Below are 143,540 nucleotides of genomic sequence, written 5' to 3'. Positions count from 1 at the left end.
CCTGCTCCCACTCCTGCGGTCAGACAGGTTGGGGAAGCTCCCTCGAGAAAAGCGCAGGGGAAAAATAAATGAGAAGAGTGTGGGGTCATCTCCTCTGCCAGCCCTGTCATGCAGCACTGAGTGCGCCATTGCCAGAAAGGACACATCTAAGCTTTTGTTTTAAAGTTCAAATTTGATCTCAAACCCAAATGATCCTCCAACAGATGCCGGACAATGCGCAGGACTTCCAAGCGAAGTTGAGTTGTAAAGCTGTTGTCAAAACTCTTGGGCCTTCTGTGCCCATGCTGGCTGTGCTTGCACCATCGGTGATGCCCACCTCGAGCGTGCCCATCTGCAGCCTACAGCTTCAGAGACCTGCCTGGTGCCACTCCTTTGTCATCTGCTGCAAGCTCTGTGTCAACACAACCTTCCTTCCATGCCAAGCTGCAGCCCAGGAGAGCCGGCTGGAGAAATCCTCGTGGTGGTGAGGGCAGACTCTGGGTTTTAATACAGAGCAGTTATTTAAAATCTTTTTCAAGTGATGCCTCTTCTATCTCAGCACATGTCCAAAGCCGATCTGAGAGGTGCTGGTGTGCTGCAAAGGTGAGTGCAGGGTGGGGGACAAAGGCATTTGGAGCAGGGCAGGTTGTGGCCCATGCCACCGGCGAGACATGGAGCAGGCAGCCACTTCCGTGTGTTGGGACATACTCCTGCCTGGTCTCTTTGAGCTGCCCAAGGCACGGCACTGAGACTCAACAGAGATGGAAAATGAGATTGAGGGAGCGCACACTCACGGTGCGAAGCCCAAAGAGCTGCTTCCGACATGGGGCATGAAGATTTTTGTGGAGGGGACCCGTCAACAGCTCCATCCCCAGCAGCGGGCCTCCACCAGCGTGGTGGGCACCCATCTCGCCACGATGCTCTCTGCACACAAACCTCGCTGCTCCTCCGGCTCCAGCTCTGCTTTGCCACTAGATGGCACAGGTCATTGAGAAATGCTTTATTTTATCAATATTCAGTCTTATCCCAGAGCCCCAGATCCAAGCAGCAGCCCAAAACCCCTTGTTTCGGTGGCGGCCACAGATCCCTACAAACTTGCAGCAGGGAAGGGGGGAACAAGGTCCTTGTTTGGCCGGAGGATGGATGGCTCAGAAAGCTGCCTGGTGCCTGTGCACCTCTGGTTCGATACCTTCCCCGTCCTGCTATCTTACTTCCAGTAATGGCATTTCTTTATTTTTTGCCAGCTATGGTAATGGAATGTCTCTGTAAAGCTGCCAGCCAATAAACCCTGGCTCGTATATTACATAGACCTTCTAAAATTATTTTTCATGGTATAAAAAAACAAATTAACAGGTGACTACCAAGCTGGTTCATTTTTTTCCTATTAATTCTTCATATTCCAGATTTCACATGCATGAATTGGACCCAGGACTCAGCGCTAAACTCCTGCATGTCTACATCACACCTGAGTCAATACCTGTCGATAGCGAAGGGGAGCAGAACCAAAGTGCTTTGGCTCTGACCAGAACCTGGATGTACAGCTGGTACCTATATAAAGCGGTTACAGGTGATCCTAGGCAATAGCATTTCTTTGCCATCAGTCCAGATTTCAAAGCGAATTCCCCCTCGCTCTGCTCACAGCCCCCAGCTCTCAGCTCCCAGAGACCTTCTTGGGATCAGATTTTACCAGCAGGAACGTTTATGGAGAGTGAATTTCAAAGCCACATGGATTCGTGGAAAATTAATTTCAAAGCACATGCCTGAGCACTCACGAGCATCCAAGTGTTCATCTGATCGGGGACTGGGGCTGCTTCCACGTAGTTTGTCCGGTCAGCCCCACTCAGCCCAACTCTAACTGCTCCCCAAAACACTTCTCAGAGCTTCAAACAGCTTAAAAATGCAACACACACTCAGGTCATCCTGAATACTGGTTACACCTGGAGGACACTAAGCATCAAGGGGGTGAAAAAAAGATTAAATTAACTTAATAAGTCATTATAACCCGCTCATTTCCAAGCAGTGTGTGCACTTCATGATTGCAGCCCCTGAGCTTCCACCAAATTCAGTCTGTAGGGAAATGCAGACACAGGGATGATGCTACTTCCAAATACACAAGAGCTGTTGAGTGACATGTCTGAGCGTTGCCGATGTTATAGATTTGAACTTTGTAAAAACTGCAATAGGAAAAATGGTTTTCTGCTCAATGGGGGGGGGGGGGGGGGAAGGAAAGCAAAAAAGGACAAATGGAAAGGAGAAAATTAAACCTGGGAATGCTTCTGGGAAACTGAGTCTGTCACTTTGATAAATATAAATATAAATATATCAAAAATCAAGCACCGACAGCTTTCCCCAAGCAGGAAGATTTATAAATCCCTTACAAGCAGAGAGCCCAAGGGTGGGGAGTCAGCGAACGTCCCCTCCGAGGAGCTGTGTGGCTCCGTCCTTGCCGTGGGGTTGCCATTTCAGAGGAGACCAGGGCCCAGGGCCAAGCAAAGAGCCAATTTCTGACCGGCAGAGTGTTGCTCCAGGGCACGGTGCCTCTCCCACTCCCTACATCCTCCCTTCACAACCTGCATTTGCCTTCCCAAGGTCAGGGCTGTTTCACCCTGACACAGTTCCTCTGTCCCTTCCAGCTCAACCTTTTCACCTCCTCTTCCCTCAGGCTCCAGTTTATCCTTTGACCAAAGTCCTCTGGATAGAAGGAACTCTCTGGACCTTGCAGAGATCTCTCTACATGCTCTTCTTCTCGGACCCAGCAGCCCAGCCTGCAATGGTCTTAGCAGAGCATCTTCCCCACCTGAATTAAGAGCATCCTCTGAATCCTGACATGCTGCTGGTACCCGGGCTGAGCCCCACAGCCGGTTCCTGCTCAGACAACCTGGTCTCAGGAGACCACACTTTGGATGAGGGGCTGGTGGCCACCAGAAGCATTCACCATTGGGAGAATCAGCACTGACCTGTGAAACCAAAGCAGCCCCATGAAACGCTATTTCTCACATGTGCACGCTGAGCTGGTTCTTTCTGTGAATCACCGGCACCAAACGACCTCGCATTTAAAGGCAGCTTCTATGCATATGTATCCATCAATTATTTATGCATAACATTTCAATGAGCACAAAAATGGACTCATGTGAGAACAGTAAACCAACACTGAGTAACACGAATTCCCAGTAAATCTGCTATTCAGGTCCATTTAAATCAATAAAACAAGTCAAAATGACGCAGCTAACAAAATACCCTGTCCATCAGTGCTGGAGCCCAGGGTCACTCATCGCACACTGGATTTTGCAGGGGTGCTCTCCGAAGCCAATTCACGTGATAATTCTGGTACATGTTGCAAATCAAGATCCTTTATGAATGATTTTTGCACTTCTTGATGTTTGATCATAGAGCAAAGGAGACCTGAGCAAACGAGGCTGTTGGGTTCATCGTGATGCTCCAGTTTCTACTTTGAGGTGATGAAGCATCACACCGTGGGACTGATGGGCTGGGTAACCGCGAGCCACCTCCATCGCCTGGCCTGGGGTGCCCACGCAGCCCAGCAGAGTTTGAAGACTCTGCAAGCTTTGGAAAGCAGCAAAAAGGTTGTTTTCAGGCACCTCAGGAAAGACATTTTCAGATATTCTGGACCCATAACTAGAAATTCTTCCATGTTCAAAGTGCAAATCCTGTTTAATATAAAATAGCTTGGATCAAGTATGTTTCAAGTTACAGTCAGGTTTGGGGTTTGTTTTGCTTTTTAATAACCCTCCTGCCAATAACATCTAGTGCTCCATCAGAAATGTTTGTGGCATTAATTGCAATTAAAAAAAAAAAAAAAGTGAGCCAGCAGTCCAAACCAAAGTCTGCCTGGAAAGGCTTTAAAGGAGAAAATAAATAAAATGGTTCATAGGCTGCACCGGTTCCTTTTTGTGCCTGCGTGTGGAAAACATTAAACACGTCCACCCTTGCAAGGCAAGGGTCCCTGCAGCACCTCCCACCGGGCGTGCCAGGGATGAGCAGAGCACCCTGTGGGTGCACACTCATATTCCTTTTTGCAGAATGCAGTATAAACCTTCCCTTTTTGCCTAGATATTGCATATGAGCTCCATCTTCCAAGCAGTTTTAGAAAATGGATATTAAACCAAAAGCCATGCTTGGAGATTTCCAGTTGTGCAGGCATCTTGCTAACCCAGTGGCCAGGGCTGGGGGCACTGGTGGTCCCAGGATGGCTGTGAACATCCCTACGTCCCTGGGCCAGGACCACAGGCAGGGGATGGGCAAGTGGGTCAGGGACCTGTGGTCTGCTGCTGAAGTGCTCCAGAGGTCCTGTCCAGAGACTCAGTCTTTGCTTTTCTACTTCTAATAATATTTGTAAGGGTAAGAGCTCACTAAGCATGAAATACATGGAAAAGGTCATTCACAGTGTAGGGGTGTGATTGCACGAAAAGATCTTCAGACAATAGCTTTTTTTTTTCCTCATGGTCAAAACAGGCCTGAACTGCAAATACCTCTAGCAAATATAATCCCCACTTGGCACTAGAAGACAAATCCACTCACTTGCCATAGCAGCCCTAAAGCCTAGCTAGAGACATTTATTTTCATTTCAGGTTGAATACTCTCAGATACTCAGGTTCATTAGAGTTAATAAATGCCTAGCATTGGAAAGAAACACATAACGAACTACAGCTATAGACCCTGCACCTTCTGCAAGCTTAACTGCCAGTGAAGTCCATGGACTATAGGTCTGTGAAGGATTCACAATTAAACATAAGGAAAATGCTGTAAGTAATCACTTACTACCCATTTCAGGGTGTTCTTTGTATGCGATGCTGTATCTTCCATCTACCTAAATAGCACCATTTGTTGAGATAAATCACAGCAAGGGTAAAGGCAGGGTGGAAACCACGACAGTGGGGGCAGCAGTGAAGAGCAGAATCCACCTCCAGCTGTGGTGGTAACTAGAGTTACGGGGATTTTTTGGACAGGTCAGGTGGGGACAGCTTTGGAGACAGACCAAGCATAATCAGCTGCTTCAGACGTCTCAGCCTTTTTTGAGCTGAGCGTCATTATACCCACATGCCACAGAAAACCTCCACTCTCAGGACTCAAGTCTTGCCCATCTTCGGAGCAGTTTTTCCTCTTCCTACACACCTTCACAACACTTTTGGTGGGATGCCCCAAGCTGGGTGCTGGCAAGAGGGGCAGCACAGAGTGTCAGTGCAGGAAACAATTATACCATCTCTTTCCGTGCCGACTACTATGATGTTTATCAAGCATTGGAACAGGCTGCCCAGGGAAGCGGTGGAGTCACCATCCCTGGAGGTATTTAAAAGATGTGTAGATGTGGTGCTTGGGCACATGGTTTAGTGGTGGGCTTGGCAGTGCTAGGTTAATGGTTGGACTTGATGATCTGAAAAGTCTTTTCCAACCTAAAGGATTCTGTTCTGTTCTATTCTATTCTATTCTATTCTACCCTACACTACCCTATGTTGTCATCTTTCCACCCAAAAAGGCTCCTTCGGGTGGGTGCTGGAGCCGAGGGTCAGCCCAAGGCTGGGAAACAGCACTCAAAGGCAAAGGGCAGAATAACCACCCAACGAAGGGGGTCACCTTGCTCATGGAGTGGCTCCTGTTTCACCTGCCTCTCCAGCAACGTTTTCACAGCAATGTACTGTAAGTTTACAGTATGTGGAAAAAGGGAATGGCCACTTGGGAGGAATATAAGAATGTAGTCAGAGTGCGTACGGATGCAACAAGGAAGGCTAAGGCCCGGTTGGAGTTAAAATTGGCCAGGGAGGTCATGGACAACAAGAAGGGCTTTTTGAAATACATCAGCAGCAAAAGGAAGACTAGGGAAAATGTCGGCCCGCTGCTGAATGAGGTGGGTGTCTTGGTGATGGAGGATACAGAGAAGGCAGAGTTACTGAATGCCGCCTTTGCTTCAGTCTTCACTGCTCAGGTTGGCCCTCAGGAAACCCAGACCCTGGAGGCAGGAGTGAAAGTCTTGCAAAAGGAAGATCTTCCTTTGGTTGAGGAGGATTGGGTTAGAGAACATCTAGGCAATCTCAACATCAACAGATCTATGGGCCCTGGTGGGATACACCCATGAGTGCTGAGGGAGCTGGCAGATGTTATTGCCAGGCTGCTCTCAATCATCTTTGAAAAATTTGGGCTCCCCAGTTCCAGACAGACAGGGAACTACTGGGGAGAGTCCGGCGGAGGGCTACAAAGATGATTACGGGACTTGAGCATCTCTGGTATGAGGAAAGGCTGAGAGAGCTGGGGCTGGTTAGCCTGGAGAAGAGAAGACTGCGAGGGGATCTCATCAATGGCTATCGATATCTAAAGGGTGGGTGTCAGCAGGATGGGGCCAGACTCTTCTCAGTGGTGCCCAGTGACAGGACAAGGGGCAACGGGCACAAACTGGAACCCAGGGAGTTCCATCTGAACATGAGGAGAAACTTCTTCCCTCTGCGGGTGACCGAGCCCTGGGACAGGCTGCCCAGAGAGGCTGTGGAGTCTCCTTCTCTGGAGAGATTCAAACCCCGCCTGGACACGATCCTGTGCGACCTGCTCTGGGTGATCCTGCTCTAGCAGGGGGTTGGATGAGATGATCTCCAGAGGTCCCTTCCAACCCCCCCAGTCTGTGAAGCTGTGAATCTGTGTAATTACATGGATGGCAAATGCATGGAATGAGAAAAATCAAAGAGCAGAGGATTAGAAATGATTTACCATCAGAAACCTGGAATTGCCATCAGCAAGAAGGGCAAAGCCTTCATCAAAAACACACTGTTTTAAGTCACAACTGAATTTCTGTTGTCTAGAATGAATTGATTGGTAAATTACAGAGGCAATCATCACACGTATGGCATCAGATCGCATTGGTTAGGAGTATCCTCAATGCTGCGCTTCAGCAGCATTTCACCTTTGCAGATTTAAAGGCCGTGGCTGAATTACAGCACAACAAACAGAAGAGCAATTTATGCAGCTTTGCATTTAGAACCAATTTCAATGCTTGCTCAGAAATTTCCTCATTGCAGACACCGGTTGGACTGCACAACCCCCCTGTGAAGGAGCCGGAGCGGGATTGCAAACTGCCACGCTGCTTCCATCCCTGGCTTTTGGATGCATGAAAGGCGAGTTGGGATCTGGTCAGACACCATTTGTGCACAGCAGCCACTGTGGGAAGTGGAGCTGAAACTATCATGGAAACACTGCGGTAACCAGAGGGAGATCACGTTTTATGCATTTTGCTGTTGCCCATGACTGTGGGTCCTTGCCCATCCTCCGCTCCATCCTGCCCATCCCTGCCCACCGCAGGGACCAGGCACCTTTCAGCCCAGCCCAGGCCTGTGCAGCCCCGAAGCAGCACTTCTTTAGCCACAGGGATTAAACACCACCCAAATGAAGGGCTGAGTTGGGAAAAGACTCAACAAAAAGAGGCTTTTTCAGCAGACTCGTGTTGCACCCAGGGCAGGAGGATGCTGCAGAAGGCGACGTCCTCAGGCCACGAGCCCCCTTTTATTTTTATTACCCTTCAGTAAAACCAAAAGCAAAATAAAAGGCACAATAAAGGGCGATCCAAAACTCTCCTGATCGGATTATTTTCAGCCAGCTTCCCTCAGATTTTCCCCTGCTAAGCATCGGAGGGGGAAGGGGGCTTTGCAACAAGGCGGCTCCACAGACCAGCTGTGGGGCCAGCTCCTTCTGCGGGGATGAAGGGGATTGCTGTAGAGACACGGCGGCTTAGGGGAGCTCACACAAACAGTGTTCGGGGTTTTTTTTTTTTAATTGATGCTGCCAAACAGTTGCACATTTTTTAACTAAAATAAGGACCAGGAAGCACACAGTGCTGGAACATACTTAGGGCCCCTCGAGGGAAAGGACGAGTCTCGTTTGCACAATCAACAAGCGTGGGAGATGTTGGTACGCAAAAACCTGACTCAAATCCTCTAAGACCTCAGTGACCGTAAACACCCACGGCTCAACCAGCACGGAGGGGAAACTGAGGCACGCAAAAGCAAAGCGATTCCCTCTGGGTCCCTCAAGCCCAAAAGCAAGGCAAAGTCGAGCCCAGCGCCCAGCCCCAGTGCCCTCCCCAAAGCCAAGCTCTAATTGTTTAGAGGCTTAATAAGTTGTAACTTAAAACTAGTTTATGGCTGTACATAGAAGAAAAAAAAAAAAATCCTGTCGTAAAGTATTTATTACACTTCCTTTAGAAATGATGACAGTCCTCCAGTGAATGTTTTTATTGTTATTCATCATCTTTCGAGAGGGTTAGACAGCTCTGAAATACAGCTTTAATATGAGAGCCAAATGAGAAAGTGCAGATTTAAGGGAAACCTCGGCAGATCAGGTTTCACTCAGTGCCTGCAGCACTTACAACATGTGTTTCTGATCTGCAGCTCCACTTTGTTGTACCCAAACTGAAACTGCATTAAATTCGCTTCTCAGAAATTGTAAAAGGACAAGAAACGGGCACAAAAATCAGCTCATTCTATGCGTGCGACTCCCGCGTAATCCACCACCTGGAAACGGAAACGGGGTTTATCCTGCCGCAGGCTGTGACATTGCTTCAGAAAAAAGATAAGCAGAATTGGTTTCTTGTTTTACTGAGTTTGTGGTTTGAGCAAACAAAACTAAGGATGCGATTGGAAATGGTAAAAAACCTGCCAGGCCCCTGCAGGGTGGTGCTGCAGGTGAAGACTTTAAGCAGATAATCTGTTTGGAAAAATACAACAAATTCTCCTCAATTAAAAAAACCAAAAACCTCGTGCATGTGCAGCCCATGTCACCCTGCCCACAAACAGCATCTTGAAGCCCAAAGCCCAGGAGAAAGGGTTCACCTCTCACAAATCCCCTCTGTCCCTTCACACCAGCTCTTGGAAAAACGGGGCTGGAGTGGAGGAAAACCCATGACAACTCAAGGAACATCTTTGGGCTTAAGACACCATGACACACTGTGGCTATTTATTAGTGCCTGCCTGAGAAACCAGTTGCTTTGCCAAGCCCTGGAAACAAGCTTGCCCTGGCCAAAAACCTGGAGAAAGACAGTTTTGCAGCTCCAATGAGAAATGTCCACCGAATCCTGTTGCATTTTATCACCCCCTTCCCCTAAGGCATCCCCATCAAAGGCTGGAGCAAGGGTGCACCGTGTGCCCTCCCGCAGATCCAGTCTCTGCCGCCCACTCTGGCAGGGTGGGGATGGCAGGAGACAGCAAATTCCTCCGTGCCTCGTTTAAATCACAGACATGATGAATTCCTGAGCTTTACAGCTCCTATAAATACTCAGCAACATCACCTTGTCGCCCTTGCCTGTAACAGCCTGCAACGAATTCTATCAAAACAGCTGTATTCAGAGCAGCCATACCTGACCAGTTTTCTTGTTATGGTCTGGACAGATAAATACGAACCTGTATCTCCACCTGCGGTTTGGGCAGAGGATTGCCTCAGTGAGGAGAAGAGAGAAGAGAAGAAACAATCTGTATAACCCACAGAGGTTTGCTCGTGGGAGCGTGGGGTGTCGGTACCACTGCATCCCAACTGCATCACCCTGGGTACCACCGCATCCCAAGTGCATCACCCTGGGTACCACCGCATCCCAACTGCATCACCCTGGGTACCACTGCATCCCAACTGCATCACCCTGGGTACCACTGCATCCCAACTGCATCACCCTGGGTACCGCCACATCCCAAGTGCATCACCCTGGGTACCACTGCATCCCAACTGCATCACCCTGGGTACCGCCACATCCCAAGTGCATCACCCTGGGTACCACTGCATCCCAAGTGCATCACCCTGCCTGCAACCACCGCATCCCAACTGCATCACCCTGGGTACCACTGCATCCCTAGTGCATCACCCTGGGTACCACCGCATCCCAACTGCATCACCCTGGGTACCACTACATCCCAACTGCATCACCCTGGGTACCGCCACATCCCAAGTGCATCACCCTGGGTACCACTGCATCCCAACGCACACCCTGGGTACCACTACATCCCAACTGCATCACCCTGGGTACCGCCACATCCCAAGTGCATCACCCTGCCTGCAACCTCCGGCCTGCGCCGCCCTCCTGAAAGCCATGAGCTCCTTTGTTTGGTTTAACAAAGGACCAGGCCTGCGGATGCTGGGGGAGGAGGGAGGATTCCCCGAGTGCTGGGCAGCAGATGCCGGGGAGCCGTGCAGCCCGTTGTCTGTTTTCACTTTGTTTAACAGCTGCCCTTTGGATCGTGCTACTTTGCAGGCTGCGGATGACGAGGCCATCGCAGGAAACGCAGCCAAATGTTTACCTACCCCGCTTTGATTTAAAACAGCTTGAGGAGAGCTGAAAGTCCGAATGTCAACATTTAGCTAATCCAACCTTTCCTCCTACCAGAGAGTGCAAGCACTGAAGAGTTAATGAAAATAACTCCTCTGCCCTAAAGAAATCATAGTTTGAATGTAGAGTTGTGCAAACTCCAATCACCCTCGCTTAACACTTGCACAGAATTATTTTAACACTTGATTTTAACTTACGCTCAGTGCTCCAGACAGGGGTGTGGGAGCTCCCTGCAGCTGGGCCATCAAAAACCAAGGCAGGAGGCATCCCCCCCCCCGGACAGGAGAGGTCAGCCACATCTGCATTCATGGGGGGCAGACACCATCCTGAACCCAATAACGTTACAGTGGCTCTGTTCTGTGACAGCTCAAGCTTTTTTTCTTTTTCTTTTTTAGCTAGAAATGAAAAGAAAAAGGCTGTCTAGTGATAGCCCAGAGTCCTGCTGCACTGCTGAAAGGATGCAGCTGATTCAGAGCCACCCTGGAGACATCTGCAAGACGAGACATTCCCTGGTGACTTCTCTGTCCAGGATGGTCCCAGCCCAGTGACCTGCTGAGAAATGCTGCCCTGCTGCCCCGGCCGGCAATTTGTACAGGGCCTTTTTGGGGAAAGGGGGGAAGAATCAACTCATCTCGCTGACCCCAGGACTGGGATGCTCCGAGGGCAGGTCTCGCCTCCCATCTGGGCTGGAAGCTCAGAGCGGAGCCAGTCGGTCTGACGACCACTGGCTCTTCCTTGCTTATAAATGCTGAGAACATCAGATAATCCGGGGAGGTCGGGGTCAGCTGCTGCGACTGCTTTATCTCGGCCACAGAGCAGCTCTGCATGTGTCCGGGTACTGGGGACGCCGCAGCCTCTGTCTTTTTATGCTCAATATTATTTTAAAAATACCTTCTTTATTAGCTCTTCTCACAACAGACCTGCTGAAGCCCAAAGGGAAAACACTACAGATTAGCGAGCACAAACCCAGGAGATTTCCACATTTTTCCTGACTCTGCACAACGGCAGAAATCCTGCCTCCCATCGCCCAGCCCCGCTCTGCCGCTCCCCACTCTTTGCAAACAATAAGTTGCTCATAAAATTTAAGGTCAGGGCCCTTGGCTCATCTCATCTTCCCTGCTTCATATTGCAGAATTACATTGCTTTATAACATCCTCCCTGCTATATCATGCAGAATAAGACTGAGCTCTGCTGAGCCCAGTAACCGTTTGATTTAAGCGTATTTTCCAGATAGCGTATGTATTTTTGCTGCTGTAGCTCTCCTGGCAATTCCTCCACGAACAATGGCCTAAAACCAGAGGCTGAAGAGGGACTTCACCATTTAATCTGTACCCTGGAAAAACTGGCTGCCCCAGATGCTCTGGATATCACACATCCTTGCTCCATACAAGGAATTATTTATTTATGTATGTATGTATTTATTTATTTAAAAATCCTTTGTGCTAGTTTTAAAACCCTGCTGTGGACTTGTTCAATGCCTGGGATAGGCTTTTTGGGGAGCATCCTGGCCTGGCCTGCATGGCTGGTGAGCGTTAATGCATTTGCCCCAGGCCTTGCCCAGCATATGGGAGCCACAGCTTTAAATTTGCATTGAGCTGAGTGGTTATTTGGCACAGCCCATTGCTTTTACAAAGTTAAAAAACAACAACAACAACAACAAAGACCCCAGGGTGTCCCTAGCAGAATGGAAGGAAATGTCCAAACCTTGAAGTTTTTCATAAACCCCCCCCAAATTCTTATTCTGCAGCCAGTTGTGCTGCAGCATCACTCCCCCTCCGACCAGCACCCGTGCCAAGTTCCCGCTAGCCCAAGGCTGCAGCGAGGGAGCCAGAAACAGCCCCCCCAGGAAAGCAGCTCTGCCTCACAGCTCTCGTTTCGCTTCCTTCCAGCCTTTAGAAAAGCGTTTTAGACCCGTTTCCTCAACAGCTTTTCGTTCTGAACTCAGCTTTCCTCCGGCACACCCCGAAGCAGCGTCGGTGCGGGGTTGGCTGCTGTGAGCGGGTCCGTCACCCCACTGCGGGCACCGGCCGTCCCTGGCTGGGCGGCTGCAATGCTCCTGGACCTTCATCCGTCTCGTGCAGGGGAACCAGGACCACAACGCCGACTGGTTTTCCCAGCTGGGGTTGTGCGTGCATCGGGTGTTGTGTTTGGAAACAATCAGGCACCCTCCAGTTTCTACAAGGCAAACTACTGAAAAGAGAGCAAGGGCTTCAGGGAACGGCAGGCTGGCCTCTGGGCTCAGAGTCGGTCCAGCATCCATAGGTCACATTTTAATGTTTTTCCATGAAAACAGGTAGAACGAGAAGTTTTTCACTTTCTAAGTGGGAGCTGCATTCTCAGGCGATATTTTCCAAGAGTCACTTGGTGAAAAACAACCCTCGTGTGATCTGCAAACCTCCCAAAAGAGCAACTGATGGGCAACGAGAAGAGGATGAGCCCAGGGCCACCAGCCAGACAGGCACACGGCTGGTTAATTCATCTGCCACCCTTCAGGACGGTTACCCCAGGGGAGGTGGGTCAGAGCTGAGCCCCTGTGAGCCGGGCACTGTCACAGCCCTGCCCCAGCCGCCCCCTCCCGCGTGGCTGAGGCTCCGTCACGAGCATCGCTTCCCTCTCATGAGCGCAGATACTGCGCAGATAAGACCCGGTTTTAAAATATTTATGGTATGTAAAAGCAAAAGGCACATTTGCAAGCGGAAAAAATCAGGACTGCTGAAAAAGAGCGATAAAAAGAGCTGAGTTAGAGAAAGTTTAGCCTGGCTAAACACGGGAAACAGGCAGGCTCTGCAGTGTTGAAGCACGGCAGTACCCGGTCCTGCACAAACAGAAAACCTCCATGTCGCCCCAAATCCCACATCCAGGGAACCTGGCCTCAGGAGCAAGCCTTCCTCCTCCGGGCAATCCAGCGTGGACTCACTGCTCATCAGCTGCCCGCCTGATGCTCTTGCTTCTTGTGCAATTAAATGTCTTTGTTTGCATCATTTTCCCTGAGATAAGTAAGAGCAGAGCTGTGTGGGATCCTCGGGGGCTCTGCAGCCGGCAGGAGGGCAACTCGCTTTTGTTTCCTGGATCTCACGTGCACCAGCTGCCTGCACGCATATTTACTTCTTTAAAAAGCATTTTTCCCCCTGTAACTTGGCACAAAATCTGATTGCCACAGTATTTTTCTTTCTTTAAATAAACAGAGCGTAATGTGCAATAATTACGTTCCGTAGCTGGAAACTTAAAACGACCAAATAGAGACTTTGGGGTATGTATCTGTCACGTCAGCTGTGCAACAGCTTAAAATGTCACACGCACCAGATGAAGTGCTGTACCCCAAGAGGAATGTATCCTTTTTTTTTTTTTTAAAAAAAAAAGGGATGATTCCTGAAGGAATGGTAGCTTGGCCACTTTGGCTGCAGTTCTTATGTCATAGTAAGATGAGGTTGGACAGCACTTGTTGGGCAGACGACCCTCTTGATGGATTTTTGGTGTGAAACCTCATCTCTGCAGCAAGTTGCACTTTGCATTTATGATGAGCAGGGAAATATTGTCCAAAAAATCCCCTTTGTACTGAGAACTATCCCCCTGCCCATCACTCCGGCCGCGGTGGACGAAGACGGGGCTCCTCGCTGACGCAGCACCAGCAAGGGAGCGGGCATTGCTTTTGGCCAGGGACGGAGGACGCCGAGGCTCCATCCTTCGCTCCGGGCGCTTGCTGGAAGCAGATGGCAGACTATTTTGCATTTCCATTCAAGTCAAGCGTGAAGGAGAGCGTGTACTTCACTAACAAGAGATCAGCTACTATTTATCTTACACGGGTGACTTCATTGTAGAAATAGTACCGAAGAGAGGTTTAAAACCTATTCCTCAAGCCACTTTTTCTAAACAGCATTTGGGAAAAGAGCAGAGCTCAGAAAATAAAAAGGAAAAAAAATTAGAGACCTGTGTGCTCTCAGCAAACTATTGCTGTTTTGAAATTTAAGACTTCTTTTTTTGTATATTAAAATAGGAAATGTAGAAGTTGACAAACATGTATCACTTTTTTAAACATTATATCCCAACAGTGAATCCTTGAGCATGAGTTTGGTTTCTCTTTCTTTATCACCAGATGCTGAGACATTTGTTCAAGCAGTTGCCCCAAGGTAAGGGCGGTTTAAGAAACCAGCCCCCGGATCTGCCGGTGCAGAGATGCTCTCACCCACGGGTCATCCCATAGCTCACATTATTATTTTTAATGCTTCCTCAGAGCGCAACAGGCTGGACCTGGTGGAGGATGCTGATGGATGAAGCTGTGGGCAGGAGGGAAATACCTGCTGCTGATGCCTGGACGCGGGCCAGCCTGCGGGACCGCAAATGGAGCGAGGACTAACAATGTCAGGAAGTTGTTGATAACTGACTTGATGCTCACTAACGACATTCGCTTCCTTTATTTCCCACCTTTCGCTACCCGAGGCCTGGTGCCTCTGCTGTGCAACGCTCGTTTCTCTGCAGTAACAGCACAACGGCAAAACCTTGGATCTGCCTGGGTCTCTCCGCCAGAAAGCAGCCCACGAGCACGGGAGGTGAGAGCCCTTGCACTAATGCACGAGAAAGTTTCCATTGTAAAGAACGGGTTCTTTAAAAAAGGAATATATTCTAAAAAATAGACGATGGTGCTTATAGTCTTGATTCTATTTTTGCAGCAAAGGGATACCGCTGCATAAGGTCTCCAAGGTATAGATGTTATCAGCTCCTGCCATGGTATAAATATCTGTTATTTCAGCAGCGGGTGGATTAAAGCCTCCCTAAAGGCCACCATTAAGAGTCCCCATAACGTGGGCAACATTACTGCAGCACTGGGAATGCCAGGGGGACACCGCAATCATTGCCACAGGGTTAGTGACTTGTGGAGGCACTTGCAAAGGTTTTAAACCTTTTCCATGATTCCACCAATGGCGCTATCGGGGTCTGACCTGTAAGAAATCCTATTTATCATGCATGGGGACCTGGAGGAGTAGACAACCTTGAAAATAGGTTGAATGTTCACTCAGAGCAGAAGTTTGTCAAAGACAGTGGTGGAAACAGCAAGAGAACCCAAAGAAACACTACCTTAGGTATCATTTTCTTTTGATCTGGCTCATACTCCCGTGCTACAGTCATGGTATCAGGCCAGTGCACAAAGCAACTCAAAACCTGTTTTTAACACTAAAAAACAATGATTCAATTTTAAATTAAGTTGGAGCAAGTGAAGAGCACTGATTCATCCTGCCCAAGGGTGATGACGACTGACAATTCATCAGATGCTACCATTGGTTTAGAAGCAAGAAAACCAGCTTGTTAGCATTCAAAGGAAAATTTCTGAGGAAAAAAAAAAAAGGAATTAAAAAAAACCCCCAAAATCAAACCAAGGATTTCACTAGATTTCAGGATCTTTAGCAAAATCTAACTGGGAGGGGGGTGAAAGTACGGATGTGTGAACACGAGCAGACAGAGTTTTCAACAGTTCCATGGTGCATTTACTTGCCCCTTATTTCTTGCATGGTCAGAGCAAACCTGATAAATCTCTGCCAGTGACTGCAGGATGCTGGAGAGTTTCCTCAAAGAAACCCTCCTATATCATCCTCAATCCTCCAGCAAAATTTGGCAGCTCCGCTTCACAAAGTTAAAGACAACACTGAGGTTTAAATTAAGACATCCTTGGCTGTACTCTTCCCTATTTTAATTAAAAGATTACAGCCCCCATCCACAGGGAGGTATAAAATCCTGTTGTTTGTAATGATGCAGACTACAGCTGCCATCACCATTGAAAAGGTCTGAACAAACAAATGGGTGAAATAAAACCAGAAATGGTGTTCTGCTTTCTCATCTGCCACATTGCTGCCGCTGCATCACTGTGGAGGACTCTGCTCCTGGAGGACCCAGACCTTCAAAACCATGTTGGAAGTAACACAATTATTATGGGCTTTATGCATCCAAAGACTTCTGAGGTCTTTCTGACTGTTACAAGACTTGGAACTGGCTTTTGCATATTTTGGATGACCTAATTATCCCAGAATTGGCAAGGCTGGGGAGCCGTTTTCCTCACCAGGCAGGTCTGGGTCATGGGGAGTTGGTAGGAAGGAAGGAAAGAGGTGGAAACTTTGCGTAAATAACAGCCCTCGTCCCTTCCAGCTCCCTACCTCACTGATCGCGCCCGTTCCTTGGCAGGGAGGAGGTGGGGTATGGGGGTTTGGTTTAGTTTGGGGGGGGGGGAAGTAAATCCCTTTTTCAACTGAATTACATAGCCAGAGCCTCAGATCTCTCGCCAGAGGCATGTTCTCACTGTCAGTAACAGACTTTAAAAATAAATATGCCCCATGTCTGCCAGTAACGGGTCTTCTCTAATTAACCAAGCGTCCTGGACTGCCTTTGCTGAACAATTTTGGGTCTGTGGTGCTGGGCAGTGGCTGCCTTTAGGGACTGCTCTCCATTACATAGGGCCTGGATGAACTCTGCTGAGTCCCTCCCGAATTCAGCTCCTCCAAAAGCACTTCCCCCGTTTCCACAGGAGACGGGCAGCGGGGTGAGGAGCTGCCATTAATGCGTTAATGGAGTGGCAATGAGGCAAAAAGGACACACCACCGAGGTCTGCACTCAATCATGGTCAGCAGCATGTGTCCCAGGAGGTCTATAGCCCAATATGCTGAGCATACACAACATCTCAAGGTCTTTTCTGTACACACATATGCTGTAGGGTACCACATATACTGTATTATTCTTGTAGTGGACCCTAAAGATTAATTATTACGAGCAATTTGGCTTCCACGAATTCTCCACACCAGGCATTTACTAGCCCAGGTGGATTTGCTAAGGAGCAGAAGTGCACTGAGGAAAGGTGGCCACGCTGGATCACACCCAACCCACATACCTCTCACCTCATCTCCTGGTGCAGTCCTGATAGGGCCACAGGCAAAACCCCAGGAATTACCCACAAAAGAAACCGGGCAGGATCCTCCCAGTGAGCAGGCTGGGGACTGCACCACACCAAACCAGCCCCGTCCCTGCCATGCATCCCCCATCCCTTTTCCTGCCTAGGAACTGCTGGAGAGGACCTTGCCCCACCACATCAGCTTCTGACACTGCTCTATAGCATCCCACTGCCCAGCCCTCATTGACTAATTTTGCCCAGTTGCCCGAGTTTTGACCTGATCAGTGAAACTCTGGGGTGAAATCTCCCATACTAACTTATTACTTTGACTCTTTTCTTCAGCTTTGCTCCAACTTTTTCTCCATCTCTGCCTGTGCAGTTTTCCTCCAAGAGGAGCACCATTGGAAAGAACAAGAGTGCCTGAATGGGTCCAAACTCTACTTCATGCCTGGGTCAAGCACCACACCAGCATGCAGATGAAATCTGGTCTTTACCCTCTCTGCTCCCAGTCCCACTCCTGCTCCAGCAGCAAGAGCCCCACTGCACCCACACGAGCCTCCAAGAATATAACTAAATTACAATTGGATTTTTTTCTAATTTTTGCTCCTTTAGTTTTACCTGCCTTTTTCTTCTGTAAGCTATGCACTTTGCATTAAGAAGAAAAGAAAAATGTTAGTGCTACTGGTTGGCTGTCCCAGAGGTAAGGCTGGTCCTTTATCAAAGGACTCTTCTGGTTCACTGCCGTGCACCGAGCCCTGCTCTGCATCTTTATCTTGACATGGGATGCAAATACTATAACACGTCCATTTAACTCACACTACTAAATTCTCTGTGCTTAAACTGCTGGAAAATAGCCACAGACATGGTGCATGACTCTGTCTTTAAGTGCTAGTGCATTTGTTTTTACCCCTGCTCTGGCCATTTCCCAGTTCTGTGCTCTCTCCAGGCAAGCCTGTGAGCTTCAGCTCCAGAACAGCTATTGGTTTGTGGGTTTGCACGCTTTAGACACCAAAACCAGTTTAAAGGGTTAAAGGAATCGGTGGAGGACAGACCCCTCTGCAGCCACATGGTGTTGTGACCACATCCTGCCACGGCTGCTCCATCCCCAGCCGCACCTGGCCTTCGGTCCGATCCCACTCCTGCTATTTTATTTTCTTATTTAACATGTTGTCTTTTTCTCACTAGTTTCACTTGAGGCCTTCAAGGCCACGATTTTGGAAAAAAAAGGTGTTTTCCTAGCTTCCTCAGCTGATGAGTTTTCCCCTGCAGACGGAGCACTGGAGGGGGACGGACACCACCGGCACGTGGGAAGCCAGCAAGAACAGAGACGACGAAGCTCCTGTTGCTCCAGTGCCCAGAACAGAGGGAAATTATAATCCCAGAGATAATAAAGAGGCTTTATTCCAGCTGTCAGTCAATCTACCTCCACTCCTCGCCTGCCCTCCAGAGAATATTTTTAAAGCCCGCAGACTTGTAGGTGATGATGTTTTATTACATCTCAAAAAGAAAGAGGAAAAAAACCATGCAGAGGAATACAGTTTCATTTGCAGTTTCCTGAAACCTGAGCAGAAAGTTTATAAAAACTTTGGGTCATGTTTGGAGTTAGGAAACAGAATGAGAAATCACTCTCCTTTTCCTCTTTCTGTTTGCGGAGCAGCACCACCAATCCCACAACCTTCCTGCCACTTTTTTTGGTTTTTTTTTTTTTTTTTTTACTCCCCAGCAGCATCACAGTTCCAAGCCTTGCTCCATTGGCCCGGATGTAAATCAGAAACCGAGGGTCTGAACAAGATCATTCTTGTAGTTCACACACCCTTGTATAAAAAAACCCACAAAGGATTAAGAAAGCAATCTGATCCTCGCTTCCTAAGTCTGAATTGTCTGGAAACTGCTGTTACTTCAGGTCAAAAGAAAAGCAGAAAAACCCCAACCTCCGAATGCCAAAACAACAACAAAACAAGATGTTTTCCCTAAAAAGTAGGAGTTGACGTTGGAAATGAGGAGAGGAGCCAGTCTGAACCACCCTGCGGTGTTTTCCTCACCCGTGACCCTCAAAGGGACAGTTGCAAAACTGCTTTGGGCAAAAACACACCCAGGAGAGTCTGTCCTGGAAACCCCTCAGCCCTGGGGGCTGCTTTGCACCAGGGACGGGCTGTACCAGGGAGGAGAGCAAGGGGGAAGGGACGCTGCTGATGAGATACGGGCACCTGCACACTGAACACGACCGACGATGGGCACAGAGGGGCCGGGAGGCTTCCCGGGAGCGGGGATTAGCAAAGGCAGCCCACTGTGAACGGCCAAGCGGAGGCCAGCTCCTAAGCACCCTGTCGCTTTGCAAAGGTCTCTGAGCTCACTTTGGGCATCACCCAGCCCAGCCATCCCACTCCATTTTTGCTCCCAAATAATTCCCCCACGTGCTTTGCAGCCTCGAGCCTCCAGCTATCTCGGGGCAGATGCACAGCAAGCCAGGAGACGCCATCTGCACCTCTGAGCGTTCCCCCCGCATCCATCCAACAACCCATCAGCACATAATACACCATTTCCATGACTACATACACCATAAAGCAAAGATGCAGAGTCCAACAGGAGTGCCCCCTCATCGCATCTCCCAGCTGCCGGCAGCACTCTGCTGCCAACCATGAAAAAAGAGCATAAAAAGGCCATATGGCCTCTTCTTCCATCGCTCCTTCCACTTGTATCTAGCAGCAGCAGAGGGAAGAAAGCAGGCTGGAGATCAGGGCGGGATATTGCACAAGGAGGTTAAAATAAGTTTACAAAAGCAGCTTTATTCTAGTATTTCCCAATTTTAAGACCTGAACTTTGCATCCTTCACATTCTTTTTAACATAGGGTTGGTTTTTTTTTTGAGTGTGGTTTTAAGGCAGAGACGTTGGAGGTGGCAAGGGAGTCGGGCCAGAGAGGCTGCGTCTGAGCGCTGGGGCGGGCGCGCGATGGACCTGTGATATTTCGTTTCGGGGAGGAATGTCACACTTCTCCTTCAGGCCAGGAGCACTTCATTCTGGAGACCAATCTGGCCAAGAAGGAGACAGAGCTACTCAGGAAAATTAATTTACTATTTCTCGTTGCTGGTAAGTCTTAAAGGCCAGATCACCAGTGGCTGTGAACCCACAGAGCTGCACGAGCTCCAGCGCCGGCTCTACCTGCTACAGTTCAAGTCCAACAGTCAGTCATTTAGATAACAAATCAAGCACAAAGATTTCAGCAAACTGCCAACACTGGGAAACGTTAGCTTTTAAATCCTTGGCTTTCCAGACCAGCAAGCTGCTGCCAGCATCAGGCCAAGCTGCTGTGCTCCATTGCACATGCGGTTCCACCCGTGCTCGTGGTGGATCAGTCCAGCCCAGACGCAATGCCAGTGTGGTCTGAGAAGTTGGGGGGGTAGGTGGATTTTAGAGTCTCAAGTCCCACAGCACTCCTGAAACTCTGATCTCTGGTGCTCCGTGACTTCAGCCAGGGCCACGTGAAATCCCAGCCAGCCTATTCCAGCAGGTGGATGGAGGGTCCAGGTTTCTTTAGATTTTGTCCCATTTTGCCACATATTCATGACCACTTTACACAGAGAGAGCTAAGAGAGACTCTAAGGACTCCTGTGATCATTTGGTCCACAGCCCATCCTTGTGGTTTCAAAAAAAAATCTGAAAACAATCCAGAAACACCCTGGGAAGGCTGCACTTGGAGAGCTCTGTGCCACAACCGTCCAATCCAAGGAACTTAATGATCCTTATAAGAAAAAGGTATTTTCACCTCCTTTTCCCACAGGAAGGTGCATCAGCTTGGCTGCAGAGCCCGCTCCTTGGCATGAGCCCCACCAACCCAGGCTCATCATTGCTTTCCAGCTTCTTCAGGTTACACCCAATTTCCTCCCACTTTACCATCCTGCCAGAAGAAGAGCCCAGCTTTGTGCTCAGGTTTCCGAAGGCATCAGCATTTTTCTTCCGAATAAGCCAGGCCAAGCTCAGCTGAAGAGCTCTTGGACACTGGAGAAGCGGAGATACAAAGGCAGAGCTAAGCCAAACCAGGTAATTACAAGACAACCTCCTTCAAAGTGAAGCTAGATCAAGTCTCATCACACCTCCAGCAGCTCTCTGTGCCAAGCCATGCCCATATGAACAGCCACAGAAGAGTCAGGAAGCACCGAGACGTTCATGTGCCCAATGACCCAACAAGAGACTTCAACAACGTCCACAGTTTTTTGCACTATGGACCTGAAATCTATGGGACCTGAAATTCCATGAAAGCAGCTTGAAGCTGCTGATGGACAGCCCCTCTTCCACAGGGGCTGAAAGTCTCCAGCTGGTTTCAAATATGACCAGCCAAAAGCAGATATTCATGCAAGAAAAGAAGCATCTATTTCTCTTGAAGTCTACTTTTTTTTTTTTTTACTACCACCTCAAATGTTCAACCCACCAATGTAATGAACTGCAGAGAAAGAAAACATTTCTATCTCCTCTCCCCAAAGGATGTATTACCCATTGGCCCCTGTGTTAACTCCTAGAGATTTTCCAAGTGCTTTACCATGTAGGGTTGGAAACAAAGTCAACCAGGCACGCCGCGTGCCTTGGATTGCTGCTTTTAGATGGACCACAGCTGTCTCTAAGAAACTAAGCAAAAAAGAGTGTCTTAAGCGAGAAGTGTTTCTGACATTATAATATATTTTGCTTTTAATTCGTTTTTCATCTCAGATTATTAGATGCCAGAAGTTTTGCCGTCTGAACAGGTCCAACCAGCTTTCACTGCATACCTCTACTGAAACCACCTCTACATGCGCATGGTAATTATGCATCGAGGGCAGAGGAGATCATTAAAATAAATTACTTGGATTCTGAAGCCTATAAACTGTCCTCCTCTGCAATTAAAGTAATTTCATATTTCAGTTCACTTTGTCACCTTGTCTATCTTTCCCCAAGTTGTAAATTAAACCCAGGAAGGTATATTAAAATCATGTGAAGTTCTCTCTAATAAATGGGATTGTTGCATTGGCAAGAGGAGCAGATGCGATGCACGAGTCACGCTCTCCAGGCTGCAGACCTCCTCAGTCTGTTCTCACCTGATACTCCCTCGCTTGCCCTAATAGCTGCACACAACTCCTCTTTCCCCACTGAGTTACCCTGCTGAAAGGCCGTTTCCCTTCATCCCACCCCTGCAGTGCCTGTGGATGGTGAACACCATGCTGCCCATATTTCGTGGTCCATGTGGGACTGGCACTCTCGTTTCATACAGCTGCCAGAGATCATGTTTACTCTCTTCCCAAGCCAGTGGAAAGCAGCATCCGTGGCCCTGGATGTGTCCCTCTGTGGGCAAACATCAGGGCATGTAACATTGTCCGTGGACAGCTGATCCCAATTTCCCATGGGAAAAGGGCACTCACTCCTGCAGCTCAGGAGCTAAGGAAAATAGTCTTTATTCTTACTGTACACTGAAGTAAAACAGGTTTTTTCATTTGATCCAGGGCCTGATGAAGTTAAACAGAAAAAAAATCCCATTGACTCCACTGTGCATTGGATCGTATACTTAAAGCGTGTTAATGATATCTCTGTACCACTCGGAGATCCACCTCACAGCACCACCTGGGCTGCTGCAATGATTTCATCACATACTCTGTCTGCAGGGTTACGAGAGCAGCCCGTACCCATAAGCAACGTGGAAACCACTGCGTGCAGACAGCACAGACACCTCTCCAACTGCCACCGCCCAGCCCTTCATCCTAGCTGGGACTGGGGCACCTTCGACATGTCGAAAGGCATTAGGATGCACCACAGAATTAATGACAGATGCTTGCATGGGTTAAGTGAAGCCTGAGAGAGGGTTTGAATGCGATAACGTGATCCCATTCTAAATGACATCTGTCATTCCTGCCAGTGCTATTGTCTTTGTGTGAGACTTGGTTTTGGCCAGGAAGGTGGCAGGAGTGAAGAGACCCAGGTTCACTGCAGCCCCTCCCACCAAATCGGTCCTGATGCTCCTACAGCGGTCTTCGCTCCGAGGAGGAACAGAGGCATCAGTCCTCGTCTGACCGCTCTGTAGAAACCCAGAGTAAACATTTGACATCCACTAGATCAGCTCATTCATCCTGTGACAACACATCCCTTATTGTCCGCCAGACAAGCTCCGCTGTGTTTCATTTGCCTGACCTTTCCAGCGAGACCCCCAATTGCCTTTGGTGACACTGCGCCCCGGGGCCGCATTCCTCCTGCGCTTCGCCATACTGGCGCATTGTGCAGCGGGACGCGCTGGCCTGGACGTCATCGTGCGGCCAAAGCATCAGACCCCGCGGTACCCACAGCCCTCGCTCGTGCCAGCAGACCTGCCGTCGCCGGGACGGGACGGCTGCCGCCAGCCCGCGTGGGCAGCGGCCAAAGAGGTGCCGAGACCCCACCAGCCCTGGGAAAGAAATGCCCACAGGTTTGAATACGATTAGCAACCCCAGGCTGGCAGCGCATCCATGGCATTTATTGTTCCAGGGCACAAGAGCTCTTTAGGGAGAAAAATTTCATGAAGTGGCTTCGTGGAGAGATTAGACCATTTCCCTTCATTGCTATTATGCTCCGAGATAAAACTGGCGACGGCGGCTGATGGAGCGTCTGACACTGCCTTTGTGTGCTCTGGGGCCTCCGCTGTTTAAAGCTGTTCCCAGCAGGGAAAGTGACCCCACAATTTACAAAAAGAGACATTCTCCAGATCAGCGACAGGATGGGCTGCGGCTCTGGGGCTGTCTCCGAGCAGTCAGCCTCAGGCCGCGGTTCAGCGGGAGGGATGAGAGTGGGAGCAGTGATGCTAATGGCTGAACCCCAGGGGCAATGGCAACCATTTTGGGAATCCCTCCCTGGGAGTGGGGATGGATGCTCCAGCGAGATGGCTGCATCCTGTCCTGAAGGCACAGGGGGACGTTGACAGCCTTGAGCTGAACTTCCCTTACCAAGCACCTGCAACCCCATCATTTCCAAAGCTCTGCTCTCTAGACGTTCACCATGACCACCCACCCCAGCGTCCTCAGTGAAGGCACCACGGGGAAGTACAGTTAGATGGGATTGTGTAGGAAAGCTATGATTTAGTCATTAAAGAGCAGCGCATGGGGGTGATGGAGCTGGGTAGCTCCAACTCAACGCATCAAAACATTTTTGTAACTTTGCCACTAGCTCGCAAGTAATTTCATCCATTTGTTTCTTTTCTGTAAAATGAGGACAGACTGATCTCCTTCATTAAGATCTACTGTGGATCCTTGTTTGAGAGCTGTTTTTTGGCTCTGCACAGAATGACAGACGCTGTATTTTGCACATGCTTACGGAAAAAGCACACATCATCTTGGAGACATCTACCCCACAACATCAGTTCAACTCCAAGCCTCGGCAGCGACTGCGGAGGCAGAAGGAAGGGAGATGAGACCAAGAGCAGCACTCCTGGAGATCCGAGACCTGCCAGGAGCCACCACACAGACAGACCTCTCGGCTGCCAGCGCCGTGCAAGATCTGTCTTGCTGCCACCCACCCCATTTCTCATTTTCTCTTTTCATGGTTTTGCGATTAAAAGTAATTACAGTCTAGTCATATTCATGGACTCACAGGGCACCGTGAATGAATGCATCAAAGACAAGGTTACACAGAAAACGATCGCCAACTCAAAGCCACAACACTTCCAGTTGCGTTCCTCGCTTGCGATGGGGCGCACCGGTGGGGAGCTTGGATGTCTGGAGAACAAAAGCGCTACACAAAGTATTCCTGCCCGACTTGAATCGCAGCCCTGACTGCTGATACAGTCTCAAATGCAGTAATTATTGCTGGCTTTGAAGACTAACGTGTTCAGAGTGCACTTTCCACACCTATTTCACCCAAACGACAACACTTACCTCATCCTCCCCATACCTGCTCCTCCGAAGCTCTTTGTAGTCCTGCCAGGGCAGCTCATTACTGCTCTCAAATGCAGCTTCTTCTGGAACAAGAGACAGTAACTTTATGCAGGAGAGAATGCTAAATGAAAAAGGTTGCCCTGAATTACAGCTCACATCACCATGAGAAAGGCTTTATTTTATTATTATTATTATTTCAACCTGCTTGATGAGGGGAAATTAAAGGATTAAGTTTCCAAATAGACATCTATTGTGCACACCTCACACATGCCCAGCACTGGCTGGTCCCTGACCTGTCACCCTGAAGGACCCTCCTCTCCCTGGTCTTTTCTCATCTCCTTTCCATCCAGACCATCTGCATGCTTTGTCAGTGCACTGCAAAGCAAGTCAGAGATGAAGGCTTTTTGCCATTTTACTGTGGAAATGGCAGATCCAGAGGACTGCTATAAAACCAAGGTGGGCTTTCCCAACATCAGCCTCGCAGGACAGCAACCAGACTTAGAAATCCGCTCTGCTACCCCCAGTGACATCCCCGAGGCAATAACAAAGCTAAACAAACTAGGAAGAGATAACATCAGAAAGCCCAAATAGCTCTGACCTGGTGATGCAGAAGAGAAAACATGTTTGCCCAAGAAAATGCTCTGAGAATATCTTAAATATGGTCTTGACCAAGTGGAGTTGAACCCAAGCATTATGTCAACACTGAATACAAGTTCTGCTGAGCAGCCTCATGGCACCGGCGAGCTGAAGCAGAGTTCAGCAGCCTCTGCACAGCAGCACAGCCTAATCCCCCTTCCCAGAGGCTGGTTTGGGCCAGCTGATCCCCACCACACTCTGCTCATACCTACCCGGTGCACGTTCAAACACACGGCTTGGCCTTAGCAGACAAGAACCATGAGATGAGGTTGCTTGATCAGCTAAACCAGAACAAATACATTTGGTTTATTTGATTCTACAGGAGCTGGAAGAGTCCCTTGCAAGAGGCTTGGCATCCATGCACTGCAAATGGCACCAGAAAGGGAAGGGCAGGAGGTGACATGCAGCCAAATGTCAACCGACTGAGGCACCTCCTTTCATTAGTTCCCACGCACCTTGCCTGGATGCCTGTGTTGGTGAAGACACAAGCTAGGGTCCACCAGTTCTGTCAGCCAACAAGTTGACTCCTGCAGCTCAGCAGCAGAAACCAATTGCCGAGGGTTTTAGGCAGTTTGGAGGTGTTAGCACCCAGGAGCAAGAGCTCCTTTGCCATGTGGGACCACGTTCCCAAACCCTAGCAAGGGACCTGGCCATCTCAATCAACGTAGGGAAGCTCTTGGGAAGGTGGTGGCTGGGCGTGCAGCCCAGCTGTGCTCTGTAACCTCTGTGTGCGTGCATTTCTGTGGCATTAAAGCTGAGATTTCACATGGGTGCTGGTATATCATAAAAAGCAAAGAGGTTTTAAGACAAAATGTACAGATGTTCTTTGCTCTGTCTAGCTCTCCAGTGGGGTTGGTGCTGGGATCAAGCTTTGCTTTCTGCTTCTCCCCAGAGAAGAGCTGTGGTAGTGGAGACCTGGCAAAGGAGAAACTGCAGCCGTTCACCACCAGCAGTGACCCCAGTCGAGCCATACGCTAAGAGAAGGAAAATTTTGGCATTTTGGTTAAAAAGAGGGAGCAGTGCCACTGCCCACGCTTGAAGCCAGCAGACGAGTCGCAGCACCAGCCTGGCACTGAGCTGAATGCAAGCTCCAACCACAAACAATGTTGTGTCTGTAAAGCATCGATATCGTGGGGGGTGCCACAAGAACAAGACAATCCCTGCATTTTAGACTTTTTCTGGCCCCACAGTCTTGGTGAGGGAATAAATCTGCAAGCATTTTCCTTATTCAGGCTGGCGTCTGGCAGCGCTGAGAAGTGCCCAAACGCTGCTTTGCACAAGCAGAGGCTGCAGCAGCTGCCCTGAATAGGTACGACAGGTCTGGTACGCTGTGGTATATTTTTCCTGCTGCCTGGCCAAGCTTCATGAGTGACCCCAGTCCAGCAGCCTCATTGAACAACGTACCAGCCTGTATCCTCAGCCGTTCATGCATGCATCTTGGAAAATCAGGTAGCTGTGGATAGTGCTGTTGCTCATTGCAGGGGTTACAAATCAGCAATAACCTACTCCAGATCCTCCTGGATTCTGACTCCCAGCCCTCCGACTCCTCTAAACATGGGGGCCAGCTCCCCAGTGAAACTGGGGTTCAAAGCCATGCAAGTGAAGAGGTCAGCAGCAAGCCTGATGCACGCTGCTTACGAAATCTAGAGATGCATGGAGGCAGTTCTGCTTACAGAGGAATCTGCAGGGCTCCAGTGTCCACATCACTATTTTCATAAACAAAAAAAAGGAAATTGGGGAAAAAGCCCATAACTCACTACTAAAAGCAAAAAGACTCCAGACAGGTTTATTATACCGGTACTTGTGGAGATGTTCAGAAGGGCAGAACATCAACTCTCCACCAGTTATAAAGTCGTACAACAAAACAGATGCTCTTTAATATGATCATCTGTCCCCAGCATTAACAACTGTGCTGGCACGTTAATGAGCCAAATTACCAGAAGTGCTGCCAATCACTACGTCTAGCAGTGCTTAACTCTACATTTTGTAGTCTTCACTGATGTTTGCTTTTTAGAGCATATTTAGCAAAAAAAAAAAAAAAAAAAAAGAAGAAAAGAAATCTCCCAGTCCCCCAAAGAGCAAGCAGCAAGCACACACTATCTTATTCAGAGCTACATCAAGGAAAGAAGAAAAATAGCTTTGAGGCACAACTTTGTTTATCGTTTTAGAGACAGCACTTAAGCTATCAGAAGTCATCTTTGCTTGCTAAGCCCAGCACCTTCTGAAACCAGCTCCCGTCCCTGCAGCTCTAATCCATGCCGACTGAAAAAGCCTTTGGGTGTCTATCAATACAATTACAGCCTTAATCACAGAGCGCTATTAAGTAGCACTATTGTTCCCTGAAAAAGTCTGTCGAGTTATTTATTAGGAAAGGATTTCGCAGATTGAGCCAAACTGCCAAACCTTTGATAAACTGAAACCTCATTTTTCCTGTGATCTCAATGAAACAGTTTTTTTTTTTCCTTAATGCTTTGAAATCTGAAGTCTGAGTAGTTGTCTCTAAGTGGCGATAACAAAGGGCTATTTTCCTGCCACTCAGAAAAACAGAAATTTTGGTAGTCTTTGCAGTGAAAAATAATCTGGCCAAAGCAACAAGGTAGGTGACTATTTCATGTCTGCAGTAGGGAATACACTCAGATATCTTTCATCTCAGGGCACTACAGAAACCATAATACATCCTCCCTGCTATATGATTTGGGGACCACAGAGAAATGAAGCAGAAGCCTTTTTTTTCCAAGGTGGCCTCTAACTTTCTCAGTTGTGATTTATTCTGATACACTCTTCTGGTACACAAGAGCAGAGCTGCCCTACATCAGAGCCTCACCCTCCCAGAGGGTACAAACCTCATGGAAAACTTCACCTGCAACTGCCACGAGCCAGGACCACGCGTGTCCCAGGGATTCTCTGATGTCTGATATGGAGTCACACTGCAGCCTGGCACAGTTGCTGGCCCACTGCTTGCCACCACAAGCACAGACCTGGCTAAACTCACATCAGGAATGAGCCTCTCAGACATGCCGCAACAAGGAACTGGCCTGCAAAGAGGATTTCTAGATGACATTGCAATCCAAATTGCTCCTGCTTTCACCAGCAGCACAGTGGCTGGAGACTAAATGCCACTTTGGTACTGCTAGAGAGGAGCTTTCCCAGCAGGACAACCAGTTTATTCCATCAGGACACGTAGCATCAAATGACAATTCAACTTCCAGACCACTGCATTCTTTAAACATTTTTAATTATAATCTTTCACCCAGCATCACTGGAGAAATATCTTTTCCACTCAGTGCTTGCTGGGATGATTATTGCATTTGTAAACGACGCAGAGATGACACTTGTGGTTGATCTAGTCAGCATCCCATGATGAATCTTCAAGTAACTGTCAGGAAGACAAGTGTTAATAGACGGATTTCCCTTCCTACTGCGGCACTGCACAGGATAGTATCGACGCTGATGGGTTTGCTCTGTTTCCATACAAGGAGGTGCTTTTCACTGCCAACAGCTAATTCCTAAGCAAATTCTTTTCAAATGTTAATTACAGTAGAACATGGTTGAATTTTACTGACCCCATCAAATTTGACAGGCAACTTCTCATCTTACCCAGAGCCACTTAAAAGGAAAATAAAGTTGAATATATCTTCAGGCTAAAATATTTGTTAGTCTAAAAACCTGCAAGCTTCAACCATAACCTTGCAATTTCCCTTGTATGTATTTACGCTGATAACAGGTTCAGGACAGTAATTATTGGGCTTGTAAATACAAGCAAGTATCAGGTCTCAGGGCCAAAGGCCAAAACAAGAGTGTCTCTGGTGCTCAGGAAGACTGGTAACTTACTGTTACTCAATGACACACAGACAAAAGGGATTTTATTCCTAGATCAAGGCAAAGTGCAAGACACGAAGTTGCTTGAAGATCAGGCAGTAATATTTTTAAGAGTGAGCTCTTGGAGTCGATGCCTCCTCTTTACTCCTCCAGGAGCAGAAGACTTGCAAGTTCCTTCCCACCGCATAGCAGCAAAGACCTGTGATATTTATTCTTCCTGACCAGTTTCTTCCAAGCCTTACCCACCCTTGTGTACCTCCAGCTGTTTGGACTCACAGGAAGGCCACCTTCCCCTTGAGGTGGAGTTCCCATTTGTAGCTGATGACCTGACCACTGTGTTTGGTCACTGGAGGGACCAAGTGTTTGACCCACAGCAAGGATCAGACAGAGCATCCTTTTTTGGTTTGTATTTTTTAAACAAACTTGCCTGCCAGTCATCTGCCCATTTATCACCACCATCCCACTGGGCTGCAAAGCCTCAATAAGGCAAATCCTGCAGGAAACATGAGTGGGATAACTGGGAAGTAAGTACCCTAGATGAGAGCCAGGTTGTGCAGCTCTTCCTCATCAAAGTCCTCGCATGATGATTCACAAGATCTCACCATGGCTGAGGGTTACAGAAGAAGAGGAAAGAGGGAGAAGTTCAGTACCACTAGGACTAGAGGTGCATAGCATCCCATTTCCAGACCTGAATAAGTTCAGAGTAGGAACAAGACACTGAGATGTTCATCCCCATTTGGAAGAGGTGACCTAGGAACGTTCCATCTTCTCCCATCTAGAACCTTCATCAAGGATTTGCAGTCTGCAGCCAGAAGGTACAGTCCCTATCTATCTGGGGAGGTCTATAACCTACACCAGAACAGCCTGGACCTAATGGGCCTTCTGACGTTAAAATCTATGAAACAGCCCCAGGGAGACAGTGGGTGCACCAGGGACACTTCAGCACTTTATGTAAATACAACAAGAAATATCTCACAGCCCAACAGCAGTGGGTGGCCCAGGTCCAAACGGGTCCAGGCAGGCCAGCACGTGCCCTTCCCACTCCCCAGATGTGCCCACTACACTGGTCATACACATAGCTCTCCCACCACAACCCACAGCATGACCCTGTGAAGCCAGAAGTTTCTCCAGGGGTTTACCCACATATGTCCATATTTGACACACTTCAGCACGTAGGAGAAGAGTGCCAGAATTTCACACCTCCCTCTTCTTTTTTCCATCTTTGGAACAAACTGCTCTGTGCAACTGCCCCTAAACCATGCGATGTCCCTGATGCTCACCCAGAGCACCCCACGCTCTCTGGCTGCCCCTGGGTGCTTCCAAACTCTCTCCCATGCCTTGAGGTGACAGATCAAACCCAAAAATCTCAACTATAGACATGTCCTGTGCTTAAACCACATTTTCTACCTTTCCACTGGAGAAAGCTCTCTGCTTCTCCCTCTGAAGCACTACTCCCATTATTTTGACAGATGTAATACAAACCTGCTCCAATAAATCTTACTCAAACTGGCCTTGCAGTTGAAGTGCAGTAGCTGCCTGACATACTTCAATGGAAACAATGAATGGTTGACAAACATTTAAAAACAAACAGGACATGATATCACTGTAAACAGCTTCTCACATCTGGTCACTGCTGCCCCACAGGAGTTCACATGAGGTCAGCTACGAGCTGCTGCCCCGTTTGAGCGGCTGTCCCTCTCTGCGGGCAGCACGGGGCAGCTCGTTCGTGCTGCCGTCCATCCCTCCTTCTCTTCACTGCCAGCTTCTGGGGAGAAGATTTGCAGGCATTGAAGTCACATCATGGGGACAACAGTGCAGATGGACACCGCGACAGGCAGAGGTGGCTCAGAGGACACAGCCACCACCTTCTCCAATGAGCTCAAGAAGCTCCAAAGCTTTCCGACCAAAGTGGGAAACTGCTGTGAATCTCATGATGTTGCTTAAGCCTGATGCCACCTTGTCAGCCCATCCCCAGCACAGCCACCCTGCCACCACAGGGTTCACCATGTCCCCACCAGTATGACCAGCCCAAAGTCAGTCCTCCCAGGACTGGGGAAATGAGACAGAGATCTTGGGTACATCTAACGGCTTTGTCTGACATTATGCCAATGGGAAGCAGTGAAACATTTTCCAGGAAAATCCAAAGAACAAACAGATTTTAAGCAGGACTCTATTAGCCAGACCCATCTCCCCATCACCTCTCAACGAAGCCAACTGTTGCTGCTCCATCCTGCCTGCTGGGGACACACCAGCCCTCAGCCTGCTTCCTGCATGGTTCTCTTCTAATGTTTCCCAGCCGAGCCAGGGCAAATTTCTTGTGTTTTGAGCACTGAAGGAAAGCCCTCACCCCCCATGCCATGCTCGCATTCGTGACTCTGGAGTAAGCACAGTGACACTATTTCCTCAACACATTTTTTTAGCTTCACATGTGGAATGAATTAGTGGCCACATCCACCCCACACATGCTCCTTGCTCCTCTGGGTGTTTTCCACAAGCTCCTGCTGGTTAGCAGCGGCTGGATGCAACTTTTTTGTTCCCTGCACTGTTACGCTAAAAAACCTGAGCTACCCTTCCAAATAAAGACAAGCAAGGATGCTCCGTTTCTACGTCCTTTTGTTGTTTCTCATGGGCGTTTTCTCCCCAGGGTCCCTTTGATCCGACTTGAGATCCAAACCCTCCAGCCACAGCGCACTGGTCCTGCAGTTTCTTTTTTAGACAGTGACAAAGACCCAAACCTCAAACCCTGTGTAAGAGCAGCGCCGGTCCCCCGAGCAAAGGGATGAGCTCTGCTGTGGGTCACGTTGACGTACCCACCAAGGGAAGGGGAGAAACTGGCAGGGTGAGGAGAGCTCCAAACCCATGGTTCTGCCTCTGCCGACAGCCAGTTCAATCCCTGGGTGTCACTCAGCACTTGGTACTAGCACAGAGGAGAAATAATTAGCAGCGTATAAAGGCAGGACCTTGGGAGAGCAACTAATCCAGCTTCCTGCACAAGTTAAAGTCCTAATTCCTCTTCTGTTTTGCACCCACAACAACTTTTCTCACTGCTTCCTTTTTGTTGGGATTTAAGCCTGTCTTTACTATACATTGATTTTTTTCTCATTTACAGAACTTTGTGTTAGTCTTTGGCTTCTCCCTTTGCTTCTCTGAGTCTGTATTTTAATTTTTCCCCTTTTTATGCTTTGGGGTTCGTCATCTTTCTGGTCTCTGCTGACGCACCTTTCCTCCTTGCCGCGAGCCCTTTGAAGTGTCTTGTTCTTCCCTGAAGAGGGGGAATCTCACCCAGATCCCACACGTTTCCACCTCCAGAGTGGCCGTGGGTAACACACTCCCACATTTATTTAACCCCCAGGGCTGAAGCAGTGCTGGTGGCCAAGCACAGCCCTGGGGACTCCTGTGCACTTTGAGCCTTGTCTGGAACAACTCTCCTTCTCCATCCCAAAAAATCAGAAGAGATGCATTTGAAGGTCTTGGCTTCCCGCAGAGAAGCAAAGTCACTCTTGGTGGTATTAAGGAGATGCATGGAGCATCAAGGCACGTAGCTACTGAGGACCAATGCTCTCCAGGTACGGCCACACCTTGGAAGGAAAGGTCCAGATCTCCTGCTCCACAGGACACAGCTTTGGCCATCCTAGGTATGTTTTGAACTCTCAATTCAATCTCTGGCCCCAGGCTACTGGAAATAAACCCGCAGTAAGTCGTTTTTGCAAGAGCAGCCAAAAGCATCTGACAAGCATTATCTTTCAGTCCAAATCTTAAGCTACCATTATCTTTGTCAATCAGCTTTCTCCTGATTGCAGAGCCCAGCAAAGCTTCTGATCCTGCAGGTAAAACCAAAGCCCAGAAACATTCCTCTCCCAAACGAAAAAGCACCAGCTTTTGTGAAATGAAGTTGTTTTCCCCCAGCATATCACCATTTTGAAACACTAGTCTGAGCAGCTCTCCGTTTCAAAGCCTGGTGCGCTGACAGCTGTCATGGCCAGTGGAATTCCACCAGCTCCCAGGGTCTGCGGCACGGCTACAATCAAGGTTTCCATCTCGCCTCCCGTTTTATAAACAAGAATTTAAACCGTCTGCAAAGTTAACAACTGTGTGCTAATGGCGAGTTGCAAAACAGGTTCCTGGTTTATCTCAAAAGCTTCTGGTCTCAATGCGAGTCATTGAAAGCATCATCAGAGCTTCACACAAGCATGTGCAGGCAGAATTTTAGACATATACGCAAAATAGTGCTACTATGAACATTGATTTTTCTAGACCTACTTATTGCTTGCTTCCTGTGCTGGCACGGAAAAAAGTCTGCCTGGCAACTCCTCTGCACATCCTCCAGCTGCACAGCCTCAGCTTTGCCGTTATCCCTCCACGGGAAATTCAAGCTGATGTTTAGAGGCAGTGGGCAGTCGGTGCTTTGCCTTCTGAAAAATCTAGGTTTTGGGTAGTCCCAGCCACCCCAGCTAACATCCAAGCTCCTTCCAGGGCCCACAGGACAACCGATGAAATCAGTGGCCATTCCCATTCCCCTTCCCTGCCCATCCCTCCCCTCCAGGCAGAGATTTCAGCAGAGCCTCCATCCATGGTTTCAATCAAACCACGTGCACCAGGGGACAGCACCTGCTTAAATCAATTCCAAAACTGTTTTAAATAAGTTATTACAACTTGCACGCAGAGATGTGTCTTGGAAATCGGGCTTTTGGCTTTTTGACAGGAAGAAGGAAGGCAGAACCATGAGATGCATTTTTTTAATGCTTGGTAGGAACAAATTTGGGAGTGGTTTATCAGGCATATGCATGGCACGTGGCCTCTTGGGTACGTACACTTTTCTCATGGCTGAATCCTTTATTGAGGTTTTTGTTTTGGACTGTGCAGCCTTTGAAGCTGCCAGCTGAGGCTGCTTAGCAGGAGGATGTGTTCAGAACCCAGAACCTGGGGGAGCTTAACCCGCTTTGTCAGAGAAACCCACATCACAGGCATCCCAAATGGCACTTCCATCATCTCAGTCCTCCAGTGCAGGATGCCATGGCCGTTAACACGGGCATAGGCCCACCTGTGCGGGAGGTTTATCTCTAGCCACTTTGGGTCTTTATCCAAGCTTCTCCACGGAGAGAAGGTTTTCCTCGAGTTTATTTCTAAAGGGTTTTTTGAATGCTGAGCACAGCTGACACAAAGCAATAACTCCTCAGACTTATTCTAGCTGTTTCAAGTGTCCAGGCTGCTGCTTAAAACTCATTATGGCTTCAAGCCGAAAATGGGAAAACTCCCAGAAATCTGTATTTCTAATAAATAATTCCACTGTGGAGCTCTCTTCTTGCAGCCCACGGTCAGCCTTTCTGGACTAGGACCTGGGAGGAGATATCAAGAGATATCAAGCTGCAGTTTGGTTGTTCACATTCATACGACCAGAAATGTCAGCCTTCACCCCAGCATCTTTATTTTCCATGAGGAATCATAAACGCTCCCAGAAGGCAGGGTTCATAGCGGGGTGCTGCTGCAAGTGTGGGGAGAGGATGCTGCTGGGCTTTCGGTCCCAAGCGGAGGTGGCTGCTTCTTCCATCCCTTCTGTCGAAAGGTAACATTGGTTTGCTTTTCGACATTGTGGCCTTTCTGTACAAATAAATCTTGGTTTAAACACTACTGAAATGTTATGTAAACAGCTTCCAAGAGAAACAGCATGTTTTTGCTGTTGATTATATCTGACCTGCTTGTACACACGAGCAAGTTCCTAAGAACTGCAGAGATTTGCAGCCTTAAATAGCCCAGATTTTTCTTGTCAAGCCCACTAGCCTCAGTAAAGTTACTCCAGGGATGACTTTGATCCAAGAAAATACATTTTAGAAGGAATGTTTCTTGGAGGGGCAAAGCTCAAAGCTGTTAGAAAGGTTTTTGGGACACCACTAAAATTAGGATTATCAAAAGAGAGCTCAGTATCGTTTCAGCAGAGGTTGGTTCGGGCTGTCCCCAGGCACAGACCAGTGCTGATGTGCTGGTTACCTGGCTATGTCTAAGCTCATGGGGTTTTCTGGCAGTGCGGTGGACGTGACCCAATCCTAATGCTGCTGCCCATCACTCCACCCACAAGTGGGACATCATTACCTTCTCCTTGCAAAATCCACCCAGCCATTGCCTGGTTTGTGGTTCAGCTCCGGCTGAGCCTCCAGCCCAGGTCTCAAACAACTCCAGCTCCATCTCAGGCTGGCCCATCTCCCCAGGATGGTTGCTGGCCTCTTCCCACACCAGTTTGCACAGCTGTAATTCTCCTCAAGGTTTGACAAAAGCTTTCCAGCAACATCTGGATGTGCCATTTCACGATATGATATACTGATCCACTTAACATCTTCACACCCTTCATCAGGGCACATGGAAAGAGCCATGCAAGAAAAGTCAGATTTATTTCTCCAAAATCATCTCTGCACAGAGCTCCTCAACCCAGGCAGAAAACTAAGAACATTTACCCCAGTGCTGTGCCAGCCTCCAGCTACGTTTGCATGTGGATATTATGAATCCCACCCCACAATGGAAACCAGCAGCACTATTACTGGTTAGCTCCACTACAGCACAGATCTGTGGTTTGCTGGCTGGAGAGTCCCCTTGCCCCAAGCTCAGCTAGACCCAATTGCCAATGTCATGGCTGCACAAACACCTGCAAATTGTGCCTGTTCACCCATGTGACATCTACACACCAACTTCCAAAACTCCTTTGGATGAGAAACCATCTCACACTGCATGAGGCACTGGCATGGTCATCTGTAGCTGCACCCCATGGCAGCGAGCTCAGCGAGCTCTTCCCAGGCTGCTTGGCCATACTGCCTTTCCGTGCCATTATAAAACCCCATTACTGCTAAAATTCTCCATGCCAGATGCAGCACAAGCCTGAACCTGCCAACAGGCTTGCAGGAAAACATAAACATTGGGAAAATGTGTTCGGTTACTCAAAGTTTGTGGTCAGTGAAATGGTTTCGGCAGGGGAACTTCACCATCCTCACGATGGGCTCACTCCAGAATATTTGTGCATCTGCTAAACAAAGACCCTTCCACACCAAAAGCATCTAAAAGGACAGTTTTGACTCAAACTGTTGAGTTAATTTTAACTTGGACCACTTCTCCAACTGTCTCTACTTTCTCACAGCAAAGACAAGAGGGACAGGACTAAACCCCAATACTTTGTTTGCTTTTGGGGTGCAACTCCACACCTATCTATAGTGACGGGGAAACCTAGACAGGCTGAGCTTCACTGGCCTGAGCAAGGAGCACTCGTCCTACCAGGGTACACATCCAGCAAAGGGAAAGATGAGCCAAACCAGCTCTTTCTCACCCTGATGCCACCATGGCAGCCCTCCCAAATGGTCCCCAGCTCTTTTTAATACATACAGGCAAAAATGGAGCCAAGTAATTCTCCACTGCAGCCAAAAGCAGAGATTAATTCACATTTCTCATAGAAAATCCAGTTCCCCAAGGTCTGGGTTTTCCCTTTGCCACCTCCTCAACCATTTCTGCCTTGCTGTGCAACCCAGCAGTATATCTGCATTTACAAAGCAGGGTGTTATGCTTACCAGATGCTCTCAGATAACACTGGGGCTCATTACAAGTAATACTTTTATCTTGCATGAGTTCAGCAAAAAAAAAAAAAAAAATCATATAAGGGCGCCTGTAAAACATGTTGGCTGCCTAATTTATAGAGACGTGTTAGGCTTTAAAAATACCTATGGGGACAAGCAAAGTTGTGAACAATCGCTGTCAGCATATTGGGATTTCAACCTGAGCCACAAAAGTGAAGATACTGCCGTTTTAGCCTAATTCACACTTGCTGAGCAGTCATTCTGATAGCTCATGGCTCAAATTGGGCCAGTTTATATCTATTTTGGAAAGACAGCATTCCCTGTGGAACTTAATTTTTATTACCCAGATCCCAACATGAATCCTGAGCTGCAGGAACAAGCGCAAGTGTCCCTGTTTGTCCCCTCCATGGCAAAGGCAAGTCCTCTAATCCGCTACGAATCCATAACTGAAAAAATATAATGAAAGAAAAACACAGTTTGTCCCACACATTTTCTAACCACGTAGCATCCTCCAAGAAAGGAGCTCTAAAGCAAAGGTGACATACAGCATCCTCTAAAGACCAGGCAGGTACCTTCCCTTGGGCAACCTCGCATCCTTGCCACACACAGGACACCAGCATCACCCTGACCAGGGGAAGAACAACTTTTCAGGGATCATTTTCCAAAAAATAGCTGGAGAGGAGTTGTGTCAAGCATAAATCATCCCTGCTAGGTCCATCACAACCTCCTGTTCCCTTGAGACGACAGCTCTGCAGCAGGTTACACACAGCAACTTCTCAAGCACCTCTCCTTGTTTCTCACTACGGGTGAACTCTGCCCCATCCTCTGCCTTTGCAGCTAACCTGCCAAAGCTTGCATTAGAAATTAAGGATATTTTTTTCTGTAATGAGAAGGATTTTTCAGTAGAAACAGCACAACTTTCCCGTCCGCGTGTCAGCTGCTGAGAGGAAATCGCAATAACGAGCACAGAAGGTCAAACCCACAGCTAAGCACGGGCCAGATAAGCAATCTCTCAAGTGCAGCTTTGAAAGCCTTTATGAAATGGGAAGGCTTTCCAGTTTCCAAGCTGTCCATATTTACCTAGTGAGCTAAACCACCATATCCTGTTTGTAAAGAAAAAGAGCAACAGGATTTCAGGCCAGCACTGCCACAGCTCGAGAGTCATAGAATCACAGAATCATAGAATGGTTTGGGTTGGAAGGAACCTCAAAGATCATCTAGTTCCAACCCCCCTGCTGCAGGCAGGGACACCCTCCACTAGCCCAGGTTGCCCAAAGCCCCATCCAACCTGGCCTTGAACACTTCCAGAGATGCAAGGGCCTCCACAGCCTCTCTAGGCAACCTATTGCAGGGCCTCACCACTCTAACAGTAAAGAATTTCTTTCTCACATCTAATCTAAATCGACCCTCCTTCAGCTTAAACCCATTACCCCTTGTCCTGTCACTACGCTCCCTGAGTCATGATGATCCCACCTCTCTTTTGCACGCCCAAGTGCCCCAGCACTCCACCATGCAGCAGAGCTCATTGGCATTGGCGACGGTGCTTTTCACCAAAGTTACACTAAACTGCATCAATCTGGCCTCCCATTCTCCTGTTATCTTCTGGCCCATTTATTTTATAAATAAATCTGCAATCAAACATCTTTAGGCACTTGTGGTATTCAAGGGTTAAAATATTTACTGGTCACATACCTGACAAGGTTGAGACAGAGGCTTTGGTGCTGATTAATCATTAGCAGTAGTTTCCTCAGCATTTCCTTCAGAATAGCACCTAAAAAAAGGTCACACCAAGACTGGCTCCTCCAGGAGTCTTGTGTGATATTTTAAATACTTAAAATAGTACATCATTGCAAGTGCAAAAGCAGCTCTTTTGGGATAATTTAAAATGGATTAACCTCCACGTAGGGCCATATTAAGTGAAGCAAAGTTTGGATAAGATAATGCAGAGAGCCACATACAAAAACCTGACTAGTGTTGCAGAAAACAGACTGAGTTGCAAAACCTCCTCATCAAAAGCAACAGAGAATGGGAAAGTCAGCCTTTGGTTTACAGAGCAGACGGGTGCACAGAAAACGGGCTTTTGCCCTCTCCCAGGCCACCCTTCGCTCTGTCCTGGCAGGGGCCGTGGCACCGGGAGCCCAGAGCTGACAGCACTTACTGAAGGAAGCAGCTCTGCTCTCACCACGCGTTACAAAGCTAATCTTTGGGAAAACAGGCACAACTTGTCCCGTGACATTTTTCTGTTGGGCAGGTCTCCAGTAAATCCCTGCACAAGTCCCCAGCTTGGGCCAGGGGAGGGTGCCCGGGGTGGCCTCCGAGCCTGTGCCCCAGCGAGGTGGCTCTTGGCTCGGCAGCACAGACCCATCCGCTTTCCCTCCCTGCGTTGTCCGGGCCCCTAACACCCGAGCTGCAGGACTGACCCTCCTGCAGGAGACAATTGTGCTCTGGATGTTTCCAGCCACTTCTCTCACTTCTCAGGGACTTCAGGATGTGCAAACAAGAACAATAAAGTGATATGAAGATGAACTTAACACCATCAGACAACACTGTCTGGAGGAAGGAGCATCACTTGTTCTCGCTGATGAGCTTTTGCAGGTTATGAACAGCCGCAGCAGCTGCTCCGCAGTGGATGTGTTCATTGTGGTGACATCCCTTATGGGACCTGCTTGGGCAGGACAGGAGGACCATGGTCTTCCTTCCACCCAGATCCATCCCCTGGGGCGGGCAGGCATGCTGACCTGCCGTTTGGCAGAGCAAGGATGCCAGTGCCTTGGCCACCTCTCCAACCATCAGTGCAGGAGAGCCTGGGTGCTGCAGGTGGGGATGTGGGACTGGGGTACAGATGCTCCGGGCTGCTGCGTGGGCTGTGTTCAAAGGGCTCCTGCAATGAGACTGCAGGGGTTTCCTGTGCCACATGCTCAGATGTGACAGACATCTGGCAGAATTATTGCCGAACAGGCCATTGAAGACACGTGGGGACTGATGGACCATCCCCTTCAAGAGTCACGCACAACAAACCACCCTCCCAAGACCTGGCCCAAAGGGCACCAGGGCTATCGCTCCTGCGGCAAACCTTGCCAGCCAGAGCTTCTCCTCACCTTCCCCACAACCTCCTCACACATGGGACAGGGGTTTGGGGACTGTCCCACCCACCCAGCCCCTAGGGTGTCCCCCAGCTGCACCCTTTGGGGCAGCATCACCAGCAAAGTCACCGCAACTTATCTCCAAACAGCATCAAAAATTATGATGCTTGTATCTGTTGTTAGGAAGCTGTTGAAAGCTCTCAGCACATCAACTTTGGGCCAGAAGACGATGCTTGCTGGCATCTTTTCACCCATATTTGCATCTCCAGCTGGATGCTCTCCACTGCAGAAGATTGCTCAGTCCTGGAACCTGCTCTCACCCGGTGCAGGGAAGTTCATTGCTGGATTTGACTGCCACATGCTTTGTAGCACTCCTTTTTTTGGTCGTTTTTTTCGTGGGGTTTTTTTTTTTTTTTAGGGGGTGGCACAGCAAATTAGCATCATTTGAATTTTCCCTGCACTGAAGCATGTCATGTGCAGCCAATAAATAAAGCTAAACTCCACCTATGAATACACCAGTGAAAAGACTATTTCAGCAATAGCATACCCTGTGCCTGCATGACCCCAGGCCTGAGACCCCCAGGGAAAAGCCTTTTAAGTAGGTAGCTGTTTGCTTGACAGGACGATTTTGCACATGTATAAAAATGCTGAAAAAGTAATTTCATTGCTGTATTGATATCTTTTCAAAGGGCATTCATGGGCTGTGGTGACCTTCAGCATCTCTGAAGGAGCAAAAATATCTCAATGGATTCCCAAAATAAAATTAAGAAAAAGGAGACCTTTGGGGAAAAACAAGCAACGAGCAGAGTCTGGACCCAGGGCTGATAACCAGCCACAACGTGGGGGCAGTTACAGGGAAGCATGAGATGGGCATTGCCAGCGTCTAACGCTCATTTACTGCGGAGCTGCCCAAATGCACGTCTCCAGGCTGTCCTAAGACGTCTCTTGTACCCAGCATGGGGGTGTATATTTATACCTGGGAGACAAAACTAGCAAACTTGAATGTAACTCAATGCTTTTGGAGTTCAAGTCGGTGTGAGCAAGGTCACAAGGAAATGCAGGCTCTGACACTGACACCTTCACAAGGCTCTTGCCCTCCCGATGCCGCAGACTGTGCACCAGGGCAGAGCTGTAATATTTACCTGTCCCTACGGGCACAGGGAAAATGAGTTAACTGATGTTATGAAATCCGCTAATTAATGTTTATAAAGAGTCAGAGATGAGAGTGGCTATATAATTATTTTATAGCACACACGATTCCTTATCAAGAGACCTGGTTGTAACCTCAAAGTCTAGAATGACGCTCTGGTTTAATCCAGCCCTTTTCCAGCCTGATTTGGCAGTAGTCAGGTTGGTGCAGTGCGGAACACGACTCAGCCAAGCCCTTGAAGGACAAGTCAGGTTTCAGAGCCCAGCTTAGGCTGGGAAGATAAAACTAATGTTAAAATGCAAGAGACATTCTGCACGAATAGCACTGGGACCACGTAACATCACTGATACCATCTAAAACCACCAAACCCTTGCACAGTCCTTTTATTCCCAGCCAAGCCGGGCACGGGTTGGGAACAATTCCACCACGGTGTCTGCAATGACACTCCTGGAAGACCTGTACAACGCCGATCCCGGCCGTGCTGGCAGCTCACAAGACCCGCTCGACTGCAGCAGGAACTGGAGCAAATCAGCACCAAAGTGTTACGGCAGGGAAGAAAGCACCCGCTTGCTTGGCATCTGCTGAACCGCCCGCTAAGCCAGGGAGGGCAGTGAACGGGCGCCTTCCCAGCTGCACGGGTAAAATCACACACGTGCTATCAATCCCCTCCGTGTTGCAGGGCTGCAAGAACTGGGCACCCTGAAAAGCATCAGTCCATGAGCGGGATGTGGCTGGGATCGCCCATGGCACGCCACGCAGCAGCAGCAAGGATATTCTTAGGAGAAGGTGGTTTCTCAGGTTAAGCTCTTAATACCCAATTAATTTTTTTGCACGTTGCTCCAAATGCCTCTCCCTCTGCTTTTGGAAAGATGGCAGCATCATATTTTCCAGCAGGAAGTTTTCTGTGTAACAAACGTTTTATTTCAGCAGCGTGCTAAAAAAGTGCAAAGGGTCACGGGAGCTTTGAGATGACATCAGCCTCTTTACTATTAATCCTGTGTTGAATATTATCCAGGAGAGAGTAGTTTTTAATGGGGCCCTGGTTTGTCTTGTTTAAACTTGCACATACCTGAGCTACTTTTAGGTCTAAACCCACAGAAAAGAAAATAATGCAGCTTGGCTTTAGTGCAAGCAAGAGAAGTGCTAATTCCACCTTCTTTTATCTCCGCGTTTACTCAGTAGTACAGAGTAAATACACGAAAATGGAGATTGTTACATTAAGGCACACCTAATAATACTACACCATTCTTAATGCCAATTAACTCTGGTGCCTTTCAACATTGCAATCACTCAGAGTGCACTTCAGATAATACAGCTGATAGAGTAAAAAAAAAAAAAAAAAGCAGTGTGATCGGCAGCTATAGGTAAGGCTGAGCTTCAACGAGCGAAACGAAAGCGTTTATCACGGCAGGCAGCACACTGCATCTTTGTTCTGCAGGTCTCCAGGGCTTTATTGATCACTAACCAAGCTCAGAGGCCGTTATTAAATATTATGCTTTTATGTGTACAAGAGGCAAGCCCCAAGCAGCCAGAAAGAAGTTGAGGAACCCCATTTCAGTGCTGAAGTTTCAGCTTATCCCAGATTTACAAATAAAACCAGGTGTAAAAGAACTGAGCAGCTGGGTTAGGCTTGCCCAGCAAGTCATGGCGGGCGGGAAGGAGGGAACCAGGCATCCTGCCTTCCTGCCTCCAGCATGGCTTGGACCTGCCATGGGTCTTGGTCCACGTAAGCAGAAACTGCCAAAGGAGATGCAATCATTTGTGTGAGCAAAGGACCAAAATCCAGCCCGTGTGAAGGACACCATTGCTGCCTGTAGAGATGGGGTTTCGCTGCTGGGATGAGGGTTACACAGGTTTCCAGCCCGTTTATTAGTAGTGTACAGACTTCGCTCTCTGATGGTGCCCCAGAAAAGCCTACAGAAAGTGTAAAGTTATATTAGTGATCAAAAGAGACTTTAATTTTTTTAATTTTTTTTTTTAATTTTTTTTACAACCATCTGTCTGCCAGTAATGGCAAAGAGTGTCCCATGAGACTAGTGTCCAGGTCTGACACCGATGCACAATTACACAGCCAGGCACCAGCAGAAGCCAGTATCGGCAGAGAGGAGACACGGGTCCATGGTTCACAATCTTGCTCCCAAACAACTCATGAGATGCCCAAAGTCAGCGGAGAGAAACCTACAGTCAAGTGGAGAAACTCCACGGCCGACGAACAAGCAAGAGGCTCAGCAGTTCAAGAGGGAGTTTTTCATTTTCATGCTCTAAATTAAGTCATCAGGTTTGGTTATTTTTGAGATGGAAGGTATGATCTTCCTTTCTAAATATACGCGTGGAAGGCTGCCAGGGGGAACGTGGGCCTCCAAAACCAACAGGCAACTCAGCTTTCAAGAGAAGAGAAGCCCTCGGAGACCTCAGGAGCTGTTTGAAAGGTCTTTTTCACGGCAGGGAGAGGAAACTTTGGTAGGCTTTGCAGATGGGGAGAGCCTACGTTTCTGATGCAAACTGAAAAGCGACAGAGCCTTCAAAGTAGAGAAGACGTGTGTAAGCAGAGCAGCCCTGAAGTTCAAACAAGCCACAGCACTCTTGATTCAACAGCCTCCCGTTAATGAGCGGGATGTTGCTCTGAGGAGAAAGCGAGGAGCTGGCGATACTCGCTGTGCCTTTGGATTGCTCTCACACCTCTGACTGAATTAGCTCAGCTTGTTTTAAACCTGTTTATGGCCAGACCGCAACGTTGCAGGTTGTCATTAGCTACCTGAGGGTACGGGACCCGTCTGACAGGTGCTCCAGACTGCGACAAAACTCGACAGGGCTTTGCTGGAGGAAGGCTTGGGCTCCTCGCAAGGGTGGGATGCTTCGGGGACTGGTGCAAACACCCACAGTAGCATTGCTCACATCATGGGACCTACAATATGAGGGGCAAGGCAGTGCTGTGGGCATCACAAGAAGCCCCACAAAGCAAAACCCCCAACTATTTCCTTCTCCCATCAGCTCCAAAGAGTGATTAGATTAATTAGGGAAGGTGCACTAACGCCACTTCGGCACCATACCACCCAGAACACCAGAATGCTCCAGACTTTGGTGTACCAGAAGCAGACACAAAAATAAAACCCTCGGCAAGGATCTGGTCGCACACATACAAGTGCAGCATTGGCACACCCACATTCTGAACAAGGGTTTTCAACTTTTGTAACTTGCTTCTCTGCCTTTTGCCCTGAAAAATCCAAGATTTCCAAATGCTGAGTAGTTATACATTTTCCACTGAGGATCAAAAAAACATATAGAAAAAAAAAAGGAGGATTATTTTTTTTTTTAAAAAAAATCTGATTGGGTGGGAGAAGTAACCTGCAACACTTACGTAGGGCAGAGAATTAGCCCAATGTTCAAAACCAAGCTTTTAGGAGTTGCTAAATTTAAGAAAACACCCCATTACAACTCATAAAAGCAATTGATTAAATTGATTAAATCACAGAATCTGACACTGTGGAAAAATAAGTTATTGCTTGAGGGGAAAGGGAAGAATAATTTTTTTTTCAAATGCAAATATAACTAGATTGATTTCTGCCAAAGATTTTTTTTTAATTTTTTTTTAAACCTGCTCCTGTTCTGTGACACAGACCAGGGAAGCCTGGTTTCAGCTCAGAGCTCATGTTTCCAGTGTAGTCACCAAGCCTCAGAAGGGAAGGTCTAGACCCATGGGATGCCACTCCACTGAGCGTGGTGCAAACCGGGGCCATGGAACCAGAGCAGCCCGATGGCCTTGAAGCAGTAAAACCATGCTTGCTTGGATTAGCACTTTGGACAAATTTTACAAGTGCAATGACTTCTGAATAAGTGTCTAGAAGTTTTCACTGGAGCCATAACGAAGTCAGTCTAACTCATTTCAACAGGCTTTTCCCAGTTGCAAAGACAAGCTCGACCGTGTTTTATAGAGGAAGGAACCTAGTGAGGGAGATACAAGTTAAAAGAGCGATACCTGAGAATTTTAAAGTCATCTTTGCTGCCTTTTATCTACGTGTTGCTGAAAACATGAGCGGGATCCTGGCAAATCTGGTCATTTCATGCCACAGAACCATAAAAGAGCTCTCTGGGTCTTGCTGCTCTAGTTAAAGATGGCTTGAGCAGAGCAGCACTTGCAGACAGACATCACACCAGCCCTTCCCAGCAGCCTTTCCCGTGCTAATCAGAAACAGCCCTATCCAACTCGGAGACTAAAACCAGTCCCCATTGCTGCTTTGCTGAATGAGCAAAACCCATCAGCAGGTTTCAAGTGAATTTTTCTTCTTTTCTATCAGGCTGGATCTAATTAGGAAAGGAACAGCACCACCAGAAAGGCTAAAATTAAACTGTCCCTTCAATTAGTGAAACGTTGCTGGCAGAAAAGCAGGACCTCTGGGCTGCTGGTTTGCTGTCTGTGTCTTTGGCTTGGCTCTCTGGGAGCACCAGGCACTCCCTTGCCTTCAGACCCTGCTTGGTAGTTGGATGCTAATTTAATTAAATCAGGGTTTCAGCAACAACATAGGCGACTTTCTGGAAAATGCATGAGCGGGGAAGGGCTGACTAGTACTGCGGTCACTGCCCTAAAGCCAGAGCTGCTCCTTATCTAAGAGATGGAGAAGGAAGGGAGATGGAGGTAAAACAAGATTGCTGGCCACGCCGGTGCTCCCCAGCATCCTGAACCTCCACCAAGCATGAAGGAGAGAAAAGGGCCAGCCTAGACCCAAACTAACCCCTTCTTCTGCCTTACCCCATAAAGGAACCTACCAAGGAAGCCAAAGGAGGGATGTTCTCACGCTAAAATTCATTGAGATTTCACCCTAACCCACCACAATCATGACAAGAAGATTAACAGGTTTAATGACTAGCTCCTGGATCTGGCTGTTGCTGCCAAGTCCTCAGTACAAGACCACATACAGAAGTCCATCTCTGAGCACGCACATGCTCATGAACATCAAAAAGCTTGGAGATGCCGCTTGGGAAACCAGGTATTCTGATGCAAATACATCCAGCGCCATTACCCAGAGCGCAAAAGCAAGGCTCAACCAGAAATACAGCTTCTTCAGACCCTTGCAACATCCAGTCTTTCCTGCTTCTAGTAAGATCTGGAATTGCCCTGAAAGAGCCTTTCTGAAGATAATTCAGAAGACCTGTTTTTAGAATTCACCACCTCTCTGCAAACGCGTCTCCACTGAAGGTCACAGGACAGGAGGTGGTGACAATCCCATCACCTCCAGATGTCTCCTGCCTTGTGACAAGGATGTCGTGAGAACCGCACAAGGATCATAAAATTCAAAGTATCACCTTCATTTGACAGTCCCTTGAAAAGAAGTGACTTGCCTGAAGCAGAATTACAGAACGTGACCCACTAGTTCCCAGTTTACCATACTGGGACGTGGCAGACTCCAGGTTTCCTTTTGCAAATCAGCAGCTTCCCCCATCCCTGCTGCGAAAAAGTTTCTGCTCAATGTTTCAAAATGAGTGACTTTAATGAGGAACATGTCAATTTTTCCACTTTTTTTTTTTAAAAAAAAAATCTCCCAAAAGATTGCAAGATTTATAAAAAGTGGACCCAAACAACGGTAAGAGAAGAGGCCATTCCTGTGCTCTGTTAATGGGGTGTTAAATTATCCCAATTACATGTGTTGCAATGTCACATATTTAGCTCTGTAACAAGCAGTAAAATCTTGGCATTGCTTTTGGCCAAAGGCAATTGCTTATCAAATGCAGTGCCAAAGAAAAATGATAACTATTTCCTAATGCATTAGAGGAATTTTGCGCTAGATGCAGAGCTTCATTAGCCAGAGACAAATCCATTGTGATCGCATGGTTTTAATCTACACGGGGTCTAAGCCGGCACTGCGAGAGCACGTTGTGGCAGGGAGGTCTGCGGAAAGAGGCTCCTGTTGAAAATGAGATGAGCAGAGCACAGCCAAAGACACGTGCACTGATGCGTGTGAATTTACTCGCGCTGCGAGTTTATTATTTATTTAGAAAGCTTGCTTTCTGCATTCAATGAGCTGCGAAGAGGGAACGTCAGCAGCACAGAAAGGATTTGTACGTGTTCATTACGTTATGTGAAGGATTTATAGAATCACAGAATCATCTAGGTTGAAAAGACCCTTAAGACCATTGAGTCCAACCATTAACCTAACACTGCCAAGTCCACCACCTTGGCCAGAAGAGCGGCTGAAGGAGGAATCAGCAAAGCTGGGACGGGTGTCCCAAGTGTGGCTGCCTCCAGCCCACGGCCACGGCAGCCGGACGCTACACCCTGGGTGAGCACAGCAATCCTGCAGCACCAACCCAGCATGACCCTACCCCTCCAAGCACCATACCGACCTGTGAGAGGGGGGATAAAGATGATCTGCTACCCTGAACAACATCCAGATCTTTGCTGGATACACGACACATCGATTTATTCTGTTTGGAGACCCAGGAGCACTACAACGTCAGGATTGCTCTAAGTCACACAGGCACACTCAGATTTAGGTTACTGGCTTCTTTCTGCAAGGTTTGGAAATCCTGCAGCGACAGCTACAGCTTTCCCCAGCGCTTCAGCAGCTCTACATCCCAACCCTGCTGGAACCTGGATGAGAAGAGCCTGCACTGAAGGGAAAAATAACAGGGGAGAGGAAGAAAGTTAGCTGAACTTTCTTTAACCCCAGAAAGAGTGCAAAGGGATTTCTTATTTTCTTCCCTCTGGTTTGTCCATCCCTAATTAGTATCTCAGAGAAAGCCATGTCGGTATTTCGTAACCCTGCTAGAACGGGGAGGCTCAGCCAGGATTGCCTGGTGTTGCAGAAATTTATAGTTTATACTTTGTCCTCTCGGCACTTCTCCCAGGCCAGACCACAGGGTGTGCCAGGGGCCAAACTGCCAGGCAGCAGAGCACACTTTGGCCCAAAAAGTCCTAAAAAGGTGACTGAAACAGGATCTTCTGGGAGCTGGAGCACCCTGGCCTAAAGCCAGCTCTGGGAACATGCTGGATCATACCAGGACTTTGCCATCCAAAGGCTGGCCCACAAATGAGATAGAGCACAACTATTGCTAGCAGCTTCCAGTGGGGACAATGCTCCAAAATTTTGTCCATTTCAGCTCAAGGGTGAGAAGCTTGGGAGGTTTCATCTACCCAAGGCACAGCTCCTGTAGATGCAAAAGACCAAAGTGGAGCAGGAAGGATGCAACCCACTCCCTCCCAAAACTGCAGGGCTAGCAGTTGGTTTGGGGAAATGCAAGTGCTTCTGCCATCAATTAGTAGAACGCAGGATTTCTACTCAGAGGGGATATTTATAGGTGCTTCCCAGGAGTGTGGTGGCAGGGAACCACAGACACAGTCTGCAAAGTTTGGAGAAGACTGAAGCAAGTTTAGTTGCATTCAGACTTTGAGGACTATTTACTGGAAATGGGCATGTCAGGATTGGCTATTCAGAACAGCCAATTTAAACCAAAAACGTAAAAAATACTAGACTTGCAGAAAGAAAAAAAAATCTAGACAACAGAAGTCAGATCTGAGAGCTACACTCAACCAGACCAGTGAACAAAATGAGTGCTAAATGATCTGTTACCCAATCAAGAGAGTTAAATAAAAATGCCATGGACTTACTAACAAGCCAAAATATGAGATTGCTCATGCAGCAACCTTGCTGTTCTCTTGGATCAAAGTGCTTGAAAGGAATCTTGTCAATTCCCCAATTCCTCCTGCTCGTGGGCTACCGACACTTGGCCAGTACATGCCTTTGTGGATGGCGGAAGATTTTTCGACCAGATGCTGTCAACCAGCGTAGCTCCACTGGGTTCATCTTCAGAGCAACGACACAGCTTTATAACCCATAGCATCCGGCTTGCCAGGGGTTCCTACTGACCCAAAGGTTGTAAGAGGTGTCCTTAATATAAATATATATAATCTATCTCATACCCCCCAGAGCACACCCACCACAACAAGGCTCACAGATGACTTCTCCTGGAGAAGTGCAGTCATTAACAGCTAGAGGAGGGGTCTCCATGGGAGGGCGCATCCTTCCTGATAATGTGTTCCAGTTTCCTTTTTCCTATTAACATCTGGGGTATATTTATAGGTAGCCAGTTGAGCTCAGTGAATCCACACATGGTACTACAGCATCACCTTTTTCAAGCCCTAGCACTCGCTGTGTGTGCTCAAAGAGTTCGGAGAAACCCTTCTTCTGGAAAGTGGTGAGAAACAATCCCCAGCACTTTATAAAGTTGAACGAGGAGTTGCTAACACGTGAAGAAACAACAGGAAAAAGGAATATAACTTTAAGTAAAGTGGTGCAACAGCTCTGGAAAAAAACAAGCAAAAATTACCCAGTTTGTATAAGATATTCCAAAACCCAGTGTCAGTCCATCATGTTTTGTATTAAACCCAGATGTATATCATCTTCTCATCAAAAAGAAGTGGCTGTAGTTGTTACAGTCGGCCAGCTGGTTTTAAGCTCCCCTTTTCCCCATAGTGTAATATATCCCATGCTCATTGGAGCTTACGTCCCATGGAATATCTTTGCAATTTGTAACCAGCGCACAATACGGCTCAGCTGTAATTTCATAAATCACCCTGGAGCCTCCGTTTAATAATAAATCTTCTGATAGTTCTGGATTGCAAGGGACCAAGCGAAGGCCTGAAAGGGGATTTTTTTGCCTTTCGAGGAGAAAAAGAGATTCAAAGACATTTGCAAAATCCACAAGGGGTCAGTGTCTTGGCAGAAATCCTCCTTCGACGCTGAGGAGCACAAGCACGGTCTGAGCTCCAGGATGTTTTTAATACTCTGAGACAAGGGTAGGATTTGTGGGGGCAGCGGGTTGATTTTGATGTTTCTCCCTCCCTCTCTTTTTAATGGAAAAAGCAACTGAAGCAGCAATTCTGCTTTGCTGCACTATTTTTCTGCTTGCTTTGGTACGAGTGACCTCTTTGGAGTGGGAGCACCCTGCCAGAGCCCCGAAGGGGGATGTCGACCTCGGACCCGTGTTGCTCAACCAGGATGGATGTTTGGGCCAGGCAGGGAGGGGGCTCAGCACCACCAGCCTTCCCAGAGGAACTTCCCAGTGTTCAGAAACGTCCTCCATGGTGGGAGAGCAATGCCACAAAGGGACAGAGGGATCAAAGCCCCTTGGGTTCATCCAGTCCCTCAACACTGGTGCAACTCCATGGTGAGCTCAGGGCTCACCTCTGGTGCCCTCCCTGGTGCTTCCCAGTTTGGTGGTGTCACCCCCACCACGCCCGGGGACACCAGCCCAGCCTGGGCACGAGTCAGGATGGAGCAACACAAGGCTGCACAGCAAAGTGGCAGGGGATGAGTAACAACCCAAGTCTACCCAAACTGCAGCCCAAGCCCAACTCTGACCACGGGGCCTGTGGTGCAGTGAACTTGCGTACTCACCATGAGTACGCAAACAGAACTTTAAATAAGTATCAGCCTCTAAGTCTTCCCCTCTTCTTGATCCACCTGAGGGGTACGTTACCAACAGCAAGTCTAGAAAAGGGGGGAACAAAACATTTCCCAGCTCATCTCGAAACAATAATCTCAGAGGTGTTTTAAAAACAGGGGAACATCTTGTTCAACTCCAGTCGTTTCCATTCAGAACCATGTATGAAGTAGGCCGAGCTTTGAAAGTTCATCTGCTACATTTCCCTGTACCATTTTCCTGCCCACATGGAGGACTGCAGGATTGTTCTGCAGATGTTTTCTGTTGACTCAAGGACCGCTGCTCCAAGAGGTGATGCCCAGGGGCTTTATGAGCCTTTTTATTTTGTTTCCCTTTCTCTGGTGCATTGTACTGAATCAGCTCAAACACATGGAGTGGGGGGGTTTCTTAGGGGGGAGTGTAGGTTGGTGAGAGAGGGAGGATTGCCCAAGTCTTACTCAAGGAGCAGCTCCAACCTCCCCCCTCTGCACACCACAGCTTGTCTTGAATGAAATATGTTTCATAACATCACATTAAAAACCTACCTTACAGCTTTCTTTTACATTTAATAAACCAAAGTTTATGAACGGTAAGCTGATATCAAAAACCTTTTGGAAATTTCATCTCAGCTTGCCTAGTTTCAGATTAAAAAGGTACAAACGTCTTGGCCAACAGCAAAATCATTACACAGCCCCTTTTTATCTTGCTTGCTATCAGTTCATATGCGCATTTTCATGAGGTATTTACTAATGCGAGAATTCAAGGGCAGGGCTATCAATTTCTTTTTTTTAAAGAGAAGAAATATTAAGGTCAGTTCCCATCAGGGCACGACACACTTGAAGTCACCTCAGTTGTCGAGAGGCTTCCTGCCCAAGTTACTACACACGCACCGCAATTTAATAGGTTACTTACACCAACAGCAGCACAAATGCTGCTTAATTAAAGACTGCTGACTGAACCCAGCACAGGCTTGACTCAGTTGGGTGATGTGTCAGGCTTCAGGGATTGATAAAACTGGGAAGCAGAGAGGAAGAATGAGGTCTCCTGTCATTTTCCCATGGATGGAGGGCTGCATTCCTGCAGAGAAATTCTCCCCACGGGAACTGCTGGAGGTTTGTGTGCAGGACAACAGCAGCATCTTTGCACTTTGTGCCCAGAAAAGCACTGTGGGCGAGTGCAGGGAGAGGGAACCCGTGTCAGGACACAACACCTCAACCCCCAAACCCCAGCTGCAGAGGAAGATGCTCTCAGACCCCAAAGGAGCAGAGCAGAGCTCCAGCATTGCCTTGCACTGAGCAAAGCACCTGGGCACGAGCAGCAGGCCACAGCATAAAGTTATAAACAGTTATTTCCAAAACAAGGTTAGGAGGCACTAGCTGCCCATAATAGAAACAAGTTTACTCGTTTTATTAAACACAAATTCCACTGGAAGTGGAACCTCCATTTTGCTGTCTCAGTTACACGCAAGACAGGAGAAACTAGAAGTGGCAACTATGCACAGAACTCACAGATCTTACCCCACAGACACAAGAGGAAGAAACAGCAAAAAGCAGAGAACACGAACAACTATCAGCTGAACTAAAAGAATAGCCCAGGACTTCTCAAAAAAATAAAAAAAAAAATTTTAAAAAAATATTGAACTTCACAGGTGGGCAAAAAAAATTGTGAGCATACTTTTTGAATAGAAAATACTGATCTGATGGAACTGAAACAATTTGCAAGACTGCAGCCTTTTGGACCAAGCTGGAAGTGAAAACCACAAAGCAGTGCATTCTTCAAACTGTTCAGGCTCTGACTTAGTTTGAAGAATGATTTTTATAGCAGGAAGGCCAGACAAGCAATCAGTGCTACCGGACAAAGGAGTTCTTGGGTTCATAAGAGCATTCTGGGTATTCTTTCACTGGAGAAGTAATTTGGACAATCCTTTGAGAGTTCATCCTCCAGTTCACACGTGAAACCCTCCAGATGATCTGAGCTTGGTGGTGCTAACAGCTTGCTGATCCAGCTCATTAGCTCATCACCACGCACACGTCGGAGCCTAGTGACAGGTCACACAGCAAGCTGCACCCCAGCCAGACATCCTGCTCCCAGCACCACCAATCCCAGAAGATACAGGTGGATTTGTCTCCTGCTGTCATCCATGCCTTCATCTTACATCAGTTCATAGTGTGTCTCCAACCTAAAGAGAAGGAAAGCCTTACTGATGAACTAAGGCAACATCTCAGGCAGCTGAACCCCTTTCTACTTCCCCTTGCCAAGTATCATAACCCATGGAGGCAGACTCCAGCTGTCAAAGCTGTGCTTTTCCAAGGAACTCATTCCTCGGCTTGTCCAAGAGGCTCCAACCAAGCACCCGAGCAGCTTGTCACTGGGACTACATGGACCCACGAGGAAATAGCAGAGTTTTCAAAAGTCCTTTAGATCAGCGATGTCAAAGGTTCCTTCCAGCCACTTTCTGAAGCAGAGCATAGGTCCTATAGGGGATTACTCTGCAAACACACAACCAGCTGGAGGAGAGGGAGGATTAGCCCTTGTGAAATACCAGAAGCGATGACCAGAGGGGAATCTTGCGCAGTTCACTGCATGCAGCAGAAAGACAACTCAGCGGGGACTTTCCTGGTGGGGGACATTTTGAGCAAAGCAGAACAGCTTTACTGACCATCTACGTGCAACTGTTCCTTGAAAAGCTGCAAGCAAAGCAGCTAAAAACATGATAAGCACAGGGAGAGAGGCATGAGGAACGTTTTAGAAAGAAAGGCATCAAACCCCCAAGCTTAGAGCACTGAAAGCATTCCCACACCCTTGTTTCACTTAGAACTGAGGAAAAACATCTGTAGGAGGAAAAAAAAAAAGCTTTTTAACATTTCCCATGCCAAGGGTTCAACTCCCAAAAAGTGTCACTTTGCAGGGAGCCTCCTCCGCTTCACAGCACAGTCAGGACTGGGGGACCCCTGTGAGCAACTGGGGGGGCCCTGGGCTCCATGGGTCTGCTCGAAGAGGAGCATCAGGACATGGGTCACCAAATGATTTCTAAACCATCATATGCTTCAGTTTCCAGCTTTATTTATTATACTTCAAAGATTTGAATTGGGAGAAAGTGAACTGAGCTCGAGACAAAAAGATCACAGCAGTCCAAAACGTTCAAATGAAACTCTTCAAAACAAATCACCTTTAGAGATTACTTTCCAATGATACAACTGTTCACCTCCACCACCTTTGCCATGAGATTTGGGACTGAAATCCTGCTTGAAAGAGGCTGAACCCCAACCATTCATGCATAGACCACGGTGTCCGGAGGCGTGGAGTAGGTCGACGCTCTTGAGGCCTCATGACTTCTGTTCTCCCAGGCAAGCACAAACAGGTTAAGATCCAGAAGAGATCAGACATGGACCACATGTGGTCTGAAGATGAGAGAAAGAAGGATTCTGCAGAATTCAGATTTTCAGCAGAAAAACTAAGGAGTTTCTGCCAAAACCTCTAATGTGTTTTAACTTTTTTCTTGGTCTTCCAAGGCCAAAGAAGAGGTCTCCGTAGGAAAGCAGACTCCTTCCCTGTGAAAACTGTACATATGGGAGACCAAAGAGTATGCGAAGACCTGTGCAGAGGTGAGCAGAGAGAAGGGCAAGGTCCCAGCTGCAGCAGCACCAAACACATCGCATAGCTGCTCCTACAAATCCAGCACCAAACCATTGTATCCAGAAATTCACACGCTTGGGAGTTTTAAGAAGTAACAATGAGTTAATTATTGACTCACGAAAGCTATTTTTAAAGAGCTGCTGTGACAGAGAGCTGCAGAAGCTATTACAGCATCAGCTCCCCTGGACTGATGGTCCCACTCAATCCCCACCATGCGATCTGAACCATCGGCTGGCTTAAAGTCCTCAGAAGAAAGAGAAAAACATGCTGAATTCCCCAGCATTTGAATCACGTAAGCGTTTGCCAAGAATGGGCCTCCCTCGTTACAATTTCATAATTCTTCAGTCCTTTCAGACTAACTCAGACACCATTTTGGTAATAATTAACCGTTCCCAGTGCTCAGCGCCTGCTCAGTTGAGGTCTGCGTGTTCAAGCTTGGCATACGAGACCTTCAAAAGTTGTGAAGTTTATTTCTGTTAATTATGCTATTTTGGAAGGAGAAGAGGAAGGAAAGCAATTTCCAGAGACTAGTGGGGGTTTTCTTCTCATCCTTCCCCCCACAGCGTCCTTCGGGAGAAGGCACTTCACACTCATCGTGTGTCTTCCCCAGAAAGGGGTTGTGGTTTCAATTCTGCATCCCAAAATCGAACACAGCGGTGTGTCAGATATCCCTGCTGCCACGGGAGGAGGCACAGCACATGCTCCACACAAAGCCCTTCAGATGGTGGTGTTTAACCGCAGTCGGGGTTTCATTAGCTCCCCAGAGCAGCTCGGACCGCCTGCCTGTACAGCCTTGCGTCCCAAACACCATCCCACTGCATGGCACCACGACCTGACTCAGAGCAGTGCTGAGATACAGAGCATCATCCGGCTTAAAACATACAACCCAAGTTGGAAGATGATAAAAGTCATGGGTGTTGGATGGAAGAGACAACCAGGGACAAGGCACAGAACCTTCTCCCTCCAAAACCCACAGCCAGGCTGCAAGGGATGCTCTGGGGACTCTTCCCTTTCCCTCCCATACACGTTTTCTCCCATTGCACATGCTCTTCCCTGTAATGCCAGGCTGGAGGGCACGCTCTGGGGACAGAGCCAGGCTGTGACCTCCTGCCACTGCAACCGAGTGACACGGCCACACAGCCCCCGCTGTCCTCCAACACTGCGGTCACATAGGCAGGACACTGAAAATGTTTTGTAGCCATTTCATTTGGTTCCTGCCCCACCACAGGTCCCTAGTGCAGAGGCACTGGGGACTGAGCCAGTGCCAATGTCTCCTGCACCATGATCACTACATAGCAGTGGCAATGGGCAACCCTATCCTGGCCATACTGGGAAGCAGGCAACAGGTCAGAGATGCTCTCAATTTAGGATTTGGGGGGCGGGGGGGGGCAGGAATCAATAAAGACATTTCTGGGAGTCTTATATGGACAGAATAATCCCATTACTTCTTTCCCCTGTGTCACAAGTGGATGTCCACTCTCTACAGGAACTGTGGAGGACCCAGACAGCCCCATCACACATGCCACAGGATCATCAGCTTGTCGCCCAACTCAGATTGGCAGCTGGAGGGTGCCGAGGTTGCCTGCACCCACAGGGTGCTCACACGCCGGAGACCCGTGGCGGGAAGGAGCTGGAAAGCACCAGTGAGTGGATGAGGAACTTCTCAGCAAATGCTTGGCAGGGGTTGTAAAGCAACAGGGAAACCATTAGCTCCCAGGAGCCTTTATTGGGACGGCAGGCTGAGGAGATGCCGTTGGTCCACGGGCCCTGGCAGCAGACAGTCTGGCATCCCTGAGACCACTTCCCACTGCCAGTGCTAACGCCCTCCCGCAGATGTGATCACGCCGAACACAATCCCATAAACAGCATCCAGATGTGATTTGGGACGCTAAATAATAGTTCTTGATCTTCTGACAATAGTGCCCAGAAGGATTTGGAAAACTGACAGAAAACTTTGAAGTTTTATGTAATGTGCTAGGACTTCTACAGTGACAGCTCCATCGTCCCTGTCCCACCCAGCTATGGGGCTCAGCACGCTTCCCACACCCAGAGATGCTGCTGCATAAAGAAATACGAACCTAAAATTTGCAGGGGTCTTGTGCCGTGCGTTCAGGAATCAGGAAGCTCGGTGCTGCTCTGCTGTTTATCTTGGTCTTGCTGGTCTAGAAGTCACACTGATGTTACCCAAGGAAGACTGCACTTAGGACATTTCCTCTGTTTCCTGGTCCAGGCTGAAAATACTGTGGGAAAAATTATTCCCAGAAAATATTGGTAGCTATAAGCCCGGCCCAACAGCAAACGGAACGCAAGAGGCATGAAAAACAGCAGAGCAGCTCTTCTCAAAACTAGAGAGTAGCTGATGGGGTTTATTTGTCAACCGAGTTCCCTAAGGAAACGTGGGAGCGAGCCACCCCGTCTGTCCATCCCCACAGGTTTTGAACCATTTGTTTGATTTTAGCAAAACCCGCGTGAGGATGAGCAATCACAGCAGCCATTTCACAGGGTCCGGCGTGCCGTCCCCGTGCAGGAAAAGGCTGCGGCAAACCCAAAACACTTCTGAAATAAGGATCCTCCCCAAATGGGATGCATTTTACACCCCCCTCCCAGAGCTCCCTCACTCACACGCCAGGTTTCATCCTGTTCTCCAAGGGTTTTTTTCGGCTTTGTCCCCCAAGCCCCGCATCCCCCTGAGCCGGGGCTGGAGGGCGGCTGCAAGAGTCACATTTCCCCAAGAAATTCCAGGAAAGGCACTCCTGCTTTTAACGAGGAGATTTTTATTTTTTTATTATTTTTTTTCTGCCGGCTTCCATAGCCAAGCTAATAAAAAATGGAAAGCAATAAGAAATTCCAGCAGAAGGGAGGTGTGGGGGAGGAAGAAAGGGAAGATACCGCTCATTTGAACCTATCCTAAATAGGAGAAGATAATTAGCCACACATATCCCAGAAAGAATAGCAACAGTATATGCAATTATTGGGAATGCACACTTTAAGAGCGTTTGCCAAAAATGCCTGCTTTTATTAAAAAGGAATGGTTTCACAAAGGCCCAACTGTAAGAAAGGTTGTAATTTGCCCAAATAAAACTTAATTTGATCCATGAAATAGCTGTGGTTTATTGTGTAATATATGTGCTATGTGTTTTAATTTAATAGAATCCAATATAATTGTAAGCCAGTCGAGTTTCAGAGCAATTTTGGGTTGTTCCCACAGTGTATATAGTACAGATGCTACTTTGTGCATCGCACCAGCACATACGTAAATCAGGACTATAGAAAGGATTATCCACAAAGCAGCAAGCAATGCTTCATCACGCACCAAACGGAAAATAAGACCTTTGAGGAAAGCAGAAGTTGTTATTTACAGGAAATAACTCTGGATGCTCCACAGTTAACCGCTGCGTCTCAGACTCCCAGATCCAGTCTTGGGGTGCCGGTGCTGGGACCGCGGCTGCAGGGACCAACCCTGGGACATCCCCCAGCACCAAGTGATGCTGCGGACCCCGTTGCAATGCAACGTCACCCCCAGCACACCTCCCTTCCTGGGGGCTTGCCAGATTCAGCACCCCAGTCCACCTCAAGTGAGGGGAAATGGAGATGAATCTGTATTTTTGCTTTCTAGAGAAGTTGTGGTGCACGTCGGCCATCCGTCAGACCAGGTCCACGCTCACCCACGAGGCAGCTCCCAAACAGCTCGGACGAGGAGGGACAGGATGAGGCGAAGGCACCAGCATCTCTCTTGCCCCTCAGTACAGCTCTGCAGCCACCCCATACCCAATTTCTTGGGAAACAGAGCTGAAAAGCCAGCCAGGGCAACCAGGTAGCAGCAGATTCACCACCAGCCCCAGTCCCCAAGCTCAACAGCTCAAAACCCAAGGCAAAGCACGGCCCCAGCCCCGCAGCTGGTTCCCTCTGCAGGGCCAGTTACCCCGATGAGAAATTTGATTTTTGGTCCTGGCGTTTGTCAGGCAAAAAAACCACAAAAAACCCCCCCCACAACCCCAACCCCCCCACAACACAAACCCGCGCTGGCTCTGAGGCTCGTTTCCCACCCCTCGCAGGCATCGGGAGAGCAGCAGCTCCGACCACCGGAGCAGGCAGAAAGCCTGAGCCTACAGGACCGTTGTAGTTTTGGGAAGTGCAGGGACACGTACGAGCACTTCAGCAGCTCTGTGGCTCTGTTAACAACGTTAATTCACACCCCAAAGAGCTGGAGATGTTCCGTTACTTAAAAAGACCATGAAGTCAAGCAGCATCGCACCCCGAGACAAAGCTCCAGCTCCTTCCTCTGCACCAACAGGGATTTTTTTCTTTCTTTTTCCTTGCTAGCCCATGCATGGGGGGGCAATATTCAGCTTTTAATTATGCATTGAACAAGTCCCCTGCACTTTTACTGCGGAGATAAAATCCTGAGAAGAAGGATTATGGTCTAAAGACTGACGGATCCTGTAGAACTGTGGCAAAACTTGTGCCGCAAAGGGGACCTTAGCCTCTGTTTTTAAGGAGAACTGAATGTGGTTCCTTCTAGCACTCATTTCTTTTCCTTTTTGGCTAGTAAAAGGTATTTCTCAGCCATAGTAGCAATGAACATCAAGGACAGGGGTGATGAATGCCTTCTTGCAGGAGGAGCAAGCAGCCTCTGGGACCTACCAGCAGCAACTGGCTGCTTCTCATCAGCCTATCGCACAGACAGTTTTAAAATGCAATATTACTCAAATTAAGAGGATCTTGTCAATTAAACACACTCCACAAATCAAAGCCCATAAGGACTCAGGTCAAATACTAGAAGAATTACTAACTCAGGACTTCCACTTGAGTAGACTTGGAGTGTATTTGGGACAGGGAAGCCAGAAACAGACTGTGCAGCCTTCAACCTCCTGGTTGCACCCATAATACCACGAGGAACCAGCTGATGTCTCTACCAATGCTTTGCCACTCACAGGTAAAGGTGTCCAGCAAGTTTCGCTGCCTGAGTAACACCTTAGAACATCTCTGTGTCCCCACCACCTCTGCAGATGATCCATAAAGCAGCCACGGTGAGTCAGACCATTCATCTCAGGCTCTTCTGCAGGATCAAGATCTTACTCCTCATTGACAAGGAAATTTGAGGGCTGTGGTCTGGGGAAGCTCCACCTGAGGAGGAGTCACTGCCTTGGAGGGGTGAGACTCACCAGCTTAAGATCAGTTGAGGCACCAAACCCACACAACACCCCCATCCTACAACAAAACCACCACCTCTCTGTACAAATAACTGATGGGTTGCAGCAAACTCCAAGGCCAGCGCATTGCTGAAGCCCTGCAGCGCAGGCGGAAAGGTGGGTTTGCTCAGGGATTTGCTGCCCCCATGCCTCCTCTGACCATGCAGGGCTGGAGGGTGCTACAGAGATCCCACCATGCTACTGAGTGGTGGCATCCCCAGTTCCTTCAGCCCGGAGTTTGACCCCCTGTAGCAGCTTGACGGGTGTCCCAGCACTACTACAAGACAAACGGCACTTCCCTGCTGCACTGCCCGACACATCCCTCCAAAAAAGCACTCGGTGATAACGTAGCCACACTGGTGAGCCAACAACCTTCCCAAGACAAAGCTAAACCAGCTCCAGCTCAGAAGTAATCGCACCAAACCCTGCAGCACCCAGAGTGGCATCAGGATCTCAGTCCAAGCACCCTCCTGCCAAGGGACTGCTTTCATTTCTGCCCTCAAAACAGTGTAACCCCATCTAGATGTTAAAGGAACAAGAATAGAGAACATGCCACTTACCTCAGGTGCTGGATGACTGCTCAGGAAGGAGAAGGAACACCATGTGGAGGATCCCAGGGCTGGGGCAGATGAGTAACCACCAGCAGCTGTGGATCTGGGCACATGAGATCCGTTGGGCCGTTAGCAAAACCCAACAATGGCCAGCCGCTCCTGCAAACCCTGGCAAAGAAATAATTGCTCTTTCCCTGATGTCAGTGTCCTCCAGCCACAGCCACCCCAAGGGCTGCTCCACCTTGGTCACCCAACAGCCCCCAGGTTCCAACCTAGTGTGGGGGATCGCACCGGGAAGGCTTCAGCTGAGCTTTGTGAGGGTCCAGCGTGGAGTTCAGTAAATGGGAAGTCCTAAAGCTTTTTTAAAGGGTCCCCAGTTTGAATGATTACAGTAAGGTGTTAAAGGGGAGAAATGGGACAGAACACTTGATGTCTTATTTCATTGCCTCGCCATGAAATCCCTTTTTGATTCCCTTTAAAGCCCTGACGTCAACTGAAATAAAACCCCAGATTTATTCCTAGGGAAATGCACGAGTAACAAAAAAAGAAAAATTAAGCACAGTCAGTGGATTGCACAAGGGAAACCCCAAAGCTAACCCTCGCATTTTGACCCACGGAAATCCTTTCACTGATGCAAACCCCGAACGGAGGCGAAAGGCGCCCGACCAGCCTGGCCGCACTGCAAATGCAAAGTTAGGGAAAATCAACGGCACAGTGTCGGTGGGCACTGGGACGAGGTCTTTTGTGGGTGGTATAAAAGCAAACAATGTCCATCCTGGGTGCTGTTTTGCCCAAAATATGGAAGCAGCTGGTAGAAAGTGGAAAATGATGGCACTGCTGCGTCCGTGTGTGCACGCGAGGAGGACAGGGAGGAAGGCAGCAGCCAGCTGGGGATGCGAATGCAAAGCGTGCTGGGTGGTGGTGGGAAATGCCAGGAAGGAGAAAAGGAAACAGGAAGAAGCAACTCAGCTTTTGGCTGGTTCTTCCCAGTTAAAATGAGGACGGTATTAACAAAAATCTCTATTAAAAAGCCCCAAAACATAAAAATGTCCTGTTGACTGAGTGCGGGAAAGTGATAACAGCGAGTGATGTAGGTAGTATGGCAGGACACACTGAATCTAAGCCAAAAGGGATAAAAAAAACCCCTGCAAAGCTCTTGAAAGCTGGCTTTAAACGACAGTGACATGTTTTGACACCGTTTCCTGACAACAATGGCTGTAACACAAACAAAAATTAATGATGTCAAGTATTAATACTGATGCTGCATGAACTCAACCAATGTGGTCCCAATTAACTATCAAGTATGGTTATAATTTGAAAAATGACTGCAGAAACGTCATTGCGACATTCCCTCCTCATCTCTCGCCCCGACATCCACCCCAGGTCCGCGCGTTTTCCCGGCAGGATGTGGTCCCCACCTTCCCCGTCCTCGCTCGTGGCTGATGGAGAAACACCAAGTCCGGTTGCCAAAATGCATCACCCCGACGTGCATCAGGAGGGCTTTTTAATAGTAAATTTATGCGCTGTTTTACTCAAGTTTTGAGCCACTGAGGAGGTCTCACTGCATGTTTTTCTCTGCAAATACAAGGGCTACAAAACCATCCTCCGTGACACTGGAAGCCGAGGTGCTTCTGCAGTCACCGGACTCAAGAGGCCGGGACTTTATAATACAGGGATTTGTAATACAACTGTAAGACTTGGCAACGCCAGTCACTGCCAATAAATAACTTTACTAACCACGTGAAGCCAGACGACGTCCAACCTGCCCATGCAAGCGCATGGGTGCTACAGCGCTGACAGCAACGAAGCTCAGGCAGAAGTCAGCAAAGCGCCTGATTTTACCCAGGATTTCCAGAGAGTACCTCAGCTGAGACAAGCTCAATCGACCAGGACTCCTTCTGGCTGCAACTGCTCCTCAGAGCAAATATATTCTTCCCAAACAGTTCTGGATCAGTTTATTGCCTGGATGACAGACTGGGAGATCTACGGGACAAGTCTGCACACAATTCATCCGACTCACCTCCGCCTCATTTCAAGTTGCTGGAGAGGTTCCCAAAATTCAGGCCATGTCACCGTGTCTCCAACTGAGGACCCACCCAACCATGAGTTGTCCAAAACCACCGTTTGTTTCTCAACCCTCAACACATCTGGGAGGTACCGGACTCAGAGCCAATCCCCACACAAGGCTGATAACGCAACACGGTCCTGCTGGGCAGCGTTTAGGGCCACGGTCTATTCCGCTCCTCCCACCAGCACCGATAGCCGTTGATCTGCACCGACAGCCATTCATTTGCACGAACACAAACGTGCACGCTCATCTTCACGATGACCCCATCGTGTTTTGTGTTATCAGAGAGAGCGCGGAGCCCTGAGCAAGAACAGCTATGGGAGACTTCTTTCACCTTCTCCATTTGCTCCTCGGCTCTCAAACCACCCAACGTGCAGCCTTCCCACAACTCGTTCCTTGTTTTTCCAAGCTGAGATGGGACAGAGCGGTCACGGCTCCGGAAACCCCCCCCCCGACTGCGCAGCGCCCGAGCAGACACTGCTGCGGACTTCAGTCGGAGGGGGGGGTGTGGGGAAAAAAAAAAAGACAATTAAACCCCCCCCCTATAATGCGAATACTTTATTATCAATGAGTGACTGGTATTAGCTTTTTGTCTGGGTATTAATAATATTTCAAAAAACCATACATCAAAATTAGGGCTTTCTCCTACTTTTGCTGTATAATTTTTCTTTTTTAAAAAAATCTGTATTGAAAGAATTATATAAGCCAAAGTGCATTTTCTGTTTTTTGTCCATATACACATTGCACCATACATAAATAATTACATTGTAAAAATGACTCCATAATTACAAGTATAATATATATTTTCATATAATATATAAAACTTTATATTAAATCTAGGTAGATGATATTTGGGATAGTCTGTGTCTTTTTTTCTCTTTTTCCTTTCGTCAGAGGCTGACCGTTATCGATTGTTACTGAGTAAAATCTCCAGCCAACAAGGACACGACGTGATAAACTGTCTCGAGTAACACGGCCCCCAGCCTTTGGCGAAGCTAATCCGCACGCTGTTCGGGTCGTAGGGCCCATCGGCGTAATCCAGATCGGCCGTGTGCTGCAAGAGGCAGGACTTCTCGTAGTCAAACACCTTGATGGAATAGCCTGGCATCACCTTGCGCACTATCAAAGTCCTACAGTTGGGGATGTCCAGTGTTGGGGAGTTGACGAAGATGGGATGCTCGCTGCGGTTGTAAGCCCACACACCGTCCGGTTCTTTGCTAAGTAAAATCCCGTAGCCGATTTTACTTCGAGTCCTTCTCACAGTCTCACTCCTGTTTTCCAGGTTTAGTTGTCCGAGGCAGAAGCCGTTTCCTTGAGGTAGGTCATAAAATATACTGACAGACTGTTCGTACACTGTGTAGAGGCGGCCGACGCGCGTCCGGTGCTCCCAATAGGCCACGTTGCACCAATGGCTCCTCTTCACGGCATCGGGCGACGTACTGGCATCTGTGGGGGAAAGCAGAGGAAGAGTCAGGGTTTGCTGTCACCGCCTGGGAAAAGACAGGTATGGAGGGTAAGCAAACGGCTCTTCCCACCCATTGGCTTTGCTCATGTGGGAAATGAACTTGTGTTCAACCCAAAACTTGAGTTCAACCCAAAACTTGTGTTCAATTGTATCAAATACCACCAAGAAAGAAGGCTCAAGCAAAGGCTAGTGACCCAACGGGCCACCCACCAGCTCCCATGGAGCTCAACGCCTCTAACGTTCAATCCCGCGTCCAGCAGCCAGGCCCCCGTGTACTCGAGAAACGTGCATTTCTACCACGAAGAGCTGGCATGGATACCATACCACTGCAACTCAGCCACCCCTGAGCTTGGCAGGTCCCCAAGCTCCTCCAGCATCGCTGTGCTGGTGGTGTACCCCCATTTTCAAAGGCCAACTTGCGTTGAGCTGAAACACAGGGGACGTCCATGAAGCGCTTGGATGACCGACCCGACAGTTATCTCTGCTACGTAATGTTCTTTGACAGCAATGCTGATGTTCCCACGGGGAACATGAAATCTGAGGAGGCATTTCATGCCAAGGGGGAGTAGTTGCTATGAACTATACATGTCCTCCTACAAAACCATTGCAACTCTCTCCAGAACAATGAGAAACGTCTCTTCTTTCTAGGAATTACATTCAAGGAAGACGGGATGGACGCAGACTGCCAGAAATCTGTTTAATTTATGATGCCTCCACAATTTATGATGCCTCCAGAAGGAAGATGGGAACTCGCAGCCCTAAGAGAACCTTGAAGAAGGCAAATTAACCTCTTGCTGAACATCATTCCTGCTCCTACCACACCGGTTAGCAGAAAACCACCGTGGGATTTCAAGCATGGAGCTCTGCTTCAAGCCAGCCCTGCTCTTTGCCCGGCATTAAGCTCCCTGACAATATATCACGCGCCCGCGGCCTGCTGACCCCTCCGCCTTCGTGCCATCATGTCCGATTAACTCGCACGCGGGGTGATGCCATTATTTTGCTTCAGAGACCCTATTGACGCACCGGATTTCAAGCGCAGCCCTACAGCCCCGTTTCTTTTCAGGCTCAAATTACCCCGGAGGGGAACGGGCTCTCCTCCCCATTAACGATCTTTGAATTAAGCTGCTTTGTTAGAGTTTAACTTCAGTTGTAACTATATAGATTTAAGGGGAGGGAGACTGGGGGAAGGGGGGTAACCGGGCAAGTAGGGATGCCCTTTGCTGTGGGCAATGCTCATCGTCTTGCACCGACCCCTTCACCCGCCACAGGTCCAAACCACCCTGAAAGTGCTGGATTTTGACCTCCTCAGATAATATCCCTCGGTCTACCACCATACAGACAGTCTGCGTGTTTTGCTCTTTAAAATGCACTATGGCAAATAGTTCCAGATTTTCTTTTAAGAGGTGAAACACGATGTGGTTCAGAAATGGCACAAAAGCAGGAAGAAGAGGTACTGAGCAACTGAGCTTCATCTGCACGTACATCTTCCGCAGCGTCCAGCTTCCACAATCTTCCCCTGGGACATCACACAACTGAGATGACCCCAGTGCCTTTCCAAAACTCTTCTCAAACACTGAATTTTGCTGTTGTCCCACTCAAGTGATGCTGGAGGGGTACAGACAAGCTCAGAGCTTTTCATCTCCTTGGCCCGGAGGCTGGTAGCAATTACTGAGTTCTGCATCTGTTTAACCTCCCAACCTCCACAAAGCCCTGCATGCCCATTAGGTAAGTTGGGTTTGTTACTACATTTTTTTGGAAACTACTACTCAGCCCCCCCCCCCCCGAATTTCCTTTACAGACTAAGAATGGGACAACTTCAAAACTCAAAGTTTCCCCATCAGCTGAATTAATTAGGGGAACAGTCAGCAATAAACATTTAAATAGGTGTCTCCCGTGGTTTATTGCAAATTAACATACCTAGTGGGGGAAAGCAAAGCAGGAGGAAATCAGTGTCTGTTCTACAGGGCCATCTCGCTGTAGGTGCCATTATCCTCGGTGCCATCTCTGCTTTCCAGGAACGGGCAAATATTTTGGCAAAATCATCAAACTACACACATGCTGAAAACAGGGGAAGGTTTTTTGTTTTTTTAACACCTCCTGCTTTCATGCATCTGGACCAGCCTTATTAAAATCCCTTCCATGCAATTTATGGCACGAGCTTCAGCCCATCCATACAAGCGTGCATCTCGGGGGGTGAAATCCCCCCTGCCAACGTGCTCCTCATCTCTGTCACCCTGTCACAGCTCCTGCCCGGCAGCTCAAATCACTCCCGGAGACGTCCCGTGCTCCTTCAAACGGGTGAAGACGTGGAGTTTTAGGTAACTGCACATCAAGCAGCTAAAAGTTTCCTTTCCACCCCACTTTTCTTGGCCAGGGGTGAAGAAAGGCTTTAAAAGCCATGCGCCAGCTGCAAAAGCAACCTGCCCGTGGCCCGCAGGCAAGTAAAACACCCCAAAAAGAGATGGTTTGAACAGGCTCATCTGCAAAACCTCTGCCTCCGGAAAGCTTTCGGCAGGGTCCCTCTTCTCCCCCAGCCCCATCCATCGCCGCTATTGCCGGCTGCCTGGCTCCCTGTGCCGCAGCGGGTTCGCCTTCTTTTTATCTCCCAGTGCGCTCAACCAAATCCTGAGAAGATGAACTCATCTCGCAGCCCTGACATAAAGCAAGCACTTCAGCAAGGCCCTCATACAAGGGGGCCTGCGCTGTGTCTCATCCCCTGCCAAGTATTAGTTTCGCCTCCAGCTATTAGCCACTACCACTCAGCAGACAGCAGGGGCGGCCGGCAGAAAAGCATGTTCTCTGCCTTTTAAATAAATATTCCATTTTTTCCTCCTCTTTTTCCACATTGCCCTTTATGCACGGACAAGAAAATGCACTTCTCCCCCCCCCGCCCCCCCTTTCTGCTGGAACAGAGGCAGGCTTGTTAGCTTTCTTTTTGAAGAAAGCAAAATATTTTAGGTGTGCAGTGCCTCCCTCGATGGTATACACTGCATTTTTAACAACTATCATTGTAGGCAGCTACAACTTTTAACAGCTACATTTAGGCTGGCGTCACGGCTATCTCTTCCATCAAAGCCACCTTTATTGATCAGATGGACGTTTACTCGTTCCTCCGAGTTGCTGTTTCCTCCGCTGCAGCGATGCCTCGCAGCAGACACATCCAAAAGGAAATTCAAATGATTTAAGATTAAAAAAAAAAAATAACCAAACCAAGATAGGAAGCAGGTTGGAGAATCAAAACCAGAACTTAATGGGAAAAAGAGTGTTGCATGGCTCAGGCAGAAGGAATCTGGGCATGGGAATAAATGCAAAAAATAAATACTGTAAATCCTGGTGGCGTTAGCAGCGCTGCTGCTTTCGCTCCCTGCAGAGTGTGGAGGTAAAGAAAATAACTTGAGGTTTTAGCTTATTTTTGATTTGACAGTGCTTTATGCCAGTAAAGTTCAAAGCAGTGCATTAGAAGAGAAAAGAAAGATGCTTTTTTCCAAAACAAATTGCTGCACAGTCCCACTGCTTGATGTTGGCGCTTGAAAGCAGGATGGAAAACATGGGCAGATCACAAAACACACGATTAAAAAATATCTCTGAATCATGCTTCGGCTCTTCCAAAGCCACCAAACCTCCTCTCAGCAGGTCAAATGGCCCCCACGCTATACGGCTGCAAGTCGGATCTTGCTGTGTAAGGAAAGGGGGGTGAGAAGGGAGGTTTGCTGCAGTGCTTTGAGGAATATTCCCATTTTTGCACAAACTCCTGAGAAAAGTGGCGCCGTGTTGGTTCTACAAGCAGACCCCCCCCGCCCCGTGAGGAATGGGTGATGCCAACCCCCCCTTCCCCACCAAACCCCAAACCATGCCCATGGGCTTTCAAAACGCATTTATAGAAGCGCCCACAGGGAAGACCACGCATGTAAAAAACCCCAAATCACTGCACACTCCAAACGTGACGGGGAAACGAATGCACATCTGGGCACCTCAAGCGATGACGTGGGATATTCAAGCGTCCCCACGGCTCAGCCCACACCCCATTTTCACAGCCCATCCTCCCGTACCCCCGTGTCAGCGCAGCCTAATGCTCCCCTGGGCATGGAGCTCAGTCACATCCTTCATCAATGGCCAAGGTCTTTCATCAGTTTTATTCTTTAGACTATTAGATATATGCTCAGTTGTGTTGTTTTTTTTCCCCTCTGCCATAGCACAGGTACATCCTTACACTACCCAACACGCAGGAGCACGGAAGCAGGATGGTTATAGCCACACACGGGTCACTGTGAACAAGGTCCAGATAAAAAAGCCTGGTACAAAGAACACACACATTTCCCAAAAATCTTTTTTAACAGTTCACTGGGGAGCCATCAGTTAAAATCACCCCCCATTAATATTCTTAGAAACAAGCTCCACGGTAAGGAAGGGGTTAAAACTTTCCACAGCAGAAATGGAATTTTTATGGCCCTGCAAAAAAAAAAAAAGAAAAAAAAAAAAATTTGTCCATCTGCCCCAGCAAAGCTCACAACCATTTTCGTTAAGCCAATATACTTAAAATACCTCTGCCTTACAAGTTTCAGCTGGAATGCATCACTGCGGCCCCCCGAGAGCCCCTGTGCTGCAACCACCCCCGGCACAAGACCCTGCCTGTTTGGGTGGGGGAGAAGCTGAGCATTGCCCCAGCATGGGGCTCACCCATGCAGATGCCCCGGGGACACAGGGCCACCAACCAGCCATCATCCATCTGTCCATCCTCACTGGGAATGGTGAGGTGGGACTTTGAAGGCACCTTCCCACCCTTAGAGGAGCTGCAGCTGTTGGTGAGCCACATCTTGGCCAGCAGCTGCTCTGTCAGCCCAGGGGAGTGCTCCAACATTGGCTCCACCATATATATTTAAGGCAACATCCCAAGCCCACCAGCCAACAAAGGCAGGAGGCTGGGCAGGACCTGGGCTGCCATCCCATGGTGGGGGCAAGCAGGAGGTTAGAAAGCCCTAGGCTTCTTCCCAGACCTCTTCCTTAAGGCCCAGCATCACCTGAGGATCCTTTAATGTCCCAAGACATTAATTAATGTCCCTGATCCATAGAGGCCCTGAAAAGCTGTCACCAGCTCCCCAGCTGATGACTGAGGTCAGCCGTAGGGACATCACTCTAGGCCTTCCCCATGCTGCAGAGCATCAAACTCTCTCCAGGCTGCTGGTTTGCTCTGCTGAGAGATGTAAAGATTCAGCCCAGCTCAGGCCCCAACTATACACTAAGAGCGTGATTTCATATTACAATTGAGCTGGTGTCACCAGTGTTGTGGCACAAAAGTGTCCCAACTCCTCCAACCCCAGCACAGTTCCTGGCACGTTCCTCACGTTGGACACGGCTGTTGTGCAGCCACAGGGACCAGTTGAGCTCACTCATCCAGCAAAGACCAACACCAAAGCACCGCAGACAGGCAAAAAGAGTCCTCGCTGCCACCACGGAGGAGGCACCTTCCTCCTCCTTCACCTCCACCTTAGAGCAGAGCTCTGGTGCTCCCCAGCCTCCTTCCATGAGCTGATTTAATTCGTTAACCCAGTAGATGATTAACTCAGAACACTTGCACTGGGTTAATTAATTAAATTAGTTCAAAAAAAAGGGTCTGACGGGCAACAGAGTCAGTCGAAGGGGTGCGTGGAGAGGCCTGGGAGGGAAAGGGGGACATTTCCATGGCAGCCCAAGAAACAAAAGCAACACAGGACAGGAGCCAATGCCAAGAATTAGGATGAAAACAATTTTCTCTGCATAAAACAAACCACTCTGCAGCATTATCAGCTCATGCTAATTTTTTTTTTATATCCTTCAAAGAAAAACGCATGCCATGTTTAGTTCTGCCCAGAAATTTGTAAGCCATCTTCAGTTAGCTTATTGTCAAGCTAAAGTCAAGGAGTTTGTTTCTAAGGTACCTTCTCTGGTTATTAAATACACAGTCCAGAACATGATTTTTAAGGTGTTTTAGCAGGTCTAATGTACCTTCTCTGGCCATTAAATATGCAGTCCAAAACATGAATTTAAGGTATTTTAGCAGGTTTTTTTTTCCAGCTCCCCTGCATGGTTTACAAAGGTCTTTTCAGCCAAGGGTGAAAAGTCCTAGAAAGTAAAAAAACTGGAAAAGTCCAACTCAGGTATTTTTCACTGACGTTTTTATGCATTACTTCTAAAGGCCAATGTTTTCAGAGATTTAGGTGATTTTTTTTTTTTTTTTGAGTCGAACGGTCTCCACTTAATCTCAGCTTCCCTTGCTCACAGCTTTCACAGGCACATTCATCGCTTTTAAGTTCCCGGGCTGTGCGTGTAACCGCTTTATACCTGGCATGTAAAAGTTAACACAACAATGTAAATACATCTTCAAAAGGAGCCCAAAACGTAATCACCTATGTTGGTTGCCAATTATGAAAGCACCAGACCTGTCATCAACCAGGATTTGGCTGAGACTTCTCCACTGTTGGAAACCAGCCCTGGGTAAGTCCAAGCCTGGCGAAATCCCGGGGTTGTGCTCAGCACCTCCATGAGCACCTGCAGCATCCCCGCTGCCCGGCCGCGGGTGCCCCAACCAGCCGAAAAAATGGGGAGAGAAACGAGCTGGTGAAGGACACAGGGGACAGGACGGGGGGACGGTCTCCACTAACTGATTTTTCTGTATAATCAGGAGGTTTTCTGAGAACCTTCCGAGCATCGTCTGGTTGGGGTTGGTTTTGTCCTCTGCCTCCCGCTGCCAGCGAAGGGCGAAGCCTCGTTCCCCGCGTGCCCTCTGCAGGGCAGGACTGCGAGGGTGGGGGAGGCCGGGACAAAGAAATGGGGGGAAAAAAAAATCCCCGCCCCCCCTTTTTTTTTTCTTTTTTAGGTTGAGAACTCACACGTTTTTCAGCTCCTCCAACCAACCACGTATGCAATCCCTTTTTTTCCAGAGCCTGAAAAACGCTGAGAAATCTGGGAGAAATCGCCCCATCAATCACCCGATGGTAGATTTCCCTTTTAGCTGCCGCCGCAACGTCCAACGCTCCCTTCCCCGCGCCTGGCGCCACGCCAGCCCTCGCTATTAATTAATCCGGGGGCCGGCTGCTGCAATCCCGTGGCTACACCAACCGCATCGGGCTTGGGGCTGGGCCGGTGGGCAGAAGTTGAGCCGGGCCAAATTCCGCGGGACCTCCTCAGCTCTTCTCCCCCTTTTGAAGCCGTTTTGGCTTCGCAGAACAATTTTGGGTGCTCTTAGACATTTCCGACTGATGCCCGTGGGGAAGGAATGACCAGAGCTGCGGCAAATCGGAGCACCCCGCGGTGGAGGAGAGACTCTGGGAAATGGTATAAATAAATAATAATAGTTTTCGCTCATAGAGGAGTTTCGGCTGAGCACTTCAAAGCATTGTAAAAGCAGAAACTAATTAGTAGGTCCCTCTGAAGAGAAACAGGAGGAACACCACTTTCCGCCTCCATCACGCCTCTCGGGCAGAGCACGTCGGGTGCTGGACTCGGCTCCCAGCTGAGCCTGGGAATCCCCTTTCCGGAGGGCGATGGTCCAGAGGCGCGAGGCTCGGGCTGCAACCGAACCAAAGCCCTGCCTGGTTCACACCAGCATTAAATGAAGGGGTTTCTGCCGGGGCGGAGGGGACACTGAGGCGACGGAGCTGTTTTGTGAAGCCAGATGTTGGGCAGCTGCAGAGATGCCTCTGAAGATGTTCAAACCTCCCCCCCCACGCCCGCGCTTGCCAAGAGCATCGGAGCATCCCCGGCGGCGGCAGCAGAACCACTAACCCAGCACAGGACACACGTCCCTCCAGCCACTGCAGAACACCTTCTCTGGAGAAAAGCAGTATATTAAAAAAAAAAAAAAAAAAAGAAGCAGCCTTTTTCTCCAGTTGTTAGATGATACGAAGGCACTGAGCTCCTCCGAACACAGAGGGCTGTCCTGCAAAGGCCACGCAGCCAGGCAGCACACCGTCACCTACTCGCAGCGCTCTTGGCACAGCCCCAACCCCGAATTACAGCTCAGCTCTCTCTGGTAACACCCAAAATTTGCCATTTCCAAAGGTTCCCCTACACGAGGCCTCCTTCAGATGTTCCAGGCCCGTCGTGCAAAACCTGCTCCCCAAAAACACCAGCAAAGGTGGAAACTTTGGGCTTAAGAGCTTGCACAGGACACGGGAAACAAAGCAGGCTGCGACTGCAGTAGCTTTGCCGCACTTTTCTATTTTTACTAACCAGAAAATGAGCGGAGATGCTTCTCTGGGAGGAAAATCAAAGCAAAACCAAATTAAACGTCACCAATGGATATATTTGGAGAGCCTGCCATTGCGCTCCAGCCCGATCCGTTCCCTCCGGAGTGAGAACAAAGCCAGCCTCACCCCGCTATTGCACCTCTATCGGATTTACGCCCGACAACCAGCCATGGGGTTTCGGAGCGGAGGCAGACGACGTGAGAAACAGCGAAAGGGCTGAAAAAAACCCAAGGCCACCCTGATTTCTCTGAAGCGAGGACGCCACGCAGCCCCAAGCAGCATCCTCGAGAGATGACCGAGGCGCTGGAGGCAGATGTCTGTCGGCTCGATGCCAATACCACTGCAAATATCAAGGACTGCGAAAGCTTTAGGAAACTATCACCGACCTGGAAAACAAGCTGCGACGGAGGAGTGCCGGGCTGGGGAGGCTCCCCGGGGGCCATGAGCAGGAGCCCATCAAATGTTTTTCTCCATATGGGCTGGGAACGAGCTGCTTTGCTCCTCCCCGGCCGGGTGCGGAGTCTGGCCCCGGGCAGCCGCGACAGCCCAGCCTGGGACCTCTGGGAGAACAAAAATCTCAGCTTTTCATCCCAAACCTCCACTGGTACCCAGACCGGTTGTGGGTCTCCCATCCCAAGCCTTCCTCCGCTCCCCAAAAGGGCTTCAGCTGACGCCTCCCCCCACCTGATAATTCTCCCCCAGCATCCTTAAAACAGGCTTTCTTTCCCAGCGCGCTATCAGTGCCCTCACATATATGGGAACCAGACAGGGGTTGAGAGTGAAATGGAAATTCAGGCTTTGTTCTTGCTGGCCAAAGCCCAAGATCCTTCTCCCGATAAAGCTCTCCCCGAGACTTGCTGTCTGAGCAAGCCTCGCGAGACGGGGAGCCACGGCTCCACGGTCACCATCGCAGGTCACACTGCCTGCGGTTGCTTCAAGTCCTCTCTCGTGGTGGATTTGCCCAGGTTTTACAGGGAATTAAAGGATTTTGGGTGCCAGCGTGGCCTTTGCATGGAAACAATCCCCCTGGTGTGCAAGCCAATTTGGTCACGCTTAAAGGATGAACCTGTCTGGGAAGGTCCTGGGGCTCGTATCTGCTGGAGAGGAACTGAAAGCGATGGGGATGGAGTCCATACGCGGTGTAAGCAGCCGTGGGAAGAGCCCAGCGGTGGGCGGCCGGCGAGGCAGAGGCAGAGGCAGAGGCAGGTCCCCAGTCCTGCAGCGCTGGTGGGGAGCATGGGGACGGCTCCCGTCCCCCCCCCCAGCTCGCACACGCACGCACGTCTGCACGGCCGCAGCCGGGCCGGGAGGAACGTGCAGAGGGATACGTGCATGCGTGTGCACCCACACACGCCAGATTTTCCGATAGCTAGTTCATATATTTACGTGTAAACATTTTCTGGGTCTATTCCAGCCCTTACTCCAAGCAAGCAGCTCGCTCCACTGACAACTGCTCATGGCCAGCATCCACGGGCTCTTACTCCCACTTAAAGCAAAGACTAAACAATGACTTAAGCATCTCAGGATTTAAGCCCCGTAGTTGGTCCCTCACATCCACAGTTGAAGCAGCGAGGATGCCGCGCTGGCGGTTTCTTCTTCGCAGGAAGACCCATACCACCGTGAAGGCCACGGATAACAACCCTTGTGCTATCTGGGTGCCATGGTGGATGCACCGGGAAGGGTCACCTGGCCCTTTTTCTGTAAAATCCACGAATCAGAAACCCAGAGGAGCAGATGCGGCACCGGGCATGTATTTCTGCTAGCTTGGGATAAGATCACCCCCAAAGAGCAAACATACATCGCCTTGTTTTTATACTCCCTGGAACGGCGCTGTAAATCTATTAAAGTTCAGATAAACAGCAAGAAAATTTGTGCAAGGGATAAGCAGGGGATGGGGGGTGAAAACCAATACATTTGCATGAAATCCACAGCATTTGCAACCATCACTACAGCCTGGCGAGGCAGCGACGTGTGGCCTCCCCGAGTCCCCAAAAGCGCCTTTGGTCACCTCCCAGATGACAAAATTCCTAACCCTGTACTTGCCCATGGAAAGTGGAGGTGACTCATGCTAATTACCCTCCCTGGCCAGGCAGGACTTGTTTTCATTTCTAAAAACCACAGTTTCTTTTAAAAAAAGGAGAGAAAAAAAAATAGGAAAATACCAAAATACACACAGAACTCTGATGGGTACATCCTGTCCTGCTGCATTAATACGAATCCCAGACACCCCAATACTGCAGCTTCACTCGGGATGTTCGAAGAGAAAAGGATCAATGAGTTTTAGCATGGACGCAGCCAGAGGCGCGCGGCAGAGATGCTCCCAGCATTAGCTCCGGGTCTCCCAATTTCCAGGAACGCTCAGCCAACATAACTCAGCTAAAATAATTTGTGGGTGTATGAGCGGAGCTCAAGGAGGGTCTTTATTCAGATTAAAAAAACTCTCCCACCTTTCCTGCACCTTTCACCTTTCTTGGAGAGCAGCTGAAATTTAAAGCTAAAAATAACCTTTTCAGGTCCAGCTTATGCGGGGTTCATGGTTGCAACTCCTCCACGAGACATTTCGGGGGGGGGGATGCTCAGGCTGCAGTTATAAACTCTGCAAATTAAGTACCAAAGTAAATGACCTTCCCATCGAGAGGAAAATGGGAAGGAGAGCAGGTCGGGCTCTTTGTAAATCAAGGACAGGGAGATTACCGGAGCACGTGAACGCTTCGTTATGGCTAACGAGTTCAAGACTGCACACCCTCAACACAAGCGAGCACTGAAAGAGAAATATCAAATCCTTCCCCCCACCTCAAGGGAAACCGATTTAAAAAACATAAAGTAAAGAATATTGGGGGGAAATATGCCTGGTATCATAGATTAAAAAGGCAGCCTGTCAGCAGCCTAAGAGAGACCCATTTCTCTTCACCATTCTATATAGATACATATCATATACATAAAATACCCACACGGATGGAAAGACCCCCCCTTACACAAAACCTGAAGAACAACCGCGTGTAAAATCAGGCTCAAGATATTTTGCAGAAATACATTCAACAAAGCTCCAACAAAGCTCCAACATTCCCACTTTGGACAACTTTTGCTCATTATTGCAACATTTCTGATGATTTCTGACGGGGCCGCAGATGATGTGGAAGCCTCACGTTCAACTCCAGTATTTGCACGGTACAAACAAACCAATGCTATCGACATTACAAACTCTGTCAAGTTCCTGCACTAGAATCCTTAAATTGTTAAAAATAGGAAAGAAACTGCACAGTTCACATATTTTATAAATCTGGGTTAAATCAACATCTGCAAAAAATATCCCCGTTAAACGAAATAGCAGGATTTCATTAAGTAAATTGCAAGTTGGCAAAAATTCTGAAAGAAAGGGAAAAAGCCACAGCCAGCCCTGTAATTTAAACCTTATTTTAACTGTGACAGCATGACTGCGAGAGGCTGCATTTCCAAACAAAAAAATAAAGTTTAAAAAACAGTACCTGTTCCCCCTGTCCCCCACTTCAACGCACCACAGTGTCTGCAGTCATTACGCTAACGAGCTCTTCCCCGGGGAGATGAAGAGGTAGAGGGACCCGCTCTTGGCCCCGCATCCCGCGTATCGAACCCACCAAACCTGCAAAATCCAGGATTTTCCACCACGGGAGCACCCGGATGCCTGTGTGGTGGTGAGGGGCAACGCTCCATCACTTTCTACATCTTAAACACATCCTGCTCCCCTGCCTGGGGAAGGGCTGGCGGCACCGACCCCATCCAGTGCGGGCAGCGTGGTCCTACACGGGTGCCCATCGGGTCTGGGTGACGCGGGGAGGGTCGGGCGGCCGCAGCTGGGCTCCTCGCTTGGGGCTCTCAAAAAAGTCCCTGAAGGGACAAGGACGTGTGTCCCGCCTCTGAGCCCAGAGGTGCGGCCTCCCCCCCCCCCCCCCCCCCCCCCCCCGGCATCGCCTGGCGCAGGCAGGGAGCAGGCAGGGAGCAGGCAGGGCATCGCCTGCCCTTCCAGCCAGTTTTCCAAACCTGCTGAGCGCCTTTCCTGCCCGGGGTGACTCAGGCGGGCTGGGCTGGGCTGCGCCGGGCTCTTCCCACAGCGCCGGCCAAAAGCCTCTGCAGGAGCCGTCCCTGCAGGGGACGGGGACAGGCGCTGGTGGGCTCCCGCTGCGGGGACACCCCCGAGGGCACTGTCCTCTGGGGCCACCTCCTCCAGGGTAAAACTTGGGGTCCAAAGATGACAGTAATTAAAATTTCACACCCGGAAGCTCCGCTGTCCCAGGGAAATCACCTGAAAGCAGCACTCTGGGATCGGTAAAAACGCTCATCTGGCACGTACTGAATCTGTTTGCTTTGAAAATAATTGCAAAACCTTAAAACAGAACCTGAAAACAACCGGTTCGATATGCAAACCCAGAGCTGAAGAGGAGACCTTTAACAGAAAGACCGATTATTTGCTTACAACGTTTTGGCTTCGCTATTTTTCCTGGCACTTACGACACCCGAGTTATTTTGAAGGGCTGTTTGCTGCATGCGGAGCTGAGAAAACAGCGATCCTATTTCCTTTCTGATCTAAACATCCGTTTGCCGTGCGAGCGGGAGGGGAAAAAAAAAAAAGAAAACAAAAAAACCCAACACCAAACCCCGTGTACGTCAGGAAGCGCAAAGAAAGTGGCGGTGGGTGCCAGCGGCGGGGGGAGAGCAGTCACCCACCCTGTGCGAGCCAGCTCAGCGAGGTGACCACCTCTTGCCATCCGAGGGGGCATCCAACGGGAATGGCTGCCCCGAGGGGTCTGGCCTGCTCTCCTCGATGCAGACCAAGCGAAGGAGCCCTGGCTGGACCCTTCCATCTTCCTTAGCACGTCCACGAAGGCCCATCGCCGTCAGCGGCTGCACTCGTACAGCAGGGTTGAGCAGCTCCCGAGGCTGAAAACCAGGAGATCTCACAGCCTCGTGCTGGATGAAGCAAGAAATAAAAGCTGCACGGGCGCCTCGGAGGCATGCTGGAGATGCGGCGTCGCTGGAGCCTTGCAAAATCAAACGTGGGAGCAAAAGAACGATGGTTGTCCCGGGGCAAGAGCAAGGCAAAGCAGGCAAACCCCTGCCTGCCAGCCAAAGCTCACCCCAAGTCCCGTCCGGCCGCGTGGCGCGAGTCACCTCAGCCCCCAGCGGCGAGCGGGATGCTGTAGGGATGCGGGACTGGATCATCAGAGTAGTTACAAGGGCAGGGTGAAAGTGCCGGAGATGCTCGTGCCTCCCCCAAAATCCCTGTGCAGCGGCCGCCTGTGTCCCGGACACCCCACGGGTCAGAAACCCGTCTCAAACCAGCCACCACCAACACCAGTACCACCCGAACCCCCAAACCTGGTGACAGGAGCCCCCAAAAGCCGTTAAGTCGTAAATCAAACCCTGCACGGAGACGAGACCTTGCACGTGCAAACTGCTGCACCTCCAGCGAGGGGAGGTGCCCGGGGCCGGGCGGCTCTTTGGGGACACCGACGTGGCACCCCAGGACTCGTGCTGTCCTTGCCACTACCCAGCTACGCTTTCCACCCGTCGGTGAGCTAAGGGCCAGCTCGCCGTCATGTTCCTAAATTTCCTGGCTTTTGAGGATGCAAGCCAGGTCATTAACATTATTTATAGGTTCCTGTGTATGAGTTTCCATTTGTTTGTCTGCTTAAAAAACAGTTAGGTGAAAAAAAGAAATTCCTGGAGGTCAGACAGTTAAAAAAAAACCCCACATGTCCATGGCCTGATGGACCTAAAGGATCAGCAGCTCCTTTAGAGACGTAACTGTTTCCTTAAATGCTTATTGTGTAAATATTTAAGCTACTTTATAAAAATTTTACAATGTACTTAGGAAGCATAAATCTCCCCATCAGAGCACGGCAGGCCATCGTAGCGGCGCACGCTCAGGCGGTTTTAAGAACACAAACAGGGACATTTCCAACGCTAATGCTGGACCCAAGGGGCCCTAAGGTCACAATCTTATGGAAATAATTACTAAGCCGATCCCCTTCATTCACCCCAAAATGGAGCGTGGTTACGTGCAACGAGTCATTGCAATACATGTTAACTCCGGTGTCGCTGGTTTTAAAAAAAATCTATTTACGGTTACTGCGTACTGGATGGCATTATGGATAGAAGTCCTGAGATTTTTCCTCTTTTTTAATGTCATACAGGCAAAAAGTACCTAAGTCCGAAAGTATCCACTAATACCCATCCATTTCAAGAATTAAATGATTTTTTTTTCCCGAATGCCATGTGGCAGGTTTGAAACAAAGCCTAATTCATTACAGCCAACTTCTGCGTCCCTCAGGGGTACAGGTGACTGCAACCAAACCAGCGCTAGTCTCGTGGGTGCTGTTTGCAGAGGTGAACTTCTCAGAGGTGAATATTCCCTTGCATTAGAGAAAAAAAAAAAAAAGAAGATATTTTGCTGACGGACACATCTGCGGTCAGGGTGGTTTCCATATGGAAAGCCGTGCAGCTTTATGAGATTTGCTTGGACATGGTGTTTCCCTGCTCGAATTCTTCAAATAAATGCAGATCTTCCTATCTAACACAGGAAATAACACGTTTTCAGGTTTTCCCCGAAACAACTTCTTTACTGTAATTTAGGTGTGTTTGAGGCAACGACAACAACAAATGGAAACGGGGAACTGGAAGTTTATTCACTTTGCAAAGCACAGCTTTCTGTTGTACATGATGAAGTGCAAAGCAAGTCCGGAAAAAACTTGGATGGGAGTTCAAACACCGATGCTTTAAAGATGAAAGTGCGCTCTTCGATTAAATGTTTAAATAAAGTTTTCTCGTACTAAATCATTTAAACATTTTCACATTCTTCACATTTCTAGAAGTGCTGTTCACTTTTATTTATTGTCATAACCCAGTGCCCTCAGCAAGCGACCACGGCTATTTGAGGCAACCTGTTTTCTAACGGGAAAGTTCTTGCGGGACAGTAAAAATTCATGATGAGCAAGGTAGCCCAACTCTTATTCCCCAGCCCACACTTATTCTCCAACTGCCATCACATTTTCCTCTTTTTCTTACAAATAAATTCTTCCACACTGCACGTGGGGACAGCCAGGTTCTGCTCCAAATATTGACCAGAAATTCAAAGTAACTCAACTGACTTCACCATGGTTGTATTTAGACAGCTGTAACTCAGAGCAGAAATTGGCCTGGGCGTTCAAATTGTCTTTTTTAGAAACGCTCGGGCCGTTCCAGTCTGCCATCAGTGATGAGGTCAGCCTTACTCATCCGAACACAGAGTATGGCTCTGCCATCAGCGCCACGAAACAGCTCCAACAAGCTTAAAATTCACGTGCCATCCCTTCTTTTAATGATGCAACTGCATCCAGTGGAAGGGTCTGGCCCCAGCTATTTTGCCCGTACCCTGCTTCCCAGCCACAGCACCTCACCGAGGTCCTTTTAATGCCTGCAGACAACAGCAATGGCAAAGAAACCAGCGTCCTGCTGCCACCACGACGTGGGATGCTGGGAAAGCTTTAAAGTGACCACAGAGCCGTGCTCAGCCCACGCACTCCTGGGATGCCTCATTCACCTAAAAGTCCTTGAGTTTGTTGAGAAGGTCCAACTCATGAAGCACAACGCTCAAGCCCCGTGACGCAATGAAGCTCTAACCTGCCCTCTCCTAAGCCTTAAAGGAATGAGTAACTACAGGGAGATCCAGAATAAATGGGGACAAACTTGCCGTGAGCCAGTTCAGGGTAGAAACACTGGAAAAGTTTTCATTGCACGGCAACGCAGCAGTAGCAGAGGAATGGAAATCTGAATTTAAGTTAGAGCTTGAGAGACGTAATGCAGTTTCCAAAGACAGAAGGTGACTGAGCTTAGTCACCCAGCGTGCCGTCACCAGCCCTTATGTTCTTACTTCCCTGTAAATCCATCATTAAAGAAAAAAAACAACAACCCAGACCCAAGGGGACATTAGTCTTCATGAATCCCAAGTCCCGCTCAATGCTCAGGGTACCCTGATGGTTTCATCCCCGCTGTACTCCACTGAACCTCTCCCCACGAGCTCGCAGGCCTGTTTACTTAGCGCGTCCCAATATAAAACTCCGTATTTATTTTGGCACTATTCATTTAGAAGGCCCTAAAACCCAAATAAAGTCCATTCCCCTCTCTGTGTATCTCCAGCTATTGACGCTGCTCATGACCAATTTGCAAAACCAAACAAACGCGCGTTGTGTAATGGAGCTGGAAAAACAATCAGGAAGGGGCTGGAGATCTGCTCGCAGGTTCCCGCGGGGAAGGCTGGAAGGGGCGACGGCCCAGGAAAAGATTACAAGAAATTAAACTTTTACTCTGATAACAACAGGTGCTATTTTCTGCCCATGACATCATGCTCCCAACCGCTATTAAACAATGGAGATAGTCCAGCGCCGGCTGAAGTCGCAGAGAACTTTGCTGTTTGTTTCAGTGGCCAGCGCGGTACATTTCCCTCTTTTAAAAACAGATTTTTTTTCTTTTTTTCCCTTTCGCATGCCTCACAACCACCCAAATCCCCTCCGCTGGCTCAGCTGACACACGGATAAATCACAGCATCCTGGGTCCACGCGAGCAGCCCAGACCTTTGCGGCTGCACTCCCCAGCAGCAAATGATGAGAAATAAGCACTTTTGGGGCACAACGCATCTGACTTTTAGACTTCTCCCTTAGAAAGAAGATGAATTGCGCTCTGCAAGTGGCTCCTTCTCCCTGCTGGCTGCAGTTAGGTATCTAGAAGAACAGCTCAGACTCGAGCATCTGTATTACTCTAAGATTAAGTGGGAGGACTGCTACCCAGACAGCATCAAAATGCCCCCCAAAATTATCAGCTCTTTAGTTAGATGCAAAAGCAACATGCTCACTAAAAGAATTCAAATTTTATGGGTAGCACCTTCCTCCCAGGTTACTCTGGATGTGAAAACAAGATGGAAATGGGCTGTGAATGTAAATACATTTGTGGATCATTCTACCTGCAGACACAAAATTGATGTCTAATTGGTGGCATTTAGCTACACCTACCTAACTAAAGGATGTCTTCAGTATTTTTCAGTGCTGCTAAAAGCAAAGCACGCTCCCATGCCTTGAAGAAGGTAAATGAGATCTCCTGACGGTCCGTTACAGCTGCAATCTGCATGCTCCAGCTTTGCAAAACTCAAAGATGCTGACAGAAGAATAAATGGACCGTTTGGAGGAACCAGGGGCTGAAGAAGCCGGATGCTGTGGTGTGCAGGAGATGGGAACGTTACGATTCATATTCAAGCATTCACTGTCTCAGAATCCATTTTTAAAAATAAGAGCTGCCACTAGCTTCTCCTGCAGCTCAAAGGACCCTGTGATGGCCAAACCCATCTGCTGCTGAACAGAAACCCACCCCAGCCACGCAAGGGTCTCTGCATCAGCAGAAAAAGGGTCTCCTCTCGTGTGCCACGTACAAGGCAGAAAGCAAGTCTTGTTTAACCCCGTTGCTGAGACAGACATCTACAAAATTAAGTCCTGCTTGCACCCTCCCTTATGCACATCCTTGTTCCACTCCTCTTGCCCGGCGAGAGCCCGGCCTCGGCCAAACTCACCTGGTTTCAGGTTTCCTTACAAACCCTGAAACAGAAATACGTCCCGAATTCTGCTGGTGAAGCTGAGCCAAGTTTCTGGCAGGGCTGTGTTTGAGATTGAAACAAGGGGAAAAAAAGCACAGCGGTTTTGACCCAAACCCAAGACCTCCCCCCTCCGAACTTGGCAGTTCCCACTGCCTTTTATTTTGACTCAAAACTCAGGGCTCAAACACCCTCCTTTGGGAAGGGGTGGGATTTTCAGAGCCCCGCCAGACACCAGCTCCCCGCCTGACGCTGGACATCTTGACGGACGTGCGCTACCACAGCCAGCACTTCTGCAGGGCAAAGACAAGGCAATCAGAGCTTTTAATGCGGCAGAAACCCCCAAAAGACGGGAGCCCGTTCCCAAGCCCTCGCTGCAAATCGAGAGACGAGCACTTGCAACGGCAGCAGTCGGAGGCTGCACACAAATATAGCTGCAGGCATCTTTCCGACTGCTGCAAAGTCAAGTTTAAAAGCAGGATGTTTGGCTGAGCTGCTCTTCCCTCAAATAAACACCCACAACCTTACTCAAAACAGAGAGGCACTGCTCTGGGAATACTCGAGACGCCTTATTTCCAAAAACCCAGCCTTGGTTTTTTCCCCCTTGCTGCAGGAATGCCACCAGGCTGGACGGTACCTCGGGAAGGGAGCGATGGCCAGGGCACTCCAAGGGGGCTGTGGGCATCCCGGCACACACGGGCAAGTGTTTTCTCATCCTCCCTTTTGCAGAGAGCTGCTAGGTTGAGCTAGCCAGAAAAATCATGTTTCTGAAGCTTTGAAATGTTGAATTATTGAGAATTTCTCCCTGCATCACAGTGTGCTTCATTGCACCAGAGGAAAATAATTCAAGGTACCAGGGAGACCTGATACTTCCAAGTCTGGGTGTCCCTCGTAGCACCGATTCAAGTCAGTTTGGTGACCACACAAGTCTCCAGTCGTGTACAACTCTGCACCGCTCACAGCAGCGGCACCGGAGCATCACGCCAAGGAGATGCAGTTCCATCCCTGTACCGTCAGGGATACAGATACGGCACTTTGGAAAACCAATTCTGCTGCCTGCACGTTACACGCCTTACACAGTATTTCAGCTTATTCACATGACACACACGCACTGAATGCAACTTTAAAGGAAAAATAAGTAATACAAGCTCCAACACAGGCCTGTGCCGTTTCCTTCGGGTGAACGCAGCCCCCGGGGCACCGAAGAAAGGCTCCTTCCCTCTGGGGGGGCAATAAACCATCACCACTCCCGTTTGCGGCTCCCTTTGCCGTCCGCAGGGCTGGACCGAAGGGCACTGCCTTGTGTGGCCGGCAGAGCCCCCCCGCCTAGGTGAGGAGCCCAAGCCAAGACATAAATCCTGACGTAGGTTTTAGCTACACCCCCCCGCCTCGGTTTCCAGTTTCTGCTGCCTGCACCATTCGGGGACACGGAAAGAAGGACGTGAGCAGGCGGCTTGGTACTTAACGAAGCAGACAGGTATGAGTTGTTCACGCTTTAACCAATTTCACTTCCAGTCACATCCTCACCTTGCTCGCCCGCCTTGGAAGCATCCCCTGAATGCCTAAGACCTTCCCCAGGTATGTGAACAGGGTGGAAAACCCAGCTCGAAATCCCAGCGGAGGCTTCCTGGGCTCAACACGCCACAAGCGCTCAAACCCAGGGATCCGCACCAAGCCACCCCGACCCACAGAAGAGCTTGAGAAACATGTAAGCGCCGTGTCTTAACACACCCCTAATCAAAGCAAGCTTGTGACGGGATGGCCGGAGGCGGCCGAGCCGCAGCAGCGAGCCCGAAAGCCGTGCAGTGCATCCCGCATCCCGGTCTTCCCTCCGCATCTCCCAGGCGGGCGATGCTCTGACGTGAGACGGCTCAGAAGCCAGCCCAAAACCCTAGGCGTAAAAACAACGTGCGTTTCAAAGAGGACAGAGCCAGGAGAAAAAAAGTTTTGGAGGCTGAGGGAGCAGGGGCTGAGCACGTCCCAGCACCGCACGGTGCCAGCTTCGCCCTCGCCCGGCCCCTGCGCGCAGCTTGCTCCTGCCTCCGAGGGGAAATGCGCTCTGAGCCAGCTGGTTCTCATCGTGTGCCTCTCGCAGCCTGCATGGGGGGAAGAGAGCCTGCAGGGAAGGGGAGAGGAAAAAGGAGGGGCGAGAGTATCGGGATTAAAATAATATTGTGTAGAAATCTCAATGGCAGGGAGAAAACGGGGCGGGGGAGGAGGGAAACGAACGTTTTCTGCAAGGCAGCAATGGAGCGGTGGCGATTTGAGCCGTGCCTGATCTGGGATTATCTCCTGGCTCTCAGAAACGTTCCGGTGTTGGTTAGTTTGTCCTCATTTAAACCCCGACTGATCGTATCACGTACATCCAGCCAGGGCAGCCCCTTCCCATCGGCGAGATAAGGCAGCCCAAAAGCATCACCAGGAACAAAGCGTCTGCGTTTAACGTGGACAACACGCTCTCCGCTCACACAAACCTTCATCGGCTTTGTGTCAGGCTCTGAAAGCAGCCCAAGGCTTTGGGAGGTGACAGCCCTTCCATTAGCACTTTTTTTTTTTTTTTTTTGCTGCTGCTTATGTATTTTAAAACGAACAATTAAAATTTGCAGCACGCTGGGATGTGCGCGCGTACGTCAGGCTGGATGGGAAAGGGCTTCCTGCCCCACCGTGAACAAAACCTGTTTGGTGACAGATCTGATCCCAACATGCAAAACGCCAGTGTTAGACAGGCTCTCGCATTTTTGCTTTCGAGATTAAATTACTTTTGGAAAAAACAGATTTCAAGCCAAGAACTGGGAAACTCTGCACTATTATTTTCAGTTTACCTTTTTTTACATAATAGCTATGGTCTGACTGGATGTCTTGCGGTTGGCTTCCGCCTGCAAAGATCTCAGCTGAATTTTACGGGACCGACTACCCCTAAATCTCCAAATGCCATGCAGGTCACTCCTTTTGTCCGCAGCCAAAGCAAGCAGGACAGGGGCACGAAGGGAACCGCGTTGTGACGGTATCAATCACAGCGCCCCAACCCAGGCAGAGCCCGGGGACGAGGCGAGCCCGGCGCCTACGGCACACGCTGCAGCAACGCAAGCTACCGGCGAGGCCCCCGAACCGCCCATCTCCCCAGCCCCAAACACCTCGCAGGCCGGGCGGCCAGCCTGCTCCGGTTCTGCGTGCCCGGGTTTGCATGCAAGCCTCATTTAGGGTAATTAAAAAGCCAGCTCTACCCCCGCTGTACCTACATACATATACATATCCGCTTGCCCCCACGCAGCCAGTGCAGGGGAAGGCTTAAGCGCATCCTCGCGTGCGCGTTGCAGGATGGGGGGGTCGGACTGTACACCAGCACACGCCAGTCCCTGACGGAGCTCCGGCACTACTTTCCTATCAGGAACGAGCCCTGGGCATCCAGTTCCCTTGATGGCTTTGAAAAGCTATGCTCAGCTTTCCCTTCCTGCGGGTTTTGATGAAGTCATTAGCTGACGCTTCCCCACGAAGCAGCGGAGCTTCAGGGACAGCGGAGCTCAGCATATAAAATACCAAGTGCAAGCAGCCTTTGAAGCGAAGCCCTTCAAAGACAGACACATACCAAATCCACTGAGGGTTTTTTTTTTTTTTTACACAAACAAATTCAGCATGGCAAGAGCAAAACTAATTTGCAAAGATCTTTAATGTTAAAAGTCTCAAATGACCAACCCTTTCAAGCACAGCTGAATTCACTCTGGCTCTAAAGGTCCACATTGATGATTCAACGTGGAAAAGACCACGGACATTTCAAAATATGTGGCCGTAAGTACCTGGAAATAAAAAACTGCCCTAATTTTCTTGTTTCAGCGGTGAAGACGCTGCCCAGAGCGCTCCTATTCTAAACCCAGTGACGTGCGAGTGACTTTTTTTTTTTAAAAACATACTTTTGCTGACATTTCCCTTTCATTAAAATAGCTCAACAATGGGGGGAAGAGCAGCTCACCATGCACATAGGATCTTTACCTTACTTTGTACTCGCAAAGGAATTTCCTTGCTCTCCTCCGGGGTGGAAGTTTCCACAGTCGCACGCGAGCGGCTTTAGCAGAGCGTCCCGTGGCATCCCACAAACTGGTTCGCTCCCTTTTTCCAGGAGAAAGCCGTAAATCTTTCGAGGCCGGGTATAAATCAGCTTGGCTAAGAGAAGACAGACGCGACGCGCTGCCAACGGGGTGCAAATGGCCGCCCCCAGCTCCGCGCTCACCAGACCGACAGCCGTCCCCAACGCTTGGCACGGCTTCAGATGGACGGCCGCACGCCTGCCACGGACGGACAGAGGTTTTGCCGACGGGCGGCACCGGCACCAGCGTCCAGCACAGACCATCCCTCCGTGCAAGGGTTGAAATAAAGCCCAGCGCAGATGGAAAAGTCGGATAGATTCCCACGCTGGGAACCTCCCGTGATATTTAAAGATGGGCTAAATCAGAAAAGGGTTTTTTTTCTGAGGTCTGGTCCTCCAAACAAGCCATCACCTGGCTTACTGGGAAATAACTTTGGGTTTTGGTGGGGCTGGGATGTCCCCACCAGAGACATTGGCTCAGGAAGCAAAGGCCATGGTGCGTCACCAGCTCATCGGGGGACACAAAATAGCCCGAGAGTCTCCTCACACCCACCCCTCATCCCAGGATCACCCCATCCTGCAAGGACAAGAGTTCACACGGAGCACGGGCGGCTTTGGCTGAACCAGGAGGATGTGGACTGAGTGATGGAGTGGGAGCCAGACCGGTCCCATCCTGTGATGGGGACCCAGAATCGGAGTAGCCCCATGGCTCAGTGCCCCCCCCAGGCTGCCACAACCTCTTCACGTTGGTCTGGAGGAAATGCTGCCTCCCCAGAAGCCACAGCTCCACACTGGCAGACACCGACGCACAACGCCCGTCCCATCACAGGGATCTGATGGGCTCATTCATAATCAACCAGTTATGGACTGCAGCAGGTCAACGAGTGAGTTATAGCTGTAATTCGGACAGACCCAGCTATTCGCGTCCTTGCACATGGCGTTTCCCTAGACTCCTGGCAGGAAAACCAAACAAATAGGGCAGAAAACATGACAGGAGCAGACATGTCTGGGGCATCAATGTCAAAGCCCCAGGTCAGGCTTTTGCCAAGTGCTGTTGAGCTACTCAACACGTGGCACCAAACAGCACCCAAAGCTTCCTGCAACACCCCGCATCGGCATGGCCACCCCAACCCAGCTCTTCCCCTTGCACTGGATCCGGCGAGCAGACTGAACGTGCCGTGGATGCGACCCTCACCCGCTGTCCTCACTCACACTGCGGAAACCCAGCAGAAACCCACCTGAGATGGAGGAGAAAGCCCCCAACCAGGTTTTGCAAACTCTGGAGCTAACTAGAGCTGTCACCCTTGCCCAACTCAGGCCCCAACCATAAAACAAGCTCCACAATAGTGTTATTTATTTTTTTTTAAGTCACAAATTATTTCCAGCAGCAGGAGGGTGGAAGGATGCAGCGTGCTGGACCCTGCTTGCCGGCACCCAGCCAGTCTCATAAATGGTTGGCAGCCGGCAGAGCAGCAAACCCATTTCTATTGAAATGAGCTTGTTACTACTAATTTTTACTGGCTTCCCGGTTGATTCATAAAGTTTTGTTGGGTTTTTTTTGTTCGGTTGGGTTTCTTGCAGATCTCAGAAAGCAATTCCTGAGACACTTGGGGAAAAACAAGCCCTGGCCTCCCCACGAAGGGCTGCTCCTGCACCCTCGCACAGGCGTCTACGTCCCCCTCAAAACTACGGCGTCTTGTTTTCAGGGCTTCATAAAATCTTATTAGAAAGTTCTCTAGTTTTGAACAGGACAAAATCAAAACCTCATGGATTCAGTTTCACCATTATCAGCCCCGTGGCAGAAACAGCTCGAGACTTCAATGGCAGCTGCAGACACATTTTATAGGGATGGTTTGGGTCTGAGATATTAAAACTCGCCGTTTTCACATCTGCTCCGTCTCTCCACAACTGGATGCACCAAGTTGTTGCACTAGACAAAACCAACCAGATCGAATCTCGGAGATTTTTGACGAGTACCAGCAAGTATTAGCTGTGAGACTCAGCACAGCTTTGGTCACTGATCTCAAGACCTGCGTGGATGAGCGCTCCTCTTTTCAGATGGGCAACGAGAGCCAAAGTGATAGACCCTGCAAACGCCAGAAGGGCCACAACAGTTCTACTCCATCAAAAACCCCAACACAGAGCCTGTACAACGCAACACACACACACTCAGCACCGAGATGGGCCCCTGGACAGGAGCTGAGAGCACCATCAAGCCCAGGAGGAGGATGCTACTGGAACCAGCCCACGCAGCATCGCCTTCCCCAGCATCATTTATCTCTGTGTGATATCTCAAACTGTCTTTAAGACTTTAGCACGGCACTTCCCATATGCTTTATCACTTAGACTTCATTAGTGTAAAGACCTTTCCCTACACATTTGTTTCTCTTTTCCAGCGTTGGACCCTAAAGAAACCTGCAGCACTGAGCACAAAGCACCAGGCTACTCGTGTAATTCCACAGTTCCCTTTCTGCAAAAACTTGGCTTCTCTGGATCTACAGAAGAAGAATGGGGAAAACCCCCACCATATATCTCATTTTCACGTACAACTCACTTTAGGGCTCAAAGAGCAACAAAGACAAAAGCCACCGAAAGAGCTCAGGACTTTATGACTGTGTACGGTGCAGAGCGCGGGAGAAGATGCGCCAGCGTTCCCGAAGGCATCGCTGGGGACCAGCGACACAATGTCCTCGATTCAGAAGCGAGGGGAAGCAGAACCAGGGGACTTCCCAGCCACCACTGTCCGTGTTTGCTTTCCCTGCTGCCGGTGCGGGACGGGACAGGCAGGGATGCTCCGAGATCCCTCAGCCTTTCCGTGGGGGGAAAGACGAATCAACCGCCTCATTCTTCCAAGTGGACAAACTTGCATTTTGCCGGCGCGGGATCTCACAAACGGACTGTTGTCTGCACGCAGCGCCAGGCGCTCGCCCCCAGTATAGGCCACGCTTTGTAACAGCCAAAAGAGGGAAAAAAAAAAAAAAAAAAAAAGGAAATAAAGGCAAGAAAAGCGATGCGCTCTGAACGGCACATCCATCCCTCCAGAGACAGGTGGAATAAATCTGAAGACAGCGCAGCGCTATCAGCACTCACCAGCCAGACACCCAAGTGCTACATCTCCATGCAGGTATCTACAGGGCTTTTTTCAAACTCTTCAGGCAACGGGGGTTTTTTTCTTTATTAAATAGACAACGGCAGTTTGCATCACTATGTGTGAAAGCGTAAAGCAGCTGGCATTTTTTTTAAAAGTCTTTAACATTCTTTGGCTCCTCGAATGGAAAAATCTTGGCAAATGAGACCTTAATAAATGGAAAGAGCTGAAAAATAGGCTTTCTGCTGGCGCACTTCACTCCTGCTAATGGAATACGTAGATAAAACCAACACCGTTGTGTCTCAAACCCTTCCGTAGTGCTGCTGCAAGAAATCCTGCCCGGGTATCCCCGGCATGGTCCTCCTCGCATGGAGAGATGCCCCCCAGAGCAGGATGAAGCCTCCAACTCCTCCTCCAGCCTCTAAACCACAGCCGACGCGGGCAGCCTGATCCTCCTCAGCCGCTAAAGAGCATTCAGGAGGAGGAACATCTCCAACCCCATAAAACCCGAACGCAGGCGGAGGAAGGGGAGGGCAACAACCGGCACAGCTCTTCAAAGCCCAGGCGGGGAGACGGCCAAGCTGCAGTGGGTCCAGCTGAGCATCGGTGTCCAGCTGGGACAGCAAATGTGACACGAGGGCACTTGCACAAACTGCCATTGGGGGAAGGGAAGGAGGGCTTTGGTCCAGGGTTTGCTCTGGGAACGGCACTCGGACCAGCATGGGGAAGGCTGGGGGATGCTGCAGGGCAGGACCACGCAGGCTCCACTGCGAGGGGCCCCCGTACCCTCGGGAAAGGTCTCCTGCTCCCCCGGGAACAGAATACTGCTGCGAAGAAAAATATGAATTCTCTACTGATCCCTCTCTCTTGCACTGCTGGGAATTTGACTTTTTGGCAGGTTTTGTACGTGGGTTTTTATAACCTGAAATGCAAAATGCCGAGTGCAAAGAGAGGCATCGCAGCCTGTCTGTTCCAGTCAAAGTTTGCATCCCCGTGGAGAGGCAGGAACGTGTTTTATTTCATGAGGGAATTAAGGTCTGGTCGTCAGAGTTAATGCTGAGGCATTGGGGAGGGGGGGGAAAAGGCAGCTTTTTTACCACCAGCTAAACAAGACGTCCAGACTGCAGCTGGACCTGCGCAGGGCATTACTGGGGGGGGGCTGGCCCAGCTGGGACGGGGTGCTGCTGCTCCGCGGGGGCACCTGAGAGCATCCGTGCCATCGCCGCTGCGGGACGGCATTACTGCACGCCCTGGGCACGACGACGCTGGACGGGCGCAGCTCAGCACCAGCCGTGGCTCAGCCTCCCTTGTGCTGCCACCCAATATAAAACACACCCCTGAACCCCAATACGGGCTTCACCCCAGCGGGACATCCCGGGGTCATTGAAACGACCACACGGCTCCACCGGGGAAGCAAACCGCCGGCACCGGCACCAGCCGCTTGCCTTGAAATGCGGGAAAAAAGGCTGATGAAGGAGACGCTCGGGCAAGAACAGGCTTTTGGTTTTAATTGCATTTATATCCCCCGACGTTGCTGGTGTTTTCCCACAACCAAAGCGATGCTCAGCTTCTCACCAGAGGAAAAGCAGCTCCGGGAAGGAGGCAGCAGGGCAGCAACGCGCTCCAGCACTTCAATGCTGGAGACCATTTAATCCCTGCTCCAGCCCCAGGAGCTGCAAAGGCCATTACAAGTCAGCATTTAGCAACTCTGGAAGAGGTCAGCCAAGACAGGCATTTCTATGCAAAATGTTTTTGTTCTTAGGGGGGGAAAAAAAAAAACCCCAAACCCAAAACAAACAGGAATTCAACAGTTCTCAGCATCTGAAGCCCAGACCCCAGCGCTGGCGGTGCATCGCTCAACTTCTCGCCAACCTCCCCTCTCTGAGCACTCAGTCCCCGTAGCAATGCTTTTTTCAGGCTAAACACCCACTTTCTGGGGAATCGACCAAAGGAAAGGTGTAAAACAGGAGGGAGAGCGAGTGCAGCCCACTGCTGGGACAAGCACCATCCAAACCCGATGCCCCATGAGCAAGGCAGGACCTCAACAAGCCGACGTCCCTCCTCATCCTCCGTCCCTCCTCATCCTCCATCACCACCAAACACCTCGATCCCACGCAGGACGGGGAGGCACACGCTCCTCTCCTCCCTCCCGGAGCCCACGGCGCAGCAGGACACACAGCAGCGCTCGGCAGGGCCGGGAATCACGGCAGCCGCGTGCTTAATCCCCTCCGATCCCAAGCACTTTGGAAGGACAAAGAGCCGAGTCTCCTTTGCCAGTAAATCGAACCTGCGGTTCCAGGGGCTCGAGGCACTTCAAAGCCCGCAGCAGCCCAGCCAGCAGCAGTAAAGGGATGTACTTTTCGGCTGTCGAGCAGCAAAGTAAAATCCACACAAATAAGCAGTGTTCCAGAAAACCAGGTTTAACCATCAGCGGCTCCGAACGACGGGGGATGTTTTTCCTGAAGGGGTTTTTTTTTTTTTTTTTCCCTTCTCCCTCCTTTCCAATTTGTCTTGGGGTATTTTTTTTTTTTCTTTCTTACTAAAACACGTCTCAAGCTCCCACACCACACACCCTTTTCAGGTCTGAGCATCCTCCAGAGGTAAAATGCTGAGTTAGGTATTGGAGTCCAGGAAAGGAGGTGCCTTTGATGAATAGCAAATCTACAGACTTCAATCGTTTCGGTGAGCGCCACAGATTTAATAAGTTATTTCCGTGGAAAACCTTAGTAACTGAGTTATGAATCAAGCCTATAAACACCTCTCACTCATCAAAGTGCCACAAAAAAATCTATTACTGTAACTGTGAATACAAGCCTCTCTCTACAGGTCCCTATAAGAAGCCAAAATTCCTCCTTCAAAACATTCACCATTTTCAAAGGTCATAAATACACTATGTCCAGTATTCAGCAAATCCATTTAAAAAGCAAAACACAGGCACAGAGAAAAAGTAAAGTTCAAACAAAGACGTACCATCAGATACACACTGTTTAAAAGACACAACCGGAGTTACATCAAAAGAACTTTTACTACCTCGAAAGCCATATCCAACTCCTCATAGGGTGCAAGAATGTAATGTTTTGGCTACAAAGATTAAACTAATTTACTTTTAAGTAACTTGCTTACTTCCTGATGTTTCTTTTTTTAAGTGTGATGCTTAGGTGCTTGGAGAAGTGAGGGATGTGATTATTCTGTGATTCAAGGCCAAACATCATAACTACTCAATGAACCACAGACAAAAACATATTTTATCTGGGTGTTGTACTTACTCCAAGAACTTCTAGGCTGAAAACATCCCGGCTAGCTGCGAAAAGCCATCCCAGTTCCAGGTAAAGGGAGGGAGAGAAAGGGCAACTCTCCCTCCTCCTCTGCAGAAACGTACTGAGAAATTCAGCGTATGGTACCCACGGTACCGTCACTTCAGGGCATCGTCCTGCCCGGCTCCATCACGGCACGTTCTCTCTCCTTCGGAGCTGGGGAGCTGCGCGTACGCAGAAACGCAGAGGTATCGCCCGCAAAGCAACGTTAATCCCGGCACTAGGCACGGGGCCAAACGTTGGTAAGAAAGACCAACCTTCTTCCATCCCTTGTGCAACAGGCAGTCGGTGGTACTCCGGACACACCAGCCTAAGGCTCTGGCAGCCAGTTTTGCTTTTTTTTCCTCCTTCTTCTGGACTAGGGACAGCTCTCCTTGTCCACGTTTTTCCGAGTGCTGTCTGTGTTGGAGGGTTAAAGCCGTAGTATCGGCCACCGTAATTAAAGAGGGAAGATGTTCTACGTTCTTGCACGTGGAGCCACACAAGCAATGGATGGTGACGGGGGGGTTTGGCTCAATTCACAGCTCTGCTACCGCCACTCCGTCTACCCTGGGAAAGTCACTGACCCCCTGGCTTGTCACAGGGAGGGACACCTGGGGAGAAGGGAGTCCACCACCGTTTCATCGTTCAGAGGAAGAACATCACCGGAGCTGTCTCAACTAAAGATGCTCCTCAGGGCAGGCAGGTCCTTGGGACACAGCAGCCCCAGCTGAACGCAGGATGCTGCGGGAACTCCCTCCTGTCCTCACTGCTCAGCACCACTGGTGCACTGCGAACAGCGCTGATCTTGCAAAGCATTCGTACAGATCGTAACAAAGGGACGTTTCTCCCATCTCCCAGTCCAGAAGATACGTTCTCTCCTGGAAGACAGCACTTTTGTAGGCTGGTGATGATGCTCTCTCACTGCACAGGGTGTAAAGCCTCAGAACAATCTGTATTTCCCTCCTCGGGAGACCTTCAGCACAAACAATCTCTTTTTCCATCTCCAGCAAATTCCCCAGTGGTCCCTCACCCTTCACAAGATTGATTTCCCCTCCCCACGTGACTAACCTGGCTCAGCTCCAAATTAATTTCAAGACCAAAAGGCTTGTGTAGCAAGCTCATAACCCCTAGGATATTTTTATAAACAGGTGTCGCTTGCTTTAGAAACCCTTCTACAGCTGCATGGCCACTGCCGAAATTCCATCCTCCTTCCAGAGGATCTGCACAGATGGGGTCACTGGCACCTCTCCTGCTTCTCCAGATGGGACTTTGGGTACAACTGGCAACATGAAGGTCCATCGTCACCAAAGCATGGCCATCCACAAGCTCTACAGGAGCAAGTTCCTGTAGACATCAACGCTCAACTGTTGGGTTTGGTGGCCCAACATGAGTTGCCCTGCACAGTTTTAATGGAGAAACAACCATGTGCGGGGAGCATCCTCCCCGGCCTTGACCTAAGGTGCTTTTTCTTCAATTGGTAAATAAGGGTGTATTCGCTCCGTCTCACTGCTCCGCACAACATCTTCACCTGCATACGAACAACCCAAGTGGAGTACTCTCTGCTGGGTTACGTTGCTCGTGGATGAAGCGCTGCCATCAACAGGCTTTGAACACAACGAGGAGCCCACCCGGCTGCAGGATGAACGATCGCTTCCCTTCCCCTTCTGCTCCGAAGGAGAATGGATTTGAACTCCAGGAGCTGCCACCTGAGCCATAAGCACAAACGTAACGCGAAAAAACTCGCAGTCCTCCTGTAAATCTACAGGCTGCGGTGGATTTATCATCGACCCGCGAAGACATTTGTTGTAGAATAAAACAGCACGCCTGCATCTCTCCGAAAGGGATAGGCGCTGAAAGCCTGGGGACGCCGTCTCCGAGAGCCTCCCCACCTTCCCTTTCAGGGATTAATTCCGTGACTCACCCCGGAGTTCGCAACGCTGCCTTTCATGTCAGCCCCAGGCAGGGCCAGAAGCTGCCCAGGAACAAACCCAAAGCAAAGGCAGGTTATTGTTCTGAAGTTCTCCCAACCACCGGGAAGGATGCTTCTGCGTGGCCACGCTCTCCGACCGGGATTCCAACGTTCGCGGCCGTCCACGGCCACGTGGGGAAAATTTTCGCACCGAGCAAAGAATTCCTCTCTGAAGTGCATTGGAAAATAGATGCACTTTATTTCCCATTGGCAAACTAAAACTATGGAAGAAAAATGTTTAATATAAAAACATCTGACAAAGCACCTCCAGGATGTATTTTTTTGCATCAAAGAAGTAGCTCTTGGCAACAGGCTCACTCCTCCGACAAGAAGAGTTTTTAGCCAAACCCTGATTGTTATAGACTGCGCAGAGTAAGACACGCCAGCGAACTTAAAGTTAAATATGAAAGAAAAAGGAAACCAAAACCATTACTGGCCCAAATAAACATCTGTCTGTGATTAAACTGGATGCACAGATATGCTCTGCTTTTTTTTTTTTCTTTTTTCTTTTTTTTTAATGGATTTTTGTTTCTGCAATAGGACAGGGGGAAGAAAGGACGAAAAGGCTCCACGGCGCTGCTGGGTGAGACCCATCCCGCAGCCCCCAGTCCACGGCGCTGCCACCCTGAGCCAGCACCCGCACCCATGGCCATGCCGGCAGCCCGGTACCAAGACGCACCGAAGCCAGAGGCGATCATCGGAAAGTTGCCAAACCAACATTTCACCACCAGAAGAAACTGCCACCCTATTCATGAGAAAAATACCTTTTTTTTTTTTCTTTCTTTCTCTATTAACAGGTAATTTCACAATCTCTCCCCCAATCTGGAAAGGGCAATGTTTGCTCAGTTTCCATACATATCCGCCTTACATATTTATAGGCTTTTTTTTCCTACTCCTAACACACAGGATCTTCATAAATTTTCTTGTTAGCATAAATCCTTGCAGTCTGTTATTTCTGGGGGGGAGAGGAAGAGAGACATTCACTTTCTCCATTCAGTGGGTTTTAAAATATGCTTCCTTAAGTTCATCCTAAATATTGCTGGAAGCAGAAAAAAACCCTCCGGCTCTCGCTTTGGAGCTGTGGCGTTGCTTCAGCGGGGCTGAGTCATCAGCTGGGATGGACGGCCACGCTCCCGCCTTCCTCCTCCCTTCGGGGGTACGGGGACCCTGCTCCCCAAATCCAACACCTCCCAGTCTCATCACCACCCCGCAAGCAACTTCTCTACCTTCCCAAGCCTTGAAAAAAATCCAAAATAATTTAAATAAGCTCCAGACCATTCAGTCTCTCTTTGTTTCTCCTCTCTCTGTTAAATCACAATTATCCTCCACCAACTTTGGAGGGGACGACACAAAGTAAGTCACCGAGCAGAGCCCATCTCTACACGGAGCCCGTCACCTTCGAGGCTCAGAGCAGACTCACGCGTGCGCTTCCACTTTCGGGTACGGCTCCCCACCACTCCGGGGGGCAGAGAGGAATTAATCCCTCCTCCAACAAACCACCAACTCACAGTTTCTTCTTTCGATGCACATTCCCAGCTACAAATGAGTTCAGCAGAGCTGAAACTCTTCAAGAGTTTCAGCACACGGGAACTGAATTGATTTCAAAGTCTTTAAAAAAAAAAAAAATTAGGAATTCTGGAAAAATCTAAAAGCAACATCTTCCTTGGCTTCTTGCTGCTTGTGCAACTGCTCTCGCCAGCTACTGCTGTCCCCACTCCCCTCTGCCCTTCTCCCATTCCCAGCTCTCGCTTCTCCCCTGGTAGCACTTATTTCTCCTCTTCTCTCCGCTCAGGTGCGTTACCGAGCACCGAGCCGCTCTCATTTCTCCCATCCGAATCCAGCCAGTGCTGAGCATCCCCTAACTCCGGGCACCGGGACAGGGGTGCAGGATGCAGCCCTCCTGCGCGCTGCAGAACTACAGGGAGGTGGGTTGGACACGGACACCCACCTCGGCAAGGAGCCCTTTCCCTCCGGAAAACCCTGCCACACACCGGGCTGCAGCCTCGCGGGCAACATCGGTTCCCAAAGGCATTTCCATACGAACAATGAAACTTTCCGTGCAAACACTGGTATGACTCCCGATTAAGCGAGGAGTAACGAGCAGGCATGTAGCGACATATGAGACAGGCTCTAGCGCTGAATGGCTCATTCTGAGGTAGAACAGCTATCGTAAGAGCTTTGGCACTGACTGCTGCAGGCATCGTCTTCGTTAAGTATCTTCAACGGAGACACCCAGCCGGTGCGGGACCGCTGCACGGTGGCTGGGGACTTGCAGTGAGTTGCACCCATCACTACCTGTCTGCTCCTACAGCTAATTACTCATCCTTATTTATTATTGCTCCGATGAAAACCGATGCCCCCAACACTTCTGCAGTCTCTAGAGGACGGACAAGCTGCTCCAGACCCGCAGTGGCCACGAGCGATGGTCTGGTCAGCATGGAGACCTAAGGGAGGCTCCCAAGTAGCATCACCACCTCTTGCCCTTCTACCTGTGCTCAACCCTTCCCCTCCTGCATGGTCCTCAGGACCTCCAGAACTTAACGCCACCATTAACAAGAACCCTGGTCACTACTCGTAGGAATTCATGGGGCTTTTTTAGCGAGAAAGACAGACCGACGCAGCATGCCGTGCAAGGGGAGTGTCGAGGAGCGGAGCTATTTCGTGGTCTTTAAGAGAGGGTCCTTCCCAGGGAAGGTGAGGGATAGCCCTGTGGGATTTAGGGGAAGGCGAGCAATCCCAAAGCCCGTGGCCCACAACCTCTGCTCCAGCACGTCCCCACCGTACTGAACCAGCTCCCGCAGCAGCAGCGCAGCCCTCTACAAGCCTGGCAAGTCTAACGGGTACAGCAGCTTCTTGGCATGTGGTAGAGGAGCCAAGTCTGAGGGGAAGGGAAAAAAAAAAAAATTACTACAAATGTTCCACCAATTATGAGTCACGGGGCCGAGCTTTTGTTTCTGCCTTGCTGGATTTTGCCCTTTCCCTGGTATTTCCCCAGCTCCGGCCGGGCGAGCCGCGGGGACGCCGACACCGGCCAAGGCTCTGCCGGCAGCTGGGGGACGGGCACAGCGCCGGTGGTCAGGGGAACCACCCGGGCTCGAAATACAACTCTCAAACCGGGCAGTTTTCTTCACCTCCGCTCCCCAGGCATAGACGGCTGCAGACATGAATCTAATGAGGAAGAGACGGAGCCCCTCTTCACGCTCCCGCAAGCCTGAATGTGACAGTGCTTGAGCTCAGAAGATGGAAACTTCGGGATCAAACACCTCCAAGTGCCTTTTCCCACCAACCCACATCTTCCCAAGCCATTGCACCCCACTGAGAAATCGGGAGCATCCCCAACCCAAGGGAAATGCTGTGGATGGACACCGATCCTTGGACAGACAGCTTCATTGCGTGACCCAAACGCTTTGAACCTGGGATGAAGAGGACCCTGGGGGTATCATCCATCGATCCAGTTCATGACACAGAAGGTCGCATCCACAACTACTCACAACTTGTGCTGCCACTCAGCATTGACTGTTACTCTGAATTTTATAGCGAGCCTGCTAGTTCACTGAAGACTTTTTCTACCTTCGAGAGCAGTATTATAGCCATGAAAAGGTCTACTTCAAAAAGAGGGGTTGGGTTTTTTTAAAATTTATACATATGACAGAGACAATCTTTTGACTTCGTGCTAAAACTTCCTGTTTAGAAGTTCATCAAGTAAACGAACAGCAGTAGAAGAATGGTTCTCTTTGTTATCCAAAACTGAATTTTGCGGTTTTAGTAGGAAAAGCCTTTTTTGATGATCGAAGTTGAGGCAATAAATAGTCGTGGCTTGATGCTAGATCCAAAATGTACTTATTTTTGGAACAGGAGTTAAACGCACACCAAGCTCCTTCGGCGCACACAAGAAAAGGCAGGGAAGACCACGTGCTTTGTGTCTCCTTTACACAGGCCTACATTTCAAGCAGACCTATTAAATAAGTTGAAACGGAGAATAAACAAACTGAAATACAGCAGATCGACCAGAGTCTAAGTGGTTTTTTTCTCCTTTTACTTCCCCGTGATGACAAGTATGGGTTAACTTCAGTGAAGCTCTTATCCTCTTTCAGCAATCATGAGCACTGGGGAAAAATAAATCATACAGCCCCAGACTCTTATTAAAAGTTACACCATTGGAAACTACGCAGGGGGAGAGGAGGTATCCGATTTCAGTACAATCTCGGTCACATGTTATCATTATATTGTTCAAGTAAAAGTTAAAATCTCTCTTCTATTCCAGAAAATCCACCAGATGTCCCATAAAGGACTCAGCTGTGAGAGAAGCTAAACCATCACATCCTTAGGAACCCCGGTTTCCAAATTCGGCTGCTATAATTAATGGCAATTATCAAGTTACAATAAAAGCCATGGGCATGGGGAGCTTTACGGACGTGCATCCAGCCCGAGGAACGTTTGTTAGGAATTGCAAACGCATATTTATTATAGCGCAACGCTGAACGATCCAACTCCTGGCTATCAATTGTTCCCCTGCTACGGACACTTGGCAGCACAACAAAAGCAACGCGGGGCCGGCACGCTGCATTCGGTCGCAAAACCGACCTGGGTAGGAGAACCTTAAAGGAGAAGAGGAAAGGAAAAATCCCCGGAGGGAAACGTGCCCCCGTGCCCACGACGCTGCGGTGCCGTGCCGTTTAAATGCTCTTTAAAGCGCTGCGGAGCCAGGATCGCCTTAAACGTCCCAAGGAAGTGGTGGGTCTCACCAAACCGGCCGTAAACTCTTGCAGGAGGAGAATGAGAAGAAAAAAAGCCGTGGCCGACAGACCAGAACCCCAAGGGTGCCCCCCTCCACCCCCGTCAGCTTGCAGCAACCCCTAGAGAGAGCGGCAAACCCCGTCCACGTGCTCCGCAACCCAGCGGCTCAGCACCGAGGCGCCCGAATCCTGCCCCACCACAAACCCCACCCCAACCGCTGACGGAGGCACACGGGGCTTCACCAGGACGACGGGCTTCTCTGTCTTCATCTTAGCGCTCAGAGCATTACCCAAGTCATTTCTTACACAGGAATTAAACCTGGTCCTATGAGGGGTCCCTCCTGCCCCCCCGCAGTCCACCCCCAGCCTGGGATGGGACACCAGAGGGGAAGGACGAGAACCCAACAGCGGAGCCAGAGCCCAACGCCAAGCGAATCCAAGTCCCAACTCTCCGCCTGCTTGTGGGTAAAACCACCCCGGGGCCTTACAGAGCACCATTAAATGAATGAAAGGTTGCAGGGGTGGGGCAGAGCAAAAACCAAGACCTAATTAAGCAGAGCTTTGTTCAGGAGCTTCGATGGCATCGTAGCTGGGAGCTCCGCTCAGGAAAGCAGGGTTTGCACTGCAGGGCCAGGACCCAACGGGTCGCACAAGCTGGACGGACTCGGCAACAACCGCCACAGAGCGGCACGGTTTGAAACGGCCTCATCGCCCCCAGGGACCCAGCCCCACGCCAGCCCACGGCCCCCGGGGCTCCACGGGGGACACGCACGGCACCGTGGCCACCCGCCACGCTCATCCCACGAACAGCACCTTACCGCAACACGCGGAGCGCAGGCGTCTGACAACCAGCTCGAGTAGCTGCTCTTTTTTTTTTTTTCTTCCCCCTCCGTTCACACCAGGAACACAAACGCAGGAACGGCAGCACCACAACCCACCCCCCGCCCCCGTCTCCTCCTGCTTTCCTGCCCTGGCCGCCAGCTCCCCGGCGCAGACCGCACGTGAGGGAAGGTGCAAACATCTACCAACCTGAGAAGTCTCCAGGTGTGACATTGGGTGAGTTTGTAGCCTCTGTTTCAGTGTAAGACAACGTGGAATCTGATAGATCTGGGGGGGGGAAAAAGCAAAGCAAAACAAAACAAAACGTGCTTTTAGTCCTCCTGCGTTTGCAAGCGCTACGTGAGCACCCGCGGCTCTTCGGCTTCCCACCGCCTCCCTGACAGAAGCTCTCCACCGGGCCAGAAAGCAACGATTAACTTTGTACCTCTACCATGCAAATACGACGTTTGAATTGCTTCGACCACAAAAATAACTGCAGTGAAGTTGATCAAACAAGTAGGAACTTGGTGCTTACTGGATAAAGTTACATTAAGCCTCTAAACAATTCATAGTTACTATACTTAATTATCACCATTAAAATTCTTGAAGCTGTTTATTCTTGCTTCCTTCCTTCCTTCCTCTTTGCTGAAGCGAAGGAAACTTTGTTTTAACAAGTTAAGAGTCTTTGTTATTCTCCCTTGCTTACACCCCTCTAATTAACTGCTCAACTGTTTGCTCACAGATTAACCATTATTTTTCCAATCAAACAAGCCAGTGAAGCAAATTTCAATTCCCTGGCTGTTGTTTTAATAAAGTCACGTGTCGCTCACTATCATCTCTCCCTGCAGCACAAGCAGTTTCTAAAGGGAATTAACTTGAAAGGGGGAGTGTGGGGAGGGACAACTTTTTTTTTTTTGCCTCCACACCTAATAAAATAACCCCAAAAATGGAAAAAAAAAAAATTTAAAAAAATATCAAACAACCCATGCCCAGCAAATTTTGCATCGCAGGATGCTCTGGTCACTGCCCTGTGCCACAGCCCGGCCGCAGGGACGGAGGAGCGGGTCCCCCGACAGGCGTGCACGCACCGGCTGAGCGGCCGCGGGGCAGGCAGGTCGCAGGCAGCTCCCGCGTCTGGCAGGGCAGGGCATGGACCCGGCTTTGGCACGGGGCAGCTCCCGCCTGCCCTCGGGGCTGGGAGGGACAGGCAGGCACCCTGTCCCGCTCCTTATCGCCCGGCTGTCTCCTCCCTGTCCCTGCCCGATGGGGAGCGAAAGCATCTCGCCTCGGTCAAGCATCTCGCCTCGGTCGTTACCTCCTCCGTGAATCCGAGCCACCAGCCAGGGGCCGGAGGGAGGAATCCCACGCTCCCGACGCAGCCACAGCTGCGCCCATCCCGGCAAGAAACCCAAGAGAGACGTGGGATTCCTCCCTTCCCTCCTGCGTCTTTGCTTCCCATTTACTTGAGCAAGAAGCAGGCGCTGAGAAAGGGCGGTCAGGATGGCAGCGATGCCAACTCAAACCATCTCCGAGCCAACGTGCGCCACGCAGGACCGGGCTCCGAGGCCGCATCGTGCCAGGCTCTCCAGCCGCCTTCGCTTCGCGCCCGGCCTACCCACCCAAGCCACTTTCACTGGCCTTTTTAAAACAAGCTTTCGTGAAAAGTGAAACGCCGTTCAGAAACTATACAGCGCCGAGTTTCAAAGAGTTTACGTCTCGTTTTAATCGGCAGAGGAAGGGCAATAGCCGGTTCCTCCGCGGCGCTGTGCAGCCAGGGCTTTATGGAAATGGCACCCAGAAGCTCCCACTCCCCCTCCGCTCCATCATCCCGCAGATTACACACGCAGACAAAACATGACGTCTGGTAACCTTTCATTACGCCTTCATTAAAAATAACGCTTCATATTATTTTGGAAAATATGCATGTGTCTACACGGCAATTTGGTATGATAAACTGACATCCATTTACTTCTTAAAACCCGCCAGCTGATGCTTGCTCAGAAATAATGAGCAGCCATAAAATCCCGACTTGTTGGCTTTTGCCTGACGTGCCATGTAGGGATGTCTCAGAACCCACACCGGGACTGCACCATGAAAGAGAGCTGCCCGGAGATTAAAAGAGGGAAAACACGTACCCAGTGGCTTTTGCTCATCATTAGGAGACAGCCGAGAGTAGGGAGGTGGTGGAGACTCTGCAAAAACAAAACTTTATGTTAGTGCTGTGTTCGGTTTATCAACGAAACCCTCACGCCGTCTCTTTCAGGGCAGGAACTCTTTCAAGGTTATAAATACCCAATGGAAGAAAACCCACTTGGAAGGAACTGGAGACCAAGAGTTTTCCAAATCTTTGAAGAACGGGGGTTCTGCCTTGACCTGTCAAAGTGGGCTTTATTACCGAAAACGCTGCAGTTCTGCCCCACCCCCCTGCCCGGGCACCTGTGACCCAAAGCCCACAAAACGGCACGTTGCTCCCAAAGAACGATGCTTTCATCATCTGTGTTGGGAGACAACCCTCCAGCCACGGCTCACGCACACGCACGGGCTTAATGAGAGCTCCCCGAACACACTACGAGGGCTAAAAAAGGGTGTCGGGTGATGAAAAGCCACTCCTCTCTTGGCACACGAAGAGCCCAGGCTGGCTTCAGCCACCAAACCGACTGTGGTCCACCCCAGCAAAGCCCTCGGCACACGAGCAGCTCAGCACCAGAAGCCTCCCGTGATCCCGCGCAGCCTGACCTTGATTGAGCAAAGCTCCCCAGCACACGCTCGGCTTTAAGCGGCAGCACATCAGCAGTCGTGTGCTTAAAGTTAAGCAAGCCCTTAGAAGTGCTCTGCTGAATCCGGTCCTCTGACTGGCTCTTGTCCTGCTTCTAAGAGTCAAGGCCATGTGAAAGGCTGACAGAGGTCCTCCGTCACCTTCCTGCGCTGGTTAGAGGCGTTTTTTTTACCTTCTGAATTATGGCAGCGATGTGCTTTCTGAATTACAACTTGCTAAAATTGGGGTGTGCAAAGCCAGCTGAGCTCTATCACGGCACCGGCGTTGAGCAGACGCTGACTTCAGCGAGAAATTGTCCTGAGGAGTCAATGGCATCACGTTGATCCCGGACTACTGAAACAAGGGTTTGCTCCTCAGTTCCCACACGGATCCGAAAGCAAGGCACTCGGCCCAACAAGTGCAGCTCAGCTTGGGTTAGTTCATGAAGAACAACCTCAGCATCCCCCATGAGATGGTTCTAGGATGGCCTGTGCTCATTTATTGCTTCTGAGAAAAAAAATAAGGGTTCCTCATCTCCCCTAACTGAGCAAGCTGCCCAGCAGCAAGATGCTCTTCACAGAATCATAGAACGGTTTGGGTTGGAAGGGACCTCAAAGATCATCTAGTTCCGACCCCCTGCTGCGGGCAGGGACACCCTCCACTAGCCCACGTTGCCCAAAGCCTTCTCACAGAAGCAGCCTCAAAGAAAAAAAAAAACTAAAAAAACGGTGCCCATGTCCCAATCGGGCTGTAACGGCCCGACCCACGCCGCGCGCGGTCCCGCGCCAGCGCCAGACCTGCCGCCACAGGGGACGACTTCGAAACGCCGCCGCGTTTTCACACCCCTCAGCCACGTCCCCCCATGATAAAGTGGGTGACAGACACCAACGCGCACCGAGAGCGGACGGTCCCTGCAGGGAGCCGTGCAAACACGGGTGGGAAAGGGCACCGAGGCCTCACCCGGGCTCCCGCCGCCATCCCCAGCGCCCGGGTGGGGCCCTGGCACAGACACCCGCTATCAAAATGATAAGGAGCCACTCGATAAAAGCTCTGCTCTCTACTACTCCCTGCGCAGGGCTTGTAGTCGGGCACTGCTGGGCAAACAACCACCGCTGCAGGAAAGCGACCTGGAAACTTTGTCGGTTCCTAAAATAAATGCACGGTTCCTACAGGCGCACGTCTGCTCCAGCTGAGGCAAAAAGCTGCTTCCAGCCTCTAGCGATCTTCGGGGGGGGGTGGGGGGAGCACGCCCAGCACAGAAGTTTCTTTCAAACAAGTGATGCAAAGCGAGGCAGGATCCCGGATTGCAAAACGGATTTAAAAAAAAAAAATTAAAAAAAATAAAAAAAAAATCAACGCTCTTGCCAAGAAAGCGACTGTCAGCAGGACGTCGGTGTCCTCCAGGATCCCTCTGCCCACGGTAAAACATAAGAAAACCCCGAGAAACGCATGAGCTCCGGCTCCCCCCGCTTCCACGCGGGTTCGGCGTTCCCCCGTGGCGGGGGCATCCCCCGCAGCCCCCTCCCGGCCGCGGCCCCGGTGCGCCCGGCGGGGCCCTGCGGCTTTAAGCCGGCGGCGGTAATTGCCCGGCTCCCCGGCCGCTCCGATAAACAGCGAGCCAGGCTGGCGCCAGCAGTATGCGAACTGCGTATTATCGCCCCTTCGGCACCTAAATACAGGGGGGGACCTCCGCGGGAAGGGGGGGGGCGGGGGGAGCTTTTTAAGGACAACTGGGAACCGCTCTCGGCTGCAGGGGGGTTGCCGGCCCGGGGGAGGGGAGACCCCAAGCCGGGCGCATCCCGGCCGGGCATCCCCGCCGCTGCGTGGGGCCGGGACACGGCTGCCCCCGAGGGTTCGAATAAGGCGAGGAAGGGGCCAGGAACCCCAAACCCCCAAATCGGGCCGGGGGAGGGGGGGGGAAGAAGGACCCCGACACCACACACACACACACCCCCCCCCCGCCCAGCCGCTCCTCACCTGGCCCACAGAGGCGGCTGAAGTGGTAGGGGTTGCAGCAGACGGTGGGTCCGTCGGCGACGCCGAAGCTCTGGCACTCGCAGAGGGGTTTCAGCTCGGCGGGGTGCTGCAGGTCGGGCCAGCGGAAAAGTTTGCCCAGGAGCAGGTGGGGGGGAGCCGCTTGGCCCCCCAGGCGCACCTCGGTGCGGGCCACCAGCACGCAGCCGCTGGGCATGCCCCCGCGGGACTCCACCGCCTCCAGCAGGCTGTCCAGCGAGCGCTCCTTCAGCCGCTTCAGCAGCGAGTAGGTGACGGCCTTCAGCTCCTGCTCCAGCAGCAGCAGCCGCGATCGCGCCTCCCGGCCCCGCCGCTCCGGGGAGCCGCCGTCGGTCGCGCCGTCGGGGCTGGGGGGGGCGACGACGACGGAGGCGGCGGCGTCGGCGGCGGGGGGGGGCTGTGGGCCGCCCGGCTCCCGCTCCTTGAAGAGGCAGCAGGTCACCGTCCGGCCGTCGTTCTCCCGCGCCCGCCGCGGGCTCGTCCCCTCGGCGCCCTCCCGCCGCGGCGGGGCGCGGAGCCGGGCCCCGCTCCGCTCCGCCATGGGGTCCCCGCGGGTGGCCGCCTCGCCCGCCGCCCCGCCGCGCCGCTCCTCCGCCTCCCGCAGCAGGCTGCGCGCTACCGCGCGGATCTCGGCCGAGGGGTTTTTCTCCGGGATCTTGCAGCTACCGGTGGCTCCGAGGTCGTGGCCGCTCCTGGCGCTCCCATCTCCGCCGTCCCTGTCCGGAATGACGCGGCTCCTCCAAAGTCGCCGCACCAGCCCTGAGCGTTTGGACCTGAACATACGACACGCGGGCGGCCGGGGGTCGCGTCGCTCTCCGCCGCCACTCGCCGCTGCCCGCCCCCCGCCGCCCCCCCCCCCCCCCGGGCTTCCTCGCTCCGCCGCCGGCTTTATCTCATCTCAGACCCGCCGCCCTCGCAGCCTGCCCGGAGCACCCGGCGCGGCGGTTTGTTTCCCCGCGGCCCTGCCCAGCGAATCGCCGACGGCCCGCGGCGGGGCCGCACCATGGGGGAGGCGGCGGGGAGGGAGCGCGGCGCGGGCATAGACGGCGCCGCGGGGGCTGCGCCGACGCCCGCGGCGGTGCGGGGCCGCTCCCGTGGCGGCGCTGGGGCTCGGGCGCGCCGCGCCGTGCCCTACATCGGCTGCCAACGCGGGGCCAGGCGGGGAGCGGCGGGGGAGCGGGACGGGGCCGGGGAAGAGCCCGGGGCAGCGCTCGGCTGCGCCCCTCGGCGGCTCCACCGTACGACGGAGGAGGAGGAGGAGGAGGAGGAGGGGGGGGAGTGCCCCGGCGCGGGGGTGCCGCCCGGCGGGGAACTGGCGCCGGGTCCGCGCTCGGAGGTATCAATTCCCTTCGGCCAAAAATAGTAAAAAAAAAAAAAAAAAAAAGAAAAAAGAAAAAAGAAAAAAAGGTAAGAAAAAATAATATTAAAAAATCAAAAAGGCAAAAAACCAACAGCAGAACCCAGGGCGAAGGCCGGTGTCAGCACGTGAGTTGTACGTATCCCAGAGGCGCGGCCGCAGGTCCCGCGGTCGGGGCGCAGCGCGGTCCGGTCCGGTCCGGTCCCGCGGCCGGCGGGTCCCCGCGCTCCCCTGCGCGCGGCTGCCGGGGCCGCCGCCGCCTCCGCGCTCGCTCGCGCCCGCCCGCCCTCGCTGGCTTTTGTGTGGCTGGGGCGCGCACGCAGGGCCCCTCGCGAGCGGCGGCGCGATTGGCTGCCGCCCATCATGTGCCAGTCTAGACACTTTGGCGGCTCCGCGCGGCACCGAGTGTTGCGCAAACACCGGCTCAAGTTTCCGAACTCTTAAAGGGACAGGCGCCCCGCTGCCCCTCACTAACGGGGCGGGGGGGGGGGGGGAAGCAGCCGCTCCGGGGAGGCGCCTTCCCCCACCGCGCTTCCAGCGGCCGGCCGGCCGGCGGCTGCCTGCCCCGCGGGGACCGGGAAGGAGATGGGGAAGGGGGGGGGGGGGCGGGAAGGAGCCCGCCCCGCCGCGGCCGCCCGGGGGAAAGTAGGTCATGGCGGCGCGGCGGCGGCGCAGGGGTTAAGGCCGCTCCCCCCCCCCCCCCGCCGGAGCCGCCGCGGCGGGACACACCCCCGCGATGTATCAACTTGTCCGCCGTGGCAAAAGTTCAGGCCCGGCGAGCGCCCATTGGCCCTCCGCCGCGTGACGCGCGGTCCCGCCGCCGCCTATTGGTCCGAACGCTGCGCCGGTACCGCCCACTCCCCCCCTCCCTCCCCGCGCGGCGCGGCGTGCCCGTGAATGAAAGACATTCCGCGGGCGCCGCCGGCCGCGCCGCGCCGGGTCCTTGCGCCCGCCGCCGCCGCCGCGGGGGCCCCAGGGCGGCGGGGAGCGGCTGCCGGCGGGGGGGGGGCGGTGTGTCCCGGCCGCGGCCCCGCGGGGGAGGCGGGCGGGAGCCGGCAGCGCCGCGGCGCGGCCGCCGCCGAGGGAGTGGGTGGGTGGGTGGGTGGGTGCGTGGGGGGGGGGGGCAGAGCGACGGCCCCGTGGGGGAAAGGGGGGGGGGCGGCCCCGTGGGGGCGGTGCGGCGCCGCGTCCTGCCCCACGCAGCCGGGTGGGAACGGCGGCGGAGGGAAAGTGCCGCTGGGGAACTGCGTGTGGGGATGGGAGCCTCCCCCCCCCCACCACCAAAAAAAATAAATAAACCCCCTAAAATGGCGATTCTTGTTGCTGAGCCCGCAGCGGGAGTTCAGGCGGCCCCACTCTCCCGCGTGGAGATGCCACGGGCACGTCAGCCTTCGGCCGGGGCAGGGACTCGCTCCGGAGGAAGCGGCTCCTGCAGCCGGTCCCGCACCCCGCGGGAGGGTGGGGGGAGACGGGACTTTCCCCTCACGCGTGGACAGCGGTGGCGTGTCAGTCGGTGGGAACGCAGAGAAGGAGCTTTGTTTGGAGGATCAGCCTGAGAACCCACTGGGAAACTTTACTAATGAGCAAAACTAAATCTTGGCAATTTATTTCCCGGCAGTTGACCAACTAGGGGGGAAAAAAAAAAACCCCAAACCCAAAACTAAAAGAATTAAAGTATTTCAGCCAACAAACGGTAGGCAACCTGAACGTTCACGGGTGGCTCTCGCCACAACCGAAGGCTGATGCCCGCGTTTCCCCGAACCTGCGCTAACACACCTCAGAACGGGATTTAAATACACTTAAGGTTAAGTTACTACAATTTTTTTTACGGCAAACTTAATTTGCACACGTCAGCTTAACGTAAGGGGCTCCAGGATGCGCCGTTTGAAATCCATACGCGCGTGCCGCTGGGGTCTGCACCACCATAATGGTAAGATGTAAACGGGTCTTTCGACTTCGGGGTTACGTCTGCCCCTACTGACCTGTAGGACCAGGGGCAAAGCTCTGCCTCTGCCCTTTTCGGGTGGGTTTTAGGAAATGCGGAGTTTGCCTCGTTAAAAATGGAATGTATAAAAAAAATCATACAAGTGCCGTAAGGGACCTGCTGCCTCTGCCCTGGGGTTTCCAGCGCTGCGGAGGGGGACTGATGGCCCTGGGCAGCACCGTCCTCCTCCGATCGGCTCCCTCCCTACGGAGAAACCAAACTGGGAGTAAAACCAGATGATGCTATTTGAGCGCTGACTCACTTTTTGCATGGAAATAACGTCCCGTGAAGGCCAGCGCTCTCACCGACCTGCGGAGCAGCGACATTTTACACCTTTATCACGGTTTGGAGCCATTTACCAAAGTCAGCCAACATCCAGCTGGGGTAGGAAAACGCTGTTACCCTTTTTCACGTGAGGGAATAAAGACAAGTTAAACGGCATGGAAGGGCTGCAAAAAAGATTCAGTTTCAGACGTGGAAGCAGAAATCGGGATTTCCTAGATCTCAGACTCCAGCAGGATCCCAGGCTGCTCCAGAGATGTTCCAACTCTTGTTTAAAACCCACATCGATCGACTTGTCCAGCGTGACCCCGAGATTTTCCTCCCTAAACCCAGCTGCTTCTTTCCAATATCTTATTTACAAACTGTCCTCCAAATTATAATACGTCACAAATGTGCAATTACCCGCATTTAAATACATATAAATCTTAAATATAGCACTGTTTAAGCTAAGGATAGGTTATTTCAGCAAGCAACGTATTACTGCTTGTCCGACGCTATATAATCATGATGTATGCAATATGGCATGAAGAACAAAGGGGCCTTCATGGGACCCGGCGGTGCCGACCATCTCTGCGGGCCCAGGTACGCGATGGAGAAGTCCCGATTTCATCCAGAGTGCCATCCATCTCAGCTCCTGCAACAAGAGTACATTGTTCGGTGCTCTAACGTGGGCAAGAAAAACAGAGCGTTCGATTGTCCTTGTCATAATGCACATAGAATTTATAGTAATGTTGGTTATTAAAGGATTTCTGGTAATTAACAGCAATGTGCTCTTTCAGTGCCTTTTCCCCCCCCCCCTTTTTTTTTTTCTTTTTTTTTCTTTTTTTTTATCAGTCTCTCGTAATAACAAACATTCTTGGGAGATGCTCTGGAACACATCCTATAGGTCTTGGCACAAAAGCTGGAGAGAAGCTTTTGAAAGCCTGCCAGTCTTATCTGACACGGATCTCCCAGGTACGATAGAAAGCCAAATCCTCTTGGGCCCAGGAGGACGGTGGGTGGCCGGGAGGGCACCGGCACCAACCTCTTCCCAAAGCCAAACTGCAGCCGGGGCGGGGGGAGAGGGGCCAGCTCTGGCACCACTTCCACGCCAGCACGGTCGAAGGAAGGTGACAGCAGAGCCCGGACCACTGGGTTTTCAGTAAGGAAAAATAATTTTATCTCTAGTATTTTATACGTTTCTGGTCAAGGATGCAGAGGTTAAAACACAAAATGAGTAATTTCCATTTAAATCATGTTTTAACAGCTCGGGTTGTAGATAATTTTAATGCCTTGAAAACGGGGTTGAGCCGGGGACCCCGTTGACTCAATGCCGAGGGGCAGCGAAGGCTGGGGGACACACTGCACCCCCCGTTTCACACCCGGGAAGGGAGGCACAGAGCGTATGAGCCCGGCCAGAGAAACCACAACAAAACTTCTGCACCAGAGCGAGGGGCTCTGCCAAAACCTAAAATGCCTCATAAAATCAGTCTGGTTTTGCTGGAAGCTGATTTTGAAAGGAACCAGAGAAAAAAAAGTTTTGACAACATCAGAATGTCCCGTTTCATTTGGTTTAATGACATAGCTGTGATTTTCCAGTTCAAACCGACTTTTCATTTTACTCTTGCAAATGTTATATTCTGTGCGGTAACACACTGTGATAGGACTTTGGACCGTCTTCAAAATGGAAAAAGCTAAAATCAGAACAAGGCATTTTGATAAATGCAAAGTTAAAAAAATAAAGTTTCAAGAATTTTCCTTTATGGAGAATTTCACAACTGCTGGACTCCATGCTCCCAGACCTCGGCATCTCGAAACCCTTCGTGCAGAGGATGTGATCTCACCTCGCCACCCCTGGCACGTGCCCCCGGGTGGGCTACGGCCACGGCAAAGCCCATCCCGGCTCCTCCGGGCACGAGACGTAGCCGTCCTTTGCCACCTCCCCTGGGACATACACGAGGGCATGCGTGAGGGGAACGCACGGGTTGTTTCACGCCGCCGTACGCTGAGTTAAGACACGGGATTTGCTACCTTCACGTGTTTTCCAGTCGGCAATAAACGCAGTTTGCAGATGGCTCCGGGATAGCCTGAGGTCAGTGGTTTGCACAGACTGCTCCGAGTTGCGCGCACTGGAACACAGGGCTCAGCTCCAGCGCGGTGGATTCGCCCGCGGGAAGCACAGCTCGCGTCCCGCCGACCTCGCGCCCCAAAAGTGGGTTTGCACGTCCCACCTCGGCGGGGCTTGCACGCAGCGCCTGCTCGCGCACGGCGGCATCGCACCCAGACCCCGACCCGCTCGAGGCGACCCTGATGTGTGTGACAAGGCACCGCGGCCACCGCGGCGTGGGCAGACGGGCTCCCCGGCTCCCGGCGGGGATGGCGGGCACCGATGCAACCTTTGTCTGCGTCCCCATGGCGAGCAGGGCAGCCACACGGCTTCTCCCGGTGAAGCCGGGACATCGCTGCACGACGCTCATCCCTGCCAGGAGATGCTCAAGTCAATCCGTTTGTATCCCAGCACAGCGAGACAACCGGGAGGGTTTGCATTGGCAAAATTGGCACTGGCACCTTTCCTCCAAGTGGGATGAAAGTTTCGCCATCCAGCCACCCCATCCAAATCCCCACGGGATCCGGCGGCACCGCGGCAGCTGCTGCAGTTGCCGCACGGGTCCGAGCTGCCCCATGGGGCTCAGGGGGTGAACCGGGGCTGCAGCTGCCAAATTGCTTAGGGACGAGTTGAAATTAAATATCCTCCAAAATTTATCAGAATCAGGAAGGGGACAGGGGAAAAAAGGACCAAATCCGATAGAAATTTGCCAAATACTGCATTTCACCAGGCCTGAAATTAATGCTAATGGGTTAATGGAAACTCCACAAGGCAAGAGCTGCTGAGTTTCCAGGCTTTTCAAGGCCCTTCCCACGAGTATCTGCTGTGGGTGGGGACAAGCTGACTCACAGTTTCCAGGGCTGTAGTAAGATTTCAACACCCCAGCGCTCCAGCCTTGGGGACTGATGGCAAAGAGCACGTTCCCAGCAGAGTGGTTGGGAAGTTTTTTGACAACATGTTTTCTTGTGTCAGAAAATGTCAGTTCGGCAAAACTAAAAGGTTTTTTTGGTTTGGGTTTTTTTTGTTTTGGTTTGGTTTTTTGGTAGCAAACTACCAGTTTCCACGAAGTGCTGCTTGGGCTCAAGCCTGGATTTCTAGTCAAATCCACAAAGGTAAAATCGTCTCCCAACAGGTCCTCACCGGAGGGTGAACGGCACCCGTCCATGGTGGCTCCAGCCCCAGGACAGGCCCCTTGCTTGGAGCAGGGACACCGACTCTCACATCCCAGGAGAAGACCCAGCTCCACGGGCAATTGCAGCCCCACTTCTATAAATCTTTTCTGGGTGGAGCTGGGCCAATTTGTATAGATAGTTAAGAAGTTCTCCTGGGAGAAAGAGTCTGACTTTAAGCCTGGAGATGCGAGCACCCATCTGAGATGCAGGGTATCAGGTTCAGTTCCCTGGTTTGGGTCAGGACGAACAGGGATTGAACCACACGTCAGGATGGTGCCACGAGCACAGGCTCATCCCCTGTGCTGCTGCTTTCATTTTGTGGGAAAACAAACTCAAGCCATCCCAGTAAAGTGCTGGTGCAACCCAAGGAAAGCACTGGTGTCTCAGGTTTGGCAGGACAGGAAGGCTGCCTTCATCCAAACCTAATGCCAGCCTCTATAACAGAGAAATGTGGTTTTTCCCCTTAATAAAAGCTGTATTTCCATCTCTCTCGGGCTGCCCCTCTCCCCAAACATGGCCAGAGGGACCTTGTTTAGTCCCACTGCTTTGTGGGACCATTCACAATTTCACCATTTCCATTTCACAGTTCAGCCAGAGATGAATGTTCACACACTTTCTCTGTTTGAAAATACGGAACAACTAGAAATGTATCCTTGCTATGAGTTCTGTTACTACATATCCCAGGCAGTGCAAAGCAAAAAGAGAAATTTTTTGGGGGGTATCGCAGAGGGTGCGCCTTGCTCCCAGGGGGAAGCCGGCTGGGCTGGACCGGCGGTGGCTTCGCAGCCCGAAGTCATTCGCTGCCGGCCTCAGTGAGGGCAAAGGATGCTGAGCAGAGAGCTGCGGTGGGGCACAGCTTCCCGCTGGATCCAACCCACGGAGAAGAAACAGCAGGAAATATCACAGCAATGAACACAGACCTCTTACAATTCCCAAACCATTTGCATCTGCTGTTTAGGCTAAATTGCAGTTTTTGCAATGGAGAACAAGCCAAAGGGACACCGGGGCTCCTGTGTCAGTTGTAGGGCATACAGTGAAACGAGAAGGATGAGCATCTTCTGTCTTTCCCGCTGGAGCTGAAAATCCTGGCCGAGAAGACCGCTTCTCTCCGAGCAGCCTCAAACACACACCTGCAAAAAATCCAGCGTAACCTCAGCAAAGCAGAGCTATCCGTACGGTGAAAGGGCTGAAGAGCTCCATGAAGCATGCCGAGGCTTCCCTTTGCCGGCGTTACGGGGAAGGCGATCGGCGAGTGCGTGCCGCCGGCAGTTGGGTATCCCAGGCTCGCCAGCCCATCATCCGGCGCGTGGCTGTGTCTGACGGGGCAGGCACAAACCAGCCAGGGATAAAGGAGAAGCCATCGGACTTGAACTGAACCCAAGCCAAACTTCTTCTGAGGTTCAGCAGATTTCATGTCAGTCACTTTTACTCCTCCTTCAGCAGCACCTGCTGCCGTCTCCAGCGTGAGCCCGTCCTCTGGGCAGATTCTCAAATTGGTCGAGATCCGATTTATCAGCCAATTCCAACTGCCTAATCAAACCCAACTCTCAAACCTCCGGAGTTTCCCTGTCCCACCTCCTTACGCTCTCCGTCTTGATCCCATGCAAGCGCCGTTAGTTTACCTGCACTGTATTTTTTCTTACAACACTCTGAGGAGGCAAGGGATTGCTGCTGACTTCCCCTTGTACTCATCAGGAGGGCTTGCAGCAGAATCCTTGGAGGAACATCCGTGCCTGCCTCCCATGGAGTCTGGTGGGACACAGAGATCTAATTACTGTCTGGGGGAAAGTGATTTGCCCAAGGTAACGGGGAGAGTCTGTGCCAGAGAAGGGAACAGAGCTCGTGTGAAAGTCCAGGACTGAAAACCTTCTCCACCTGAAGAGGACTGTGCTGGGACACAGGAGCTGCCCTGGGTCTCCACCGCTCACACAGCACCCACAGGCACCCACTAGCCGGGAAGCCCCTGTCCAAAACCATTCCTCTCTTTTCCATTTTTCCCCAGCTGAGCGCACTGGATTCAGACCGACAAGTGCTGAGAACTGCTGCTCGCTCGGGAGGTTGGTACCAGCCACGGGAACACCACTGTGCCCCGCAGCTATGAGTAGGTCTTGTTGGTTGGATGCTCAGTGAAACAGAGCTGATATAGTCCCAGTTTGGCCCCTGGTGTTTGCAAATCCAAATGGCCCGTGGGGATGGAACTGTCCTCTGAGGTGGTTCCCCAGCTGTCATGCCCCAAACCTGCTCTGACACTGAGCTTCTCTCCAGGATGTCTGAGGGCAGAAGTTCCTAAACTGCTGCAGGCACCCAGCGAGAGCTGTAGAGAAGACAGATGTGCTTAGGTCACTGCTCCTCCGAACGTGGTTTTCTGAGGATTTCTTGGGGTTGGAAAGCAAAGCCCCTACCTCCGCTGTACAGATTCACTAGATGGCTGCAGGACATGGATCTCCTGACCACCAGTGCGGCACAGGAGTGAACAACAGGCATCATTACTTCTCTGTGCCCTGGAATGAACCTGCTGATCCAGGGAAAGATCTACCTGCCATCAAACCTTTTGGTGTCTTTCCTGATGCCATTGACAGCGATTTTCCATGTCCTTTTGAACTGACGGTCTCATAAAATGAGGCATATGGCTGGAGAGGATGAAGACGTGGACTCCTGAGACTTAATCTAGTGCTTTATCCAGGAGAACATCCTACCTCGTGGTCAGTTATGAGTGACCACCCTCCAATGGATCCCGCCACAGTGTGAGCACAGCAATCGGCTCCCAGGACTCGCACGAGGAGGCACCAGTGCAGGACGGAGAAGCGGGTGGGGAGGAGAAGTCACGTTCAGCCATGGTGCAGCAGGAGAGAGCTGGATGTGCTGAGTCCCGGCATCCCTCTGCACAAGAGCGGTCTGGGGATTTCTAGGCCCACAGAAACTCGTAGCATCCACCTCAGCCTCATTCTTTACTTCCCCAGTTGCAGGCAGAACAGCAGGGCTAGCCATTAAACTCCTCCTGTCCTGGTCTGGCTGTAGGAGTCAAGTAATATCACACAAAACAGATGCTCTCTTCAAATAGGAAGGGAATTACAACCGCCCGCATCCACCAGAGGATACAGCTAAAAACCACACCACCCATAACAAACGCACAGGAGTTTGTCCTTTTTATCAGCATTTATTCAGCGGCCTGTGGAGACAGTCTGCCTTTCTGGAGCCTTTTCCAGGCAGATAACACCCAGTTCTGAAACTGCCCTTTACTTTGTTTTTTGGCTTGGTGTTGGTGAATTGTCATTTTTGAGCTGGAGAGGGTCTATCTGAGTAAGAAAAACAGTCCAGCGCTGCGTGCTGCCACCGCGCTGATCTGGCAACAAACTGCGTAATATGTCAAGCCCGGTGTCTTTAAAAAAAAATATCTACCCCTATCCATATTTACCCATATAATTTGCAAACACAAAACTGGAAGTTCCCTGGGAGGGCAGGATTAAAAAAGGATTATTCTATTTGGAGCTGGTCCAGAAAGTAGAGGGAGTATACGTATATGTCAAAAATGGATTTTAATTGAGGTTTGTTGTGTCCAGTGGTGCTCTCCTAGAAACAGGAGCTAAAAACGTGGTGGGGCTGGTTGAGAAGGAAGCATAGGTTGATGAAGACATCAAAGCAGATCTGAGAAAGGTCAGATATAAACGGCAACCTGTCCGTTTATGCAACAGTTTGCTCTTCTATTTACGATGGTATTTTCTGGGAAGAGCTGGTCAGAGCCAACTAGGGCAGGCTTGTAAAAAGATAATTTTTCTCCCTTAGAAAACACAAAGACAGACAGACTGGGCTGCTGGCTTTTCTCCCTTCCCAAGATCTGCTGCCCTGGGCAATTTGTTCTGTTGCAGCAGCTCTTTGCTGAAGTGACTGGCGTCTGGTCCGCTTCAGAGCAGACGCCAGTCACTCCAGTAAAGAGCTGCTTACCACATCTTTGGTAAATATTTTCTGCAGTGGTGCAGTAGCATCTTAAAGAGCAGCGCTGTTATTTCGTAGTCATCTCCAATAATAACTCAGAGAGAAGCAGCCACAAGACATTAGCAAAAGCTGCTGCCACTGACCAAAACTTTAGAGAAGCAGGAACAGAAGTGGGAAGAGAATAGAAATAGTGACTGAGTCATTGGCCAGAGAGGCTGAATGCAGCAAGGGGAGGAAAAAAAAAAAGCAAAAAAAAAAAGCAGGCTTCAAAAAGCCGGTCCCAGGACATGTCTGTGGGACTGGCACGCGCTGGTCTGATGCTTCCCCAAATTTCTTGCAACCTCAAAATGGGGATATGAAAATCATTAGGGAAAAAGAGAATATTGTCTTCTTCATTTTGAGCCTGGACCAAAGGTAGCCAGAGGCAATCATTGCTAAAGTACCAAAACTACATCTCCTTTTGTGTTGAAACTGTATTTTGAGTATCTCTGCTGGCAGCTGGCTGGAGGATCTCCAGGGCTTGCTCATGCGTAAGTATGTGGAAATAGAAAGCAGGATTAGGGAGGAAAGGAGCTGACCCTAAAGTCATTGGCACTGCTGGGTGTTACTGAGAGCAAATCATCCTTAAATACACACCGGGACACAGAAGTATACAGCCTGACGCAGCAGCAGCACGGTTGCCTCTTAGCCACCCAGCACACGGAGCAGGCTTTGCTTGACAAGGAGACGGTGGTTGGAAGCTGGTTGGGTCTCCAGGGAATCTTCTCTGTCCCACTGCCACACCACGGGATGAGAACACCCCTCTCTGAGCAGGCACCTCGCAGGGTTGGTCCTATTGTACCTTGAACTGTGCTGAGAAGCTGCCTCTGTCCAGGAAACTGCTGGCTCCAACATCTCAGGCTGTTACGAGACAATCAGAAGCAGCAGCTCCTTCCCTGAGGCTCCCTGGGTGCCAGCAGCGTGTCTCCCCGCTGGAGAGCCGTCCTGGCCACCAGCACGGCCGCACGTGGGCACAGACCCGTCGGTTCGTTCCGGCATGAAACACCAACCGAGTCCGGCAGCCCTGGAGGGGCAGGTCTCCTCTGGAGACCCCTTGTCTCCTTTTGGAGCCACGACTGGGCCTTTCCATAGTTTTGCGTGTGTTTATGACACTAAATCCTTTCACTGGGATTTTGGTGCCAACCGCCTCCAGCAGCCAAGCCCTCGGAGGGTGTAAACTGGCATAGCTCCTATCCCCTTCGGTGGACATGTCCCAGCCAAAATCTGACCATTTATTTTCCTTCTCACGCGGGCGGTCAGCTGGGACCGTGCCTGAGCGCACAGCCTGACCCTGCGCGCTGGCTCTTACCCACCCGACCCAAAGTCCAGCCCGCGCTAGAGCCGACCTGGCACAGGGATGCAAATCCGTCTTGCTGTCCGGAAACGGCCGAAGGCTTCCCGTGGTCCCTCAGGCTCTCCCGGCATGATTTGAGATGAGAATGAGAGGACGGAGCATTGACAGGAGCAGATACCTGGTGACAATAGGTGACAGAAAGCAAATTTTTTGTAAGGTGAGTGGGTTCTAGCTCTCAGCCTCTTTTTATTCGGCTAGTGAGTGAATAATGATTAACGCATGGTGATCAGATGCGGTGAACCGAGACCAAAAAAAGCGACGAGAGAGAGAGAGGACGAGTGTGTGCAAGTGCGGAAAAGCTCGGCTGAGGGCTCGGATCTGTGGGAACTGAGTCCCGGCAATTCTTGTCCCACTTTTCGTGGGACCGGCTCTCTCTTCATTGAGCTTCACCCCTCCCCGTGGCGGGGGACAGCAGCTGGGCTACAACAGCCAAAGACAAGAGTCATTTGGGAGGAAAGATAATAAATTGTGTTGCATTAAAAAAAAAAATCCCCAAATCCAGGTTAGGACATAATTTTCCTGTCTCAGCTGCAAGACCTGCCAACAGCTCCCGAAGCCATTTCCAGCCGAGGGCTGCTGCCCACCCCTGCTCCCGTGTCACCCCGCTGTGACGCCGGTCAGCGTTTGTGACAACGACCCCACCGGATCGCCAGCGCCTCGCGCCGAGGACCAGCACGCTGCCAAACGCGGGCTCGCGCTCCCCGTGATCTCGATGCGAATGTTAAATGCGCAGGACGAAAGAATGACATCAAGCATCCCAACACAAGTTATTAATACCGTCATTAGCCAAACAACAAACGTTTCTCTCAGAGTCGTAAAGCAAGGGTGGCATTTTTATTAGCTGAGGTTTCCTCCTTCCCCCCCCCCCCCCTCCTTTTTTATGGCCTTATCCACAAATGCTGAGAGCCAGAGGGAATTATTTGTTACTTACATTAAAGCAAGAAGCCATCAGACCACAGCACTACAACCACTCCCCATATCATTATTTTCTTCTTTTGGATTTATATGAACCTCATTATTAAACCTTAGCTAATGCAGACATCCTAACAATGCACCGAGTGCTAATAACTGCTAAGCAGCATTATTAATTATTGTAATTACAGCATTTAAAATACATTTTGATTATATTAAAGAGAATACTTTCCTGCTTTTCCAACCAAAAAAATCCACAAATGTAGCTTATTAACAGTAATTCTATTCTTATTGGTAAAACTATTGTTAGATTTCAAAGGCAGCTAGTCTGGGCCCTAAAAAAAATATATCATGCTGGGATGGCGTGGCATGTTCTCAAACTCTGGTGTCGCTCAGCTGCGGCGGGGGCTGGAGGGAGCCTGGCAAAATGTGTTTGCGGGGGCTCAGATGAGGAATTCGGTCCTTGGTCTGACAGCACGCAGTGCCAGTGGCCTTTAGGAGAGGCAGAAATACAGACATCCTCCTCACAGCTTACATCCCCCCCAGAGCTGATTGCAGCAGATCCATGCAGGCTCAGGAACGTTGGGAAGCACCTATAGGCTCACCTATGGCGCGTTATAGAGCTACAGTTGTGGGTACAACACAGGGCCACCACCCTGCGACAGGCACTCGCGCTGTTAACCCTTGCTTGTAACGTTGAGTGGAATTATTCACGCTGAACCCAGACGCACAAATGGCCATGTAAACACACAGCCACTTTCCTAATTAAAGATGTGCTGAGATAAAAAGCTTCAGAAAACAATTTTAAACAATTAAGAATAATATTAGAGGTGTTTGTCTACCCAATCTGCATGTGTCCTGAGCAGCTCGGGGAGGCTCGTTGTATTTTTACCACGGACCGGGACTATTTGCAGCAATTCCCCTCCGCTCCCCCGGCAGGCTGAACACCCGTCCAGACGTTTCTTTGCTCCAAAGAGTTAAGATTTCACTTGTCAGGCTGTTTTTGTTTCTATTCACATGTCAGTGCCCGTCATTTATTTAGTCAATGGGACATGTCCAGGGGATGGAGACAGACTGGGTTAGTCATTCTGACCGTGGGTCGCCAGTCACTGCAAACTGCCTGAGGTCATTTCCAAAAGCGCCACTAACAATGAGAGGGAAGCTGGACCCGGGAGACCTGCAGGAAACGGCCTGGAGATTAAAGACAGAGATAGTCCTTTACAAAAGTACACTGGAGGAATGTTCCCTATGTTCTGTCAACAGAGTTTCTTCCTCGCTCAAGACTGGCTATTTTAAGTCTGAACTCGCACCAAAAATGGAAATCCTTGCTCAATGGCTATCAGTGGATCTTGGGTTTCTGGGGCTGCGGCAGGCTGTGGCTGAGGAAATGAACCCTCCAGCTCGGCCTTTGGTGCCGGAGCCGCTTTAAACAATTCCTCCTTGCGGCAGCTCTCCGCTGGGTTTGCTTCTTTGCCCGGTTAAAGCACGGGGCGTAAAACCCGACGGGAGCCCATGGTAGAACCTCGCGCTGCTGGTGAGCATCATCCCCGCCGGCGCGTCCCCGGTGTATCCCCGGCACTGCCACGGCGCTGGCCGGCACTGTCGGATCTGGGCACAGCATCTCAGCCCTTCCAGGGCAGCAGAAGGCAGAGCAGGGCTGCAAGGGCCACAGTTGGGACTCAATCCACACTTCCAGGACGCTGTCCTGCTTCGAGGAAGGGAATGGAAAAGAAGCGTTGAAACGCAACCATAAATATTTGCTGCAGCATCTTGGGCTGAAATCAAGCCCCATGACTGCAGATTTGGGGGAACGGGAAATTCCTCTGGCAGCCATCTGGGCGTCAATACAGGGCTGAAGTACAAGAGCAGTTTTAGGTGCAGAGATGCACATTTTGCTTTTTAAGCAAAACAGCACAGGCCGCTCTTACTTAACACATAAGGTACCTCTGGGTGTTTTGGAAAACAGTAATAACAACCACATGATTGGTGTAAAACACTAAATTTCCATCCAGACACACTATTGTTTTCAGATAAATACATTCCATGGAGCTTTTTTGTATCTTAACTTTCTACATGTGGCTTCTGCGTCTCAGGCAGATGGAAATGGGAGTTTGACAACAATAGTGGCGGCCCAGGAGGAGCCATCGGCGCCCGCTGGCTCGGCAACTAGTGACAGGGGCTAAACCCTGCCCTCTGGGGTGGGTGCCGTCACCGGTGACGTGGGACAGGGGTTGAAGGTAAGGAAGGGACAGGAAAAAATGCCGCACAGTGAATTTGGGCTGCTTCAGAGAGATAGGGGAAGGCAGAAAATGCATTTCTTAGAATACAAACATCCATCACGGACACACACGAGAGTATCCGAATTCCTTAGTGTTATATTTATGAAGCCATTCGGAGACACGATACAGGCCAGTTCGTGTAGATTTTTCCATGTGCTGTTAAAGATTCAAATTACAGAGTAATTTTCAGTCTTTGAAGACATTGGTCTTGGTATTGCAGAGCCCGGAGGCTGCTCCAGGCAGGGTCTGTCTGTGCTGCAGACGGGAGATAACGCAGAGCCACCACCACCAGCGCTGAGCAAGCTCAGGAGTCAGGAGCCGGCCAGGAATGACGGCGTGGAGGCACTGGGAGGAATTTACTCTGCTTGCAGATAAGGAAAGCATCCTGCTTTAAGGATGGGGTAAACAACTTTTAATACACAAGCTAGTTATCTGGAGAGTCCCATGGGAGGAAGCGTATCTGGTGCGAGGCTCCGCGGGCACATCTGCGCTGTGCGGCGCAGCACGGTGCGGGGACGGTGACCCAGCCCTGGCGCCCGGGCGGTTTTGGGGAGCCCGGCTGCTCATGGGTGCTCTCTGGGGCTGGGGCCAAGGCTCCACCAACTTGTAAAGGGAATCGAGGTAGTTGGGTTTGTCTCCGGGAGGAGGACCGGGGGCTCTCAGCCCATCGGTGGCCCCACGGTTGCACATGTAGGACTTGGGTCACCCAAGTTAGAAATCACAAAACAGCTGGGCAAAATCAGAAGGACTCTAAGAAGAGACTTAAAAACTCTTTTTCAGCACAAAACTGCCAACAGCAACCATTTTTCCCCACTAATTACTCAGAATACCCTACCAAACTAAATTCAGGTGTGTTTTCATTGATAAGGCCATGAAAAGACTCAGAAGTTGGAGAAGGCAAGTCGTTCCATCTCAGCACGATAACATTTGGGAGCAGTGATGAGATCACGGCCGCTCCCTGGTGCTCCCTGTGTAGCTGCAGGGTTCATCTCTCGCTGCAGAACCCAGGTCTGAAACCTCGATGAGCATCACTCCCAGGTGGCACTCGGGGAACTCGGGCAGAGACACGGCCTTCGCCTTATCGCGGAGAGGCGACGGAGTCAGGAGAGGCGACGGAGGGAGCGGGGAGCGCTGATCTCAAGTTCAGAGCCTGATTTACGGCTGAGGCCTCGGGCAAATCACTTACTGGCTTTGTGGTTTCATTTCCTCATCTCTAGAATCTCTTTCACGGGTGATGTGTGAGGGGGAATTAACATTCACTTTGTTTTTAATAAATATTTAAAGATTCGCCTTGTGTTTTATGAATATTTCTGAATGATCTTTCTGCCCTTGCATAAGGGTCTTTCCCTGCCAGCTCTTTAATCTGAGCTCCTCTCCCTGGAGCGGCTGCGATGCTTCTGCTGCAGATTTGTGCTTTCATTGAGTAACAATTAAGCTGCCTCGGTTAAATGTAAAGACATGTGAAGAAAGTTTTCTGCTGCCAGTTCTGCACCGCGCTGCGCTGGACGCCAGCAGGACACATCAAACAAAAGAGTTCCTCTGCATAAAATAAACCAAAGCAGCGCCCAGCACACGCCGATGAGCTGTTAGCAAGCTCTGAGTGGCCCCCAGTACTCCAAAAATCTTCATTTATGTGTGAAGCATCAGTGAAAACTCTGTTTTCACCAGCCCAGCGTGACTTGGAAGTGAAAGCGCAGGCCTGAAGCTACTCTGTGCTGAGGCCAGTGGAAATTTGGTGCGGGTTTGACCCGAGGACTGTGCACGCTTTTGTCTCTGCCTGTTTATTGTTAAACTCATTAAAAACATCAGGATTTTTGCATCTTAAAAGTCTTTTCTAACTTCATAAAATATGAGAATGCTTAAGAAAGAATCTGTGTGCAACTGTATAAATAGTGACTAACAAGTAGGAATTTTGTGGTGTTCAAAGGGAGCAAAACAAGCTGACGAGCGTGTGGTATAATGAGTTCATTTGCCTTGCAGCCTACCTGGTGCCCAGCGCCAGTTCGCCCTCCTTCAGACGTCGCTGGTGATGGGTCATGTGCTCCTCCACCCAGATGAGTGATTTTAAGTTAAAGGTCCAAAATTAGCTGTCTCAGACGTGTGCCAGCCCAAGGTTGGTCACTTCCTTATGGTATGGATGCTGAATTTCTATTAGAAGAAAATTCAAAGCATTTCAAAATGAAGCATTTTGACACTTTGAGTTGAAATCACCTCCATTGCTAAATGTCATTTCATTCTATTTTTAAAATGCTACAAAGTTTTGAGACCAAATCCAACCATGCATTCAACCAAACTGACATTTCTGTTCAAATCCTCATTTCCCAGAAAAATTGTAAACCATTTGTTTTATTCAGAACTAGAACAAACCTTTTCCCCAAAACTTTTCAACTGCCAATAACCCATTTTTATCCCAGATTTAATGTTGTTATAAAACTTCCTTACTGGAACTGCTGGAACATGAAGTTGTCATTAAGTGGATACCTTGCACTGTCACTAAAATTCATGCCGTTTTGTAATCCTGTAATTCCCCAAGCTCGTCTCGGGCTTCAGCGCCCCTATCCGAGGGATGTTTACAGCTTATTCTTCCTCCGTAGGCAAAATTAACCCAAGAGCTAAAACTGATGAAAGGCACATTGCTGTCTGTCGTAGGGGGCATATGTTGAAATATGGCAGTGAAAAAAGCCAGCTATGCTCAAACCGCTGCAGAATCCCAGTGGAACGAGGCATGTGAAGAATATTTTATATTTAGTCAGAGGAGGGGAAAGGCAGGAGCCGGATGATGTTGGGTTTTTCGTGATGAACAACATTTCTAGGGAGATCTCCCTGCCATGGGAAAAGTTCCACGCTTTATTTTTCTAATGAACAACTGTCTCCAGTGTTTCACAACGCCAGGTCGCTTACTGTGGAGAGCTGGAGCAAATCTGCTTTCGCTCTCGATGTCCTTTTCAGCCTGCATAGCTTTATTAGCCAGGATGGGAAGAAGACTTGGAAGCCATAATCAAAAAACCGCAACATCAGTCGCAAAAAGAAACTACATCGTCTTGCCAGGCTCTCCTGAGCTGAGAGGCTTCCTTTTGTCTTCACAGTCCCTGGAAGAACAGCCGTCCATCTGACTGTTCCTCGACTGCTGTCTTCACCTGGCTCTTCTGTATCTCCTCTGCTGTCCTGATTTGCACTTTCTCCCTGTGTCTGCAAGCTGCTAGTTGTGTGTGAGGCGAGAAAACCAGCGGTGCTCATTAAGGATGGAAACCAATGGCAGAGGGCTGAAAAAAGAGTGAACTGGTTCCCAAATAGAGGATCCACGCAAACCCTCAGGTTTAAGAGACGTTTAAAAGCTGCACTGCACTCCTATAGATGGAGCAAGTCTCACTGACCCGCATACACCTCGCTAACGATGATGGGAATCGCATTCACGTATCCTGCTGCCTTCCAAGGGTATGAGCACTTGGATCCCATCAAATAACAGACTGTGCTGCTGCCTGTGAAGTTCCCCCCTTTGATTCTCTTGCTGAATGCTTAAGCCAGTGACTTGGCCAGAAACAGACTCATTTTCAAAAGAGGCAGTCACATTTCATTCCTGAATGCTCTCTCTATGTCCCTCCCGCCGCAGAGCGTCTCTGTGCTGGACCACATCACACTCCTCCCGCAATGGCTGCTCTGTCTTAGGTCTCCTCTGCTTCACGTGAGAAGGTGGAACAATGCTGCTTTCTGAGCGCCCCTCCAGAACGGAGGAGTTGGACATTGTTTTCTTTTCCTGTTTTGTTTTGCACGGAATAACTCCCCTCTATGGAGTCACTTCGGCTCCAGAAACAGACTATTAATAAACTTAACTGCTTTGGATAGTCCAAGCCAAATGCTGGCCTGAGAGGGTGAAAAAAAAATCTACAATTGCATAGAGGTTTTTCATCCCCGAGAGCCTTCCAAAGCGCATGTAGTGATTATCCACCGCTGAAACGCCACCATCTCCGCGGTGGCACAGAGGAGCTGTTTAACACAACGGTCCAGTCTGACCGTCCTGGCGCTTGGTTGAATGGAGGTCTGTATGCACAGCAGATGCTTTCTCTACGTTGAATGCTGTTTGGTGGCTTTCATCAGCTTCCTTGAGGTCTACAAATAAATGGGCATATCAAAGCAGACAAGGAGGGGCCCTGTGGTTGAGGCACAGAGCTGGAAGTCAGGAATCTCAGCAGGAGGTTGAGACAGTCCTTTGGTATCAACATTTTCTCTGCTGGCCCCATCAGGTTCTGCAGAACATAAGCTTTAGGTTTTAAGAGAAAAACAGTTCAGTTCTTTGGGAGTCTAAGGTCCAATTCAAGCAGCCAATCTGGATGAAAACACAGTTGTACCCTGTGCTGCCCATTCAACTTCAAATCTTACTCCAGGCACAGGATCAGACTCTCAGGCTGAAGCCACCTCTGATACGACCAAGGGTGTCCAGCAGCAGGCAACATACAGGGATCACAGGAAGAAGCTAAGAGCTACTTTGGTAGTGGGTGAGATGATGTTTACACTATATGAAGGCAAGTACAACATCCGACCTACAGACAGGACCAGATCTCCCAAGGGAACAGAAAAGGAAGAAGACTGTGTGCCAGATCTTGCTCCAAGTGATACCTAAAGCCAATGGAGTTGCTCTGGATCTGTGCTAGAGAAGCCAAAAGCAGAATCTAGCACCAATTTTGGAATGGGATGCATGTAAAAGTGACACACAGTTGTAAGGCCAACAGAGAAGGTTAAACACCGAGCACACGTGCCACTCTGGTATGGATATCTGGAAGAACAGAGGGGTTTAGTCCTTTTCCTTTTTAAAACTTGTAAAATTAATAGACATCTTGGTGAAACAAGACACGGCGCAAGCCAAGCATTCAAGCACTCACAATCCCTAAACCCAGCATCCTTCCCCCTCCCCACCTCCCAAAATAGACCTGAGCCTAGAAATCGGTAATTTTTAAAACAACACATGTCTTTCATTCAAAATCCCCAAATAACTACAGGTTTCGCTTTCTTCTAGTATCTCCACCATCAAGAAAGCCTAGCAGCTTCATTTCGGTATAATAACTGACTCTCCTTGGCATTATAAGCCCCATAACCGACACTGTGGTAGGTCACCTCTATTCTCTTCCCTATTCTTAAATGAAATCATTGTTTGCGCACCGATCAGGGCTGGCACCTTCACCATGATCATTTGTACTTGCCCTTGACCTTCAGAACATATTGTTCACGTATTTCAGCTGACAGACTGGGAAAGCGTTCCCCTCGCTCACCGCAGAGTGAGGCTTTGCCTCTTCCACCAGCTTCATGTGACTGATCTGTAGGAACTTGCTTTGGCACCATCAGATTAGTTGCTGTTAACATCACTTATCCTGTTGAAGTTTCCTCCCAGTGAGCAATGAAACATACCTAATCCAGGCAGATTAAAGAGAAACACGTTTCATCATCTATCCCTCAGCTTCAACCACTCCATGAGAAGGCTGGCTCCCTGGCAAAAGGCCTTTGGTGTTATGAATTGCTCATAGCTCCATCAGACTGAAGCAACAGTCGGCGTCCACGATAGAGACACAGACTGACATATTTCAGATATATGGGGATGTTTAGCTGTGAAAACGATTTTCACGGTGGTTTTCCTCAAACTGCTGCAGATGCTTTGTACCCTGTAACAGCACCCAGCCCTAAGTGGCCGCTGCTTTCAGCACGTGCTTTCCATGTCCTGTTCAACCGTCAGGTCAGCCAGCCCCACCACTGCTGCTCCAAGCCCTTCTCTGGGCTCAAATTGGGAGACTGGGAGATAATACTTTACATGGCCTTATCCAATATACAGCATTTCTCCTGTTTTAACCCGGTCCTCTAAGAAAATAAAAGCTCATGTAGTTGTTCTCAGCGGATGCGTGCATATGTGCACGTGTTCTCCACAACCGTGGCAGGAACTTTTAAAATCACGGGTCAATCACCATCTGGTTTAGCAGCGGGGTGGCAAGCTCAGCTGTACCACATGTAACGGGCTCCACGAACGTCGCAGCGGGGAGGAGGACAGTCTCTGAGCATGGCTGCTAGGGAAAGGCCAAACTACAAGCTCAGAAGATGCAACACCAAAGAACCACTGGCAGGATAGAAATACTATGCCCGAAAAAGCTTGAATTGGAGGCTGCATTTTCTTTGTTACCAGAAATCCAATCACAAGGTGAAAGCATGGGGGAAACCAGAGATGCTTTATTTCTGCTGCTCACGGAGCAAATTATTTTTATCATCATCATAAACAAAAAAAGACTTTTCCTCCAGAGGTGTGGGGGAGTACCAATGGGTTTCTAAAAGCTCTCTCTGGAAAACACAGTGACCACTGACCGTATGTAAAACAATCTCCCTTGAAGCCTGGACCTCTCCCCAGTGTTTCCCACATCCCTGATGTTGTCTGACCCCTGGACTGCGTGCCCGCGGGGCAGGGGCTCTCGCGTGCCTGCCTGTGGCACCACCAGCTTCTGAGCTCCAGGAGGACCCTGCCAGGACCACGGTATAAATCATAAATAGTGTCAGTGATGTCTCCACTTTTCTGAGACATGCTTGGCCACCACGAAGCAAGAACAGAGTCAGCAAAGACCGACTGCACCCTCCGATACAAAACCGAGCCAGTGTTGCTCCGTTCTGTGATGATACAGCGTGAACCAATTTAGATTCAAACCAACCTTTTCACTTGCCACCAAAATAAGCATATTATGGAATTGCTATCCTCCCCAAACCACAGGGTTGTTTTAATGACCTTCCATTTAAGCATTAAGGAGTGAAATGTCTAATCCTGTCGAGCGTGTAAGAATGTGACTCATTCCTTTAATGCTGTGAACTACCTCCTTTTTGGCAGCTGCTCCGTAGGGCAACTAGTGCAGTCTTCAAAATGGCAGGGTTTGACTCTGCTCAATGAAAATGATAAATAAATTCTAACTGCAGGTAATACCTAATATAACATGTGTGTGTGCAATAATATTATTCTAGTTGCCAAGCAACTAGCAGGAGGTATGGTGAAAGAAAGAGATAAAACCTCCTGAATACAGGTACGCGCTTCGTTCGCTTCGTTAGGGACTCTGCCTGTGCTGGGTTTATCAGATCTTGCCCAATGATTAGTGTCAAGATCTGCTATGTCTGAATAAAAAGAAAAAGGTGATGAACGATTTACAGTAAATCAGGGCTGGATTCAAAATCCATAGAAATCCCTGGGAGTCCTGCCACTGGCAGCTCTGAGCTTTCCACCAGGCTGGAAGCGGACGACGTGATGGGAGAAAATGTCATGCTGTGGCTGTGGTCATCTCCTACATGGGTGGGTTCTGCTGCTGCAAATGGTGATGGTCTTGAAGTCAGCTCCTTAAACTCTTCCTGTGATATAAGCAGCAAGCAAACAAGCAGAAACAACCCATGGCTGTGCACCTATGTATGTGTTTAACTGCATCGGTTGTTCATGTAGCCACTTGTTTGCGCACATCCATGCACGCCGTAAGATGCTACTTGGGCAATTAATGGGTTGAGCTAGCCCCTAATGGGTTTTCATAAGCAGAACCCAAACCACTGAGACCTCTCTTGCAATTCTCCAAGCAACAGAGCTGCTGCCTTAGTCTTCCAATTGAAAAGGGATAATTGCATTATCAGTGAGAGGTCTCAAGATCTCCCAGGAGATGTTCCGGAGCTAGCAGGATCAGGTCCTAAGCATGCATGATTCACTGAAATAAACAGTGGTCTGCGTGTTTGAACTTGGCTTTCAAATTTGCTCCCAGAAAGGAACAGCCCACACTCCACTGCATCAGCACTGGACAGGATGTCCATAACATACGGGTGGTTGTAACGTCTGATGAGACAGCTTTCTCCGGTAAGCATGTGTCATCCTGCTTCTTTCAGGTGTGAAAATGAAAGTTGAAATTCTAAAGTTGCTTCTAAAACCTGGCCTAACACGTGCAGATATACAGGCTCCCAGCAGGCATGCAAGAAGTGCATTTTTATTTGTTTTTCCTTTCTGGACACTCTTTTGGCTCTTCTCTTCTGCCTGGAGGAGGGATGCACCAGACCCAGAGATCCGTGCACTGGATGTTAGAGCTAGTGCCATCCGTCAGTCCCCCAAAATGATGCTTGTTTCTTTTTGATATTAAACAATGCATCGAACCTGAGTTGTACATTTTAAGAAACCGCTTAGACTTCTCTCCAGCTTCAAAGAGCTTGTTAAATTGGCAAGCTAAAAGAAATCAGAAACAAACTCAACGTGAAATCTCACAGTAATATTACCACAAAAAAACTGCTGGTGTACAGTTACTCCATGGAAAACACTATAAAAATGAGTACAAGACAGTTTTAAAAAAAGACAGAGGAAGAAAAGCACGTAGCAAGAGAAGAACAAAACAAGTACCAAATAAATGCAATGTAATGAGCCGAGACATGTTAGTTACCAAGTGCAATGTTTGCTGCAAATGTCACCCCTTATTTTTCTCCCTATTTGCAGATCTGTTCAGTTTAGCTGAGTTTCACACCTACCACTTGTAACGTCCGACTATGTGGCTTGTCTGAACTTCTCGCCAAGAGGCTGGGCTGCAGCGGGACCTCCCGGCAGACCGACGGAGAACCGCTCGCAGCCCTGCCCCGGCTGCCTGCAGCAAGCAGCTGCCAGTTAAGGCCTGACTCCTGGATTTAAGGATTTAAGGTTAAGGATTTTCAGTAGGAGGTTCTTCTGCGCCGACAGTTACGAATCTTCAAGGCTTTGTAGACATTTCTATCAGTCCTGGCCATCACTCAAATACTTGCAAACAATGACTAACGCGAGCCCACACATAGCTCTGATCAAGCACACCACTGTGCTCCCCATCCCTCGCGAGCTGCCCGGCTGGCTGTCACACCACGTTTGGCCGCGGGGATGGCTGCCTTCTGATCGAGAGATGATTTGTACCAAAAGGAGGCATGCACACGCCTGCTTTAAACCTAAGTAATTCATATTTTAGTCCCAGGACCGGCTGCAAGCGTTACCCCGATGCTCGGCATGCACGTGGCCAGGTAGCCAGCGTGGAAATCCACCCTGCCGTGACTGTTTGGGGCACACCAAAGACCAGAGAAAACCTGGGTCAACGTACACACGCTCTGGTCACGCCTCCGATGGCAGCTCTGACAGAGCGTATGAGTCACCGGGAAAAGATTAGAGGAAAGTTCCCTTCTCTTTTAATGAATGAATAAGCTCTAAGATTTCTCTAGGGTGTGGAAAGAGATAAGGCTTAAGGAGGAAATGCAGTTGTCTGTGTAGCTTTCAGGTCTACCTGGCGCTTTCAACATTCCTAGAAACATGTGGCATTCGATGGTATAATGCAGAGGTGTCTTCAAATCATGTTCTGCACCATTTAACTGGAACTAGTGTACCTGAGATCCTAATTGCAATACATCTCATTGGGGAGGGTTTGCAGGCTTTACGAAGGCCTTCGTGTACTGCCCAAGTCCTAACGGCCACATGGAAAAGCCTTTAGAAGGGTTTTTTCACTGGAGCTGTCTACATACCAAGAGGATGCGGTGAAGCTAATGGTGGAAGACCCTCTGCTGTGCCTACCTGAATCCCTGGAAGCCTGCAGAGACACCTGTGGCACCAGAAGCATCCACCTCCACTTGTTCCATGCCCCATGTACAGGGCAGAGACAGGCTGTGCCACTTATTCCAGTTCCCAAGCAGTAGGAGAAATGAGAAGTGGCCACGCAGGCTGAGATAGCCGATTTTTCTGGCTCACATCTCCAAAGAGTTGGGTATTCTATGGGTGGGAGGCTCATAGAAGAGCATCTCTTCACATCTGCACAACAGGTTTGTGGACCAAACCCTAAGACCGCTACACAAAATCTAAGGTAAGGAAGAAACTGGCCCACTCCCACCATATAATGATACACAAAGTTCAGAGAACAAACTGGAGCAACATGCAACCTGGAGGTGGCATCATGTACGTGCTGAAGCCATCTTCCCTCTGCCCTACGATGGCCTTCCAAGGCTCAGACCATTAGTGACTGGAGGCTGCCCACCTGCAAAGGCAGAGCCTGCACCAGTCTGCCGATGGGGACCCTGCCAACGCTTTCTCGGAGCAACCCCATGGAGTCCAAGTGGGTCCTTCACAGCAGATCATTTTTTTCTATTTTTGCCTCTACCACAAGCACGAGGTTTGAGACAAGTTATCGCACGGGGTGTGCCGTGGCCGGGCAGGCTCCTGCCGGCCGAGGAATGTGGGGCAGCTCAGAGCCTGGAGCGCCGGCACCGTCCAAGGGGGTATGTCTTCTTCTGCTGGCATCGTATCTAGTCTTGTTCAAGAGAAGGTTAAAGCCCGGGCAGATAACAGCGAGCTGCGTGTGGCTGTGACAGGATCTCTTACACTAAACTTCTGGACTCCTTACAGTATGAAACTATATATTATCCCCTCACTGGCTCCACAAGATGTCTGTGAAAGATGCAGCCAGGAATACTCAAGTTCACCCACTGGGGAAACATTGTGTTACGTGAAGATTGCAGCCTTCTCCCCTTATCTGCGAGGCAGTTGATGAAGGGCCTGGCGTCAGTCTGGCAACTCTGATGGCTCCCATTTAGCACCAGCGAGAGCTGCCTATCAGCAGAAAGCTGGGGCAGATAGCAGACGGGACTATCTAATCACATACCTTTTGCATTAGTGCTGCCATATATTCCTTCCATTTACAATCAGGAGACTGGACCGCACTGAATTTTCACAGGAATGAACTGTCAACAACCCCATCCTTCCCAAGGCCTAAAAATGGGTGCTTTATCACAGAGGCCAGTAGACTTCTTTTCTTAGACTTCCAGGCAATGGCCGGAGCAGACTTGGAGCCCCCACGAGCGAGACATTAAGGAGACCTTTTTGAGATAACAACAGTTCACTTGGCTCTCTCAAGAATGCCTTATGGCTGTTCCTTTTCAAAGCCGAAGTAAGGAAACTAGCTCAATTAGAGCATATCAAGAAACTTTGTGTCTCCTGGTTTGTTTACCTTTTATCAGTGCTCTTAATATGCTTTCCTGCTTTTCCAAGAGGAGTAGGAGGGTTATGCTTTGTAAGATCACACTAGAAAAATCAAGCGAGGCAGATTTTTAAAGTAACAAACCAGAGTTAATAACAAGACAGCAAACAACTGCTACCAGCTTTCTCCTAGCTTGGTGTTTCACTGCTTCTCGGTGCCTTGGTTTGGCTGCGTGATTAAATTTCATTTCAATTTTGCAGAAGTATATAGTTTTGTTTAACAATGGCCAATCTATAATCACTCAGGTCGTGTTTAAATAGCCTGTGTAACTATTAGTTCTTTTTTGAGCCAAATGCCCATTAGGACTTGTCCTAAATAAAGAGCCCGGTAAAACATCTTCTGTAAGAATGGCATCTCAAAACATTTTTCAAAGCCAAGCCCTGACTCTGCAGCAGACCAAGAGAGTTCATCAGCTCTCAGAGCCTACATTATGCCATTAATTGCAGGCATAATTAACGATGGCCAAATCTCAAAAAAGTGCTAAATTAGATTTCACTTGAGACAAGCAGATGTATTTTGGATGACTGGATAAGGCCAAATCCTGCCTGCCCCTAAAGCCTAGGAGTCTGGAAGGAGAATCAGATTTGCAGCCTTCACATGGCTCAGCTCTCCAAGCTGGAATCAGATGCTCACATCCCCCCAGCCGGAGATCTGGACACACAATTACCTTAAGTGCTTCTGAAAATAAAAGTTTTTGGAGGCTGGTTGGTTCATCCTACTTAATATATAAAGGTTTTGGTTCCGCCCACACCCTGCTCCTTCTGCAGGCGAGCTAGAAACCCTGCCAGTGTCCCACACTGCCACACAGTTTCCCGATTCCTCTTGTACTGAGCAGGGAAAATAATAACAGAGAAAGGAGGCCAATCCTCCCTAAAAATCTGATTTTGATCCAGCAAAAACCCTGGGTGAATGTTCAGAGGATTTTTTTATATCAGGTGATTTTTGAAGCAGGTGACTGTTGATGCCTGCTGCATCCCAGCACCCCAATGAGCTGTTCAGACCTTGATCTGTGATCTGTGCTTAGCTCAATTGGACATGAAATTTTATTGATTCATCTTTGGGACAGTTTAGGCAAAGGAGAACACAAAGCCTGGCCAGTGAAGTCCATCCTTCAGCTAGCTCGATTGGTAACTCAGAGGGATGGGCTATTCGACATGCAGTCTCACCCTGTCCCTCCAGAGAAGTAATTTTACTCATTTCCCACTGGGAGATAAAATGCAGGTCTGCTCCCATTCCAGCGCCCTTTGGCTGGAACACAAATAGCTTTGGAAACACTCTTATCTATGCTCGAACATCCTCTCAGAAAATATATCAGCCTGCAAAGGGCTGTCTTGGTACCACTAAGCCTCTTCATAACAGAAATGGGAGCTCAGCCCACAACCAGAGCTTTTCAAGGCAAGTTGCTTTCCTCTTAACACCAGCATCCCGCAGGCACAGAGGGACAAACGTTCCTAGTTGCAGGAGAAGCCTCTTACAACCTGCGTCCACGCTGAAAGGAACCTGCCCACACATTTTGGGGGGGGGGTCCTAGCAGGTTGCCTCCTGAGCGCAGTCATGGCAAGGTGATGCTGCACCCCCAGCACAGCCCTGACCATGCTCCACAACGTCAGTTTATCTCCTGCCGGTATGCCTACAGCGCTGCCATTATCCGAGACAGCTTCTCTGGGATCCTCTGCTTCACACATGCTTGGCATTTTTTTACAGCTCTTCTTAAAACCGAGGTGTAGTCTCAGCTGAAAAAAACAGGCTTATATCAATCACTGAAAGCAGAAACGGTTCGGAAATGTGGGCAAGTTGAAACCTAGTCTTGAGCAGCTTGGGGCTGGCTGAGACGTCCTTGGGTTCGAGCCCCTGTGCTCTGCAGGTTTCCTGAACCTGACCTCATTCTCACATCGGTGACACTTGGCTCACGTGGGTTTAGATTTCACAACCAAAGCCTTGGCACCGCTCCTGTTACGGTGCCAGAAAGTAACAAGCGATCACTAACTACTGACACATCTGCTGCCTGAGGACATTCAAACCCTGCCTGCATAAACCATTATATACATTTTTGAGGGGAAAAAAAAAAAAAAAGAAAAAAAAGAAAAGAGTTTGGCCTTGCATATCAGTAACAGTGAAATCCCAGCACGCTTCTCCTTTCCTCTGTGCCAGCCAAACCTGCTCCCTCACACCTCTGCAAATGGGCTCCGGGATCTGGCAGCGATGACTGCCAGCGGATGGCTGTGTTTGGGTGACTGTCCTGCCTGGCAATGTGTAGGGCCAGGCTTGGAGCGAGCTGCTGACTTGGGTTTTGGAGCCTGTCTTGGACTCCTGGCTCGGAGAACATCGAACATGGGGATTTCCTCTGCCAGTATTGGAGACGGAGCGATGGGAGCGCAGTGTGAAGGCAGAGGCAGGCATAGGCACTGCGGGCAGCGGCTTGGTGAGCCCCCATCATCATGTCACAGCAAAGGCTTATCCTAGGCTCATCCTTAGGCTTGTATCCCAGGCTTATTCTAATCATAAAGGAGTAGGCAGGGCCATCACAGCCTGAAGGAGATGCCCACGGGGTGAATAAATGTGCTATAAAAGGAGAGGCAGAGCTGTTAGAGACTCCTCCGACCAACTCCCTTGCCCAGTCTTGCACTGGGGCTGTTCACAGCACGGCCGCTGCCACCCCAAGGGAACAAGTTATTCCCGATGGTTCCCAAATCCCCTGCCCGATGCTTTGCCCAATGGTTCCCAAACCTGTGGAGCATCAGGAGCCTCTTGCAGACAACTGCACGCCCCGGCCCAGCCCCTGAGGGAGAGCAGTGGGACAGGGAGGTAACTTTTTCGGTTGATGGCAGTTTGCAGATGAGCTGCAGGCTCCTTCCCATGGCCTCCGGGGTCACCGGCAGCTGCCGTTTGGGAACCACGGCTCTGCGTGTTGCAAAGATGTATTTCCACCACCCTGCACTCCGCACACTGGTGTCTTTAAAGGCTGACACGTTGCAAAATCAGAACAAAATGTTTGCAGCGTGCTATCAAACCTCAGTGGCTTCATTTATCCCCACAGGACTGGTGTAAATGGTCAAACAAGATAGCAGAGAGCCAGGCCCACCGCCTCTTGGCCTGAAGCCCGGAGAGCAACTCAGTGCGATTTTCCATCAGCTCTATTTATGAGTTGTCTCTCCCCAGCTCTGGAACTACCTTTGTCCTTTGACAAAAAGCCCGTCTCTGAGTATTTCTGAGGTTAATCACTCTGGTGATGGCATTTTCTGGTGAGACACGTAGTCGTTGCTGTCACCTCCGATGAGCTACAGACTTGCTCCGACCCGCAGGAACACAGTGGTGCTGGAGCGCGATGTCTCTGCTGGCACGGTCCCCGCACATCCCCGGCGGCTGTGGGATTGCAGCAAAAAATGGCCAATAATACCTTAAAATTTGTGGGATTTCATCTGCCCTTTAAAGAAACATCAGATTTTTTTTTTTTTCCTTTCATTTAATAACATGGATGAACTTGCCTGGATCACCCACTTGTGCAGACACTGGTCTGAGCTATTTACAGAAGGTTTTTTTTGCTTTGACAGGTACCTCTTGCACACCTGCACTGTACATCTCCATGCTAGAAAAGTATCTCCTCGAGTGCTTATGTCCCAGAAAATAGAAAGGTCTGAATCACCCCCTGCATTAGGTAGAAGATCATCGTTTCATTTATTTAATGGAACACATTTTTACAGGGCTTTCACCCTATCTTTGAAATTGCAAGCTGCTTTTTCTTGGCCATAGTTTTCATGCACTTTGTTTCCTTATCACACCATATAATTTTCAGACAAATGAAAATCTGGGCTTTCACTTGCACAAACACTTGGACATAAAAATCTTGCCATTGCCAAACGTATCCTCATAGTTGATGGTTTTTGTAAGGCCTTAGTCCTGGGAGACCCATGAATGTACCAGAATCTCGACTTTCATTTTTTTTAGAAGTAATTTTCTAGCCTTCACGGTTACAGAGAAAAGCATAAAACCCAGGAACCCAAATAATGCAAAAGGGACAAGGCAGAGAAAAAGAACTCCCTTGTTACGATTTAAAACAATATGCATTTGATGGATTTTTAAGGGAATCTCGTGAGTTGGGGTTGGCAGAGGCTTGGGAACGCAGCCCAGGACCCCGCTCCAGCACCTCCGTTGGAAATAGGGTCCAGTGCAACACCCACTCCCCAGTGGGGGTTCTCACCCTGGGAAGTACTGCACCACAGTCTCCAGACATCACCATTTCCAGGCTGTTTTTCAAGTTGTTACAAAAACTAAAGATGCATTGTATGTATCGGACTGCCTTTGCCAAGATAAACTAACTCATAGATGCCTTTTTTTTTTTTTTTCCAGGCATTCACGGTCAAACGAACACAAATATTAACAATCGTTACGTTAGACTCAAACTTCTGTGAAATAATAAAAGAAGGTGACACTGTAACCCTGCGTCTTAAATCATCTGTGTAATGCACTCACGTCTATCTGCTGCTTTCCATCCAAAAGCACTGGTAATTAATAGGTAAGTGATAAGACAGTAATAATTCCAGGAAGCAAAACATTTAATTTTTATGAAAGACTGCAGTACTGGTTGCTTTCCCTAGAGTGATTTGGTAGCAAAAAGTTCGTTGCTGATGCTGAGTGGCGGTGGGAACTGGAGGTCAGTTGTTGCTTTGTTGCAGACCTGCTGCAGCCCACAGGAAGGGAAATGATAGCCTGCACGCCCAGGGCGCAGGGTGCCTGGCCCTCCGTCAGCGCAACGCCATTCACATCGGGCAGGTGCACTGAGGGGGCCGCTAAAACAACGGGCTTATCCCTGGGACCTTCTAATTAAACGGTGTAGGACAGAAAAGGTGGAGAGGACGTTTCACAGGGGTGTGCCAGAAACTGGATCCGTATCTGGCTTTACACAGCTTTACGCAAATTTTTGCACGACTTGACACGAAAGGCAAGGCAAAGCCGTGAAGGTGAGAGCATCAGAGTCTCAGCACAAACATATTTCAGCCTCGTATTTTCACATGCAAAACCCCCAGGTCCCTTTCTGCTGCCACACAACTCGGTGGGAGCAGAATCTGCTTGCTCAACTCCTGAAGGGTAATTGTAGGCTCATAACGTGCTGGCATGTGGGTTGGGACGGTAAGTATGCGCGTAGGTGCCTCTGGAAGTATGTCACTTAGAAAACACCCCTTTAGCCCACAGAAGCGCTGTTCAACAACAGGAATTCCTTCAGATCTATATTCATTCAAACTCTAAAGCCACATTTGTTGCTATGCCAGGCAATAAACCAGCAATAAATGAAGGAATTTACGCATCAGACATCTCAGATTCCTCTCCCTCCTTTCCCAAGAGCAGTATGAGGGGGACAGTTAATGATGCTAGTTTATGGTATAAATATTTTGACAGAATATATTTTGATACCATAAATTTTAACAGTTCTGGCTGGTTTTAAACTCTGTTTTTCCCCAACCAGGAATCTGTGTAGAGTAATAATATCTGAAGTGTTTCTTAAGGAGCATAACCTGTCCCTAGGAAAACATTCTCCTTCCCTTAAAATAATATTGCTTCGCCTGACAAAGAAACTCCAAATGTCTGCACTTGCGAGGCATTCATGGCTCAAAGTTCTTTTATTCCGTCTTTAGGTGAGATCTTGTGATCACTTGCACGTAGGACCACTTGGTCACAGAACACTCCCGGTGGGATCTTGTTACCGCGCCACCCGTGTACCTCTGAAGCCCTGTAGTAACCACCTCAACAGCACCCTTCCAAAGCGCGTTCCGCTTACACTTGGGAAAACAAAGCAAAAATAATTGACTTGCCCAAGGTTGTGATGAAAGAAAAGTTTTAAGGAAATGGAGGAAGAAACTCGACATCAGTGTCCCAGGAGCGAGACCTAGACATGGGTTTATCCTACTCCTGAATCCAGAAAGAGCAGTTAGGATGCTAACGCTGCTACGTTTCTGATTCTTTAATGCAGAGCAGCCGTTTTGAACATACATCTTGGTTACTTCAAGTGACAGCATAACCTGTCGTGTTGAGCCCACTGACCAAGGTTTGTTTGTTGTGGAGTCAATGACAAACTGCCCTTGGCTTCCATGGGAACCTCGGGGCGCCGAGACGGGAGGGCTCCGAGGATGTGAGAAATTACGCAGCACTCAGTCTGGGAATGTGTCCCTGCCATAAAACTGGCACCTTCACCTGCCTGCTCGCTGCCTGGGGCAGCAGGACGAGGTTGGCTTTGCAAGGCTTTCAGCGAGACAAGCGCTCTCAGTTTAGCAGAGAGAAGGGAAAGCTCTTCCCACCGAGCCCGCAGCGTAACTGGGCATACCTATGAATGAGCGAGCTTTCAGCTTGCCTGCTAAAGAAACCATCACCCTGCATGTCCGTTCACAAGGCGCTCGGTCCCTCCTCGCACACCTCTGAGCCCAGTTTCCCATGACTGAGAGGAACGGAGACCTTGAGACCTCAAGCAGCTGCCCTGCAGCGTGGGACAAAGAGGCAGATTTGTGTCCCCAAAGAGTGGCCAGGAGCACATGGGAAGTGTGTGGCACCTACCTTCTGCTGCCTGTTTGCACGTGAGTGTGCAAGGGAGCGGCAGGGACTGAGATGGGCAGACCATGGGAAATAATCAGCACAGGTAGGATTATGATAGGGAAGTATGCAAGAGACCGAGACTACAAATCCCAACGAAACCAAGCTTCGTTAGTGCCACTTCTTAATGAACAGCATGTTTAATTACACAGTTGAAAAGGAACAAGTTTAGAACAACTTTCTAATATGTTTCTTGGATGTCGTTACACCGGATAGGTCTGTTAATGGGATGAATTTCAAACATCCCGCAACAGAAGTTTAGCTAGATTTTGTGCTATAGACTGCGCCGGGACTCGTTTCCCACAGCGGACCTTAAAGTATCCGCAAATGTACAATTAAAATTCTCAGATTGCACTAAAAACTGCTACAGCTTAACCTTTTGCAACAATTTTTCACGGCCACATTTTTCTCTTTCCTAGAAAAAAAAGTAGTATCTGCAAACAGCAGGGCCTATGTCAATCTTCAGACGTGCCAGCTCAGGGCTGAGAACTAGATAGACAGAAAAATGTTGCTGGGAGAAGGATCTGGCCGTATCTGCTTCCGAACTTTCCCATGCACAGAAATGAAATGTGGACCCCGGCACCTCGGTGTCTGGCTCCAGCTCTAAAGTGGTTTCCACTAGTTATAGAACATGCTGACAGCCTCTTCAGATAAGTAGGGCAAGGCAAGGGCACTCGGGCGCTTGGCAGCCAGAGACTCAGGCGTCCTGCTTGCGTGGCTTCAGGAGCAGCTTTTGAACCCCAGTTGCAGTGTCTACGAACAATTCCTCTGCAGAAGGCACCTGACCCATAAATCCCTTCGGTAATTTAAAGCTCATTAAACTCTCCAATCAATAGTGCAGGACACTTGGAAGCCCTCAAATCCATTACTGTAAAAGTAAGAAGAATGGGAAGGCAGTCACTGTTGAACGTGAACGGACTTCCATGTCTGCTCCCAAATGTAAATGGATTTCAAGCTGTCCGTCCATCTTAGGTTTTTACACCGTTGCCCATATGTGGTTCCCCATATCAAACACTTCGTAATGCCCAAACCTTTCATGGCATTCATGGAATTTCTGTTCTTTTTCTCTCTTAAGGATAAAATTTCAATGGGATCTGGATCTCTTAGAGATTTTTTTTCAAGTGAGTTCAAATAATTCCAATTAATTAATTTTACATTTATTTAATCACACATTTAACCATGCTCTTTCAGGGAGGTGGAGGAGGCAGAGATTTTCAGATAGCTCCGATCTGGAGACATGCAATTTTGTCTCTCTCTGCAGAAGCTTGCACAACTGACCATTAGCAAAATTGTTGGTGGCGTCAGGATGGTTATACCTGTGTTTTCAGGTCTCTCTGACACTATTACAGTGCTTCCATTTCACAACTGACGCGTCAGTTTTGAAAGTGTAGAAATTGCTTTATGGCACTATAAAGTTCTGCTTGAGATACTAGCTCGTTTTTATCAAGTAAACTCTCTTCCCCCTGTTAAGATATTCCAGGGAAGCGGGCTGGTGCCTAGAATTCCTGTGACATTCCTGCCCCAAGATCCCCGATGTCTGCGATGGTGTGATGTGACCAATGTTTGAGCAGCCAAGTGACACAATGACACTTTTTGGAGAGAAATAAGTAGGAAGGGATTCAGAGCCTTCGGCAACCCAAGGCTCTGGCAGGGCAATGAGCACTAAAGGGGTTTTGCGTGTCAGTTTGGGGCAGGAGCTGCTTTTTCGGATGGTTTCCCCATCCGCTCAGGACACGCTTGCACCGTGTTGTGTAGATAGGATTCCCTCTTGAACAAACACTCCAGAAACGTGTCGGCAGAGCGGGGGCAGAGGCTGTCACAGGGTATTACTTCCATCCTTGTAATGTTGCTGAAATAGAAGTATTTCACACACACAAATTGTGCTGTAGCGTAAACATAGCCTAGAGGAGCCCACTCGAATTTCAAAGCTACACAGAGAAGTCCATCAGCCTCACGCAGTATTTTGCCCGCACACACACAGGCGCACACTTTTTTAATGACAATGAAAAGAAAGCTTCTGCCTAATGATAAAACAGAGTGGATAAGCGGTGGTCTGCCTCTGCTCCAAGTAATCTCCCCGTAATCAGCCGGACAGCCTGAAACGGAGGCAGAAAACAGAGCATGGGGCGATGTCTTCCGCTACAAAAAATTTCCCTGACCTGGTGCCCTTCTGAGCAGACGAAGACATTTGCTGAGTGTCAGCATCGTCCCTGGCGTGTTCAAAGACTCTGGGCAGCCCCAGACCTCTGCACTGACGCTAACTGCACGCAGGCACCAAGGTTAGAAAGATGGTGAGTCCTTTGCCCTGGTCAGCTCTTCTGAATGAAGGTCACACCATAACCACGCCGAGCTGCTCAGCAGAGACTGCCGGTGGCTGCGGTGTTAATGTGCCCTTGGTTTAAAAGTTACCCAGTCTTCAGGTGCCTCTTACCCAGATTCAGAAATATGATTCAAACCAGAAGACTAATATCTTAAGAAAACTCAAATTAGTCTGAGACAGCTTGGTTTCTGGCAGATTGGGGATAATTGCTACTGGTTGATGGTCTAAACTTTTCTGCTTTGAACTCATTTTTCCATTGCTTATTCATCTCCCCAAACTGCGTCTCCTGCTTACGACACGGTGCATTTTGGAGAGGGAAGGAGCAGGTCCTGAATTGCCAGCATCTCCCTCGGCTCACAAACTCTGCATCTCCGCGATAGCCCGGACCACGCGATGGAGGAGCTGGCGTGACAGAGCGTTTATTGCTGGAGCAACAGAGTAAACAGAATTCGGCATCAATCAATGCTGTTTAAAAAGTTTATTACATTTCACATCTGCCGTTAATTGACAGCAGGGCCCTCAGGTTTGGAAGGCTTTTCTATTTTCTTTTACGTTCGTGTGTAAGGGGTTTGCACATTGTTATGGAGGGTCTCGTCCTTGCTGTTCAATTTGCCCTCTGTTTGAGATGAAACCTCCCAAATTTCCCTGGTGTGAGACAAAGAGGTGTTAATGAGAGAAAGGCAAAGGAATGAATCACAGCCAGCCTGCCAGTACAGTCTGCTCTTGGGCTGTGTAAAGAACGTAATGTTCATGGGGAAGTGGCTGAACTGGTTTCTTTTGCTGAAAAAGGCCCTAAGAAGAGCTGGAAATGTTTTTGTAGAGCAAATGTCAACAATGCAAGACTCTCCCCCTCATCTCCTTCAGCAGAGACCCAAAGCAAAGCCAGGGAGAGGCATGTAAGGCATAATTCAAAGCAGGCTATTTAAATCTCAATTCAGAATTACACTCATATCAAGGAAACTTAATTATCTGTATTTTAACATCTTATCTCCGATATGATTTCTCCAAACAAACAGCAGTCTGGAAACAGCCAGTAGATAATCCACCCAATCTCTGGTATCTCAGCTGGGAAAGTCAGCGCCTGGGGCAGGGGAAGGAGATCAGGGGGTGCCAGGAGCGCCCGATTCCCGAAGGGACACGCTGGACTCTTGCCTTGGCACCGGGCATCATCTCCTGCCAAGTCCCTGGGCTGGCAGGGCTGGAGGCACTCCTGGGTCCGGCCAGCGTGGAAGACGGCTGCTTGTACGGGCAGAGCACGAGGCCTTCCGCAAGCTTAGCGAGAGCCACCGTCCCCGGGTTGCTGTGCGAAGCAGCGATTGCTGAAAGAAAAGAGGCTCTGCAGCGCTCGGTGTCAAACCCACCAGCGCAGGACGCTGCTGCAGCCAGGCAGCTGAGCACAGCCACGGGCTAAGATGCTCCTGCGTGTGTTACCAACATGATAACGCCCCTAAATTCATAAGGGAGAAATCACATGCAAGTAAGCAATTGTGTAAATGTGGAGGATTTGGGAAAAATCCCAGTGTTTTTTCAGCATCCTTTGAAGGTGCTTTTTCTGGATTTCATGTTTCACAACCAAGAGTTGGGCAACAAATTCCCATTCTAATAGCTCAGCAAGAATAAAGACTGGATCCTGGGTCTAATATCTCTAGCCCTTCAGTAAAGATGGGCTCTCGGACACTCCCATAAGGTCAACAAGCTCTCAGAAAGGAGCCTAGAAGTTTGGGGATCGATACATTTCCTCAATTAAAATTGTTCCCCACACAATATTTTTCTCATGCTACATCCCAAAGACAAACACTTTCCTACAATCACATGAGAAGTGCTGACCTAAGTCTGGCTCCAAGGTCCGGTCCTACTACATCAGTGGCAAAACTCCTTGTAATGACGACAGTACTAATGACTAATTCTGATAATAATTAAATGTCAAGGAGAACTTTTCATCCAAAATGATACCATAAGCACTAGCTAACGTTTTGCAGATAGACGGAACAAAGTGCGTGGATGTTCACCCGTGTGTAACGTTTCCTGTTTTTACACTTGCCAAAGGGACCCAGAATGGGATAGTCCTGTAGAGCCTGGATAAAAGATACGGTCCCCAGTGCTATCCGAGAGCCAGGTCTTCCCTGAGTAAAAATTCTGTTTAAAGACCAAACTTCAAGGGTTCGTGTTACATCTAACCTGTAGCAAAACTTTTGCTAATATGAATAGGGGTGAACTGCTCCAGTCCTGTCCCCAAAACCTTTTAACTGAGAGTGAACAAGTTCTACCAGAGGTAGAAGTGGCCCCTTGCTCTGTGCTCGTTCAGCAAGATCCTCATCCAAATCCTCACCCCAAATCCTGGTGTACCTATGGGCTGATCTACCACAAAATCTTCAGAAGGCATTTTCATGAGTATAGGTCATCTGATACATATTTGTATTTATTTACTTGTTTTCTAGATGGAAAATGCAAAGCAAGAAAACGGGAAATGACTGATTTTGACCTCATCCCCAATGCTACACTTGTACAGAACTGGAATTTGGACCCACAATTTATTTTTTTTTAGATAGGACAGAGAGCAAGGGAATTCCTCTGAGACTTTCCCAAACCAACACACTTCCTAAAAATAGCTGCACAGATTGTTTTTTTGGCCTGAGGTGCATTGCATTTTAATGGTAGTATAGGGAAGGATGCATTTTTATGCAGCAACCTCTTGATCTTATGAAAGATCATTTCTCAAGAGCCACCACTCCCTGTCCCACTTTAAAGGTTCGTTTTCTTGTTTGTTTGTTTTTGCAATCTCTGTCATTGTGTTCACCAAGTATGATAATGAACACTTTACTGAAAGGTGTGATGGCTTTCTCTGCAAGTTGTCCTGATGAAGGATTTCTCCTGAAAAGAGCTCACAATAACAGAATTTTGGAGAGTCATGAGGCAAGAAGCAAATATCTGGTTCTGGATCTCGGCAGGCTGCTTCACCCAACAAACAGTGCAATACTGAAACTCTGGAGCTCAGGACCACCCTGACACCGTGCAGCTCCCATCCATCTTGATCTGTAGGCAGCCCAACTTCAATTCCAGCTCAGGCCGAAGCTGTCACCTTGTCACCTCGCAGAAGATCCCAGGAGCCTGTCCAGGAAGCCTTGGGCTGGTGGCTTCCTCTTGCCACCTCTCTGCTGGTGTCAAATCCCTGTGGCATCACCGCAAGGGCTGATGAGACACAGGCAAAGAGTCTCCTCAAAGTTGACTGTGGCACCTGAACATGCAATTTTCTTCAGTGTAGGGGAAAAACTGGTCACCGTAGAATAACGCTTGAGAGAAAGGCCTTGCTCTCTAATACAGTGATTTATTTGGATATTTGTTTGTTGTGATCCACCTGAAGAATTACACAGTAACCTATAAAGTGAGAGAAATACACAAACCACAAACTTGCATTTTCTTTTTTTATGATGATACACAACTTGGAAAGGGTATGCGAGTGAGTCCCAAGCCAAGACTCAACCCACCTTACACAGACATTTCACAAGCTTATGAGTCTGGTCACCTTAGGCTCCCTCCACAGTAAGTGGAGAGCAGTATGCATCTCCAGTGGGCACTGCCTAATTCCTTAATTACTCCCTAAGATCTTAATGAATCCCTGGAGGTGTTCACCTGCATTCCTGCACTACAGAGGGAGCCAAGAGCAACTACATTTCTACTTCAGGCATCCCATGCAATGAAATGCCTAAATAAGTGTTGGATGAATCCACAGAAGTGCAGAACCGTGCAGTGAATTTTGTTTATTGCCCAAGTTTGGACTCTTTCCCTGCAGCAAACGATCTTCTCACTGTTGAACTTTCTATGGCAATTGTCTCAGCGGAAGAGTAGCGCTGAAGCACAGGACGCTTGGCAGCAGAGTGGGTAAAACAGTGTTCCTTCACAACACCTCTCAGATTCACTTGGGATTTGTCCCTCTGAAATAGTTCTGTTGTTCCAAAATAGCGGATTGGATCCTTCCATCAGAGACAACATTAGGTGTAACGGGATGTTACAGAGAGGTAAATTCAAACGCATTGTCCTAGCCCAGGGTCTGACCTGACACAGAATCAA

General features: G+C 49.8%; 1 protein-coding gene and 1 long non-coding RNA gene across 5 annotated transcripts; both read right to left on the bottom strand.

The window, feature by feature from the left end:
* Positions 1 to 62,667: 62,667 nt before the first annotated feature.
* SMAD6 (SMAD family member 6) lies at positions 62,668 to 105,876 on the bottom strand. 2 transcript variants are annotated; one of them, XM_075764028.1, is made up of 5 exons: positions 105,616 to 105,874; positions 104,128 to 104,936; positions 101,531 to 101,587; positions 99,606 to 99,683; positions 62,668 to 63,570 (listed from the first exon to the last, which is right to left on the bottom strand). In XM_075764028.1, exons 2-5 carry the CDS (start codon positions 104,702 to 104,704, stop codon positions 63,029 to 63,031), a joined length of 1,254 nt encoding a protein of 417 aa, XP_075620143.1. In that variant the 5' UTR covers positions 104,705 to 104,936; positions 105,616 to 105,874; the 3' UTR covers positions 62,668 to 63,028. The 2 variants fall into 2 exon arrangements, with proteins under 2 accessions (XP_075620143.1, XP_075620142.1); XM_075764027.1 differs by having other exon boundaries at positions 104,128 to 105,876.
* Positions 105,877 to 107,633: 1,757 nt separating this feature from the next.
* On the bottom strand, positions 107,634 to 128,428 carry LOC142603436 (uncharacterized). 3 transcript variants are annotated; one of them, XR_012837365.1, is made up of 6 exons: positions 128,064 to 128,428; positions 121,547 to 121,709; positions 114,990 to 116,488; positions 113,741 to 114,913; positions 112,733 to 112,860; positions 108,942 to 112,174 (listed from the first exon to the last, which is right to left on the bottom strand). It is a non-coding gene; the product is annotated as an uncharacterized LOC142603436 (long non-coding RNA). The 3 variants fall into 3 exon arrangements; XR_012837364.1 differs by lacking the exon at positions 108,942 to 112,174 and adding an exon at positions 107,634 to 108,420 and having other exon boundaries at positions 113,741 to 116,488; XR_012837363.1 differs by having other exon boundaries at positions 113,741 to 116,488.
* Between the last annotated feature and the right edge of the window lie 15,112 nt (positions 128,429 to 143,540).

This window comes from Balearica regulorum, chromosome 12 (assembly GCF_011004875.1).
Source record: "Balearica regulorum gibbericeps isolate bBalReg1 chromosome 12, bBalReg1.pri, whole genome shotgun sequence".
NCBI classification, from domain to species: Eukaryota; Metazoa; Chordata; class Aves; order Gruiformes; family Gruidae; genus Balearica; species Balearica regulorum.
Note: the sequence above shows the minus strand (reverse complement) of the source record. Positions and strands in the feature narration are given on the sequence as shown.

Coding starts and splice junctions, on each gene's coding strand:
- SMAD6 (XM_075764027.1), bottom strand. CDS start 104,944: ATGTTCAGGTCCAAACGCTCAGGGCTGGTGCGGCGACTTTGGAGGAGC. Junction 99,684..101,530: donor TGATGAGCAAAAGCCACTGG/GTACGTGTTTTC, acceptor TCCCCCCCCCAG/ATCTATCAGATTCCACGTTG. Junction 63,571..99,605: donor CACACCTGGAGACTTCTCAG/GTTGGTAGATGT, acceptor TTTCCCCCACAG/ATGCCAGTACGTCGCCCGAT.